Genomic DNA, 144,179 nt, shown 5'->3' with positions numbered 1-144,179 from the left:
ACTTTTCATCTCCTGGTGCTCGTGTTCTCCATTCAGGCCCCCTTACGAACAATCTCCCCACTTGGAGACTCAGCGCCTTTCCATGCCTCTTTCGTACCGTCTGCAATTTGTCCGCAGGATGAACTGCAAGAGGGGGAACCAATGAGAGACTCGCTGGAGGGGTTTGGTCGGGCACATGTCACTCTCATTTCCCATCGCGAAGAAGAATTCACCAAAGGCTCAGCCTGCCACCCCGGATCGACAATAGGGCGTGAAGCCATCCAGCCGTGTTGCGTCCCACTCACAAAAAAGCGACTTGGGAAATGGAGCTCAGGGGCACTGCACTTCCCAAACCTGCAGAGTTCTAAACGATAACTATCGCCCCAAAATATATTGAGGTCAGGCTACGAAGAGGCGTTCAACGCAAGGCAGAACTGCAGGAAACGGATGTCAACGGGTACTTGGGAATGGCCCCGATACCACATGAAAAGCGCCAGAACGTCGACAATGATGCGGTTGGCCAAAAAGGGCGTATGCGTTTTTTCCTGAATATATTCAGGAAAAAACGCATACGCCCTTTTTGGCCAACCAAGCAACCTGGGAGAGCAAATCAGCACTACAAAGAAATCTCTTCCCCCCCCCCCCGGGGCAAAAGGGCCAGGCGAAAAAAGTCTAAAAACCAGAAAGGCAGGGCAGGCCACGGAGTCAACAGAGCCTTGTTAAGCTGATGGGCGGGATGTCAATGGCCAACAGCCAATCTTCACAAGTGTATCCTCTTTCCCAAAACATGTAAAACACAGAACCACAGAGCATAGGGCACTTCCACACATGGGCGTTGACCTTGGGAAAATGAAAAAATCAACCAGACACAGGGACCCCAAAGTTGAGGGCTGCTGTCTTGACAAGAACCTCGACCCCGGTACACGTTTCATATCCCAGGAAAGAGCCAAGTGGACAAAGACAAGTGGACAAGTGGACAAAGACAAGTGGACAAGTGGACAAGTGGTGCTACGTAGGTCCAATGGAGTGTCACTCAGCCATGAAATCCACGTCATGAGGCTGGTAGCAGCATCCTGAGTGGATTTAGGTACGATCCTCCTCAGTGAAATAAGTCCCACAAAGACAGAAACTTATGATATCACTTATCGAGGGAATGTAAAAATCGCTCCCCATGAACTGAATCCCCAAACAGAACAGAGTCACGCTTTTAGAAAACACACTTAGGCCTGCTTCAGGGGAAAGGTGAGGTGGGGTGACGCATAAAACTCGAGTTTGAAATGAGCACAGATACCCTTCCGAAAACCGAATATGGAATGGACACGACCTACTCCTTGCTCAATCAACTGGACTCACCAGACCCTGTTCATCGCACAAGTATCTATCCGACTAGTAAGCATCTTAAAAGCTAAGTCTTGATATCTCTGTGTAAGTGCATCAAGTGTGTGTAAAGCGGCCTAAAAACAGCAGGGAAAATCAGCTCAGACCCATTCTGAGGATACATTTCCAACACAAAGAAGAAACAAGCAGGGCAAAACAGAGAGAAATTCTTCCAAAATGCGTTCAGGGACTGGCATGCAACCAGCATTGACCACATCTACAGCCCCAGCGGCAGAAGACATAAGGCTGGACACTCTTGGGGCTGAGACGATTGGTGAGGTTGGGAAAGCAAATGCAGACCCTTGAAAGGAATCCTGCGTGCTCCCCATTCCATGGGTCCCAACTCTCCAGGTTCAACGCAATCTTCCGACAGCGAAAGCACTCATTGGAAACCCAGCGGACGCTACACCGTGGGATCGGGAAAGCTTTCTGAAACTCACCTCACTTTTCATCTCCTGGTGCTCGTGTTCTCCATTCAGGCCCCCTTACGAACAATCTCCCCACTTGGAGACTCAGCGCCTTTCCATGCCTCTTTCGTACCGTCTGCAATTTGTCCGCAGGATGAACTGCAAGAGGGGGAACCAATGAGAGACTCGCTGGAGGGGTTTGGTCGGGCACATGTCACTCTCATTTCCCATCGTGAAGAAGAATTCACCAAAGGCTCAGCCTGCCACCCCGGATCGACAATAGGGCGTGAAGCCATCCAGCCGTGTTGCGTCCCACTCACAAAAAAGCGACTTGGGAAATGGAGCTCAGGGGCACTGCACTTCCCAAACCTGCAGAGTTCTAAACGATAACTATCGCCCCCAAATATATTGAGGTCAGGCTACGAAGAGGCGTTGAACGCAAGGCAGAACTGCAGGAAACGGATGTCAACGGGTACATCGGAATGGCCCCGATAGCACATGAAAAGCGCCAGAACGTGGACAATGATGCGGTTGGCCAAAAAGGGCGTATGCGTTTTTTCCTGAATATATTCAGGAAAAAACGCATACGCCCTTTTTGGCCAACCAAGCAACCTGGGAGAGCAAATCAGCACTACAAAGAAATCTCTTCCCCCCCCCCCCGGGGCAAAAGGGCCAGGCGAAAAAAGTCTAAAAACCAGAAAGGCAGGGCAGGCCACGGAGTCAACGGAGCCTTGTTAAGCTGATGGGCGGGATGTCAATGGCCAACAGCCAATCTTCACAAGTGTATCCTCTTTCCCAAAACATGTAAAACACAGAACCACAGAGCATAGGGCACTTCCACACATGGGCGTTGACCTTGGGAAAATGAAAAAATCAACCAGACACAGGGACCCCAAAGTTGAGGGCTGCTGTCTTGACAAGAACCTCGACCCCGGTACACGTTTCATATCCCAGGAAAGAGCCAAGTGGACAAAGACAAGTGGACAAGTGGACAAAGACAAGTGGACAAGTGGACAAGTGGTGCTACGTAGGTCCAATGAGTGTCACTCAGCCATGAAATCCACGTCATGAGGCTGGTAACAGCATCCTGAGTGGATTTAGGTACGATCATCCTCAGTGAAGTAAGTCCCACAAAGACAGAAACTTATGATATCACTTATCGAGGGAATGTAAAAATCGCTCCCCATGAACTGAATCCCCAAACAGGACAGAGTCACGCTTTTAGAAAACACACTTAGGCCTGCTTCAGGGGAAATGTGAGGTGGGGTGACGCATAAAACTCGAGTTTGAAATGAGCACAGATACCCTTCCGAAAACCGAATATGGAATGGACACGACCTACTCCTTGCTCAATCAACTGGACTCACCAGACCCTGTTCATCGCACAAGTATCTATCCGACTAGTAAGCATCTTAAAAGCTAAGTCTTGATATCTCTGTGTAAGTGCATCAAGTGTGTGTAAAGCGGCCTAAAAACAGCAGGGAAAATCAGCTCACACCCATTCTGAGGATACATTTCCAACACAAAGAAGAAACAAGCAAGGCAAAACAGAGAGAAATTCTTCCAAAATGCGTTCAGGGACTGGCATGCAACCAGCATTGACCACATCTACAGCCCCAGTGGCAGAAGACATAAGGCTGGACACTCTTGGGGCTGAGACGATTGGTGAGGTTGGGAAAGCAAATGCAGACCCTTGAAAGGAATCCTGCGTGCTCCCCATTCCATGGGTCCCAACTCTCCAGGTTCAACGCAATCTTCCGACAGCGAAAGCACTCATTGGAAACCCAGCGGACGCTACACCGTGGGATCGGGAAAGCTTTCTGAAACTCACCTCACTTTTCATCTCCTGGTGCTCGTGTTCTCCATTCAGGCCCCCTTACTAACAATCTGCCCACTTGGAGACTCAGCGCCTTTCCATGCCTCTTTCGTACCGTCTGCAATTTGTCCGCAGGATGAACTGCAAGAGGGGGAACCAATGAGAGACTCGCTGGAGGGGTTTGGTCGGGCATATGTCACTCTCATTTCCCATCGCGAAGAAGAATTCACCAAAGGCTCAGCCTGCCACCCCGGATCGACAATAGGGCGTGAAGCCATCCAGCCGTGTTGCGTCCCACTCACAAAAAAGCGACTTGGGAAATGGAGCTCAGGGGCACTGCACTTCCCAAACCTGCAGAGTTCTAAACGATAACTATCGCCACAAAATGTATTGAGGTCAGGCTACGAAGAGGCGTTGAACGCAAGGCAGAACTGCAGGAAACGGATGTCAACGGGTACATCGGAATGGCCCCGATAGCACATGAAAAGCGCCAGAACGTGGACAATGATGCGGTTGGCCAAAAAGGGCGTATGCGTTTTTTCCTGAATATATTCAGGAAAAAACGCATACGCCCTTTTTGGCCAACCAAGCAACCTGGGAGAGCAAATCAGCACTACAAAGAAATCTCGCCCCCCCCCCCTCGGGGCAAAAGGGCCAGGCGAAAAAAGTCTAAAAACCAGAAAGGCAGGGGAGGCCACGGAGTCAAGGGAGCCTTGTTAAGCTGATGGGCGGGATGTCAATGGCCAACAGCCAATCTTCACAAGTGTATCCTCTTTCCCAAAACATGTAAAACACAGAACCACAGAGCATAGGGCACTTCCACACATGGGCGTTGACCTTGGGAAAATGAAAAAATCAACCAGACACAGGGACCCCAAAGTTGAGGGCTGCTGTCTTGACAAGAACCTCGACTCCGGTACACGTTTCATATCCCAGGAAAGAGCCAAGTGGACAAAGACAAGTGGACAAGTGGACAAAGACAAGTGGACAAGTGGACAAGTGGTGCTACGTAGGTCCAATGGAGTGTCACTCAGCCATGAAATCCACGTCATGAGGCTGGTAGCAGCATCCTGAGTGGATTTAGGTACGATCATCCTCAGTGAAGTAAGTCCCACAAAGACAGAAACTTATGATATCACTTATCGAGGGAATGTAAAAATCGCTCCCCATGAACTGAATCCCCAAACAGAACAGAGTCACGCTTTTAGAAAACACACTTATGCCTGCTTCAGGGGAAAGGTGAGGTGGGGTGACGCATAAAACTCGAGTTTGAAATGAGCACAGATACCCTTCCGAAAACCGAATATGGAATGGACACGACCTACTCCTTGCTCAATCAACTGGACTCACCAGACCCTGTTCATCGCACAAGTATCTATCCGACTAGTAAGCATCTTAAAAGTTAAGTCTTGATATCTCTGTGTAAGTGCATCAAGTGGGTGTAAAGCGGCCTAAAAACAGCAGGGAAAATCAGCTCAGACCCATTCTGAGGATACATTTCCAACACAAAGAAGAAACAAGCAGGGCAAAACAGAGAGAAATTCTTCCAAAATGCGTTCAGGGACTGGCATGCAACCAGCATTGACCACATCTACAGCCCCAGCGGCAGAAGACATAAGGCTGGACACTCTTGGGGCTGAGACGATTGCTGAGGTTGGGAAAGCAAATGCAGACCCTTGAAAGGAATCCTGCGTGCTCCCCATTCCATGGGTCCCAACTCTCCAGGTTCAACGCAATCTTCCGACAGCGAAAGCACTCATTGGAAACCCAGCGGACGCTACACCGTGGGATCGGGAAAGCTTTCTGAAACTCACCTCACTTTTCATCTCCTGGTGCTCGTGTTCTCCATTCAGGCCCCCTTACGAACAATCTCCCCACTTGGAGACTCAGCGCCTTTCCATGCCTCTTTCGTACCGTCTGCAATTTGTCCGCAGGATGAACTGCAAGAGGGGGAACCAATGAGAGACTCGCTGGAGGGGTTTGGTCGGGCACATGTCACTCTCATTTCCCATCGCGAAGAAGAATTCACCAAAGGCTCAGCCTGCCACCCCGGATCGACAATAGGGCGTGAAGCCATCCAGCCGTGTTGCGTCCCACTCACAAAAAAGCGACTTGGGAAATGGAGCTCAGGGGCACTGCACTTCCCAAACCTGCAGAGTTCTAAACGATAACTATCGCCCCCAAATATATTGAGGTCAGGCTACGAAGAGGCGTTGAACGCAAGGCAGAACTGCAGGAAACGGATGTCAACGGGTACATCGGAATGGCCCCGATAGCACATGAAAAGCGCCAGAACGTGGACAATGATGCGGTTGGCCAAAAAGGGCGTATGCGTTTTTTCCTGAATATATTCAGGAAAAAACGCATAAGCCCTTTTTGGCCAACCAAGCAACCTGGGAGAGCAAATCAGCACTACAAAAAATCTCTCCCCCCCCCCTGGGGCAAAAGGGCCAGGCGAAAAAAGTCTAAAAACCAGAAAGGCAGGGTAGGCCACGGAGTCAACGGAGCCTTGTTAAGCTGATGGGCGGGATGTCAATGGCCAACAGCCAATCTTCACAAGTGTATCCTCTTTCCCAAAACATGTAAAACACAGAACCACAGAGCATAGGGCACTTCCACACATGGGCGTTGACCTTGGGAAAATGAAAAAATCAACCAGACACAGGGACCCCAAAGTTGAGGGCTGCTGTCTTGACAAGAACCTCGACTCCGGTACACGTTTCATATCCCAGGAAAGAGCCAAGTGGACAAGTGGACAAAGACAAGTGGACAAGTGGTGCTACGTAGGTCCAATGGAGTGTCACTCAGCCATGAAATCCACGTCATGAGGCTGGTAGCAGCATCCTGAGTGGATTTAGGTACGATCCTCCTCAGTGAAATAAGTCCCACAAAGACAGGAACTTATGATATCACTTATCGAGGGAATGTAAAAATCGCTCCCCATGAACTGAATCCCCAAACAGAACAGAGTCACGCTTTTAGAAAACACACTTAGGCCTGCTTCAGGGGAAAGGTGAGGTGGGGTGACGCATAAAACTCGAGTTTGAAATGAGCACAGATACCCTTCCGAAAACCGAATATGGAATGGACACGACCTACTCCTTGCTCAATCAACTGGACTCACCAGACCCTGTTCATCGCACAAGTATCTATCCGACTAGTAAGCATCTTAAAAGTTAAGTCTTGATATCTCTGTGTAAGTGCATCAAGTGGGTGTAAAGCGGCCTAAAAACAGCAGGGAAAATCAGCTCAGACCCATTCTGAGGATACATTTCCAACACAAAGAAGAAACAAGCAGGGCAAAACAGAGAGAAATTCTTCCAAAATGCGTTCAGGGACTGGCATGCAACCAGCATTGACCACATCTACAGCCCCAGCGGCAGAAGACATAAGGCTGGACACTCTTGGGGCTGAGACGATTGCTGAGGTTGGGAAAGCAAATGCAGACCCTTGAAAGGAATCCTGCGTGCTCCCCATTCCATGGGTCCCAACTCTCCAGGTTCAACGCAATCTTCCGACAGCGAAAGCACTCATTGGAAACCCAGCGGACGCTACACCGTGGGATCGGGAAAGCTTTCTGAAACTCACCTCACTTTTCATCTCCTGGTGCTCGTGTTCTCCATTCAGGCCCCCTTACGAACAATCTCCCCACTTGGAGACTCAGCGCCTTTCCATGCCTCTTTCGTACCGTCTGCAATTTGTCCGCAGGATGAACTGCAAGAGGGGGAACCAATGAGAGACTCGCTGGAGGTGTTTGGTCGGGCACATGTCACTCTCATTTCCCATCGCGAAGAAGAATTCACCAAAGGCTCAGCCTGCCACCCCGTATCGACAATAGGGCGTGAAGCCATCCAGCCGTGTTGCGTCCCACTCACAAAAAAGCGACTTGGGAAATGGAGCTCAGGGGCACTGCACTTCCCAAACCTGCAGAGTTCTAAACGATAACTATCGCCCCCAAATATATTGAGGTCAGGCTACGAAGAGGCGTTGAACGCAAGGCAGAACTGCAGGAAACGGATGTCAACGGGTACATCGGAATGGCCCCGATAGCACATGAAAAGCGCCAGAACGTGGACAATGATGCGGTTGGCCAAAACGGGCGTATGCGTTTTTTCCTGAATATATTCAGGAAAAAACGCATACGCCCTTTTTGGCCAACCAAGCAACCTGGGAGAGCAAATCAGCACTACAAAGAAATCTCTCCCCCCCCACCGGGGCAAAAGGGCCAGGCGAAAAAAGTCTAAAAACCAGAAAGGCAGGGCAGGCCACGGAGTCAACGGAGCCTTGTTAAGCTGATGGGCGGGATGTCAATGGCCAACAGCCAATCTTCACAAGTGTATCCTCTTTCCCAAAACATGTAAAACACAGAACCACAGAGCATAGGGCACTTCCACACATGGGCGTTGACCTTGGGAAAATGAAAACATCAACCAGACACAGAGACCCCAAAGTTGAGGGCTGCTGTCTTGACAAGAACCTCGACTCCGGTACATGTTTCATATCCCAGGAAAGAGCCAAGTGGACAAAGACAAGTGGACAAGTGGACAAAGACAAGTGGACAAGTGGACAAGTGGTGCTACGTAGGTCCAATGGAGTGTCACTCAGCCATGAAATCCACGTCATGAGGCTGGTAGCAGCATCCTGAGTGGATTTAGGTACGATCATCCTCAGTGAAATAAGTCCCACAAAGACAGAAACTTATGATATCACTTATCGAGGGAATGTAAAAATCGCTCCCCATGAACTGAATCCCCAAACAGAACAGAGTCACGCTTTTAGAAAACACACTTAGGCCTGCTTCAGGGGAAAGGTGAGGTGGGGTGACGCATAAAACTCGAGTTTGAAATGAGCACAGATACCCTTCCGAAAACCGAATATGGAATGGACACGACCTACTCCTTGCTCAATCAACTGGACTCACCAGACCCTGTTCATCGCACAAGTATCTATCCGACTAGTAAGCATCTTAAAAGCTAAGTCTTGATATCTCTGTGTAAGTGCATCAAGTGTGTGTAAAGCGGCCTAAAAACAGCAGGGAAAATCAGCTCAGACCCATTCTGAGGATACATTTCCAACACAAAGAAGAAACAAGCAGGGCAAAACAGAGAGAAATTCTTCCAAAATGCGTTCAGGGACTGGCATGCAACCAGCATTGACCACATCTACAGCCCCAGCGGCAGAAGACATAAGGCTGGACACTCTTGGGGCTGAGACGATTGGTGAGGTTGGGAAAGCAAATGCAGACCCTTGAAAGGAATCCTGCGTGCTCCCCATTCCATGGGTCCCAACTCTCCAGGTTCAACGCAATCTTCCGACAGCGAAAGCACTCATTGGAAACCCAGCGGACGCTACACCGTGGGATCGGGAAAGCTTTCTGAAACTCACCTCACTTTTCATCTCCTGGTGCTCGTGTTCTCCATTCAGGCCCCCTTACTAACAATCTCCCCACTTGGAGACTCAGCGCCTTTCCATGCCTCTTTCGTACCGTCTGCAATTTGTCCGCAGGATGAACTGCAAGAGGGGGAACCAATGAGAGACTCGCTGGAGGTGTTTGGTCGGGCACATGTCACTCTCATTTCCCATCGCGAAGAAGAATTCACCAAAGGCTCAGCCTGCCACCCCGGATCGACAATAGGGCGTGAAGCCATCCAGCCGTGTTGCGTCCCACTCACAAAAAAGCGACTTGGGAAATGGAGCTCAGGGGCACTGCACTTCCCAAACCTGCAGAGTTCTAAACGATAACTATCGCCCCCAAATATATTGAGGTCAGGCTACGAAGAGGCGTTGAACGCAAGGCAGAACTGCAGGAAACGGATGTCAACGGGTACATCGGAATGGCCCCGATAGCACATGAAACGCGCCAGAACGACGACAATGATGCGGTTGGCCAAAAAGGGCGTATGCGTTTTTTCCTGAATATATTCAGGAAAAAACGCATACGCCCTTTTTGGCCAACCAAGCAACCTGGGAGAGCAAATCAGCACTACAAAGAAATCTCTCCCCCACCCCGGGGCAAAAGGGCCAGGCGAAAAAAGTCTAAAAACCAGAAAGGCAGGGCAGGCCACGGAGTCAACGGAGCCTTGTTAAGCTGATGGGCGGGATGTCAATGGCCAACAGCCAATCTTCACAAGTGTATCCTCTTTCCCAAAACATGTAAAACACAGAACCACAGAGCATAGGGCACTTCCACACATGGGCGTTGACCTTGGGAAAATGAAAAAATCAACCAGACACAGGGACCCCAAAGTTGAGGGCTGCTGTCTTGACAAGAACCTCGACTCCGGTACACGTTTCATATCCCAGGAAAGAGCCAAGTGGACAAAGACAAGTGGACAAGTGGACAAAGACAAGTGGACAAGTGGACAAGTGGTGCTACGTAGGTCCAATGGAGTGTCACTCAGCCATGAAATCCACGTCATGAGGCTGGTAACAGCATCCTGAGTGGATTTAGGTACGATCATCCTCAGTGAAGTAAGTCCCACAAAGACAGAAACTTATGATATCACTTATCGAGGGAATGTAAAAATCGCTCCCCATGAACTGAATCCCCAAACAGAACAGAGTCACCCTTTTAGAAAACACACTTAGGCCTGCTTCAGGGGAAAGGTGAGGTGGGGTGACGCATAAAACTCGAGTTTGAAATGAGCACAGATACCCTTCCGAAAACCGAATATGGAATGGACACGACCTACTCCTTGCTCAATCAACTGGACTCACCAGACCCTGTTCATCGCACAAGTATCTATCCGACTAGTAAGCATCTTAAAAGTTAAGTCTTGATATCTCTGTGTAAGTGCATCAAGTGGGTGTAAAGCAGCCTAAAAACAGCAGGGAAAATCAGCTCAGACCCATTCTGAGGATACATTTCCAACACAAAGAAGAAACAAGCAGGGCAAAACAGAGAGAAATTCTTCCAAAATGCGTTCAGGGACTGGCATGCAACCAGCATTGACCACATCTACAGCCCCAGCGGCAGAAGACATAAGGCTGGACACTCTTGGGGCTGAGACGATTGGTGAGGTTGGGAAAGCAAATGCAGACCCTTGAAAGGAATCCTGCGTGCTCCCCATTCCATGGGTCCCAACTCTCCAGGTTCAACGCAATCTTCCGACAGCGAAAGCACTCATTGGAAACCCAGCGGATGCTACACCGTGGGATCGGGAAAGCTTTCTGAAACTCACCTCACTTTTCATCTCCTGGTGCTCGTGTTCTCCATTCAGGCCCCCTTACGAACAATCTCCCCACTTGGAGACTCAGCGCCTTTCCATGCCTCTTTCGTACCGTCTGCAATTTGTCCGCAGGATGAACTGCAAGAGGGGGAACCAATGAGAGACTCGCTGGAGGTGTTTGGTCGGGCACATGTCACTCTCATTTCCCATCGCGAAGAAGAATTCACCAAAGGCTCAGCCTGCCACCCCGTATCGACAATAGGGCGTGAAGCCATCCAGCCGTGTTGCGTCCCACTCACAAAAAAGCGACTTGGGAAATGGAGCTCAGGGGCACTGCACTTCCCAAACCTGCAGAGTTCTAAACGATAACTATCGCCCCCAAATATATTGAGGTCAGGCTACGAAGAGGCGTTGAACGCAAGGCAGAACTGCAGGAAACGGATGTCAACGGGTACATCGGAATGGCCCCGATAGCACATGAAAAGCGCCAGAACGTGGACAATGATGCGGTTGGCCAAAACGGGCGTATGCGTTTTTTCCTGAATATATTCAGGAAAAAACGCATACGCCCTTTTTGGCCAACCAAGCAACCTGGGAGAGCAAATCAGCACTACAAAGAAATCTCTCCCCCCCCACCGGGGCAAAAGGGCCAGGCGAAAAAAGTCTAAAAACCAGAAAGGCAGGGCAGGCCACGGAGTCAACGGAGCCTTGTTAAGCTGATGGGCGGGATGTCAATGGCCAACAGCCAATCTTCACAAGTGTATCCTCTTTCCCAAAACATGTAAAACACAGAACCACAGAGCATAGGGCACTTCCACACATGGGCGTTGACCTTGGGAAAATGAAAACATCAACCAGACACAGGGACCCCAAAGTTGAGGGCTGCTGTCTTGACAAGAACCTCGACTCCGGTACATGTTTCATATCCCAGGAAAGAGCCAAGTGGACAAAGACAAGTGGACAAGTGGACAAAGACAAGTGGACAAGTGGACAAGTGGTGCTACGTAGGTCCAATGGAGTGTCACTCAGCCATGAAATCCACGTCATGAGGCTGGTAGCAGCATCCTGAGTGGATTTAGGTACGATCATCCTCAGTGAAATAAGTCCCACAAAGACAGAAACTTATGATATCACTTATCGAGGGAATGTAAAAATCGCTCCCCATGAACTGAATCCCCAAACAGAACAGAGTCACGCTTTTAGAAAACACACTTAGGCCTGCTTCAGGGGAAAGGTGAGGTGGGGTGACGCATAAAACTCGAGTTTGAAATGAGCACAGATACCCTTCCGAAAACCGAATATGGAATGGACACGACCTACTCCTTGCTCAATCAACTGGACTCACCAGACCCTGTTCATCGCACAAGTATCTATCCGACTAGTAAGCATCTTAAAAGCTAAGTCTTGATATCTCTGTGTAAGTGCATCAAGTGTGTGTAAAGCGGCCTAAAAACAGCAGGGAAAATCAGCTCAGACCCATTCTGAGGATACATTTCCAACACAAAGAAGAAACAAGCAGGGCAAAACAGAGAGAAATTCTTCCAAAATGCGTTCAGGGACTGGCATGCAACCAGCATTGACCACATCTACAGCCCCAGCGGCAGAAGACATAAGGCTGGACACTCTTGGGGCTGAGACGATTGGTGAGGTTGGGAAAGCAAATGCAGACCCTTGAAAGGAATCCTGCGTGCTCCCCATTCCATGGGTCCCAACTCTCCAGGTTCAACGCAATCTTCCGACAGCGAAAGCACTCATTGGAAACCCAGCGGACGCTACACCGTGGGATCGGGAAAGCTTTCTGAAACTCACCTCACTTTTCATCTCCTGGTGCTCGTGTTCTCCATTCAGGCCCCCTTACTAACAATCTCCCCACTTGGAGACTCAGCGCCTTTCCATGCCTCTTTCGTACCGTCTGCAATTTGTCCGCAGGATGAACTGCAAGAGGGGGAACCAATGAGAGACTCGCTGGAGGTGTTTGGTCGGGCACATGTCACTCTCATTTCCCATCGCGAAGAAGAATTCACCAAAGGCTCAGCCTGCCACCCCGGATCGACAATAGGGCGTGAAGCCATCCAGCCGTGTTGCGTCCCACTCACAAAAAAGCGACTTGGGAAATGGAGCTCAGGGGCACTGCACTTCCCAAACCTGCAGAGTTCTAAACGATAACTATCGCCCCCAAATATATTGAGGTCAGGCTACGAAGAGGCGTTGAACGCAAGGCAGAACTGCAGGAAACGGATGTCAACGGGTACATCGGAATGGCCCCGATAGCACATGAAACGCGCCAGAACGACGACAATGATGCGGTTGGCCAAAAAGGGCGTATGCGTTTTTTCCTGAATATATTCAGGAAAAAACGCATACGCCCTTTTTGGCCAACCAAGCAACCTGGGAGAGCAAATCAGCACTACAAAGAAATCTCTCCCCCCCCACCGGGGCAAAAGGGCCAGGCGAAAAAAGTCTAAAAACCAGAAAGGCAGGGGAGGCCACGGAGTCAACGGAGCCTTGTTAAGCTGATGGCCGGGATGTCAATGGCCAACAGCCAATCTTCACAAGTGTATCCTCTTTCCCAAAACATGTAAAACACAGAACCACAGAGCATAGGGCACTTCCACACATGGGCGTTGACCTTGGGAAAATGAAAAAATCAACCAGACACAGGGACCCCAAAGTTGAGGGCTGCTGTCTTGACAAGAACCTCGACTCCGGTACACGTTTCATATCCCAGGAAAGAGCCAAGTGGACAAAGACAAGTGGACAAGTGGACAAAGACAAGTGGACAAGTGGACAAGTGGTGCTACGTAGGTCCAATGGAGTGTCACTCAGCCATGAAATCCACGTCATGAGGCTGGTAGCAGCATCCTGAGTGGATTTAGGTACCATCATCCTCACTGAAGTAAGTCCCACAAAGACAGAAACTTATGATATCACTTATCGAGGGAATGTAAAAATCGCTCCCCATGAACTGAATCCCCAAACAGAACAGAGACACGCTTTTAGAAAACACACTTATGCCTGCTTCAGGGGAAAGGTGAGGTGGGGTGACGCATAAAACTCGAGTTTGAAATGAGCACAGATACCCTTCCGAAAACCGAATATGGAATGGACACGACCTACTCCTTGCTCAATCAACTGGACTCACCAGACCCTGTTCATCGCACAAGTATCTATCCGACTAGTAAGCATCTTAAAAGCTAAGTCTTGATATCTCTGTGTAAGTGCATCAAGTGGGTGTAAAGCGGCCTAAAAACAGCAGGGAAAATCAGCTCAGACCCATTCTGAGGATACATTTCCAACACAAAGAAGAAACAAGCAGGGCAAAACAGAGAGAAATTCTTCCAAAATGCGTTCAGGGACTGGCATGCAACCAGCATTGACCACATCTACAGCCCCAGCGGCAGAAGACATAAGGCTGGACACTCTTGGGGCTGAGACGATTGCTGAGGTTGGGAAAGCAAATGCAGACCCTTGAAAGGAATCCTGCGTGCTCCCCATTCCATGGGTCCCAACTCTCCAGGTTCAACGCAATCTTCCGACAGCGAAAGCACTCATTGGAAACCCAGCGGATGCTACACCGTGGGATCGGGAAAGCTTTCTGAAACTCACCTCACTTTTCATCTCCTGGTGCTCGTGTTCTCCATTCAGGCCCCCTTACGAACAATCTCCCCACTTGGAGACTCAGCGCCTTTCCATGCCTCTTTCGTACCGTCTGCAATTTGTCCGCAGGATGAACTGCAAGAGGGGGAACCAATGAGAGACTCGCTGGAGGTGTTTGGTCGGGCACATGTCACTCTCATTTCCCATCGCGAAGAAGAATTCACCAAAGGCTCAGCCTGCCACCCCGGATCGACAATAGGGCGTGAAGCCATCCAGCCGTGTTGCGTCCCACTCACAAAAAAGCGACTTGGGAAATGGAGCTCAGGGGCACTGCACTTCCCAAACCTGCAGAGTTCTAAACGATAACTATCGCCCCCAAATATATTGAGGTCAGGCTACGAAGAGGCGTTGAACGCAAGGCAGAACTGCAGGAAACAGATGTCAACGGGTACATCGGAATGGCCCCGATAGCACATGAAAAGCGCCAGAACGTGGACAATGATGCGGTTGGCCAAAACGGGCGTATGCGTTTTTTCCTGAATATATTCAGGAAAAAACGCATACGCCCTTTTTGGCCAACCAAGCAACCTGGGAGAGCAAATCAGCACTACAAAGAAATCTCTCCCCCCCCACCGGGGCAAAAGGGCCAGGCGAAAAAAGTCTAAAAACCAGAAAGGCAGGGGAGGCCACGGAGTCAACGGAGCCTTGTTAAGCTGATGGCCGGGATGTCAATGGCCAACAGCCAATCTTCACAAGTGTATCCTCTTTCCCAAAACATGTAAAACACAGAACCACAGAGCATAGGGCACTTCCACACATGGGCGTTGACCTTGGGAAAATGAAAAAATCAACCAGACACAGGGACCCCAAAGTTGAGGGCTGCTGTCTTGACAAGAACCTCGACTCCGGTACACGTTTCATATCCCAGGAAAGAGCCAAGTGGACAAAGACAAGTGGACAAGTGGACAAAGACAAGTGGACAAGTGGACAAGTGGTGCTACGTAGGTCCAATGGAGTGTCACTCAGCCATGAAATCCACGTCATGAGGCTGGTAGCAGCATCCTGAGTGGATTTAGGTACCATCATCCTCAGTGAAGTAAGTCCCACAAAGACAGAAACTTATGATATCACTTATCGAGGGAATGTAAAAATCGCTCCCCATGAACTGAATCCCCAAACAGAACAGAGACACGCTTTTAGAAAACACACTTATGCCTGCTTCAGGGGAAAGGTGAGGTGGGGTGACGCATAAAACTCGAGTTTGAAATGAGCACAGATACCCTTCCGAAAACCGAATATGGAATGGACACGACCTACTCCTTGCTCAATCAACTGGACTCACCAGACCCTGTTCATCGCACAAGTATCTATCCGACTAGTAAGCATCTTAAAAGCTAAGTCTTGATATCTCTGTGTAAGTGCATCAAGTGGGTGTAAAGCGGCCTAAAAACAGCAGGGAAAATCAGCTCAGACCCATTCTGAGGATACATTTCCAACACAAAGAAGAAACAAGCAGGGCAAAACAGAGAGAAATTCTTCCAAAATGCGTTCAGGGACTGGCATGCAACCAGCATTGACCACATCTACAGCCCCAGCGGCAGAAGACATAAGGCTGGACACTCTTGGGGCTGAGACGATTGCTGAGGTTGGGAAAGCAAATGCAGACCCTTGAAAGGAATCCTGCGTGCTCCCCATTCCATGGGTCCCAACTCTCCAGGTTCAACGCAATCTTCCGACAGCGAAAGCACTCATTGGAAACCCAGCGGACGCTACACCGTGGGATCGGGAAAGCTTTCTGAAACTCACCTCACTTTTCATCTCCTGGTGCTCGTGTTCTCCATTCAGGCCCCCTTACGAACAATCTCCCCACTTGGAGACTCAGCGCCTTTCCATGCCTCTTTCGTACCCTCTGCAATTTGTCCGCAGGATGAACTGCAAGAGGGGGAACCAATGAGAGACTCGCTGGAGGGGTTTGGTCGGGCACATGTCACTCTCATTTCCCATCGCGAGAAGAATTCACCAAAGGCTCAGCCTGCCACCCCGGATCGACAATAGGGCGTGAAGCCATCCAGCCGTGTTGCGTCCCACTCACAAAAAAGCGACTTGGGAAATGGAGCTCAGGGGCACTGCACTTCCCAAACCTGCAGAGTTCTAAACGATAACTATCGCACCAAAATATATTGAGGTCAGGCTACGAAGAGGCGTTGAACGCAAGCCAGAACTGCAGGAAACGGATGTCAACGGGTACTTGGGAATGGCCCCGATACCACATGAAAAGCGCCAGAACGTCGACAATGATGCGGTTGGCCAAAAAGGGCGTATGCGTTTTTTCCTGAATATATTCAGGAAAAAACGCATACGCCCTTTTTGGCCAACCAAGCAACCTGGGAGAGCAAATCAGCACTACAAAGAAATCTCTCGCCCCCCCCCCACGGGGCAAAAGGGCCAGGCGAAAAAAGTCTAAAAACCAGAAAGGCAGGGCAGGCCACCGAGTCAAGGGAGCCTTGTTAAGCTGATGGGCGGGATGCCAATGGCCAACAGCCAATCTTCACAAGTGTATCCTCTTTCCCAAAACATGTAAAACACAGAACCACAGAGCATAGGGCACTTCCACACATGGGCGTTGACCTTGGGAAAATGAAAACATCAACCAGACACAGGGACCCCAAAGTTGAGGGCTGCTGTCTTGACAAGAACCTCGACTCCGGTACACGTTTCATATCCCAGGAAAGAGCCAAGTGGACAAAGACAAGTGGACAAGTGGACAAAGACAAGTGGACAAGTGGACAAGTGGTGCTACGTAGGTCCAATGGAGTGTCACTCAGCCATGAAATCCACGTCATGAGGCTGGTAGCAGCATCCTGAGTGGATTTAGGTACGATCATCCTCAGTGAAATAAGTCCCACAAAGACAGAAACTTATGATATCACTTATCGAGGGAATGTAAAAATCGCTCCCCATGAACTGAATCCCCAAACAGAACAGAGTCACCCTTTTAGAAAACACACTTAGGCCTGCTTCAGGGGAAAGGTGAGGTGGGGTGACGCATAAAACTCGAGTTTGAAATGAGCACAGATACCCTTCCGAAAACCGAATATGGAATGGACACGACCTACTCCTTGCTCAATCAACTGGACTCACCAGACCCTGTTCATCGCACAAGTATCTATCCGACTAGTAAGCATCTTAAAAGCTAAGTCTTGATATCTCTGTGTTTGGTCGGGCACATGTCACTCTCATTTCCCATCGCGAAGAAGAATTCACCAAAGGCTCAGCCTGCCACCCCGGATCGACAATAGGGCGTGAAGCCATCCAGCCGTGTTGCGTCCCACTCACAAAAAAGCGACTTGGGAAATGGAGCTCAGGGGCACTGCACTTCCCAAACCTGCAGAGTTCTAAACGATAACTATCGCCACAAAATGTATTGAGGTCAGGCTACGAAGAGGCGTTGAACGCAAGGCAGAACTGCAGGAAACGGATGTCAACGGGTACATCGGAATGGCCCCGATAGCACATGAAAAGCGCCAGAACGTGGACAATGATGCGGTTGGCCAAAAAGGGCGTATGCGTTTTTTCCTGAATATATTCAGGAAAAAACGCATACGCCCTTTTTGGCCAACCAAGCAACCTGGGAGAGCAAATCAGCACTACAAAGAAATCTCTTCCCCCCCACCCCCGGGGCAAAAGGGCCAGGCGAAAAAAGTCTAAAAACCAGAAAGGCAGGGCAGGCCACGGAGTCAAGGGAGCCTTGTTAAGCTGATGGGCGGGATGTCAATGGCCAACAGCCAATCTTCACAAGTGTATCCTCTTTCCCAAAACATGTAAAACACAGAACCACAGAGCATAGGGCACTTCCACACATGGGCGTTGACCTTGGGAAAATGAAAAAATCAACCAGACACAGGGACCCCAAAGTTGAGGGCTGCTGTCTTGACAAGAACCTCGACTCCGGTACACGTTTCATATCCCAGGAAAGAGCAAAGTGGACAAAGACAAGTGGACAAGTGGACAAGTGGTGCTACGTAGGTCCAATGGAGTGTCACTCAGCCATGAAATCCACGTCATGAGGCTGGTAGCAGCATCCTGAGTGGATTTAGGTACGATCATCCTCAGTGAAATAAGTCCCACAAAGACAGAAACTTATGATATCACTTATCGAGGGAATGTAAAAATCGCTCCCCATGAACTGAATCCCCAAACAAAACAGAGTCACGCTTTTAGAAAACACACTTAGGCCTGCTTCAGGGGAAAGGTGAGGTGGGGTGACGCATAAAACTCGAGTTTGAAATGAGCACAGATACCCTTCCGAAAACCGAATATGGAATGGACACGACCTACTCCTTGCTCAATCAACTGGACTCACCAGACCCTGTTCATCGCACAAGTATCTATCCGACTAGTAAGCATCTTAAAAGCTAAGTCTTGATATCTCTGTGTAAGTGCATCAAGTGGGTGTAAAGCGGCCTAAAAACAGCAGGGAAAATCAGCTCAGACCCATTCTGAGGATACATTTCCAACACAAAGAAGAAACAAGCAGGGCAAAACAGAGAGAAATTCTTCCAAAATGCGTTCAGGGACTGGCATGCAACCAGCATTGACCACATCTACAGCCCCAGCGGCAGAAGACATAAGGCTGGACACTCTTGGGGCTGAGACGATTGGTGAGGTTGGGAAAGCAAATGCAGACCCTTGAAAGGAATCCTGCGTGCTCCCCATTCCATGGGTCCCAACTCTCCAGGTTCAACGCAATCTTCCGACAGCGAAAGCACTCATTGGAAACCCAGCGGACGCTACACCGTGGGATCGGGAAAGCTTTCTGAAACTCACCTCACTTTTCATCTCCTGGTGCTCGTGTTCTCCATTCAGGCCCCCTTACGAACAATCTCCCCACTTGGAGACTCAGCGCCTTTCCATGCCTCTTTCGTACCGTCTGCAATTTGTCCGCAGGATGAACTGCAAGAGGGGGAACCAATGAGAGACTCGCTGGAGGGGTTTGGTCGGGCACATGTCACTCTCATTTCCCATCGCGAGAAGAATTCACCAAAGGCTCAGCCTGCCACCCCGGATCGACAATAGGGCGTGAAGCCATCCAGCCGTGTTGCGTCCCACTCACAAAAAAGCGACTTGGGAAATGGAGCTCAGGGGCACTGCACTTCCCAAACCTGCAGAGTTCTAAACGATAACTATCGCACCAAAATATATTGAGGTCAGGCTACGATGAGGCGTTGAACGCAAGCCAGAACTGCAGGAAACGGATGTCAACGGGTACTTGGGAATGGCCCCGATACCACATGAAAAGCGCCAGAACGTCGACAATGATGCGGTTGGCCAAAAAGGGCGTATGCGTTTTTTCCTGAATATATTCAGGAAAAAACGCATACGCCCTTTTTGGCCAACCAAGCAACCTGGGAGAGCAAATCAGCACTACAAAGAAATCTCTCGCCCCCCCCCCCACGGGGCAAAAGGGCCAGGCGAAAAAAGTCTAAAAACCAGAAAGGCAGGGCAGGCCACCGAGTCAAGGGAGCCTTGTTAAGCTGATGGGCGGGATGCCAATGGCCAACAGCCAATCTTCACAAGTGTATCCTCTTTCCCAAAACATGTAAAACACAGAACCACAGAGCATAGGGCACTTCCACACATGGGCGTTGACCTTGGGAAAATGAAAACATCAACCAGACACAGGGACCCCAAAGTTGAGGGCTGCTGTCTTGACAAGAACCTCGACTCCGGTACACGTTTCATATCCCAGGAAAGAGCCAAGTGGACAAAGACAAGTGGACAAGTGGACAAAGACAAGTGGACAAGTGGACAAGTGGTGCTACGTAGGTCCAATGGAGTGTCACTCAGCCATGAAATCCACGTCATGAGGCTGGTAGCAGCATCCTGAGTGGATTTAGGTACGATCATCCTCAGTGAAATAAGTCCCACAAAGACAGAAACTTATGATATCACTTATCGAGGGAATGTAAAAATCGCTCCCCATGAACTGAATCCCCAAACAGAACAGAGTCACCCTTTTAGAAAACACACTTAGGCCTGCTTCAGGGGAAAGGTGAGGTGGGGTGACGCATAAAACTCGAGTTTGAAATGAGCACAGATACCCTTCCGAAAACCGAATATGGAATGGACACGACCTACTCCTTGCTCAATCAACTGGACTCACCAGACCCTGTTCATCGCACAAGTATCTATCCGACTAGTAAGCATCTTAAAAGCTAAGTCTTGATATCTCTGTGTTTGGTCGGGCACATGTCACTCTCATTTCCCATCGCGAAGAAGAATTCACCAAAGGCTCAGCCTGCCACCCCGGATCGACAATAGGGCGTGAAGCCATCCAGCCGTGTTGCGTCCCACTCACAAAAAAGCGACTTGGGAAATGGAGCTCAGGGGCACTGCACTTCCCAAACCTGCAGAGTTCTAAACGATAACTATCGCCACAAAATGTATTGAGGTCAGGCTACGAAGAGGCGTTGAACGCAAGGCAGAACTGCAGGAAACGGATGTCAACGGGTACATCGGAATGGCCCCGATAGCACATGAAAAGCGCCAGAACGTGGACAATGATGCGGTTGGCCAAAAAGGGCGTATGCGTTTTTTCCTGAATATATTCAGGAAAAAACGCATACGCCCTTTTTGGCCAACCAAGCAACCTGGGAGAGCAAATCAGCACTACAAAGAAATCTCTTCCCCCCCACCCCCGGGGCAAAAGGGCCAGGCGAAAAAAGTCTAAAAACCAGAAAGGCAGGGCAGGCCACGGAGTCAAGGGAGCCTTGTTAAGCTGATGGGCGGGATGTCAATGGCCAACAGCCAATCTTCACAAGTGTATCCTCTTTCCCAAAACATGTAAAACACAGAACCACAGAGCATAGGGCACTTCCACACATGGGCGTTGACCTTGGGAAAATGAAAAAATCAACCAGACACAGGGACCCCAAAGTTGAGGGCTGCTGTCTTGACAAGAACCTCGACTCCGGTACACGTTTCATATCCCAGGAAAGAGCAAAGTGGACAAAGACAAGTGGACAAGTGGACAAGTGGTGCTACGTAGGTCCAATGGAGTGTCACTCAGCCATGAAATCCACGTCATGAGGCTGGTAGCAGCATCCTGAGTGGATTTAGGTACGATCATCCTCAGTGAAATAAGTCCCACAAAGACAGAAACTTATGATATCACTTATCGAGGGAATGTAAAAATCGCTCCCCATGAACTGAATCCCCAAACAGAACAGAGTCACGCTTTTAGAAAACACACTTAGGCCTGCTTCAGGGGAAAGGTGAGGTGGGGTGACGCATAAAACTCGAGTTTGAAATGAGCACAGATACCCTTCCGAAAACCGAATATGGAATGGACACGACCTACTCCTTGCTCAATCAACTGGACTCACCAGACCCTGTTCATCGCACAAGTATCTATCCGACTAGTAAGCATCTTAAAAGCTAAGTCTTGATATCTCTGTGTAAGTGCATCAAGTGTGTGTAAAGCGGCCTAAAAACAGCAGGGAAAATCAGCTCACACCCATTCTGAGGATACATTTCCAACACAAAGAAGAAACAAGCAGGGCAAAACAGAGAGAAATTCTTCCAAAATGCGTTCAGGGACTGGCATGCAACCAGGATTGACCACATCTACAGCCCCAGCGGCAGAAGACATAAGGCTGGACACTCTTGGGGCTGAGACGATTGCTGAGGTTGGGAAAGCAAATGCAGACCCTTGAAAGGAATCCTGCGTGCTCCCCATTCCATGGGTCCCAACTCTCCAGGTTCAACGCAATCTTCCGACAGCGAAAGCACTCATTGGAAACCCAGCGGACGCTACACCGTGGGATCGGGAAAGCTTTCTGAAACTCACCTCACTTTTCATCTCCTGGTGCTCGTGTTCTCCATTCAGGCCCCCTTACGAACAATCTCCCCACTTGGAGACTCAGCGCCTTTCCATGCCTCTTTCGTACCGTCTGCAATTTGTCCGCAGGATGAACTGCAAGAGGGGGAACCAATGAGAGACTCGCTGGAGGGGTTTGGTCGGGCACATGTCACTCTCATTTCCCATCGCGAAGAAGAATTCACCAAAGGCTCAGCCTGCCACCCCGGATCGACAATAGGGCGTGAAGCCATCCAGCCGTGTTGCGTCCCACTCACAAAAAAGCGACTTGGGAAATGGAGCTCAGGGGCACTGCACTTCCCAAACCTGCAGAGTTCTAAACGATAACTATCGCCACAAAATATATTGAGGTCAGGCTACGAAGAGGCGTTGAACGCAAGGCAGAACTGCAGGAAACGGATGTCAACGGGTACAAGGGAATGGCCCCGATAGCACATGAAAAGCGCCAGAACGACGACAATGATGCGGTTGGCCAAAAAGGGCGTATGCGTTTTTTCCTGAATATATTCAGGAAAAAACGCATACGCCCTTTTTGGCCAACCAAGCAACCTGGGAGAGCAAATCAGCACTACAAAGAAATCTCTCCCCCCACCCCCGGGGCAAAAGGGCCAGGCGAAAAAAGTCTAAAAACCAGAAAGGCAGGGCAGGCCACGGAGTCAACGGAGCCTTGTTAAGCTGATGGCCGGGATGTCAATGGCCAACAGCCAATCTTCACAAGTGTATCCTCTTTCCCAAAACATGTAAAACACAGAACCACAGAGCATAGGGCACTTCCACACATGGGCGTTGACCTTGGGAAAATGAAAAAATCAACCAGACACAGGGACCCCAAAGTTGAGGGCTGCTGTCTTGACAAGAACCTCGACTCCGGTACACGTTTCATATCCCAGGAAAGAGCCAAGTGGACAAAGACAAGTGGACAAGTGGACAAAGACAAGTGGACAAGTGGTGCTACGTAGGTCCAATGGAGTGTCACTCAGCCATGAAATCCACGTCATGAGGCTGGTAGCAGCATCCTGAGTGGATTTAGGTACGATCATCCTCAGTGAAATAAGTCCCACAAAGACAGAAACTTATGATATCACTTATCGAGGGAATGTAAAAATCGCTCCCCATGAACTGAATCCCCAAACAGAACAGAGTCACGCTTTTAGAAAACACACTTAGGCATGCTTCAGGGGAAAGGTGAGGTGGGGTGACGCATAAAACTCGAGTTTGAAATGAGCACAGATACCCTTCCGAAAACCGAATATGGAATGGACACGACCTACTCCTTGCTCAATCAACTGGACTCACCAGACCCTGTTCATCGCACAAGTATCTATCCGACTAGTAAGCATCTTAAAAGCTAAGTCTTGATATCTCTGTGTAAGTGCATCAAGTGTGTGTAAAGCGGCCTAAAAACAGCAGGGAAAATCAGCTCAGACCCATTCTGAGGATACATTTCCAACACAAAGAAGAAACAAGCAGGGCAAAACAGAGAGAAATTCTTCCAAAATGCGTTCAGGGACTGGCATGCAACCAGCATTGACCACATCTACAGCCCCAGCGGCAGAAGACATAAGGCTGGACACTCTTGGGGCTGAGACGATTGGTGAGGTTGGGAAAGCAAATGCAGACCCTTGAAAGGAATCCTGCGTGCTCCCCATTCCATGGGTCCCAACTCTCCAGGTTCAACGCAATCTTCCGACAGCGAAAGCACTCATTGGAAACCCAGCGGACGCTACACCGTGGGATCGGGAAAGCTTTCTGAAACTCACCTCACTTTTCATCTCCTGGTGCTCGTGTTCTCCATTCAGGCCCCCTTACTAACAATCTCCCCACTTGGAGACTCAGCGCCTTTCCATGCCTCTTTCGTACCGTCTGCAATTTGTCCGCAGGATGAACTGCAAGAGGGGGAACCAATGAGAGACTCGCTGGAGGTGTTTGGTCGGGCACATGTCACTCTCATTTCCCATCGCGAAGAAGAATTCACCAAAGGCTCAGCCTGCCACCCCGGATCGACAATAGGGCGTGAAGCCATCCAGCCGTGTTGCGTCCCACTCACAAAAAAGCGACTTGGGAAATGGAGCTCAGGGGCACTGCACTTCCCAAACCTGCAGAGTTCTAAACGATAACTATCGCCCCCAAATATATTGAGGTCAGGCTACGAAGAGGCGTTGAACGCAAGGCAGAACTGCAGGAAACGGATGTCAACGGGTACATCGGAATGGCCCCGATAGCACATGAAACGCGCCAGAACGACGACAATGATGCGGTTGGCCAAAAAGGGCGTATGCGTTTTTTCCTGAATATATTCAGGAAAAAACGCATACGCCCTTTTTGGCCAACCAAGCAACCTGGGAGAGCAAATCAGCACTACAAAGAAATCTCTCCCCCACCCCGGGGCAAAAGGGCCAGGCGAAAAAAGTCTAAAAACCAGAAAGGCAGGGCAGGCCACGGAGTCAACGGAGCCTTGTTAAGCTGATGGGCGGGATGTCAATGGCCAACAGCCAATCTTCACAAGTGTATCCTCTTTCCCAAAACATGTAAAACACAGAACCACAGAGCATAGGGCACTTCCACACATGGGCGTTGACCTTGGGAAAATGAAAAAATCAACCAGACACAGGGACCCCAAAGTTGAGGGCTGCTGTCTTGACAAGAACCTCGACTCCGGTACACGTTTCATATCCCAGGAAAGAGCCAAGTGGACAAAGACAAGTGGACAAGTGGACAAAGACAAGTGGACAAGTGGACAAGTGGTGCTACGTAGGTCCAATGGAGTGTCACTCAGCCATGAAATCCACGTCATGAGGCTGGTAACAGCATCCTGAGTGGATTTAGGTACGATCATCCTCAGTGAAGTAAGTCCCACAAAGACAGAAACTTATGATATCACTTATCGAGGGAATGTAAAAATCGCTCCCCATGAACTGAATCCCCAAACAGAACAGAGTCACGCTTTTAGAAAACACACTTAGGCCTGCTTCAGGGGAAAGGTGAGGTGGGGTGACGCATAAAACTCGAGTTTGAAATGAGCACAGATACCCTTCCGAAAACCGAATATGGAATGGACACGACCTACTCCTTGCTCAATCAACTGGACTCACCAGACCCTGTTCATCGCACAAGTATCTATCCGACTAGTAAGCATCTTAAAAGCTAAGTCTTGATATCTCTGTGTAAGTGCATCAAGTGTGTGTAAAGCGGCCTAAAAACAGCAGGGAAAATCAGCTCAGACCCATTCTGAGGATACATTTCCAACACAAAGAAGAAACAAGCAGGGCAAAACAGAGAGAAATTCTTCCAAAATGCGTTCAGGGACTGGCATGCAACCAACATTGACCACATCTACAGCCCCAGCGGCAGAAGACATAAGGCTGGACACTCTTGGGGCTGAGACGATTGCTGAGGTTGGGAAAGCAAATGCAGACCCTTGAAAGGAATCCTGCGTGCTCCCCATTCCATGGGTCCCAACTCTCCAGGTTCAACGCAATCTTCCGACAGCGAAAGCACTCATTGGAAACCCAGCGGACGCTACACCGTGGGATCGGGAAAGCTTTCTGAAACTCACCTCACTTTTCATCTCCTGGTGCTCGTGTTCTCCATTCAGGCCCCCTTACGAACAATCTCCCCACTTGGAGACTCAGCGCCTTTCCATGCCTCTTTCGTACCGTCTGCAATTTGTCCGCAGGATGAACTGCAAGAGGGGGAACCAATGAGAGACTCGCTGGAGGTGTTTGGTCGGGCACATGTCACTCTCATTTCCCATCGCGAAGAAGAATTCACCAAAGGCTCAGCCTGCCACCCCGGATCGACAATAGGGCGTGAAGCCATCCAGCCGTGTTGCGTCCCACTCACAAAAAAGCGACTTGGGAAATGGAGCTCAGGGGCACTGCACTTCCCAAACCTGCAGAGTTCTAAACGATAACTATCGCCCCCAAATATATTGAGGTCAGGCTACGAAGAGGCGTTGAACGCAAGGCAGAACTGCAGGAAACGGATGTCAACGGGTACATCGGAATGGCCCCGATAGCACATGAAAAGCGCCAGAACGTGGACAATGATGCGGTTGGCCAAAACGGGCGTATGCGTTTTTTCCTGAATATATTCAGGAAAAAACGCATACGCCCTTTTTGGCCAACCAAGCAACCTGGGAGAGCAAATCAGCACTACAAAGAAATCTCTCCCCCCCCACCGGGGCAAAAGGGCCAGGCGAAAAAAGTCTAAAAACCAGAAAGGCAGGGCAGGCCACGGAGTCAACGGAGCCTTGTTAAGCTGATGGGCGGGATGTCAATGGCCAACAGCCAATCTTCACAAGTGTATCCTCTTTCCCAAAACATGTAAAACACAGAACCACAGAGCATAGGGCACTTCCACACATGGGCGTTGACCTTGGGAAAATGAAAAAATCAACCAGACACAGGGACCCCAAAGTTGAGGGCTGCTGTCTTGACAAGAACCTCGACTCCGGTACACGTTTCATATCCCAGGAAAGAGCCAAGTGGACAAAGACAAGTGGACAAGTGGACAAAGACAAGTGGACAAGTGGTGCTACGTAGGTCCAATGGAGTGTCACTCAGCCATGAAATCCACGTCATGAGGCTGGTAGCAGCATCCTGAGTGGATTTAGGTACGATCATCCTCAGTGAAGTAAGTCCCACAAAGACAGAAACTTATGATATCACTTATCGAGGGAATGTAAAAATCGCTCCCCATGAACTGAATCCCCAAACAGAACAGAGACACGCTTTTAGAAAACACACTTATGCCTGCTTCAGGGGAAAGGTGAGGTGGGGTGACGCATAAAACTCGAGTTTGAAATGAGCACAGATACCCTTCCGAAAACCGAATATGGAATGGACACGACCTACTCCTTGCTCAATCAACTGGACTCACCAGACCCTGTTCATCGCACAAGTATCTATCCGACTAGTAAGCATCTTAAAAGCTAAGTCTTGATATCTCTGTGTAAGTGCATCAAGTGGGTGTAAAGCAGCCTAAAAACAGCAGGGAAAATCAGCTCAGACCCATTCTGAGGATACATTTCCAACACAAAGAAGAAACAAGCAGGGCAAAACAGAGAGAAATTCTTCCAAAATGCGTTCAGGGACTGGCATGCAACCAGCATTGACCACATCTACAGCCCCAGCGGCAGAAGACATAAGGCTGGACACTCTTGGGGCTGAGACGATTGGTGAGGTTGGGAAAGCAAATGCAGACCCTTGAAAGGAATCCTGCGTGCTCCCCATTCCATGGGTCCCAACTCTCCAGGTTCAACGCAATCTTCCGACAGCGAAAGCACTCATTGGAAACCCAGCGGACGCTACACCGTGGGATCGGGAAAGCTTTCTGAAACTCACCTCACTTTTCATCTCCTGGTGCTCGTGTTCTCCATTCAGGCCCCCTTACGAACAATCTCCCCACTTGGAGACTCAGCGCCTTTCCATGCCTCTTTCGTACCGTCTGCAATTTGTCCGCAGGATGAACTGCAAGAGGGGGAACCAATGAGAGACTCGCTGGAGGGGTTTGGTCGGGCACATGTCACTCTCATTTCCCATCGCGAAGAAGAATTCACCAAAGGCTCAGCCTGCCACCCCGGATCGACAATAGGGCGTGAAGCCATCCAGCCGTGTTGCGTCCCACTCACAAAAAAGCGACTTGGGAAATGGAGCTCAGGGGCACTGCACTTCCCAAACCTGCAGAGTTCTAAACGATAACTATCGCCCCCAAATATATTGAGGTCAGGCTACGAAGAGGCGTTGAACGCAAGGCAGAACTGCAGGAAACGGATGTCAACGGGTACATCGGAATGGCCCCGATAGCACATGAAAAGCGCCAGAACGTGGACAATGATGCGGTTGGCCAAAACGGGCGTATGCGTTTTTTCCTGAATATATTCAGGAAAAAACGCATACGCCCTTTTTGGCCAACCAAGCAACCTGGGAGAGCAAATCAGCACTACAAAGAAATCTCTCCCCCCCCACCGGGGCAAAAGGGCCAGGCGAAAAAAGTCTAAAAACCAGAAAGGCAGGGCAGGCCACGGAGTCAACGGAGCCTTGTTAAGCTGATGGCCGGGATGTCAATGGCCAACAGCCAATCTTCACAAGTGTATCCTCTTTCCCAAAACATGTAAAACACAGAACCACAGAGCATAGGGCACTTCCACACATGGGCGTTGACCTTGGGAAAATGAAAAAATCAACCAGACACAGGGACCCCAAAGTTGAGGGCTGCTGTCTTGACAAGAACCTCGACTCCGGTACACGTTTCATATCCCAGGAAAGAGCCAAGTGGACAAAGACAAGTGGACAAGTGGACAAAGACAAGTGGACAAGTGGTGCTACGTAGGTCCAATGGAGTGTCACTCAGCCATGAAATCCACGTCATGAGGCTGGTAGCAGCATCCTGAGTGGATTTAGGTACGATCATCCTCAGTGAAATAAGTCCCACAAAGACAGAAACTTATGATATCACTTATCGAGGGAATGTAAAAATCGCTCCCCATGAACTGAATCCCCAAACAGAACAGAGACACGCTTTTAGAAAACACACTTATGCCTGCTTCAGGGGAAAGGTGAGGTGGGGTGACGCATAAAACTCGAGTTTGAAATGAGCACAGATACCCTTCCGAAAACCGAATATGGAATGGACACGACCTACTCCTTGCTCAATCAACTGGACTCACCAGACCCTGTTCATCGCACAAGTATCTATCCGACTAGTAAGCATCTTAAAAGCTAAGTCTTGATATCTCTGTGTAAGTGCATCAAGTGGGTGTAAAGCAGCCTAAAAACAGCAGGGAAAATCAGCTCAGACCCATTCTGAGGATACATTTCCAACACAAAGAAGAAACAAGCAGGGCAAAACAGAGAGAAATTCTTCCAAAATGCGTTCAGGGACTGGCATGCAACCAGCATTGACCACATCTACAGCCCCAGCGGCAGAAGACATAAGGCTGGACACTCTTGGGGCTGAGACGATTGGTGAGGTTGGGAAAGCAAATGCAGACCCTTGAAAGGAATCCTGCGTGCTCCCCATTCCATGGGTCCCAACTCTCCAGGTTCAACGCAATCTTCCGACAGCGAAAGCACTCATTGGAAACCCAGCGGACGCTACACCGTGGGATCGGGAAAGCTTTCTGAAACTCACCTCACTTTTCATCTCCTGGTGCTCGTGTTCTCCATTCAGGCCCCCTTACGAACAATCTCCCCACTTGGAGACTCAGCGCCTTTCCATGCCTCTTTCGTACCGTCTGCAATTTGTCCGCAGGATGAACTGCAAGAGGGGGAACCAATGAGAGACTCGCTGGAGGGGTTTGGTCGGGCACATGTCACTCTCATTTTCCATCGCGAGAAGAATTCACCAAAGGCTCAGCCTGCCACCCCGGATCGACAATAGGGCGTGAAGCCATCCAGCCGTGTTGCGTCCCACTCACAAAAAAGCGACTTGGGAAATGGAGCTCAGGGGCACTGCACTTCCCAAACCTGCAGAGTTCTAAACGATAACTATCGCCCCCAAATATATTGAGGTCAGGCTACGAAGAGGCGTTGAACGCAAGCCAGAACTGCAGGAAACGTATGTCAACGGGTACTTGGGAATGGCCCCGATAGCACATGAAAAGCGCCAGAACGTCGACAATGATGCGGTTGGCCAAAAAGGGCGTATGCGTTTTTTCCTGAATATATTCAGGAAAAAACGCATACGCCCTTTTTGGCCAACCAAGCAACCTGGGAGAGCAAATCAGCACTACAAAGAAATCTCTCGCCCCCCCCCCCCACGGGGCAAAAGGGCCAGGCGAAAAAAGTCTAAAAACCAGAAAGGCAGGGCAGGCCACCGAGTCAAGGGAGCCTTGTTAAGCTGATGGGCGGGATGCCAATGGCCAACAGCCAATCTTCACAAGTGTATCCTCTTTCCCAAAACATGTAAAACACAGAACCACAGAGCATAGGGCACTTCCACACATGGGCGTTGACCTTGGGAAAATGAAAACATCAACCAGACACAGGGACCCCAAAGTTGAGGGCTGCTGTCTTGACAAGAACCTCGACTCCGGTACACGTTTCATATCCCAGGAAAGAGCCAAGTGGACAAAGACAAGTGGACAAAGACAAGTGGACAAGTGGACAAGTGGTGCTACGTAGGTCCAATGGAGTGTCACTCAGCCATGAAATCCACGTCATGAGGCTGGTAGCAGCATCCTGAGTGGATTTAGGTACGATCATCCTCAGTGAAATAAGTCCCACAAAGACAGAAACTTATGATATCACTTATCGAGGGAATGTAAAAATCGCTCCCCATGAACTGAATCCCCAAACAGAACAGAGTCACCCTTTTAGAAAACACACTTAGGCCTGCTTCAGGGGAAAGGTGAGGTGGGGTGACGCATAAAACTCGAGTTTGAAATGAGCACAGATACCCTTCCGAAAACCGAATATGGAATGGACACGACCTACTCCTTGCTCAATCAACTGGACTCACCAGACCCTGTTCATCGCACAAGTATCTATCCGACTAGTAAGCATCTTAAAAGCTAAGTCTTGATATCTCTGTGTTTGGTCGGGCACATGTCACTCTCATTTCCCATCGCGAAGAAGAATTCACCAAAGGCTCAGCCTGCCACCCCGGATCGACAATAGGGCGTGATGCCATCCAGCCGTGTTGCGTCCCACTCACAAAAAAGCGACTTGGGAAATGGAGCTCAGGGGCACTGCACTTCCCAAACCTGCAGAGTTCTAAACGATAACTATCGCCACAAAATGTATTGAGGTCAGGCTACGAAGAGGCGTTGAACGCAAGGCAGAACTGCAGGAAACGGATGTCAACGGGTACATCGGAATGGCCCCGATAGCACATGAAAAGCGCCAGAACGTGGACAATGATGCGGTTGGCCAAAAAGGGCGTATGCGTTTTTTCCTGAATATATTCAGGAAAAAACGCATACGCCCTTTTTGGCCAACCAAGCAACCTGGGAGAGCAAATCAGCACTACAAAGAAATCTCTTCCCCCACCCCCGGGGCAAAAGGGCCAGGCGAAAAAAGTCTAAAAACCAGAAAGGCAGGGCAGGCCACGGAGTCAAGGGAGCCTTGTTAAGCTGATGGGCGGGATGTCAATGGCCAACAGCCAATCTTCACAAGTGTATCCTCTTTCCCAAAACATGTAAAACACAGAAGCACAGAGCATAGGGCACTTCCACACATGGGCGTTGACCTTGGGAAAATGAAAAAATCAACCAGACACAGGGACCCCAAAGTTGAGGGCTGCTGTCTTGACAAGAACCTCGACTCCGGTACACGTTTCATATCCCAGGAAAGAGCAAAGTGGACAAAGACAAGTGGACAAGTGGACAAGTGGTGCTACGTAGGTCCAATGGAGTGTCACTCAGCCATGAAATCCACGTCATGAGGCTGGTAGCAGCATCCTGAGTGGATTTAGGTACGATCATCCTCAGTGAAATAAGTCCCACAAAGACAGAAACTTATGATATCACTTATCGAGGGAATGTAAAAATCGCTCCCCATGAACTGAATCCCCAAACAGAACAGAGTCACGCTTTTAGAAAACACACTTAGGCCTGCTTCAGGGGAAAGGTGAGGTGGGGTGACGCATAAAACTCGAGTTTGAAATGAGCACAGATACCCTTCCGAAAACCGAATATGGAATGGACACGACCTACTCCTTGCTCAATCAACTGGACTCACCAGACCCTGTTCATCGCACAAGTATCTATCCGACTAGTAAGCATCTTAAAAGCTAAGTCTTGATATCTCTGTGTAAGTGCATCAAGTGTGTGTAAAGCGGCCTAAAAACAGCAGGGAAAATCAGCTCAGACCCATTCTGAGGATACATTTCCAACACAAAGAAGAAACAAGCAGGGCAAAACAGAGAGAAATTCTTCCAAAATGCGTTCAGGGACTGGCATGCAACCAACATTGACCACATCTACAGCCCCAGCGGCAGAAGACATAAGGCTGGACACTCTTGGGGCTGAGACGATTGCTGAGGTTGGGAAAGCAAATGCAGACCCTTGAAAGGAATCCTGCGTGCTCCCCATTCCATGGGTCCCAACTCTCCAGGTTCAACGCAATCTTCCGACAGCGAAAGCACTCATTGGAAACCCAGCGGACGCTACACCGTGGGATCGGGAAAGCTTTCTGAAACTCACCTCACTTTTCATCTCCTGGTGCTCGTGTTCTCCATTCAGGCCCCCTTACGAACAATCTCCCCACTTGGAGACTCAGCGCCTTTCCATGCCTCTTTCGTACCGTCTGCAATTTGTCCGCAGGATGAACTGCAAGAGGGGGAACCAATGAGAGACTCGCTGGAGCGGTTTGGTCGGGCACATGTCACTCTCATTTCCCATCGCGAAGAAGAATTCACCAAAGGCTCAGCCTGCCACCCCGGATCGACAATAGGGCGTGAAGCCATCCAGCCGTGTTGCGTCCCACTCACAAAAAAGCGACTTGGGAAATGGAGCTCAGGGGCACTGCACTTCCCAAACCTGCAGAGTTCTAAACGATAACTATCGCCCCCAAATATATTGAGGTCAGGCTACGAAGAGGCGTTGAACGCAAGGCAGAACTGCAGGAAACGGATGTCAACGGGTACATTGGAATGGCCCCGATAGCACATGAAAAGCGCCAGAACGTGGACAATGATGCGGTTGGCCAAAACGGGCGTATGCGTTTTTTCCTGAATATATTCAGGAAAAAACGCATACGCCCTTTTTGGCCAACCAAGCAACCTGGGAGAGCAAATCAGCACTACAAAGAAATCTCTCGCCCCCCCCCCCGGGGCAAAAGGGCCAGGCGAAAAAAGTCTAAAAACCAGAAAGGCAGGGCAGGCCACGGAGTCAACGGAGCCTTGTTAAGCTGATGGGCGGGATGTCAATGGCCAACAGCCAATCTTCACAAGTGTATCCTCTTTCCCAAAACATGTAAAACACAGAACCACAGAGCATAGGGCACTTCCACACATGGGCGTTGACCTTGGGAAAATGAAAAAATCAACCAGACACAGGGACCCCAAAGTTGAGGGCTGCTGTCTTGACAAGAACCTCGACTCCGGTACACGTTTCATATCCCAGGAAAGAGCCAAGTGGACAAAGACAAGTGGACAAGTGGACAAAGACAAGTGGACAAGTGGACAAGTGGTGCTACGTAGGTCCAATGGAGTGTCACTCAGCCATGAAATCCACGTCATGAGGCTGGTAGCAGCATCCTGAGTGGATTTAGGTACGATCATCCTCAGTGAAGTAAGTCCCACAAAGACAGAAACTTATGATATCACTTATCGAGGGAATGTAAAAATCGCTCCCGATGAACTGAATCCCCAAACAGAACAGAGTCACGCTTTTAGAAAACACACTTAGGCCTGCTTCAGGGGAAAGGTGAGGTGGGGTGACGCATAAAACTCGAGTTTGAAATGAGCACAGATACCCTTCCGAAAACCGAATATGGAATGGACACGACCTACTCCTTGCTCAATCAACTGGACTCACCAGACCCTGTTCATCGCACAAGTATCTATCCGACTAGTAAGCATCTTAAAAGCTAAGTCTTGATATCTCTGTGTAAGTGCATCAAGTGTGTGTAAAGCGGCCTAAAAACAGCAGGGAAAATCAGCTCAGACCCATTCTGAGGATACATTTCCAACACAAAGAAGAAACAAGCAGGGCAAAACAGAGAGAAATTCTTCCAAAATGCGTTCAGGGACTGGCATGCAACCAGCATTGACCACATCTACAGCCCCAGCGGCAGAAGACATAAGGCTGGACACTCTTGGGGCTGAGACGATTGGTGAGGTTGGGAAAGCAAATGCAGACCCTTGAAAGGAATCCTGCGTGCTCCCCATTCCATGGGTCCCAACTCTCCAGGTTCAACGCAATCTTCCGACAGCGAAAGCACTCATTGGAAACCCAGCAGACGCTACACCGTGGGATCGGGAAAGCTTTCTGAAACTCACCTCACTTTTCATCTCCTGGTGCTCGTGTTCTCCATTCAGGCCCCCTTACTAACAATCTCCCCACTTGGAGACTCAGCGCCTTTCCATGCCTCTTTCGTACCGTCTGCAATTTGTCCGCAGGATGAACTGCAAGAGGGGGAACCAATGAGAGACTCGCTGGAGGGGTTTGGTCGGGCACATGTCACTCTCATTTCCCATCGCGAAGAAGAATTCACCAAAGGCTCAGCCTGCCACCCCGGATCGACAATAGGGCGTGAAGCCATCCAGCCGTGTTGCGTCCCACTCACAAAAAAGCGACTTGGGAAATGGAGCTCAGGGGCACTGCACTTCCCAAACCTGCAGAGTTCTAAACGATAACTATCGCCCCCAAATATATTGAGGTCAGGCTACGAAGAGGCGTTGAACGCAAGGCAGAACTGCAGGAAACGGATGTCAACGGGTACATCGGAATGGCCCCGATAGCACATGAAAAGCGCCAGAACGTGGACAATGATGCGGTTGGCCAAAAAGGGCGTATGCGTTTTTTCCTGAATATATTCAGGAAAAAACGCATACGCCCTTTTTGGCCAACCAAGCAACCTGGGAGAGCAAATCAGCACTACAAAGAAATCTCTCCCACCCCCCCCCCCCCGGGGCAAAAGGGCCAGGAGAAAAAAGTCTAAAAACCAGAAAGGCAGGGGAGGCCACGGAGTCAACGGAGCCTTGTTAAGCTGATGGGCGGGATGTCAATGGCCAACAGCCAATCTTCACAAGTGTATCCTCTTTCCCAAAACATGTAAAACACAGAACCACAGAGCATAGGGCACTTCCACACATGGGCGTTGACCTTGGGAAAATGAAAAAATCAACCAGACACAGGGACCCCAAAGTTGAGGGCTGCTGTCTTGACAAGAACCTCGACTCCGGTACACGTTTCATATCCCAGGAAAGAGCCAAGTGGACAAAGACAAGTGGACAATTGGACAAAGACAAGTGGACAAGTGGTGCTACGTAGGTCCAATGGAGTGTCACTCAGCCATGAAATCCACGTCATGAGGCTGGTAGCAGCATCCTGAGTGGATTTAGGTACGATCATCCTCAGTGAAATAAGTCCCACAAAGACAGAAACTTATGATATCACTTATCGAGGGAATGTAAAAATCGCTCCCCATGAACTGAATCCCCAAACAGAACAGAGTCACGCTTTTAGAAAACACACTTAGGCCTGCTTCAGGGGAAAGGTGAGGTGGGGTGACGCATAAAACTCGAGTTTGAAATGAGCACAGATACCCTTCCGAAAACCGAATATGGAATGGACACGACCTACTCCTTGCTCAATCAACTGGACTCACCAGACCCTGTTCATCGCACAAGTATCTATCCGACTAGTAAGCATCTTAAAAGCTAAGTCTTGATATGTCTGTGTAAGTGCATCAAGTGTGTGTAAAGCGGCCTAAAAACAGCAGGGAAAATCAGCTCACACCCATTCTGAGGATACATTTCCAACACAAAGAAGAAACAAGCAGGGCAAAACAGAGAGAAATTCTTCCAAAATGCGTTCAGGGACTGGCATGCAACCAGCATTGACCACATCTACAGCCCCAGCGGCAGAAGACATAAGGCTGGACACTCTTGGGGCTGAGACGATTGGTGAGGTTGGGAAAGCAAATGCAGACCCTTGAAAGGAATCCTGCGTGCTCCCCATTCCATGGGTCCCAACTCTCCAGGTTCAACGCAATCTTCCGACAGCGAAAGCACTCATTGGAAACCCAGCGGACGCTACACCGTGGGATCGGGAAAGCTTTCTGAAACTCACCTCACTTTTCATCTCCTGGTGCTCGTGTTCTCCATTCAGGCCCCCTTACGAACAATCTCCCCACTTGGAGACTCAGCGCCTTTCCATGCCTCTTTCGTACCGTCTGCAATTTGTCCGCAGGATGAACTGCAAGAGGGGGAACCAATGAGAGACTCGCTGGAGGTGTTTGGTCGGGCACATGTCACTCTCATTTCCCATCGCGAAGAAGAATTCACCAAAGGCTCAGCCTGCCACCCCGGATCGACAATAGGGCGTGAAGCCATCCAGCCGTGTTGCGTCCCACTCACAAAAAAAGCGACTTGGGAAATGGAGCTCAGGGGCACTGCACTTCCCAAACCTGCAGAGTTCTAAACGATAACTATCGCCCCAAAATATATTGAGGTCAGGCTACGAAGAGGCGTTGAACGCAAGGCAGAACTGCAGGAAACGGATGTCAACGGGTACAAGGGAATGGCCCCAATAGCACATGAAACGCGCCAGAACGACGACAATGATGCGGTTGGCCAAAAAGGGCGTATGCGTTTTTTCCTGAATATATTCAGGAAAAAACGCATACGCCCTTTTTGGCCAACCAAGCAACCTGGGAGAGCAAATCAGCACTACAAAGAAATCTCTCCCCCCCCCCCGGGGCAAAAGGGCCAGGCGAAAAAAGTCTAAAAACCAGAAAGGCAGGGCAGGCCACGGAGTCAACGGAGCCTTGTTAAGCTGATGGGCGGGATGTCAATGGCCAACAGCCAATCTTCACAAGTGTATCCTCTTTCCCAAAACATGTAAAACACAGAAGCACAGAGCATAGGGCACTTCCACACATGGGCGTTGACCTTGGGAAAATGAAAAAATCAACCAGACACAGGGACCCCAAAGTTGAGGGCTGCTGTCTTGACAAGAACCTCGACTCCGGTACACGTTTCATATCCCAGGAAAGAGCCAAGTGGACAAAGACAAGTGGACAAGTGGACAAAGACAAGTGGACAAGTGGACAAGTGGTGCTACGTAGGTCCAATGGAGTGTCACTCAGCCATGAAATCCACGTCATGAGGCTGGTAACAGCATCCTGAGTGGATTTAGGTACGATCATCCTCAGTGAAGTAAGTCCCACAAAGACAGAAACTTATGATATCACTTATCGAGGGAATGTAAAAATCGCTCCCCATGAACTGAATCCCCAAACAGAACAGAGACACCCTTTTAGAAAACACACTTAGGCCTGCTTCAGGGGAAAGGTGAGGTGGGGTGACGCATAAAACTCGAGTTTGAAATGAGCACAGATACCCTTCCGAAAACCGAATATGGAATGCACACGACCTACTCCTTGCTCAATCAACTGGACTCACCAGACCCTGTTCATCGCACAAGTATCTATCCGACTAGTAAGCATCTTAAAAGTTAAGTCTTGATATCTCTGTGTAAGTGCATCAAGTGGGTGTAAAGCGGCCTAAAAACAGCAGGGAAAATCAGCTCAGACCCATTCTGAGGATACATTTCCAACACAAAGAAGAAACAAGCAGGGAAAAACAGAGAGAAATTCTTCCAAAATGCGTTCAGGGACTGGCATGCAACCAGCATTGACCACATCTACAGCCCCAGCGGCAGAAGACATAAGGCTGGACACTCTTGGGGCTGAGACGATTGGTGAGGTTGGGAAAGCAAATGCAGACCCTTGAAAGGAATCCTGCGTGCTCCCCATTCCATGGGTCCCAACTCTCCAGGTTCAACGCAATCTTCCGACAGCGAAAGCACTCATTGGGAACCCAGCGGACGCTACACCGTGGGATCGGGAAAGCTTTCTGAAACTCACCTCACTTTTCATCTCCTGGTGCTCGTGTTCTCCATTCAGGCCCCCTTACGAACAATCTCCCCACTTGGAGACTCAGCGCCTTTCCATGCCTCTTTCGTACCGTCTGCAATTTGTCCGCAGGATGAACTGCAAGAGGGGGAACCAATGAGAGACTCGCTGGAGGGGTTTGGTCGGGCACATGTCACTCTCATTTCCCATCGCGAGAAGAATTCACCAAAGGCTCAGCCTGCCACCCCGGATCGACAATAGGGCGTGAAGCCATCCAGCCGTGTTGCGTCCCACTCACAAAAAAGCGACTTGGGAAATGGAGCTCAGGGGCACTGCACTTCCCAAACCTGCAGAGTTCTAAACGATAACTATCGCCCCAAAATATATTGAGGTCAGGCTACGAAGAGGCGTTGAACGCAAGCCAGAACTGCAGGAAACGGATGTCAACGGGTACATGGGAATGGCCCCGATACCACATGAAAAGCGCCAGAACGTCGACAATGATGCGGTTGGCCAGAAAGGGCGTATGCGTTTTTTCCTGAATATATTCAGGAAAAAACGCATACGCCTTTTTTGGCCAACCAAGCAACCTGGGAGAGCAAATCAGCACTAGAAAGAAATCTCTCGCCCCCCCCCCCACGGGGCAAAAGGGCCAGGCGAAAAAAGTCTAAAAACCAGAAAGGCAGGGCAGGCCACGGAGTCAACGGAGCCTTGTTAAGCTGATGGGCGGGATGCCAATGGCCAACAGCCAATCTTCACAAGTGTATCCTCTTTCCCAAAACATGTAAAACACAGAACCACAGAGCATAGGGCACTTCCACACATGGGCTTTGACCTTGGGAAAATGAAAAAATCAACCAGACACAGGGACCCCAAAGTTGAGGGCTGCTGTCTTGACAAGAACCTCGACTCCGGTACACGTTTCATATCCCAGGAAAGAGCCAAGTGGACAAAGACAAGTGGACAAGTGGACAAAGACAAGTGGACAAGTGGACAAGTGGTGCTACGTAGGTCCAATGGAGTGTCACTCAGCCATGAAATCCACGTCATGAGGCTGGTAGCAGCATCCTGAGTGGATTTAGGTACGATCATCCTCAGTGAAGTAAGTCCCACAAAGACAGAAACTTATGATATCACTTATCGAGGGAATGTAAAAATCGCTCCCCATGAACTGAATCCCCAAACAGAACAGAGTCACCCTTTTAGAAAACACACTTAGGCCTGCTTCAGGGGAAAGGTGAGGTGGGGTGACGCATAAAACTCGAGTTTGAAATGAGCACAGATACCCTTCCGAAAACCGAATATGGAATGGACACGACCTACTCCTTGCTCAATCAACTGGACTCACCAGACCCTGTTCATCGCACAAGTATCTATCCGACTAGTAAGCATCTTAAAAGCTAAGTCTTGATATCTCTGTGTAAGTGCATCAAGTGTGTGTAAAGCGGCCTAAAAACAGCAGGGAAAATCAGCTCAGACCCATTCTGAGGATACATTTCCAACACAAAGAAGAAACAAGCAGGGCAAAACAGAGAGAAATTCTTCCAAAATGCGTTCAGGGACTGGGATGCAACCAGCATTGACCACATCTACAGCCCCAGCGGCAGAAGACATAAGGCTGGACACTCTTGGGGCTGAGACGATTGCTGAGGTTGGGAAAGCAAATGCAGACCCTTGAAAGGAATCCTGCGTGCTCCCCATTCCATGGGTCCCAACTCTCCAGGTTCAACGCAATCTTCCGACAGCGAAAGCACTCATTGGAAACCCAGCGGACGCTACACCGTGGGATCGGGAAAGCTTTCTGAAACTCACCTCACTTTTCATCTCCTGGTGCTCGTGTTCTCCATTCAGGCCCCCTTACGAACAATCTCCCCACTTGGAGACTCAGCGCCTTTCCATGCCTCTTTCGTACCGTCTGCAATTTGTCCGCAGGATGAACTGCAAGAGGGGGAACCAATGAGAGACTCGCTGGAGGTGTTTGGTCGGGCACATGTCACTCTCATTTCCCATCGCGAAGAAGAATTCACCAAAGGCTCAGCCTGCCACCCCGGATCGACAATAGGGCGTGAAGCCATCCAGCCGTGTTGCGTCCCACTCACAAAAAAGCGACTTGGGAAATGGAGCTCAGGGGCACTGCACTTCCCAAACCTGCAGAGTTCTAAACGATAACTATCGCCCCCAAATATATTGAGGTCAGGCTACGAAGAGGCGTTGAACGCAAGGCAGAACTGCAGGAAACGGATGTCAACGGGTACATCGGAATGGCCCCGATAGCACATGAAAAGCGCCAGAACGTGGACAATGATGCGGTTGGCCAAAAAGGGCGTATGCGTTTTTTCCTGAATATATTCAGGAAAAAACGCATACGCCCTTTTTGGCCAACCAAGCAACCTGGGAGAGCAAATCAGCACTACAAAGAAATCTCTCGCCCCCCCCCCCCCGGGGCAAAAGGGCCAGGCGAAAAAAGTCTAAAAACCAGAAAGGCAGGGCAGGCCACGGAGTCAACGGAGCCTTGTTAAGCTGATGGGCGGGATGTCAATGGCCAACAGCCAATCTTCACAAGTGTATCCTCTTTCCCAAAACATGTAAAACACAGAACCACAGAGCATAGGGCACTTCCACACATGGGCGTTGACCTTGGGAAAATGAAAAAATCAACCAGACACAGGGACCCCAAAGTTGAGGGCTGCTGTCTTGACAAGAACCTCGACTCCGGTACACGTTTCATATCCCAGGAAAGAGCCAAGTGGACAAAGACAAGTGGACAAGTGGACAAAGACAAGTGGACAAGTGGACAAGTGGTGCTACGTAGGTCCAATGGAGTGTCACTCAGCCATGAAATCCACGTCATGAGGCTGGTAGCAGCATCCTGAGTGGATTTAGGTACGATCCTCCTCAGTGAAATAAGTCCCACAAAGACAGAAACTTATGATATCACTTATCGAGGGAATGTAAAAATCGCTCCCCATGAACTGAATCCCCAAACAGAACAGAGTCACGCTTTTAGAAAACACACTTAGGCCTGCTTCAGGGGAAAGGTGAGGTGGGGTGACGCATAAAACTCGAGTTTGAAATGAGCACAGATACCCTTCCGAAAACCGAATATGGAATGGACACGACCTACTCCTTGCTCAATCAACTGGACTCACCAGACCCTGTTCATCGCACAAGTATCTATCCGACTAGTAAGCATCTTAAAAGCTAAGTCTTGATATCTCTGTGTAAGAGCATCAAGTGGGTGTAAAGCGGCCTAAAAACAGCAGGGAAAATCAGCTCACACCCATTCTGAGGATACATTTCCAACACAAAGAAGAAACAAGCAGGGCAAAACAGAGAGAAATTCTTCCAAAATGCGTTCAGGGACTGGCATGCAACCAGCATTGACCACATCTACAGCCCCAGCGGCAGAAGACATAAGGCTGGACACTGTTGGGGCTGAGACGATTGCTGAGGTTGGGAAAGCAAATGCAGACCCTTGAAAGGAATCCTGCGTGCTCCCCATTCCATGGGTCCCAACTCTCCAGGTTCAACGCAATCTTCCGACAGCGAAAGCACTCATTGGAAACCCAGCGGACGCTACACCGTGGGATCGGGAAAGCTTTCTGAAACTCACCTCACTTTTCATCTCCTGGTGCTCGTGTTCTCCATTCAGGCCCCCTTACTAACAATCTCCCCACTTGGAGACTCAGCGCCTTTCCATGCCTCTTTCGTACCGTCTGCAATTTGTCCGCAGGATGAACTGCAAGAGGGGGAACCAATAAGAGACTCGCTGGAGCGGTTTGCTCGGGCACATGTCACTCTCATTTCCCATCGCGAAGAAGAATTCACCAAAGGCTCAGCCTGCCACCCCGGATCGACAATAGGGCGTGAAGCCATCCAGCCGTGTTGCGTCCCACTCACAAAAAAGCGACTTGGGAAATGGAGCTCAGGGGCACTGCACTTCCCAAATCTGCAGAGTTCTAAACGATAACTATCGCCACAAAATGTATTGAGGTCAGGCTACGAAGAGGCGTTGAACGCAAGGCAGAACTGCAGGAAACGGATGTCAACGGGTACATCGGAATGGCCCCGATAGCACATGAAAAGCGCCAGAACGTGGACAATGATGCGGTTGGCCAAAAAGGGCGTATGCGTTTTTTCCTGAATATATTCAGGAAAAAACGCATACGCCCTTTTTGGCCAACCAAGCAACCTGGGAGAGCAAATCAGCACTACAAAGAAATCTCTCCCCCCCCCCCCCGGGGCAAAAGGGCCAGGCGAAAAAAGTCTAAAAACCAGAAAGGCAGGGCAGGCCACGGAGTCAAGGGAGCCTTGTTAAGCTGATGGGCGAGATGTCAATGGCCAACAGCCAATCTTCACAAGTGTATCCTCTTTCCCAAAACATGTAAAACACAGAACCACAGAGCATAGGGCACTTCCACACATGGGCGTTGACCTTGGGAAAATGAAAAAATCAACCAGACACAGGGACCCCAAAGTTGAGGGCTGCTGTCTTGACAAGAACCTCGACTCCGGTACACGTTTCATATCCCAGGAAAGAGCCAAGTGGACAAAGACAAGTGGACAAGTGGACAAAGACAAGTGGACAAGTGGACAAGTGGTGCTACGTAGGTCCAATGGAGTGTCACTCAGCCATGAAATCCCCGTCATGAGGCTGGTAGCAGCATCCTGAGTGGATTTAGGTACGATCATCCTCAGTGAAGTAAGTCCCACAAAGACAGAAACTTATGATATCACTTATCGAGGGAATGTAAAAATCGCTCCCCATGAACTGAATCCCCAAACAGAACAGAGTCACCCTTTTAGAAAACACACTTAGGCCTGCTTCAGGGGAAAGGTGAGGTGGGGTGACGCATAAAACTCGAGTTTGAAATGAGCACAGATACCCTTCCGAAAACCGAATATGGAATGGACACGACCTACTCCTTGCTCAATCAACTGGACTCACCAGATCCTGTTCATCGCACAAGTATCTATCCGACTAGTAAGCATCTTAAAAGTTAAGTCTTGATATCTCTGTGTAAGTGCATCAAGTGGGTGTAAAGCGGCCTAAAAACAGCAGGGAAAATCAGCTCAGACCCATTCTGAGGATACATTTCCAACACAAAGAAGAAACAAGCAGGGCAAAACAGAGAGAAATTCTTCCAAAATGCGTTCAGGGACTGGCATGCAACCAGCATTGACCACATCTACAGCCCCAGCGGCAGAAGACATAAGGCTGGACACTCTTGGGGCTGAGACGATTGGTGAGGTTGGGAAAGCAAATGCAGACCCTTGAAAGGAATCCTGCGTGCTCCCCATTCCATGGGTCCCAACTCTCCAGGTTCAACGCAATCTTCCGACAGCGAAAGCACTCATTGGAAACCCAGCGGACGCTACACCGTGGGATCGGGAAAGCTTTCTGAAACTCACCTCACTTTTCATCTCCTGGTGCTCGTGTTCTCCATTCAGGCCCCCTTACGAACAATCTCCCCACTTGGAGACTCAGCGCCTTTCCATGCCTCTTTCGTACCGTCTGCAATTTGTCCGCAGGATGAACTGCAAGAGGGGGAACCAATGAGAGACTCGCTGGAGGGGTTTGGTCGGGCACATGTCACTCTCATTTCCCATCGCGAAGAAGAATTCACCAAAGGCTCAGCCTGCCACCCCGGATCGACAATAGGGCGTGAAGCCATCCAGCCGTGTTGCGTCCCACTCACAAAAAAGCGACTTGGGAAATGGAGCTCAGGGGCACTGCACTTCCCAAACCTGCAGAGTTCTAAACGATAACTATCGCCCCCAAATATATTGAGGTCAGGCTACGAAGAGGCGTTGAACGCAAGGCAGAACTGCAGGAAACGGATGTCAACGGGTACATTGGAATGGCCCCGATAGCACATGAAAAGCGCCAGAACGTGGACAATGATGCGGTTGGCCAAAACGGGCGTATGCGTTTTTTCCTGAATATATTCAGGAAAAAACGCATACGCCCTTTTTGGCCAACCAAGCAACCTGGGAGAGCAAATCAGCACTACAAAGAAATCTCTCGCCCCACCCCCCCGGGGCAAAAGGGCCAGGCGAAAAAAGTCTAAAAACCAGAAAGGCAGGGCAGGCCACGGAGTCAACGGAGCCTTGTTAAGCTGATGGGCGGGATGTCAATGGCCAACAGCCAATCTTCACAAGTGTATCCTCTTTCCCAAAACATGTAAAACACAGAACCACAGAGCATAGGGCACTTCCACACATGGGCGTTGACCTTGGGAAAATGAAAAAATCAACCAGACACAGGGACCCCAAAGTTGAGGGCTGCTGTCTTGACAAGAACCTCGACTCCGGTACACGTTTCATATCCCAGGAAAGAGCCAAGTGGACAAAGACAAGTGGACAAGTGGACAAAGACAAGTGGACAAGTGGACAAGTGGTGCTACGTAGGTCCAATGGAGTGTCACTCAGCCATGAAATCCACGTCATGAGGCTGGTAGCAGCATCCTGAGTGGATTTAGGTACGATCATCCTCAGTGAAGTAAGTCCCACAAAGACAGAAACTTATGATATCACTTATCGAGGGAATGTAAAAATCGCTCCCCATGAACTGAATCCCCAAACAGAACAGAGTCACCCTTTTAGAAAACACACTTAGGCCTGCTTCAGGGGAAAGGTGAGGTGGGGTGACGCATAAAACTCGAGTTTGAAATGAGCACAGATACCCTTCCGAAAACCGAATATGGAATGGACACGACCTACTCCTTGCTCAATCAACTGGACTCACCAGACCCTGTTCATCGCACAAGTATCTATCCGACTAGTAAGCATCTTAAAAGCTAAGTCTTGATATCTCTGTGTAAGTGCATCAAGTGTGTGTAAAGCGGCCTAAAAACAGCAGGGAAAATCAGCTCAGACCCATTCTGAGGATACATTTCCAACACAAAGAAGAAACAAGCAGGGCAAAACAGAGAGAAATTCTTCCAAAATGCGTTCAGGGACTGGCATGCAACCAGCATTGACCACATCTACAGCCCCAGCGGCAGAAGACATAAGGCTGGACACTCTTGGGGCTGAGACGATTGGTGAGGTTGGGAAAGCAAATGCAGACCCTTGAAAGGAATCCTGCGTGCTCCCCATTCCATGGGTCCCAACTCTCCAGGTTCAACGCAATCTTCCGACAGCGAAAGCACTCATTGGAAACCCAGCAGACGCTACACCGTGGGATCGGGAAAGCTTTCTGAAACTCACCTCACTTTTCATCTCCTGGTGCTCGTGTTCTCCATTCAGGCCCCCTTACGAACAATCTCCCCACTTGGAGACTCAGCGCCTTTCCATGCCTCTTTCGTACCGTCTGCAATTTGTCCGCAGGATGAACTGCAAGAGGGGGAACCAATGAGAGACTCGCTGGAGGGGTTTGGTCGGGCACATGTCACTCTCATTTCCCATCGCGAAGAAGAATTCACCAAAGGCTCAGCCTGCCACCCCGGATCGACAATAGGGCGTGAAGCCATCCAGCCGTGTTGCGTCCCACTCACAAAAAAGCGACTTGGGAAATGGAGCTCAGGGGCACTGCACTTCCCAAACCTGCAGAGTTCTAAACGATAACTATCGCCCCCAAATATATTGAGGTCAGGCTACGAAGAGGCGTTGAACGCAAGGCAGAACTGCAGGAAACGGATGTCAACGGGTACATCGGAATGGCCCCGATAGCACATGAAAAGCGCCAGAACGTGGACAATGATGCGGTTGGCCAAAAAGGGCGTATGCGTTTTTTCCTGAATATATTCAGGAAAAAACGCATACGCCCTTTTTGGCCAACCAAGCAACCTGGGAGAGCAAATCAGCACTACAAAGAAATCTCTCCCACCCCCCCCCCCGGGGCAAAAGGGCCAGGAGAAAAAAGTCTAAAAACCAGAAAGGCAGGGGAGGCCACGGAGTCAACGGAGCCTTGTTAAGCTGATGGGCGGGATGTCAATGGCCAACAGCCAATCTTCACAAGTGTATCCTCTTTCCCAAAACATGTAAAACACAGAACCACAGAGCATAGGGCACTTCCACACATGGGCGTTGACCTTGGGAAAATGAAAAAATCAACCAGACACAGGGACCCCAAAGTTGAGGGCTGCTGTCTTGACAAGAACCTCGACTCCGGTACACGTTTCATATCCCAGGAAAGAGCCAAGTGGACAAAGACAAGTGGACAATTGGACAAAGACAAGTGGACAAGTGGTGCTACGTAGGTCCAATGGAGTGTCACTCAGCCATGAAATCCACGTCATGAGGCTGGTAGCAGCATCCTGAGTGGATTTAGGTACGATCCTCCTCAGTGAAATAAGTCCCACAAAGACAGAAACTTATGATATCACTTATCGAGGGAATGTAAAAATCGCTCCCCATGAACTGAATCCCCAAACAAAACAGAGTCACGCTTTTAGAAAACACACTTAGGCCTGCTTCAGGGGAAAGGTGAGGTGGGGTGACGCATAAAACTCGAGTTTGAAATGAGCACAGATACCCTTCCGAAAACCGAATATGGAATGGACACGACCTACTCCTTGCTCAATCAACTGGACTCACCAGACCCTGTTCATCGCACAAGTATCTATCCGACTAGTAAGCATCTTAAAAGCTAAGTCTTGATATCTCTGTGTAAGTGCATCAAGTGTGTGTAAAGCGGCCTAAAAACAGCAGGGAAAATCAGCTCAGACCCATTCCGAGGATACATTTCCAACACAAAGAAGAAACAAGCAGGGCAAAACAGAGAGAAATTCTTCCAAAATGCGTTCAGGGACTGGCATGCAACCAGCATTGACCACATCTACAGCCCCAGCGGCAGAAGACATAAGGCTGGACACTCTTGGGGCTGAGACGATTGGTGAGGTTGGGAAAGCAAATGCAGACCCTTGAAAGGAATCCTGCGTGCTCCCCATTCCATGGGTCCCAACTCTCCAGGTTCAACGCAATCTTCCGACAGCGAAAGCACTCATTGGAAACCCAGCGGACGCTACACCGTGGGATCGGGAAAGCTTTCTGAAACTCACCTCACTTTTCATCTCCTGGTGCTCGTGTTCTCCATTCAGGCCCCCTTACGAACAATCTCCCCACTTGGAGACTCAGCGCCTTTCCATGCCTCTTTCGTACCGTCTGCAATTTGTCCGCAGGATGAACTGCAAGAGGGGGAACCAATGAGAGACTCGCTGGAGGTGTTTGGTCGGGCAAATGTCACTCTCATTTCCCATCGCGAAGAAGAATTCACCAAAGGCTCAGCCTGCCACCCCGGATCGACAATAGGGCGTGAAGCCATCCAGCCGTGTTGCGTCCCACTCACAAAAAAGCGACTTGGGAAATGGAGCTCAGGGGCACTGCACTTCCCAAACCTGCAGAGTTCTAAACGATAACTATCGCCCCCAAATATATTGAGGTCAGGCTACGAAGAGGCGTTGAACGCAAGGCAGAACTGCAGGAAACGGATGTCAACGGGTACATTGGAATGGCCCCGATAGCACATGAAAAGCGCCAGAACGTGGACAATGATGCGGTTGGCCAAAACGGGCGTATGCGTTTTTTCCTGAATATATTCAGGAAAAAACGCATACGCCCTTTTTGGCCAACCAAGCAACCTGGGAGAGCAAATCAGCACTACAAAGAAATCTCTCGCCCCCCCCCCCCCGGGGCAAAAGGGCCAGGCGAAAAAAGTCTAAAAACCAGAAAGGCAGGGCAGGCCACGGAGTCAACGGAGCCTTGTTAAGCTGATGGGCGGGATGTCAATGGCCAACAGCCAATCTTCACAAGTGTATCCTCTTTCCCAAAACATGTAAAACACAGAACCACAGAGCATAGGGCACTTCCACACATGGGCGTTGACCTTGGGAAAATGAAAAAATCAACCAGACACAGGGACCCCAAAGTTGAGGGCTGCTGTCTTGACAAGAACCTCGACTCCGGTACACGTTTCATATCCCAGGAAAGAGCCAAGTGGACAAAGACAAGTGGACAAGTGGACAAAGACAAGTGGACAAGTGGACAAGTGGTGCTACGTAGGTCCAATGGAGTGTCACTCAGCCATGAAATCCACGTCATGAGGCTGGTAGCAGCATCCTGAGTGGATTTAGGTACGATCATCCTCAGTGAAGTAAGTCCCACAAAGACAGAAACTTATGATATCACTTATCGAGGGAATGTAAAAATCGCTCCCCATGAACTGAATCCCCAAACAGAACAGAGTCACCCTTTTAGAAAACACACTTAGGCCTGCTTCAGGGGAAAGGTGAGGTGGGGTGACGCATAAAACTCGAGTTTGAAATGAGCACAGATACCCTTCCGAAAACCGAATATGGAATGGACACGACCTACTCCTTGCTCAATCAACTGGACTCACCAGACCCTGTTCATCGCACAAGTATCTATCCGACTAGTAAGCATCTTAAAAGCTAAGTCTTGATATCTCTGTGTAAGTGCATCAAGTGTGTGTAAAGCGGCCTAAAAACAGCAGGGAAAATCAGCTCACACCCATTCTGAGGATACATTTCCAACACAAAGAAGAAACAAGCAGGGCAAAACAGAGAGAAATTCTTCCAAAATGCGTTCAGGGACTGGCATGCAACCAGCATTGACCACATCTACAGCCCCAGCGGCAGAAGACATAAGGCTGGACACTCTTGGGGCTGAGACGATTGGTGAGGTTGGGAAAGCAAATGCAGACCCTTGAAAGGAATCCTGCGTGCTCCCCATTCCATGGGTCCCAACTCTCCAGGTTCAACGCAATCTTCCGACAGCGAAAGCACTCATTGGAAACCCAGCAGACGCTACACCGTGGGATCGGGAAAGCTTTCTGAAACTCACCTCACTTTTCATCTCCTGGTGCTCGTGTTCTCCATTCAGGCCCCCTTACGAACAATCTCCCCACTTGGAGACTCAGCGCCTTTCCATGCCTCTTTCGTACCGTCTGCAATTTGTCCGCAGGATGAACTGCAAGAGGGGGAACCAATGAGAGACTCGCTGGAGGGGTTTGGTCGGGCACATGTCACTCTCATTTCCCATCGCGAAGAAGAATTCACCAAAGGCTCAGCCTGCCACCCCGGATCGACAATAGGGCGTGAAGCCATCCAGCCGTGTTGCGTCCCACTCACAAAAAAGCGACTTGGGAAATGGAGCTCAGGGGCACTGCACTTCCCAAACCTGCAGAGTTCTAAACGATAACTATCGCCCCCAAATATATTGAGGTCAGGCTACGAAGAGGCGTTGAACGCAAGGCAGAACTGCAGGAAACGGATGTCAACGGGTACATCGGAATGGCCCCGATAGCACATGAAAAGCGCCAGAACGTGGACAATGATGCGGTTGGCCAAAAAGGGCGTATGCGTTTTTTCCTGAATATATTCAGGAAAAAACGCATACGCCCTTTTTGGCCAACCAAGCAACCTGGGAGAGCAAATCAGCACTACAAAGAAATCTCTCCCACCCCCCCCCCCGGGGCAAAAGGGCCAGGAGAAAAAAGTCTAAAAACCAGAAAGGCAGGGGAGGCCACGGAGTCAACGGAGCCTTGTTAAGCTGATGGGCGGGATGTCAATGGCCAACAGCCAATCTTCACAAGTGTATCCTCTTTCCCAAAACATGTAAAACACAGAACCACAGAGCATAGGGCACTTCCACACATGGGCGTTGACCTTGGGAAAATGAAAAAATCAACCAGACACAGGGACCCCAAAGTTGAGGGCTGCTGTCTTGACAAGAACCTCGACTCCGGTACACGTTTCATATCCCAGGAAAGAGCCAAGTGGACAAAGACAAGTGGACAATTGGACAAAGACAAGTGGACAAGTGGTGCTACGTAGGTCCAATGGAGTGTCACTCAGCCATGAAATCCACGTCATGAGGCTGGTAGCAGCATCCTGAGTGGATTTAGGTACGATCCTCCTCAGTGAAATAAGTCCCACAAAGACAGAAACTTATGATATCACTTACCGAGGGAATGTAAAAATCGCTCCCCATGAACTGAATCCCCAAACAGAACAGAGTCACGCTTTTAGAAAACACACTTAGGCCTGCTTCAGGGGAAAGGTGAGGTGGGGTGACGCATAAAACTCGAGTTTGAAATGAGCACAGATACGCTTCCGAAAACCGAATATGGAATGGACACGACCTACTCCTTGCTCAATCAACTGGACTCACCAGACCCTGTTCATCGCACAAGTATCTATCCGACTAGTAAGCATCTTAAAAGCTAAGTCTTGATATCTCTGTGTAAGTGCATCAAGTGTGTGTAAAGCGGCCTAAAAACAGCAGGGAAAATCAGCTCAGACCCATTCTGAGGATACATTTCCAACACAAAGAAGAAACAAGCAGGGCAAAACAGAGAGAAATTCTTCCAAAATGCGTTCAGGGACTGGCATGCAACCAGCATTGACCACATCTACAGCCCCAGCGGCAGAAGACATAAGGCTGGACACTCTTGGGGCTGAGACGATTGGTGAGGTTGGGAAAGCAAATGCAGACCCTTGAAAGGAATCCTGCGTGCTCCCCATTCCATGGGTCCCAACTCTCCAGGTTCAACGCAATCTTCCGACAGCGAAAGCACTCATTGGAAACCCAGCGGACGCTACACCGTGGGATCGGGAAAGCTTTCTGAAACTCACCTCACTTTTCATCTCCTGGTGCTCGTGTTCTCCATTCAGGCCCCCTTACGAACAATCTCCCCACTTGGAGACTCAGCGCCTTTCCATGCCTCTTTCGTACCGTCTGCAATTTGTCCGCAGGATGAACTGCAAGAGGGGGAACCAATGAGAGACTCGCTGGAGGGGTTTGGTCGGGCACATGTCACTCTCATTTCCCATCGCGAAGAAGAATTCACCAAAGGCTCAGCCTGCCACCCCGGATCGACAATAGGGCGTGAAGCCATCCAGCCGTGTTGCGTCCCACTCACAAAAAAGCGACTTGGGAAATGGAGCTCAGGGGCACTGCACTTCCCAAACCTGCAGAGTTCTAAACGATAACTATCGCCCCCAAATATATTGAGGTCAGGCTACGAAGAGGCGTTGAACGCAAGGCAGAACTGCAGGAAACGGATGTCAACGGGTACAAGGGAATGGCCCCAATAGCACATGAAACGCGCCAGAACGACGACAATGATGCGGTTGGCCAAAAAGGGCGTATGCGTTTTTTCCTGAATATATTCAGGAAAAAACGCATACGCCCTTTTTGGCCAACCAAGCAACCTGGGAGAGCAAATCAGCACTACAAAGAAATCTCTTCCCCCCCCCCCCCGGGGCAAAAGGGCCAGGCGAAAAAAGTCTAAAAACCAGAAAGGCAGGGCAGGCCACGGAGTCAACGGAGCCTTGTTAAGCTGATGGGCGGGATGTCAATGGCCAACAGCCAATCTTCACAAGTGTATCCTCTTTCCCAAAACATGTAAAACACAGAACCACAGAGCATAGGGCACTTCCACACATGGGCGTTGACCTTGGGAAAATGAAAAAATCAACCAGACACAGGGACCCCAAAGTTGAGGGCTGCTGTCTTGACAAGAACCTCGACCCCGGTACACGTTTCATATCCCAGGAAAGAGCCAAGTGGACAAAGACAAGTGGACAAGTGGACAAAGACAAGTGGACAAGTGGACAAGTGGTGCTACGTAGGTCCAATGAGTGTCACTCAGCCATGAAATCCACGTCATGAGGCTGGTAACAGCATCCTGAGTGGATTTAGGTACGATCATCCTCAGTGAAGTAAGTCCCACAAAGACAGAAACTTATGATATCACTTATCGAGGGAATGTAAAAATCGCTCCCCATGAACTGAATCCCCAAACAGGACAGAGTCACGCTTTTAGAAAACACACTTAGGCCTGCTTCAGGGGAAATGTGAGGTGGGGTGACGCATAAAACTCGAGTTTGAAATGAGCACAGATACCCTTCCGAAAACCGAATATGGAATGGACACGACCTACTCCTTGCTCAATCAACTGGACTCACCAGACCCTGTTCATCGCACAAGTATCTATCCGACTAGTAAGCATCTTAAAAGTTAAGTCTTGATATCTCTGTGTAAGTGCATCAAGTGGGTGTAAAGCGGCCTAAAAACAGCAGGGAAAATCAGCTCAGACCCATTCTGAGGATACATTTCCAACACAAAGAAGAAACAAGCAGGGCAAAACAGAGAGAAATTCTTCCAAAATGCGTTCAGGGACTGGCATGCAACCAGCATTGACCACATCTACAGCCCCAGCGGCAGAAGACATAAGGCTGGACACTCTTGGGGCTGAGACGATTGGTGAGGTTGGGAAAGCAAATGCAGACCCTTGAAAGGAATCCTGCGTGCTCCCCATTCCATGGGTCCCAACTCTCCAGGTTCAACGCAATCTTCCGACAGCGAAAGCACTCATTGGAAACCCAGCGGACGCTACACCGTGGGATCGGGAAAGCTTTCTGAAACTCACCTCACTTTTCATCTCCTGGTGCTCGTGTTCTCCATTCAGGCCCCCTTACGAACAATCTCCCCACTTGGAGACTCAGCGCCTTTCCATGCCTCTTTCGTACCGTCTGCAATTTGTCCGCAGGATGAACTGCAAGAGGGGGAACCAATGAGAGACTCTCTGGAGGTGTTTGGTCGGGCACATGTCACTCTCATTTCCCATCGCGAGAAGAATTCACCAAAGGCTCAGCCTGCCACCCCGGATCGACAATAGGGCGTGAAGCCATCCAGCCGTGTTGTGTCCCACTCACAAAAAAGCGACTTGGGAAATGGAGCTCAGGGGCACTGCACTTCCCAAACCTGCAGAGTTCTAAACGATAACTATCGCACCAAAATATATTGAGGTCAGGCTACGAAGAGGCGTTGAACGCAAGCCAGAACTGCAGGAAACGGATGTCAACGGGTACATGGGAATGGCCCCGATACCACATGAAAAGCGCCAGAACGTCGACAATGATGCGGTTGGCCAAAAAGGGCGTATGCGTTTTTTCCTGAATATATTCAGGAAAAAACGCATACGCCCTTTTTGGCCAACCAAGCAACCTGGGAGAGCAAATCAGCACTACAAAGAAATCTCTCCCCCCCCCCCCCCGGGGCAAAAGGGCCAGGCGAAAAAAGTCTAAAAACCAGAAAGGCAGGGCAGGCCACGGAGTCAAGGGAGCCTTGTTAAGCTGATGGGCGGGATGTCAATGGCCAACAGCCAATCTTCACAAGTGTATCCTCTTTCCCAAAACATGTAAAACACAGAACCAGAGAGCATAGGGCACTTCCACACATGGGCGTTGACCTTGGGAAAATGAAAAAATCAACCAGACACAGGGACCCCAAAGTTGAGGGCTGCTGTCTTGACAAGAACCTCGACTCCGGTACACGTTTCATATCCCAGGAAAGAGCCAAGTGGACAAAGACAAGTGGACAAGTGGACAAAGACAAGTGGACAAGTGGACAAGTGGTGCTACGTAGGTCCAATGGAGTGTCACTCAGCCATAAAATCCACGTCATGAGGCTGGTAGCAGCATCCTGAGTGGATTTAGGTACGATCATCCTCAGTGAAGTAAGTCCCACAAAGACAGAAACTTATGATATCACTTATCGAGGGAATGTAAAAATCGCTCCCCATGAACTGAATCCCCAAACAGAACAGAGTCACCCTTTTAGAAAACACACTTAGGCCTGCTTCAGGGGAAAGGTGAGGTGGGGTGACACATAAAACTCGAGTTTGAAATGAGCACAGATACCCTTCCGAAAACCGAATATGGAATGGACATGACCTACTCCTTGCTCAATCAACTGGACTCACCAGACCCTGTTCATCGCACAAGTATCTATCCGACTAGTAAGCATCTTAAAAGCTAAGTCTTGATATGTCTGTGTAAGTGCATCAAGTGTGTGTAAAGCGGCCTAAAAACAGCAGGGAAAATCAGCTCAGACCCATTCTGAGGATACATTTCCAACACAAAGAAGAAACAAGCAGGGCAAAACAGAGAGAAATTCTTCCAAAATGCGTTCAGGGACTGGCATGCAACCAGCATTGACCACATCTACAGCCCCAGCGGCAGAAGACATAAGGCTGGACACTCTTGGGGCTGAGACGATTGGTGAGGTTGGGAAAGCAAATGCAGACCCTTGAAAGGAATCCTGCGTGCTCCCCATTCCATGGGTCCCAACTCTCCAGGTTCAACGCAATCTTCCGACAGCGAAAGCACTCATTGGAAACCCAGCGGACGCTACACCGTGGGATCGGGAAAGCTTTCTGAAACTCACCTCACTTTTCATCTCCTGGTGCTCGTGTTCTCCATTCAGGCCCCCTTACGAACAATCTCCCCACTTGGAGACTCAGCGCCTTTCCATGCCTCTTTCGTACCGTCTGCAATTTGTCCGCAGGATGAACTGCAAGAGGGGGAACCAATGAGAGACTCGCTGGAGGGGTTTGGTCGGGCACATGTCACTCTCATTTCCCATCGCGAAGAAGAATTCACCAAAGGCTCAGCCTGCCACCCCGGATCGACAATAGGGCGTGAAGCCATCCAGCCGTGTTGCGTCCCACTCACAAAAAAGCGACTTGGGAAATGGAGCTCAGGGGCACTGCACTTCCCAAACCTGCAGAGTTCTAAACGATAACTATCGCCCCAAAATATATTGAGGTCAGGCTACGAAGAGGCGTTCAACGCAAGGCAGAACTGCAGGAAACGGATGTCAACGGGTACTTGGGAATGGCCCCGATACCACATGAAAAGCGCCAGAACGTCGACAATGATGCGGTTGGCCAAAAAGGGCGTATGCGTTTTTTCCTGAATATATTCAGGAAAAAACGCATACGCCCTTTTTGGCCAACCAAGCAACCTGGGAGAGCAAATCAGCACTACAAAGAAATCTCTTCCCCCCCCCCCCGGGGCAAAAGGGCCAGGCGAAAAAAGTCTAAAAACCAGAAAGGCAGGGCAGGCCACGGAGTCAACGGAGCCTTGTTAAGCTGATGGGCGGGATGTCAATGGCCAACAGCCAATCTTCACAAGTGTATCCTCTTTCCCAAAACATGTAAAACACAGAACCACAGAGCATAGGGCACTTCCACACATGGGCGTTGACCTTGGGAAAATGAAAAAATCAACCAGACACAGGGACCCCAAAGTTGAGGGCTGCTGTCTTGACAAGAACCTCGACCCCGGTACACGTTTCATATCCCAGGAAAGAGCCAAGTGGACAAAGACAAGTGGACAAGTGGACAAAGACAAGTGGACAAGTGGACAAGTGGTGCTACGTAGGTCCAATGGAGTGTCACTCAGCCATGAAATCCACGTCATGAGGCTGGTAGCAGCATCCTGAGTGGATTTAGGTACGATCCTCCTCAGTGAAATAAGTCCCACAAAGACAGAAACTTATGATATCACTTATCGAGGGAATGTAAAAATCGCTCCCCATGAACTGAATCCCCAAACAGAACAGAGTCACGCTTTTAGAAAACACACTTAGGCCTGCTTCAGGGGAAAGGTGAGGTGGGGTGACGCATAAAACTCGAGTTTGAAATGAGCACAGATACCCTTCCGAAAACCGAATATGGAATGGACACGACCTACTCCTTGCTCAATCAACTGGACTCACCAGACCCTGTTCATCGCACAAGTATCTATCCGACTAGTAAGCATCTTAAAAGCTAAGTCTTGATATCTCTGTGTAAGTGCATCAAGTGTGTGTAAAGCGGCCTAAAAACAGCAGGGAAAATCAGCTCAGACCCATTCTGAGGATACATTTCCAACACAAAGAAGAAACAAGCAGGGCAAAACAGAGAGAAATTCTTCCAAAATGCGTTCAGGGACTGGCATGCAACCAGCATTGACCACATCTACAGCCCCAGCGGCAGAAGACATAAGGCTGGACACTCTTGGGGCTGAGACGATTGGTGAGGTTGGGAAAGCAAATGCAGACCCTTGAAAGGAATCCTGCGTGCTCCCCATTCCATGGGTCCCAACTCTCCAGGTTCAACGCAATCTTCCGACAGCGAAAGCACTCATTGGAAACCCAGCGGACGCTACACCGTGGGATCGGGAAAGCTTTCTGAAACTCACCTCACTTTTCATCTCCTGGTGCTCGTGTTCTCCATTCAGGCCCCCTTACGAACAATCTCCCCACTTGGAGACTCAGCGCCTTTCCATGCCTCTTTCGTACCGTCTGCAATTTGTCCGCAGGATGAACTGCAAGAGGGGGAACCAATGAGAGACTCGCTGGAGGGGTTTGGTCGGGCACATGTCACTCTCATTTCCCATCGCGAAGAAGAATTCACCAAAGGCTCAGCCTGCCACCCCGGATCGACAATAGGGCGTGAAGCCATCCAGCCGTGTTGCGTCCCACTCACAAAAAAGCGACTTGGGAAATGGAGCTCAGGGGCACTGCACTTCCCAAACCTGCAGAGTTCTAAACGATAACTATCGCCCCCAAATATATTGAGGTCAGGCTACGAAGAGGCGTTGAACGCAAGGCAGAACTGCAGGAAACGGATGTCAACGGGTACAAGGGAATGGCCCCAATAGCACATGAAACGCGCCAGAACGACGACAATGATGCGGTTGGCCAAAAAGGGCGTATGCGTTTTTTCCTGAATATATTCAGGAAAAAACGCATACGCCCTTTTTGGCCAACCAAGCAACCTGGGAGAGCAAATCAGCACTACAAAGAAATCTCTTCCCCCCCCCCCGGGGCAAAAGGGCCAGGCGAAAAAAGTCTAAAAACCAGAAAGGCAGGGCAGGCCACGGAGTCAACGGAGCCTTGTTAAGCTGATGGGCGGGATGTCAATGGCCAACAGCCAATCTTCACAAGTGTATCCTCTTTCCCAAAACATGTAAAACACAGAACCACAGAGCATAGGGCACTTCCACACATGGGCGTTGACCTTGGGAAAATGAAAAAATCAACCAGACACAGGGACCCCAAAGTTGAGGGCTGCTGTCTTGACAAGAACCTCGACCCCGGTACACGTTTCATATCCCAGGAAAGAGCCAAGTGGACAAAGACAAGTGGACAAGTGGACAAAGACAAGTGGACAAGTGGACAAGTGGTGCTACGTAGGTCCAATGAGTGTCACTCAGCCATGAAATCCACGTCATGAGGCTGGTAACAGCATCCTGAGTGGATTTAGGTACGATCATCCTCAGTGAAGTAAGTCCCACAAAGACAGAAACTTATGATATCACTTATCGAGGGAATGTAAAAATCGCTCCCCATGAACTGAATCCCCAAACAGGACAGAGTCACGCTTTTAGAAAACACACTTAGGCCTGCTTCAGGGGAAATGTGAGGTGGGGTGACGCATAAAACTCGAGTTTGAAATGAGCACAGATACCCTTCCGAAAACCGAATATGGAATGGACACGACCTACTCCTTGCTCAATCAACTGGACTCACCAGACCCTGTTCATCGCACAAGTATCTATCCGACTAGTAAGCATCTTAAAAGTTAAGTCTTGATATCTCTGTGTAAGTGCATCAAGTGGGTGTAAAGCGGCCTAAAAACAGCAGGGAAAATCAGCTCAGACCCATTCTGAGGATACATTTCCAACACAAAGAAGAAACAAGCAGGGCAAAACAGAGAGAAATTCTTCCAAAATGCGTTCAGGGACTGGCATGCAACCAGCATTGACCACATCTACAGCCCCAGCGGCAGAAGACATAAGGCTGGACACTCTTGGGGCTGAGACGATTGGTGAGGTTGGGAAAGCAAATGCAGACCCTTGAAAGGAATCCTGCGTGCTCCCCATTCCATGGGTCCCAACTCTCCAGGTTCAACGCAATCTTCCGACAGCGAAAGCACTCATTGGAAACCCAGCGGACGCTACACCGTGGGATCGGGAAAGCTTTCTGAAACTCACCTCACTTTTCATCTCCTGGTGCTCGTGTTCTCCATTCAGGCCCCCTTACGAACAATCTCCCCACTTGGAGACTCAGCGCCTTTCCATGCCTCTTTCGTACCCTCTGCAATTTGTCCGCAGGATGAACTGCAAGAGGGGGAACCAATGAGAGACTCGCTGGAGGGGTTTGGTCGGGCATATGTCACTCTCATTTCCCATCGCGAAGAAGAATTCACCAAAGGCTCAGCCTGCCACCCCGGATCGACAATAGGGCGTGAAGCCATCCAGCCGTGTTGCGTCCCACTCACAAAAAAGCGACTTGGGAAATGGAGCTCAGGGGCACTGCACTTCCCAAACCTGCAGAGTTCTAAACGATAACTATCGCACCAAAATATATTGAGGTCAGGCTACGAAGAGGCGTTGAACGCAAGCCAGAACTGCAGGAAACGGATGTCAACGGGTACATGGGAATGGCCCCGATACCACATGAAAAGCGCCAGAACGTCGACAATGATGCGGTTGGCCAAAAAGGGCGTATGCGTTTTTTCCTGAATATATTCAGGAAAAAACGCATACGCCCTTTTTGGCCAACCAAGCAACCTGGGAGAGCAAATCAGCACTACAAAGAAATCTCTCCCCCCCCCCCGGGGCAAAAGGGCCAGGCGAAAAAAGTCTAAAAACCAGAAAGGCAGGGCAGGCCACGGAGTCAAGGGAGCCTTGTTAAGCTGATGGGCGGGATGTCAATGGCCAACAGCCAATCTTCACAAGTGTATCCTCTTTCCCAAAACATGTAAAACACAGAACCAGAGAGCATAGGGCACTTCCACACATGGGCGTTGACCTTGGGAAAATGAAAAAATCAACCAGACACAGGGACCCCAAAGTTGAGGGCTGCTGTCTTGACAAGAACCTCGACTCCGGTACACGTTTCATATCCCAGGAAAGAGCCAAGTGGACAAAGACAAGTGGACAAGTGGACAAAGACAAGTGGACAAGTGGACAAGTGGTGCTACGTAGGTCCAATGGAGTGTCACTCAGCCATGAAATCCACGTCATGAGGCTGGTAGCAGCATCCTGAGTGGATTTAGGTACGATCATCCTCAGTGAAGTAAGTCCCACAAAGACAGAAACTTATGATATCACTTATCGAGGGAATGTAAAAATCGCTCCCCATGAACTGAATCCCCAAACAGAACAGAGTCACGCTTTTAGAAAACACACTTAGGCCTGCTTCAGGGGAAAGGTGAGGTGGGGTGACGCATAAAACTCGAGTTTGAAATGAGCACAGATACCCTTCCGAAAACCGAATATGGAATGGACACGACCTACTCCTTGCTCAATCAACTGGACTCACCAGACCCTGTTCATCGCACAAGTATCTATCCGACTAGTAAGCATCTTAAAAGCTAAGTCTTGATATCTCTGTGTAAGTGCATCAAGTGTGTGTAAAGCGGCCTAAAAACAGCAGGGAAAATCAGCTCACACCCATTCTGAGGATACATTTCCAACACAAAGAAGAAACAAGCAAGGCAAAACAGAGAGAAATTCTTCCAAAATGCGTTCAGGGACTGGCATGCAACCAGCATTGACCACATCTACAGCCCCAGTGGCAGAAGACATAAGGCTGGACACTCTTGGGGCTGAGACGATTGGTGAGGTTGGGAAAGCAAATGCAGACCCTTGAAAGGAATCCTGCGTGCTCCCCATTCCATGGGTCCCAACTCTCCAGGTTCAACGCAATCTTCCGACAGCGAAAGCACTCATTGGAAACCCAGCGGACGCTACACCGTGGGATCGGGAAAGCTTTCTGAAACTCACCTCACTTTTCATCTCCTGGTGCTCGTGTTCTCCATTCAGGCCCCCTTACTAACAATCTGCCCACTTGGAGACTCAGCGCCTTTCCATGCCTCTTTCGTACCGTCTGCAATTTGTCCGCAGGATGAACTGCAAGAGGGGGAACCAATGAGAGACTCGCTGGAGGGGTTTGGTCGGGCATATGTCACTCTCATTTCCCATCGCGAAGAAGAATTCACCAAAGGCTCAGCCTGCCACCCCGGATCGACAATAGGGCGTGAAGCCATCCAGCCGTGTTGCGTCCCACTCACAAAAAAGCGACTTGGGAAATGGAGCTCAGGGGCACTGCACTTCCCAAACCTGCAGAGTTCTAAACGATAACTATCGCCACAAAATGTATTGAGGTCAGGCTACGAAGAGGCGTTGAACGCAAGGCAGAACTGCAGGAAACGGATGTCAACGGGTACATCGGAATGGCCCCGATAGCACATGAAAAGCGCCAGAACGTGGACAATGATGCGGTTGGCCAAAAAGGGCGTATGCGTTTTTTCCTGAATATATTCAGGAAAAAACGCATACGCCCTTTTGGGCCAACCAAGCAACCTGGGAGAGCAAATCAGCACTACAAAGAAATCTCTCCCCCCCCCCCTCGGGGCAAAAGGGCCAGGCGAAAAAAGTCTAAAAACCAGAAAGGCAGGGGAGGCCACGGAGTCAAGGGAGCCTTGTTAAGCTGATGGGCGGGATGTCAATGGCCAACAGCCAATCTTCACAAGTGTATCCTCTTTCCCAAAACATGTAAAACACAGAACCACAGAGCATAGGGCACTTCCACACATGGGCGTTGACCTTGGGAAAATGAAAAAATCAACCAGACACAGGGACCCCAAAGTTGAGGGCTGCTGTCTTGACAAGAACCTCGACTCCGGTACACGTTTCATATCCCAGGAAAGAGCCAAGTGGACAAAGACAAGTGGACAAGTGGACAAAGACAAGTGGACAAGTGGACAAGTGGTGCTACGTAGGTCCAATGGAGTGTCACTCAGCCATGAAATCCACGTCATGAGGCTGGTAGCAGCATCCTGAGTGGATTTAGGTACGATCATCCTCAGTGAAGTAAGTCCCACAAAGACAGAAACTTATGATATCACTTATCGAGGGAATGTAAAAATCGCTCCCCATGAACTGAATCCCCAAACAGAACAGAGTCACGCTTTTAGAAAACACACTTATGCCTGCTTCAGGGGAAAGGTGAGGTGGGGTGACGCATAAAACTCGAGTTTGAAATGAGCACAGATACCCTTCCGAAAACCGAATATGGAATGGACACGACCTACTCCTTGCTCAATCAACTGGACTCACCAGACCCTGTTCATCGCACAAGTATCTATCCGACTAGTAAGCATCTTAAAAGTTAAGTCTTGATATCTCTGTGTAAGTGCATCAAGTGGGTGTAAAGCGGCCTAAAAACAGCAGGGAAAATCAGCTCAGACCCATTCTGAGGATACATTTCCAACACAAAGAAGAAACAAGCAGGGCAAAACAGAGAGAAATTCTTCCAAAATGCGTTCAGGGACTGGCATGCAACCAGCATTGACCACATCTACAGCCCCAGCGGCAGAAGACATAAGGCTGGACACTCTTGGGGCTGAGACGATTGGTGAGGTTGGGAAAGCAAATGCAGACCCTTGAAAGGAATCCTGCGTGCTCCCCATTCCATGGGTCCCAACTCTCCAGGTTCAACGCAATCTTCCGACAGCGAAAGCACTCATTGGAAACCCAGCGGACGCTACACCGTGGGATCGGGAAAGCTTTCTGAAACTCACCTCACTTTTCATCTCCTGGTGCTCGTGTTCTCCATTCAGGCCCCCTTACGAACAATCTCCCCACTTGGAGACTCAGCGCCTTTCCATGCCTCTTTCGTACCGTCTGCAATTTGTCCGCAGGATGAACTGCAAGAGGGGGAACCAATGAGAGACTCGCTGGAGGTGTTTGGTCGGGCACATGTCACTCTCATTTCCCATCGCGAAGAAGAATTCACCAAAGGCTCAGCCTGCCACCCCGGATCGACAATAGGGCGTGAAGCCATCCAGCCGTGTTGCGTCCCACTCACAAAAAAGCGACTTGGGAAATGGAGCTCAGGGGCACTGCACTTCCCAAACCTGCAGAGTTCTAAACGATAACTATCGCCCCCAAATATATTGAGGTCAGGCTACGAAGAGGCGTTGAACGCAAGGCAGAACTGCAGGAAACGGATGTCAACGGGTACATCGGAATGGCCCCGATAGCACATGAAAAGCGCCAGAACGTGGACAATGATGCGGTTGGCCAAAAAGGGCGTATGCGTTTTTTCCTGAATATATTCAGGAAAAAACGCATAAGCCCTTTTTGGCCAACCAAGCAACCTGGGAGAGCAAATCAGCACTACAAAAAATCTCTCCCCCCCCCCTGGGGCAAAAGGGCCAGGCGAAAAAAGTCTAAAAACCAGAAAGGCAGGGTAGGCCACGGAGTCAACGGAGCCTTGTTAAGCTGATGGGCGGGATGTCAATGGCCAACAGCCAATCTTCACAAGTGTATCCTCTTTCCCAAAACATGTAAAACACAGAACCACAGAGCATAGGGCACTTCCACACATGGGCGTTGACCTTGGGAAAATGAAAAAATCAACCAGACACAGGGACCCCAAAGTTGAGGGCTGCTGTCTTGACAAGAACCTCGACTCCGGTACACGTTTCATATCCCAGGAAAGAGCCAAGTGGACAAAGACAAGTGGACAAGTGGACAAAGACAAGTGGACAAGTGGACAAGTGGTGCTACGTAGGTCCAATGGAGTGTCACTCAGCCATGAAATCCACGTCATGAGGCTGGTAGCAGCATCCTGAGTGGATTTAGGTACGATCATCCTCAGTGAAGTAAGTCCCACAAAGACAGAAACTTATGATATCACTTATCGAGGGAATGTAAAAATCGCTCCCCATGAACTGAATCCCCAAACAGAACAGAGTCACCCTTTTAGAAAACACACTTAGGCCTGCTTCAGGGGAAAGGTGAGGTGGGGTGACGCATAAAACTCGAGTTTGAAATGAGCACAGATACCCTTCCGAAAACCGAATATGGAATGGACACGACCTACTCCTTGCTCAATCAACTGGACTCACCAGACCCTGTTCATCGCACAAGTATCTATCCGACTAGTAAGCATCTTAAAAGCTAAGTCTTGATATCTCTGTGTAAGTGCATCAAGTGTGTGTAAAGCGGCCTAAAAACAGCAGGGAAAATCAGCTCAGACCCATTCTGAGGATACATTTCCAACACAAAGAAGAAACAAGCAGGGCAAAACAGAGAGAAATTCTTCCAAAATGCGTTCAGGGACTGGCATGCAACCAGCATTGACCACATCTACAGCCCCAGCGGCAGAAGACATAAGGCTGGACACTCTTGGGGCTGAGACGATTGGTGAGGTTGGGAAAGCAAATGCAGACCCTTGAAAGGAATCCTGCGTGCTCCCCATTCCATGGGTCCCAACTCTCCAGGTTCAACGCAATCTTCCGACAGCGAAAGCACTCATTGGAAACCCAGCAGACGCTACACCGTGGGATCGGGAAAGCTTTCTGAAACTCACCTCACTTTTCATCTCCTGGTGCTCGTGTTCTCCATTCAGGCCCCCTTACGAACAATCTCCCCACTTGGAGACTCAGCGCCTTTCCATGCCTCTTTCGTACCGTCTGCAATTTGTCCGCAGGATGAACTGCAAGAGGGGGAACCAATGAGAGACTCGCTGGAGGGGTTTGGTCGGGCACATGTCACTCTCATTTCCCATCGCGAAGAAGAATTCACCAAAGGCTCAGCCTGCCACCCCGGATCGACAATAGGGCGTGAAGCCATCCAGCCGTGTTGCGTCCCACTCACAAAAAAGCGACTTGGGAAATGGAGCTCAGGGGCACTGCACTTCCCAAACCTGCAGAGTTCTAAACGATAACTATCGCCCCCAAATATATTGAGGTCAGGCTACGAAGAGGCGTTGAACGCAAGGCAGAACTGCAGGAAACGGATGTCAACGGGTACATCGGAATGGCCCCGATAGCACATGAAAAGCGCCAGAACGTGGACAATGATGCGGTTGGCCAAAAAGGGCGTATGCGTTTTTTCCTGAATATATTCAGGAAAAAACGCATACGCCCTTTTTGGCCAACCAAGCAACCTGGGAGAGCAAATCAGCACTACAAAGAAATCTCTCCCACCCCCCCCCCGGGGCAAAAGGGCCAGGAGAAAAAAGTCTAAAAACCAGAAAGGCAGGGGAGGCCACGGAGTCAACGGAGCCTTGTTAAGCTGATGGGCGGGATGTCAATGGCCAACAGCCAATCTTCACAAGTGTATCCTCTTTCCCAAAACATGTAAAACACAGAACCACAGAGCATAGGGCACTTCCACACATGGGCGTTGACCTTGGGAAAATGAAAAAATCAACCAGACACAGGGACCCCAAAGTTGAGGGCTGCTGTCTTGACAAGAACCTCGACTCCGGTACACGTTTCATATCCCAGGAAAGAGCCAAGTGGACAAAGACAAGTGGACAATTGGACAAAGACAAGTGGACAAGTGGTGCTACGTAGGTCCAATGGAGTGTCACTCAGCCATGAAATCCACGTCATGAGGCTGGTAGCAGCATCCTGAGTGGATTTAGGTACGATCCTCCTCAGTGAAATAAGTCCCACAAAGACAGAAACTTATGATATCACTTACCGAGGGAATGTAAAAATCGCTCCCCATGAACTGAATCCCCAAACAGAACAGAGTCACGCTTTTAGAAAACACACTTAGGCCTGCTTCAGGGGAAAGGTGAGGTGGGGTGACGCATAAAACTCGAGTTTGAAATGAGCACAGATACGCTTCCGAAAACCGAATATGGAATGGACACGACCTACTCCTTGCTCAATCAACTGGACTCACCAGACCCTGTTCATCGCACAAGTATCTATCCGACTAGTAAGCATCTTAAAAGCTAAGTCTTGATATCTCTGTGTAAGTGCATCAAGTGTGTGTAAAGCGGCCTAAAAACAGCAGGGAAAATCAGCTCAGACCCATTCTGAGGATACATTTCCAACACAAAGAAGAAACAAGCAGGGCAAAACAGAGAGAAATTCTTCCAAAATGCGTTCAGGGACTGGCATGCAACCAGCATTGACCACATCTACAGCCCCAGCGGCAGAAGACATAAGGCTGGACACTCTTGGGGCTGAGACGATTGGTGAGGTTGGGAAAGCAAATGCAGACCCTTGAAAGGAATCCTGCGTGCTCCCCATTCCATGGGTCCCAACTCTCCAGGTTCAACGCAATCTTCCGACAGCGAAAGCACTCATTGGAAACCCAGCGGACGCTACACCGTGGGATCGGGAAAGCTTTCTGAAACTCACCTCACTTTTCATCTCCTGGTGCTCGTGTTCTCCATTCAGGCCCCCTTACGAACAATCTCCCCACTTGGAGACTCAGCGCCTTTCCATGCCTCTTTCGTACCGTCTGCAATTTGTCCGCAGGATGAACTGCAAGAGGGGGAACCAATGAGAGACTCGCTGGAGGGGTTTGGTCGGGCACATGTCACTCTCATTTCCCATCGCGAAGAAGAATTCACCAAAGGCTCAGCCTGCCACCCCGGATCGACAATAGGGCGTGAAGCCATCCAGCCGTGTTGCGTCCCACTCACAAAAAAGCGACTTGGGAAATGGAGCTCAGGGGCACTGCACTTCCCAAACCTGCAGAGTTCTAAACGATAACTATCGCCCCCAAATATATTGAGGTCAGGCTACGAAGAGGCGTTGAACGCAAGGCAGAACTGCAGGAAACGGATGTCAACGGGTACAAGGGAATGGCCCCAATAGCACATGAAACGCGCCAGAACGACGACAATGATGCGGTTGGCCAAAAAGGGCGTATGCGTTTTTTCCTGAATATATTCAGGAAAAAACGCATACGCCCTTTTTGGCCAACCAAGCAACCTGGGAGAGCAAATCAGCACTACAAAGAAATCTCTTCCCCCCCCCCCCGGGGCAAAAGGGCCAGGCGAAAAAAGTCTAAAAACCAGAAAGGCAGGGCAGGCCACGGAGTCAACGGAGCCTTGTTAAGCTGATGGGCGGGATGTCAATGGCCAACAGCCAATCTTCACAAGTGTATCCTCTTTCCCAAAACATGTAAAACACAGAACCACAGAGCATAGGGCACTTCCACACATGGGCGTTGACCTTGGGAAAATGAAAAAATCAACCAGACACAGGGACCCCAAAGTTGAGGGCTGCTGTCTTGACAAGAACCTCGACCCCGGTACACGTTTCATATCCCAGGAAAGAGCCAAGTGGACAAAGACAAGTGGACAAGTGGACAAAGACAAGTGGACAAGTGGACAAGTGGTGCTACGTAGGTCCAATGGAGTGTCACTCAGCCATGAAATCCACGTCATGAGGCTGGTAGCAGCATCCTGAGTGGATTTAGGTACGATCCTCCTCAGTGAAATAAGTCCCACAAAGACAGAAACTTATGATATCACTTATCGAGGGAATGTAAAAATCGCTCCCCATGAACTGAATCCCCAAACAGAACAGAGTCACGCTTTTAGAAAACACACTTAGGCCTGCTTCAGGGGAAAGGTGAGGTGGGGTGACGCATAAAACTCGAGTTTGAAATGAGCACAGATACCCTTCCGAAAACCGAATATGGAATGGACACGACCTACTCCTTGCTCAATCAACTGGACTCACCAGACCCTGTTCATCGCACAAGTATCTATCCGACTAGTAAGCATCTTAAAAGCTAAGTCTTGATATCTCTGTGTAAGTGCATCAAGTGTGTGTAAAGCGGCCTAAAAACAGCAGGGAAAATCAGCTCAGACCCATTCTGAGGATACATTTCCAACACAAAGAAGAAACAAGCAGGGCAAAACAGAGAGAAATTCTTCCAAAATGCGTTCAGGGACTGGCATGCAACCAGCATTGACCACATCTACAGCCCCAGCGGCAGAAGACATAAGGCTGGACACTCTTGGGGCTGAGACGATTGGTGAGGTTGGGAAAGCAAATGCAGACCCTTGAAAGGAATCCTGCGTGCTCCCCATTCCATGGGTCCCAACTCTCCAGGTTCAACGCAATCTTCCGACAGCGAAAGCACTCATTGGAAACCCAGCGGACGCTACACCGTGGGATCGGGAAAGCTTTCTGAAACTCACCTCACTTTTCATCTCCTGGTGCTCGTGTTCTCCATTCAGGCCCCCTTACTAACAATCTCCCCACTTGGAGACTCAGCGCCTTTCCATGCCTCTTTCGTACCGTCTGCAATTTGTCCGCAGGATGAACTGCAAGAGGGGGAACCAATGAGAGACTCGCTGGAGGGGTTTGGTCGGGCACATGTCACTCTCATTTCCCATCGCGAAGAAGAATTCACCAAAGGCTCAGCCTGCCACCCCGGATCGACAATAGGGCGTGAAGCCATCCAGCCGTGTTGCGTCCCACTCACAAAAAAGCGACTTGGGAAATGGAGCTCAGGGGCACTGCACTTCCCAAACCTGCAGAGTTCTAAACGATAACTATCGCCCCCAAATATATTGAGGTCAGGCTACGAAGAGGCGTTGAACGCAAGGCAGAACTGCAGGAAACGGATGTCAACGGGTACAAGGGAATGGCCCCAATAGCACATGAAACGCGCCAGAACGACGACAATGATGCGGTTGGCCAAAAAGGGCGTATGCGTTTTTTCCTGAATATATTCAGGAAAAAACGCATACGCCCTTTTTGGCCAACCAAGCAACCTGGGAGAGCAAATCAGCACTACAAAGAAATCTCTTCCCCCCCCCCCCCGGGGCAAAAGGGCCAGGCGAAAAAAGTCTAAAAACCAGAAAGGCAGGGCAGGCCACGGAGTCAACGGAGCCTTGTTAAGCTGATGGGCGGGATGTCAATGGCCAACAGCCAATCTTCACAAGTGTATCCTCTTTCCCAAAACATGTAAAACACAGAACCACAGAGCATAGGGCACTTCCACACATGGGCGTTGACCTTGGGAAAATGAAAAAATCAACCAGACACAGGGACCCCAAAGTTGAGGGCTGCTGTCTTGACAAGAACCTCGACCCCGGTACACGTTTCATATCCCAGGAAAGAGCCAAGTGGACAAAGACAAGTGGACAAGTGGACAAAGACAAGTGGACAAGTGGACAAGTGGTGCTACGTAGGTCCAATGAGTGTCACTCAGCCATGAAATCCACGTCATGAGGCTGGTAACAGCATCCTGAGTGGATTTAGGTACGATCATCCTCAGTGAAGTAAGTCCCACAAAGACAGAAACTTATGATATCACTTATCGAGGGAATGTAAAAATCGCTCCCCATGAACTGAATCCCCAAACAGGACAGAGTCACGCTTTTAGAAAACACACTTAGGCCTGCTTCAGGGGAAATGTGAGGTGGGGTGACGCATAAAACTCGAGTTTGAAATGAGCACAGATACCCTTCCGAAAACCGAATATGGAATGGACACGACCTACTCCTTGCTCAATCAACTGGACTCACCAGACCCTGTTCATCGCACAAGTATCTATCCGACTAGTAAGCATCTTAAAAGTTAAGTCTTGATATCTCTGTGTAAGTGCATCAAGTGGGTGTAAAGCGGCCTAAAAACAGCAGGGAAAATCAGCTCAGACCCATTCTGAGGATACATTTCCAACACAAAGAAGAAACAAGCAGGGCAAAACAGAGAGAAATTCTTCCAAAATGCGTTCAGGGACTGGCATGCAACCAGCATTGACCACATCTACAGCCCCAGCGGCAGAAGACATAAGGCTGGACACTCTTGGGGCTGAGACGATTGGTGAGGTTGGGAAAGCAAATGCAGACCCTTGAAAGGAATCCTGCGTGCTCCCCATTCCATGGGTCCCAACTCTCCAGGTTCAACGCAATCTTCCGACAGCGAAAGCACTCATTGGAAACCCAGCGGACGCTACACCGTGGGATCGGGAAAGCTTTCTGAAACTCACCTCACTTTTCATCTCCTGGTGCTCGTGTTCTCCATTCAGGCCCCCTTACGAACAATCTCCCCACTTGGAGACTCAGCGCCTTTCCATGCCTCTTTCGTACCGTCTGCAATTTGTCCGCAGGATGAACTGCAAGAGGGGGAACCAATGAGAGACTCTCTGGAGGTGTTTGGTCGGGCACATGTCACTCTCATTTCCCATCGCGAGAAGAATTCACCAAAGGCTCAGCCTGCCACCCCGGATCGACAATAGGGCGTGAAGCCATCCAGCCGTGTTGCGTCCCACTCACAAAAAAGCGACTTGGGAAATGGAGCTCAGGGGCACTGCACTTCCCAAACCTGCAGAGTTCTAAACGATAACTATCGCACCAAAATATATTGAGGTCAGGCTACGAAGAGGCGTTGAACGCAAGCCAGAACTGCAGGAAACGGATGTCAACGGGTACATGGGAATGGCCCCGATACCACATGAAAAGCGCCAGAACGTCGACAATGATGCGGTTGGCCAAAAAGGGCGTATGCGTTTTTTCCTGAATATATTCAGGAAAAAACGCATACGCCCTTTTTGGCCAACCAAGCAACCTGGGAGAGCAAATCAGCACTACAAAGAAATCTCTCCCCCCCCCCCCCCCCCGGGGCAAAAGGGCCAGGCGAAAAAAGTCTAAAAACCAGAAAGGCAGGGCAGGCCACGGAGTCAAGGGAGCCTTGTTAAGCTGATGGGCGGGATGTCAATGGCCAACAGCCAATCTTCACAAGTGTATCCTCTTTCCCAAAACATGTAAAACACAGAACCAGAGAGCATAGGGCACTTCCACACATGGGCGTTGACCTTGGGAAAATGAAAAAATCAACCAGACACAGGGACCCCAAAGTTGAGGGCTGCTGTCTTGACAAGAACCTCGACCCCGGTACACGTTTCATATCCCAGGAAAGAGCCAAGTGGACAAAGACAAGTGGACAAGTGGACAAAGACAAGTGGACAAGTGGACAAGTGGTGCTACGTAGGTCCAATGGAGTGTCACTCAGCCATGAAATCCACGTCATGAGGCTGGTAGCAGCATCCTGAGTGGATTTAGGTACGATCCTCCTCAGTGAAATAAGTCCCACAAAGACAGAAACTTATGATATCACTTATCGAGGGAATGTAAAAATCGCTCCCCATGAACTGAATCCCCAAACAGAACAGAGTCACGCTTTTAGAAAACACACTTAGGCCTGCTTCAGGGGAAAGGTGAGGTGGGGTGACGCATAAAACTCGAGTTTGAAATGAGCACAGATACCCTTCCGAAAACCGAATATGGAATGGACACGACCTACTCCTTGCTCAATCAACTGGACTCACCAGACCCTGTTCATCGCACAAGTATCTATCCGACTAGTAAGCATCTTAAAAGCTAAGTCTTGATATCTCTGTGTAAGTGCATCAAGTGTGTGTAAAGCGGCCTAAAAACAGCAGGGAAAATCAGCTCAGACCCATTCTGAGGATACATTTCCAACACAAAGAAGAAACAAGCAGGGCAAAACAGAGAGAAATTCTTCCAAAATGCGTTCAGGGACTGGCATGCAACCAGCATTGACCACATCTACAGCCCCAGCGGCAGAAGACATAAGGCTGGACACTCTTGGGGCTGAGACGATTGGTGAGGTTGGGAAAGCAAATGCAGACCCTTGAAAGGAATCCTGCGTGCTCCCCATTCCATGGGTCCCAACTCTCCAGGTTCAACGCAATCTTCCGACAGCGAAAGCACTCATTGGAAACCCAGCGGACGCTACACCGTGGGATCGGGAAAGCTTTCTGAAACTCACCTCACTTTTCATCTCCTGGTGCTCGTGTTCTCCATTCAGGCCCCCTTACGAACAATCTCCCCACTTGGAGACTCAGCGCCTTTCCATGCCTCTTTCGTACCGTCTGCAATTTGTCCGCAGGATGAACTGCAAGAGGGGGAACCAATGAGAGACTCGCTGGAGGGGTTTGGTCGGGCACATGTCACTCTCATTTCCCATCGCGAAGAAGAATTCACCAAAGGCTCAGCCTGCCACCCCGGATCGACAATAGGGCGTGAAGCCATCCAGCCGTGTTGCGTCCCACTCACAAAAAAGCGACTTGGGAAATGGAGCTCAGGGGCACTGCACTTCCCAAACCTGCAGAGTTCTAAACGATAACTATCGCCCCCAAATATATTGAGGTCAGGCTACGAAGAGGCGTTGAACGCAAGGCAGAACTGCAGGAAACGGATGTCAACGGGTACAAGGGAATGGCCCCAATAGCACATGAAACGCGCCAGAACGACGACAATGATGCGGTTGGCCAAAAAGGGCGTATGCGTTTTTTCCTGAATATATTCAGGAAAAAACGCATACGCCCTTTTTGGCCAACCAAGCAACCTGGGAGAGCAAATCAGCACTACAAAGAAATCTCTTCCCCCCCCCCCCGGGGCAAAAGGGCCAGGCGAAAAAAGTCTAAAAACCAGAAAGGCAGGGCAGGCCACGGAGTCAACGGAGCCTTGTTAAGCTGATGGGCGGGATGTCAATGGCCAACAGCCAATCTTCACAAGTGTATCCTCTTTCCCAAAACATGTAAAACACAGAACCACAGAGCATAGGGCACTTCCACACATGGGCGTTGACCTTGGGAAAATGAAAAAATCAACCAGACAGAGGGACCCCAAAGTTGAGGGCTGCTGTCTTGACAAGAACCTCGACCCCGGTACACGTTTCATATCCCAGGAAAGAGCCAAGTGGACAAAGACAAGTGGACAAGTGGACAAAGACAAGTGGACAAGTGGACAAGTGGTGCTACGTAGGTCCAATGAGTGTCACTCAGCCATGAAATCCACGTCATGAGGCTGGTAACAGCATCCTGAGTGGATTTAGGTACGATCATCCTCAGTGAAGTAAGTCCCACAAAGACAGAAACTTATGATATCACTTATCGAGGGAATGTAAAAATCGCTCCCCATGAACTGAATCCCCAAACAGAACAGAGTCACGCTTTTAGAAAACACACTTAGGCCTGCTTCAGGGGAAAGGTGAGGTGGGGTGACGCATAAAACTCGAGTTTGAAATGAGCACAGATACCCTTCCGAAAACCGAATATGGAATGGACACGACCTACTCCTTGCTCAATCAACTGGACTCACCAGACCCTGTTCATCGCACAAGTATCTATCCGACTAGTAAGCATCTTAAAAGCTAAGTCTTGATATCTCTGTGTAAGTGCATCAAGTGTGTGTAAAGCGGCCTAAAAACAGCAGGGAAAATCAGCTCACACCCATTCTGAGGATACATTTCCAACACAAAGAAGAAACAAGCAAGGCAAAACAGAGAGAAATTCTTCCAAAATGCGTTCAGGGACTGGCATGCAACCAGCATTGACCACATCTACAGCCCCAGTGGCAGAAGACATAAGGCTGGACACTCTTGGGGCTGAGACGATTGGTGAGGTTGGGAAAGCAAATGCAGACCCTTGAAAGGAATCCTGCGTGCTCCCCATTCCATGGGTCCCAACTCTCCAGGTTCAACGCAATCTTCCGACAGCGAAAGCACTCATTGGAAACCCAGCGGACGCTACACCGTGGGATCGGGAAAGCTTTCTGAAACTCACCTCACTTTTCATCTCCTGGTGCTCGTGTTCTCCATTCAGGCCCCCTTACTAACAATCTGCCCACTTGGAGACTCAGCGCCTTTCCATGCCTCTTTCGTACCGTCTGCAATTTGTCCGCAGGATGAACTGCAAGAGGGGGAACCAATGAGAGACTCGCTGGAGGGGTTTGGTCGGGCATATGTCACTCTCATTTCCCATCGCGAAGAAGAATTCACCAAAGGCTCAGCCTGCCACCCCGGATCGACAATAGGGCGTGAAGCCATCCAGCCGTGTTGCGTCCCACTCACAAAAAAGCGACTTGGGAAATGGAGCTCAGGGGCACTGCACTTCCCAAACCTGCAGAGTTCTAAACGATAACTATCGCCACAAAATGTATTGAGGTCAGGCTACGAAGAGGCGTTGAACGCAAGGCAGAACTGCAGGAAACGGATGTCAACGGGTACATCGGAATGGCCCCGATAGCACATGAAAAGCGCCAGAACGTGGACAATGATGCGGTTGGCCAAAAAGGGCGTATGCGTTTTTTCCTGAATATATTCAGGAAAAAACGCATACGCCCTTTTGGGCCAACCAAGCAACCTGGGAGAGCAAATCAGCACTACAAAGAAATCTCTCCCCCCCCCCCTCGGGGCAAAAGGGCCAGGCGAAAAAAGTCTAAAAACCAGAAAGGCAGGGGAGGCCACGGAGTCAAGGGAGCCTTGTTAAGCTGATGGGCGGGATGTCAATGGCCAACAGCCAATCTTCACAAGTGTATCCTCTTTCCCAAAACATGTAAAACACAGAACCACAGAGCATAGGGCACTTCCACACATGGGCGTTGACCTTGGGAAAATGAAAAAATCAACCAGACACAGGGACCCCAAAGTTGAGGGCTGCTGTCTTGACAAGAACCTCGACTCCGGTACACGTTTCATATCCCAGGAAAGAGCCAAGTGGACAAAGACAAGTGGACAAGTGGACAAAGACAAGTGGACAAGTGGACAAGTGGTGCTACGTAGGTCCAATGGAGTGTCACTCAGCCATGAAATCCACGTCATGAGGCTGGTAGCAGCATCCTGAGTGGATTTAGGTACGATCATCCTCAGTGAAGTAAGTCCCACAAAGACAGAAACTTATGATATCACTTATCGAGGGAATGTAAAAATCGCTCCCCATGAACTGAATCCCCAAACAGAACAGAGTCACGCTTTTAGAAAACACACTTATGCCTGCTTCAGGGGAAAGGTGAGGTGGGGTGACGCATAAAACTCGAGTTTGAAATGAGCACAGATACCCTTCCGAAAACCGAATATGGAATGGACACGACCTACTCCTTGCTCAATCAACTGGACTCACCAGACCCTGTTCATCGCACAAGTATCTATCCGACTAGTAAGCATCTTAAAAGTTAAGTCTTGATATCTCTGTGTAAGTGCATCAAGTGGGTGTAAAGCGGCCTAAAAACAGCAGGGAAAATCAGCTCAGACCCATTCTGAGGATACATTTCCAACACAAAGAAGAAACAAGCAGGGCAAAACAGAGAGAAATTCTTCCAAAATGCGTTCAGGGACTGGCATGCAACCAGCATTGACCACATCTACAGCCCCAGCGGCAGAAGACATAAGGCTGGACACTCTTGGGGCTGAGACGATTGCTGAGGTTGGGAAAGCAAATGCAGACCCTTGAAAGGAATCCTGCGTGCTCCCCATTCCATGGGTCCCAACTCTCCAGGTTCAACGCAATCTTCCGACAGCGAAAGCACTCATTGGAAACCCAGCGGACGCTACACCGTGGGATCGGGAAAGCTTTCTGAAACTCACCTCACTTTTCATCTCCTGGTGCTCGTGTTCTCCATTCAGGCCCCCTTACGAACAATCTCCCCACTTGGAGACTCAGCGCCTTTCCATGCCTCTTTCGTACCGTCTGCAATTTGTCCGCAGGATGAACTGCAAGAGGGGGAACCAATGAGAGACTCGCTGGAGGTGTTTGGTCGGGCACATGTCACTCTCATTTCCCATCGCGAAGAAGAATTCACCAAAGGCTCAGCCTGCCACCCCGGATCGACAATAGGGCGTGAAGCCATCCAGCCGTGTTGCGTCCCACTCACAAAAAAGCGACTTGGGAAATGGAGCTCAGGGGCACTGCACTTCCCAAACCTGCAGAGTTCTAAACGATAACTATCGCCCCCAAATATATTGAGGTCAGGCTACGAAGAGGCGTTGAACGCAAGGCAGAACTGCAGGAAACGGATGTCAACGGGTACATCGGAATGGCCCCGATAGCACATGAAAAGCGCCAGAACGTGGACAATGATGCGGTTGGCCAAAAAGGGCGTATGCGTTTTTTCCTGAATATATTCAGGAAAAAACGCATAAGCCCTTTTTGGCCAACCAAGCAACCTGGGAGAGCAAATCAGCACTACAAAAAATCTCTCCCCCCCCCCTGGGGCAAAAGGGCCAGGCGAAAAAAGTCTAAAATCCAGAAAGGCAGGGTAGGCCACGGAGTCAACGGAGCCTTGTTAAGCTGATGGGCGGGATGTCAATGGCCAACAGCCAATCTTCACAAGTGTATCCTCTTTCCCAAAACATGTAAAACACAGAACCACAGAGCATAGGGCACTTCCACACATGGGCGTTGACCTTGGGAAAATGAAAAAATCAACCAGACACAGGGACCCCAAAGTTGAGGGCTGCTGTCTTGACAAGAACCTCGACTCCGGTACACGTTTCATATCCCAGGAAAGAGCCAAGTGGACAAGTGGACAAAGACAAGTGGACAAGTGGTGCTACGTAGGTCCAATGGAGTGTCACTCAGCCATGAAATCCACGTCATGAGGCTGGTAGCAGCATCCTGAGTGGATTTAGGTACGATCCTCCTCAGTGAAATAAGTCCCACAAAGACAGGAACTTATGATATCACTTATCGAGGGAATGTAAAAATCGCTCCCCATGAACTGAATCCCCAAACAGAACAGAGTCACGCTTTTAGAAAACACACTTAGGCCTGCTTCAGGGGAAAGGTGAGGTGGGGTGACGCATAAAACTCGAGTTTGAAATGAGCACAGATACCCTTCCGAAAACCGAATATGGAATGGACACGACCTACTCCTTGCTCAATCAACTGGACTCACCAGACCCTGTTCATCGCACAAGTATCTATCCGACTAGTAAGCATCTTAAAAGTTAAGTCTTGATATCTCTGTGTAAGTGCATCAAGTGGGTGTAAAGCGGCCTAAAAACAGCAGGGAAAATCAGCTCAGACCCATTCTGAGGATACATTTCCAACACAAAGAAGAAACAAGCAGGGCAAAACAGAGAGAAATTCTTCCAAAATGCGTTCAGGGACTGGCATGCAACCAGCATTGACCACATCTACAGCCCCAGCGGCAGAAGACATAAGGCTGGACACTCTTGGGGCTGAGACGATTGGTGAGGTTGGGAAAGCAAATGCAGACCCTTGAAAGGAATCCTGCGTGCTCCCCATTCCATGGGTCCCAACTCTCCAGGTTCAACGCAATCTTCCGACAGCGAAAGCACTCATTGGAAACCCAGCGGACGCTACACCGTGGGATCGGGAAAGCTTTCTGAAACTCACCTCACTTTTCATCTCCTGGTGCTCGTGTTCTCCATTCAGGCCCCCTTACTAACAATCTCCCCACTTGGAGACTCAGCGCCTTTCCATGCCTCTTTCGTACCGTCTGCAATTTGTCCGCAGGATGAACTGCAAGAGGGGGAACCAATGAGAGACTCGCTGGAGGTGTTTGGTCGGGCACATGTCACTCTCATTTCCCATCGCGAAGAAGAATTCACCAAAGGCTCAGCCTGCCACCCCGGATCGACAATAGGGCGTGAAGCCATCCAGCCGTGTTGCGTCCCACTCACAAAAAAGCGACTTGGGAAATGGAGCTCAGGGGCACTGCACTTCCCAAACCTGCAGAGTTCTAAACGATAACTATCGCCCCCAAATATATTGAGGTCAGGCTACGAAGAGGCGTTGAACGCAAGGCAGAACTGCAGGAAACGGATGTCAACGGGTACATCGGAATGGCCCCGATAGCACATGAAAAGCGCCAGAACGTGGACAATGATGCGGTTGGCCAAAACGGGCGTATGCGTTTTTTCCTGAATATATTCAGGAAAAAACGCATACGCCCTTTTTGGCCAACCAAGCAACCTGGGAGAGCAAATCAGCACTACAAAGAAATCTCTCCCCCCCCACCGGGGCAAAAGGGCCAGGCGAAAAAAGTCTAAAAACCAGAAAGGCAGGGCAGGCCACGGAGTCAACGGAGCCTTGTTAAGCTGATGGGCGGGATGTCAATGGCCAACAGCCAATCTTCACAAGTGTATCCTCTTTCCCAAAACATGTAAAACACAGAACCACAGAGCATAGGGCACTTCCACACATGGGCGTTGACCTTGGGAAAATGAAAACATCAACCAGACACAGGGACCCCAAAGTTGAGGGCTGCTGTCTTGACAAGAACCTCGACTCCGGTACATGTTTCATATCCCAGGAAAGAGCCAAGTGGACAAAGACAAGTGGACAAGTGGACAAAGACAAGTGGACAAGTGGACAAGTGGTGCTACGTAGGTCCAATGGAGTGTCACTCAGCCATGAAATCCACGTCATGAGGCTGGTAGCAGCATCCTGAGTGGATTTAGGTACGATCATCCTCAGTGAAATAAGTCCCACAAAGACAGAAACTTATGATATCACTTATCGAGGGAATGTAAAAATCGCTCCCCATGAACTGAATCCCCAAACAGAACAGAGTCACGCTTTTAGAAAACACACTTAGGCCTGCTTCAGGGGAAAGGTGAGGTGGGGTGACGCATAAAACTCGAGTTTGAAATGAGCACAGATACCCTTCCGAAAACCGAATATGGAATGGACACGACCTACTCCTTGCTCAATCAACTGGACTCACCAGACCCTGTTCATCGCACAAGTATCTATCCGACTAGTAAGCATCTTAAAAGCTAAGTCTTGATATCTCTGTGTAAGTGCATCAAGTGTGTGTAAAGCGGCCTAAAAACAGCAGGGAAAATCAGCTCAGACCCATTCTGAGGATACATTTCCAACACAAAGAAGAAACAAGCAGGGCAAAACAGAGAGAAATTCTTCCAAAATGCGTTCAGGGACTGGCATGCAACCAGCATTGACCACATCTACAGCCCCAGCGGCAGAAGACATAAGGCTGGACACTCTTGGGGCTGAGACGATTGGTGAGGTTGGGAAAGCAAATGCAGACCCTTGAAAGGAATCCTGCGTGCTCCCCATTCCATGGGTCCCAACTCTCCAGGTTCAACGCAATCTTCCGACAGCGAAAGCACTCATTGGAAACCCAGCGGACGCTACACCGTGGGATCGGGAAAGCTTTCTGAAACTCACCTCACTTTTCATCTCCTGGTGCTCGTGTTCTCCATTCAGGCCCCCTTACTAACAATCTCCCCACTTGGAGACTCAGCGCCTTTCCATGCCTCTTTCGTACCGTCTGCAATTTGTCCGCAGGATGAACTGCAAGAGGGGGAACCAATGAGAGACTCGCTGGAGGTGTTTGGTCGGGCACATGTCACTCTCATTTCCCATCGCGAAGAAGAATTCACCAAAGGCTCAGCCTGCCACCCCGGATCGACAATAGGGCGTGAAGCCATCCAGCCGTGTTGCGTCCCACTCACAAAAAAGCGACTTGGGAAATGGAGCTCAGGGGCACTGCACTTCCCAAACCTGCAGAGTTCTAAACGATAACTATCGCCCCCAAATATATTGAGGTCAGGCTACGAAGAGGCGTTGAACGCAAGGCAGAACTGCAGGAAACGGATGTCAACGGGTACATCGGAATGGCCCCGATAGCACATGAAACGCGCCAGAACGACGACAATGATGCGGTTGGCCAAAAAGGGCGTATGCGTTTTTTCCTGAATATATTCAGGAAAAAACGCATACGCCCTTTTTGGCCAACCAAGCAACCTGGGAGAGCAAATCAGCACTACAAAGAAATCTCTCCCCCACCCCGGGGCAAAAGGGCCAGGCGAAAAAAGTCTAAAAACCAGAAAGGCAGGGCAGGCCACGGAGTCAACGGAGCCTTGTTAAGCTGATGGGCGGGATGTCAATGGCCAACAGCCAATCTTCACAAGTGTATCCTCTTTCCCAAAACATGTAAAACACAGAACCACAGAGCATAGGGCACTTCCACACATGGGCGTTGACCTTGGGAAAATGAAAAAATCAACCAGACACAGGGACCCCAAAGTTGAGGGCTGCTGTCTTGACAAGAACCTCGACTCCGGTACACGTTTCATATCCCAGGAAAGAGCCAAGTGGACAAAGACAAGTGGACAAGTGGACAAAGACAAGTGGACAAGTGGACAAGTGGTGCTACGTAGGTCCAATGGAGTGTCACTCAGCCATGAAATCCACGTCATGAGGCTGGTAACAGCATCCTGAGTGGATTTAGGTACGATCATCCTCAGTGAAGTAAGTCCCACAAAGACAGAAACTTATGATATCACTTATCGAGGGAATGTAAAAATCGCTCCCCATGAACTGAATCCCCAAACAGAACAGAGTCACCCTTTTAGAAAACACACTTAGGCCTGCTTCAGGGGAAAGGTGAGGTGGGGTGACGCATAAAACTCGAGTTTGAAATGAGCACAGATACCCTTCCGAAAACCGAATATGGAATGGACACGACCTACTCCTTGCTCAATCAACTGGACTCACCAGACCCTGTTCATCGCACAAGTATCTATCCGACTAGTAAGCATCTTAAAAGTTAAGTCTTGATATCTCTGTGTAAGTGCATCAAGTGGGTGTAAAGCAGCCTAAAAACAGCAGGGAAAATCAGCTCAGACCCATTCTGAGGATACATTTCCAACACAAAGAAGAAACAAGCAGGGCAAAACAGAGAGAAATTCTTCCAAAATGCGTTCAGGGACTGGCATGCAACCAGCATTGACCACATCTACAGCCCCAGCGGCAGAAGACATAAGGCTGGACACTCTTGGGGCTGAGACGATTGGTGAGGTTGGGAAAGCAAATGCAGACCCTTGAAAGGAATCCTGCGTGCTCCCCATTCCATGGGTCCCAACTCTCCAGGTTCAACGCAATCTTCCGACAGCGAAAGCACTCATTGGAAACCCAGCGGATGCTACACCGTGGGATCGGGAAAGCTTTCTGAAACTCACCTCACTTTTCATCTCCTGGTGCTCGTGTTCTCCATTCAGGCCCCCTTACGAACAATCTCCCCACTTGGAGACTCAGCGCCTTTCCATGCCTCTTTCGTACCGTCTGCAATTTGTCCGCAGGATGAACTGCAAGAGGGGGAACCAATGAGAGACTCGCTGGAGGTGTTTGGTCGGGCACATGTCACTCTCATTTCCCATCGCGAAGAAGAATTCACCAAAGGCTCAGCCTGCCACCCCGGATCGACAATAGGGCGTGAAGCCATCCAGCCGTGTTGCGTCCCACTCACAAAAAAGCGACTTGGGAAATGGAGCTCAGGGGCACTGCACTTCCCAAACCTGCAGAGTTCTAAACGATAACTATCGCCCCCAAATATATTGAGGTCAGGCTACGAAGAGGCGTTGAACGCAAGGCAGAACTGCAGGAAACAGATGTCAACGGGTACATCGGAATGGCCCCGATAGCACATGAAAAGCGCCAGAACGTGGACAATGATGCGGTTGGCCAAAACGGGCGTATGCGTTTTTTCCTGAATATATTCAGGAAAAAACGCATACGCCCTTTTTGGCCAACCAAGCAACCTGGGAGAGCAAATCAGCACTACAAAGAAATCTCTCCCCCCCCACCGGGGCAAAAGGGCCAGGCGAAAAAAGTCTAAAAACCAGAAAGGCAGGGGAGGCCACGGAGTCAACGGAGCCTTGTTAAGCTGATGGCCGGGATGTCAATGGCCAACAGCCAATCTTCACAAGTGTATCCTCTTTCCCAAAACATGTAAAACACAGAACCACAGAGCATAGGGCACTTCCACACATGGGCGTTGACCTTGGGAAAATGAAAAAATCAACCAGACACAGGGACCCCAAAGTTGAGGGCTGCTGTCTTGACAAGAACCTCGACTCCGGTACACGTTTCATATCCCAGGAAAGAGCCAAGTGGACAAAGACAAGTGGACAAGTGGACAAAGACAAGTGGACAAGTGGACAAGTGGTGCTACGTAGGTCCAATGGAGTGTCACTCAGCCATGAAATCCACGTCATGAGGCTGGTAGCAGCATCCTGAGTGGATTTAGGTACCATCATCCTCAGTGAAGTAAGTCCCACAAAGACAGAAACTTATGATATCACTTATCGAGGGAATGTAAAAATCGCTCCCCATGAACTGAATCCCCAAACAGAACAGAGACACGCTTTTAGAAAACACACTTATGCCTGCTTCAGGGGAAAGGTGAGGTGGGGTGACGCATAAAACTCGAGTTTGAAATGAGCACAGATACCCTTCCGAAAACCGAATATGGAATGGACACGACCTACTCCTTGCTCAATCAACTGGACTCACCAGACCCTGTTCATCGCACAAGTATCTATCCGACTAGTAAGCATCTTAAAAGCTAAGTCTTGATATCTCTGTGTAAGTGCATCAAGTGGGTGTAAAGCGGCCTAAAAACAGCAGGGAAAATCAGCTCAGACCCATTCTGAGGATACATTTCCAACACAAAGAAGAAACAAGCAGGGCAAAACAGAGAGAAATTCTTCCAAAATGCGTTCAGGGACTGGCATGCAACCAGCATTGACCACATCTACAGCCCCAGCGGCAGAAGACATAAGGCTGGACACTCTTGGGGCTGAGACGATTGCTGAGGTTGGGAAAGCAAATGCAGACCCTTGAAAGGAATCCTGCGTGCTCCCCATTCCATGGGTCCCAACTCTCCAGGTTCAACGCAATCTTCCGACAGCGAAAGCACTCATTGGAAACCCAGCGGACGCTACACCGTGGGATCGGGAAAGCTTTCTGAAACTCACCTCACTTTTCATCTCCTGGTGCTCGTGTTCTCCATTCAGGCCCCCTTACGAACAATCTCCCCACTTGGAGACTCAGCGCCTTTCCATGCCTCTTTCGTACCGTCTGCAATTTGTCCGCAGGATGAACTGCAAGAGGGGGAACCAATGAGAGACTCGCTGGAGGGGTTTGGTCGGGCACATGTCACTCTCATTTCCCATCGCGAGAAGAATTCACCAAAGGCTCAGCCTGCCACCCCGGATCGACAATAGGGCGTGAAGCCATCCAGCCGTGTTGCGTCCCACTCACAAAAAAGCGACTTGGGAAATGGAGCTCAGGGGCACTGCACTTCCCAAACCTGCAGAGTTCTAAACGATAACTATCGCACCAAAATATATTGAGGTCAGGCTACGAAGAGGCGTTGAACGCAAGCCAGAACTGCAGGAAACGGATGTCAACGGGTACTTGGGAATGGCCCCGATACCACATGAAAAGCGCCAGAACGTCGACAATGATGCGGTTGGCCAAAAAGGGCGTATGCGTTTTTTCCTGAATATATTCAGGAAAAAACGCATACGCCCTTTTTGGCCAACCAAGCAACCTGGGAGAGCAAATCAGCACTACAAAGAAATCTCTCGCCCCCCCCCCCCACGGGGCAAAAGGGCCAGGCGAAAAAAGTCTAAAAACCAGAAAGGCAGGGCAGGCCACCGAGTCAAGGGAGCCTTGTTAAGCTGATGGGCGGGATGCCAATGGCCAACAGCCAATCTTCACAAGTGTATCCTCTTTCCCAAAACATGTAAAACACAGAACCACAGAGCATAGGGCACTTCCACACATGGGCGTTGACCTTGGGAAAATGAAAACATCAACCAGACACAGGGACCCCAAAGTTGAGGGCTGCTGTCTTGACAAGAACCTCGACTCCGGTACACGTTTCATATCCCAGGAAAGAGCCAAGTGGACAAAGACAAGTGGACAAGTGGACAAAGACAAGTGGACAAGTGGACAAGTGGTGCTACGTAGGTCCAATGGAGTGTCACTCAGCCATGAAATCCACGTCATGAGGCTGGTAGCAGCATCCTGAGTGGATTTAGGTACGATCATCCTCAGTGAAATAAGTCCCACAAAGACAGAAACTTATGATATCACTTATCGAGGGAATGTAAAAATCGCTCCCCATGAACTGAATCCCCAAACAGAACAGAGTCACCCTTTTAGAAAACACACTTAGGCCTGCTTCAGGGGAAAGGTGAGGTGGGGTGACGCATAAAACTCGAGTTTGAAATGAGCACAGATACCCTTCCGAAAACCGAATATGGAATGGACACGACCTACTCCTTGCTCAATCAACTGGACTCACCAGACCCTGTTCATCGCACAAGTATCTATCCGACTAGTAAGCATCTTAAAAGCTAAGTCTTGATATCTCTGTGTTTGGTCGGGCACATGTCACTCTCATTTCCCATCGCGAAGAAGAATTCACCAAAGGCTCAGCCTGCCACCCCGGATCGACAATAGGGCGTGAAGCCATCCAGCCGTGTTGCGTCCCACTCACAAAAAAGCGACTTGGGAAATGGAGCTCAGGGGCACTGCACTTCCCAAACCTGCAGAGTTCTAAACGATAACTATCGCCACAAAATGTATTGAGGTCAGGCTACGAAGAGGCGTTGAACGCAAGGCAGAACTGCAGGAAACGGATGTCAACGGGTACATCGGAATGGCCCCGATAGCACATGAAAAGCGCCAGAACGTGGACAATGATGCGGTTGGCCAAAAAGGGCGTATGCGTTTTTTCCTGAATATATTCAGGAAAAAACGCATACGCCCTTTTTGGCCAACCAAGCAACCTGGGAGAGCAAATCAGCACTACAAAGAAATCTCTTCCCCCCCACCCCCGGGGCAAAAGGGCCAGGCGAAAAAAGTCTAAAAACCAGAAAGGCAGGGCAGGCCACGGAGTCAAGGGAGCCTTGTTAAGCTGATGGGCGGGATGTCAATGGCCAACAGCCAATCTTCACAAGTGTATCCTCTTTCCCAAAACATGTAAAACACAGAACCAGAGAGCATAGGGCACTTCCACACATGGGCGTTGACCTTGGGAAAATGAAAAAATCAACCAGACACAGGGACCCCAAAGTTGAGGGCTGCTGTCTTGACAAGAACCTCGACTCCGGTACACGTTTCATATCCCAGGAAAGAGCAAAGTGGACAAAGACAAGTGGACAAGTGGACAAGTGGTGCTACGTAGGTCCAATGGAGTGTCACTCAGCCATGAAATCCACGTCATGAGGCTGGTAGCAGCATCCTGAGTGGATTTAGGTACGATCATCCTCAGTGAAATAAGTCCCACAAAGACAGAAACTTATGATATCACTTATCGAGGGAATGTAAAAATCGCTCCCCATGAACTGAATCCCCAAACAGAACAGAGTCACGCTTTTAGAAAACACACTTAGGCCTGCTTCAGGGGAAAGGTGAGGTGGGGTGACGCATAAAACTCGAGTTTGAAATGAGCACAGATACCCTTCCGAAAACCGAATATGGAATGGACACGACCTACTCCTTGCTCAATCAACTGGACTCACCAGACCCTGTTCATCGCACAAGTATCTATCCGACTAGTAAGCATCTTAAAAGCTAAGTCTTGATATCTCTGTGTAAGTGCATCAAGTGGGTGTAAAGCGGCCTAAAAACAGCAGGGAAAATCAGCTCAGACCCATTCTGAGGATACATTTCCAACACAAAGAAGAAACAAGCAGGGCAAAACAGAGAGAAATTCTTCCAAAATGCGTTCAGGGACTGGCATGCAACCAGCATTGACCACATCTACAGCCCCAGCGGCAGAAGACATAAGGCTGGACACTCTTGGGGCTGAGACGATTGGTGAGGTTGGGAAAGCAAATGCAGACCCTTGAAAGGAATCCTGCGTGCTCCCCATTCCATGGGTCCCAACTCTCCAGGTTCAACGCAATCTTCCGACAGCGAAAGCACTCATTGGAAACCCAGCGGACGCTACACCGTGGGATCGGGAAAGCTTTCTGAAACTCACCTCACTTTTCATCTCCTGGTGCTCGTGTTCTCCATTCAGGCCCCCTTACGAACAATCTCCCCACTTGGAGACTCAGCGCCTTTCCATGCCTCTTTCGTACCGTCTGCAATTTGTCCGCAGGATGAACTGCAAGAGGGGGAACCAATGAGAGACTCGCTGGAGGGGTTTGGTCGGGCACATGTCACTCTCATTTCCCATCGCGAGAAGAATTCACCAAAGGCTCAGCCTGCCACCCCGGATCGACAATAGGGCGTGAAGCCATCCAGCCGTGTTGCGTCCCACTCACAAAAAAGCGACTTGGGAAATGGAGCTCAGGGGCACTGCACTTCCCAAACCTGCAGAGTTCTAAACGATAACTATCGCACCAAAATATATTGAGGTCAGGCTACGAAGAGGCGTTGAACGCAAGCCAGAACTGCAGGAAACGGATGTCAACGGGTACTTGGGAATGGCCCCGATACCACATGAAAAGCGCCAGAACGTCGACAATGATGCGGTTGGCCAAAAAGGGCGTATGCGTTTTTTCCTGAATATATTCAGGAAAAAACGCATACGCCCTTTTTGGCCAACCAAGCAACCTGGGAGAGCAAATCAGCACTACAAAGAAATCTCTCGCCCCCCCCCCCCACGGGGCAAAAGGGCCAGGCGAAAAAAGTCTAAAAACCAGAAAGGCAGGGCAGGCCACCGAGTCAAGGGAGCCTTGTTAAGCTGATGGGCGGGATGCCAATGGCCAACAGCCAATCTTCACAAGTGTATCCTCTTTCCCAAAACATGTAAAACACAGAACCACAGAGCATAGGGCACTTCCACACATGGGCGTTGACCTTGGGAAAATGAAAACATCAACCAGACACAGGGACCCCAAAGTTGAGGGCTGCTGTCTTGACAAGAACCTCGACTCCGGTACACGTTTCATATCCCAGGAAAGAGCCAAGTGGACAAAGACAAGTGGACAAGTGGACAAAGACAAGTGGACAAGTGGACAAGTGGTGCTACGTAGGTCCAATGGAGTGTCACTCAGCCATGAAATCCACGTCATGAGGCTGGTAGCAGCATCCTGAGTGGATTTAGGTACGATCATCCTCAGTGAAATAAGTCCCACAAAGACAGAAACTTATGATATCACTTATCGAGGGAATGTAAAAATCGCTCCCCATGAACTGAATCCCCAAACAGAACAGAGTCACCCTTTTAGAAAACACACTTAGGCCTGCTTCAGGGGAAAGGTGAGGTGGGGTGACGCATAAAACTCGAGTTTGAAATGAGCACAGATACCCTTCCGAAAACCGAATATGGAATGGACACGACCTACTCCTTGCTCAATCAACTGGACTCACCAGACCCTGTTCATCGCACAAGTATCTATCCGACTAGTAAGCATCTTAAAAGCTAAGTCTTGATATCTCTGTGTTTGGTCGGGCACATGTCACTCTCATTTCCCATCGCGAAGAAGAATTCACCAAAGGCTCAGCCTGCCACCCCGGATCGACAATAGGGCGTGAAGCCATCCAGCCGTGTTGCGTCCCACTCACAAAAAAGCGACTTGGGAAATGGAGCTCAGGGGCACTGCACTTCCCAAACCTGCAGAGTTCTAAACGATAACTATCGCCACAAAATGTATTGAGGTCAGGCTACGAAGAGGCGTTGAACGCAAGGCAGAACTGCAGGAAACGGATGTCAACGGGTACATCGGAATGGCCCCGATAGCACATGAAAAGCGCCAGAACGTGGACAATGATGCGGTTGGCCAAAAAGGGCGTATGCGTTTTTTCCTGAATATATTCAGGAAAAAACGCATACGCCCTTTTTGGCCAACCAAGCAACCTGGGAGAGCAAATCAGCACTACAAAGAAATCTCTTCCCCCCCACCCCCGGGGCAAAAGGGCCAGGCGAAAAAAGTCTAAAAACCAGAAAGGCAGGGCAGGCCACGGAGTCAACGGAGCCTTGTTAAGCTGATGGGCGGGATGTCAATGGCCAACAGCCAATCTTCACAAGTGTATCCTCTTTCCCAAAACATGTAAAACACAGAACCACAGAGCATAGGGCACTTCCACACATGGGCGTTGACCTTGGGAAAATGAAAAAATCAACCAGACACAGGGACCCCAAAGTTGAGGGCTGCTGTCTTGACAAGAACCTCGACTCCGGTACACGTTTCATATCCCAGGAAAGAGCAAAGTGGACAAAGACAAGTGGACAAGTGGACAAGTGGTGCTACGTAGGTCCAATGGAGTGTCACTCAGCCATGAAATCCACGTCATGAGGCTGGTAGCAGCATCCTGAGTGGATTTAGGTACGATCATCCTCAGTGAAATAAGTCCCACAAAGACAGAAACTTATGATATCACTTATCGAGGGAATGTAAAAATCGCTCCCCATGAACTGAATCCCCAAACAGAACAGAGTCACGCTTTTAGAAAACACACTTAGGCCTGCTTCAGGGGAAAGGTGAGGTGGGGTGACGCATAAAACTCGAGTTTGAAATGAGCACAGATACCCTTCCGAAAACCGAATATGGAATGGACACGACCTACTCCTTGCTCAATCAACTGGACTCACCAGACCCTGTTCATCGCACAAGTATCTATCCGACTAGTAAGCATCTTAAAAGCTAAGTCTTGATATCTCTGTGTAAGTGCATCAAGTGTGTGTAAAGCGGCCTAAAAACAGCAGGGAAAATCAGCTCAGACCCATTCTGAGGATACATTTCCAACACAAAGAAGAAACAAGCAGGGCAAAACAGAGAGAAATTCTTCCAAAATGCGTTCAGGGACTGGCATGCAACCAGGATTGACCACATCTACAGCCCCAGCGGCAGAAGACATAAGGCTGGACACTCTTGGGGCTGAGACGATTGCTGAGGTTGGGAAAGCAAATGCAGACCCTTGAAAGGAATCCTGCGTGCTCCCCATTCCATGGGTCCCAACTCTCCAGGTTCAACGCAATCTTCCGACAGCGAAAGCACTCATTGGAAACCCAGCGGACGCTACACCGTGGGATCGGGAAAGCTTTCTGAAACTCACCTCACTTTTCATCTCCTGGTGCTCGTGTTCTCCATTCAGGCCCCCTTACGAACAATCTCCCCACTTGGAGACTCAGCGCCTTTCCATGCCTCTTTCGTACCGTCTGCAATTTGTCCGCAGGATGAACTGCAAGAGGGGGAACCAATGAGAGACTCGCTGGAGGGGTTTGGTCGGGCACATGTCACTCTCATTTCCCATCGCGAAGAAGAATTCACCAAAGGCTCAGCCTGCCACCCCGGATCGACAATAGGGCGTGAAGCCATCCAGCCGTGTTGCGTCCCACTCACAAAAAAGCGACTTGGGAAATGGAGCTCAGGGGCACTGCACTTCCCAAACCTGCAGAGTTCTAAACGATAACTATCGCCCCCAAATATATTGAGGTCAGGCTACGAAGAGGCGTTGAACGCAAGGCAGAACTGCAGGAAACGGATGTCAACGGGTACAAGGGAATGGCCCCGATAGCACATGAAAAGCGCCAGAACGACGACAATGATGCGGTTGGCCAAAAAGGGCGTATGCGTTTTTTCCTGAATATATTCAGGAAAAAACGCATACGCCCTTTTTGGCCAACCAAGCAACCTGGGAGAGCAAATCAGCACTACAAAGAAATCTCTCCCCCCACCCCCGGGGCAAAAGGGCCAGGCGAAAAAAGTCTAAAAACCAGAAAGGCAGGGCAGGCCACGGAGTCAACGGAGCCTTGTTAAGCTGATGGCCGGGATGTCAATGGCCAACAGCCAATCTTCACAAGTGTATCCTCTTTCCCAAAACATGTAAAACACAGAACCACAGAGCATAGGGCACTTCCACACATGGGCGTTGACCTTGGGAAAATGAAAAAATCAACCAGACACAGGGACCCCAAAGTTGAGGGCTGCTGTCTTGACAAGAACCTCGACTCCGGTACACGTTTCATATCCCAGGAAAGAGCCAAGTGGACAAAGACAAGTGGACAAGTGGACAAAGACAAGTGGACAAGTGGTGCTACGTAGGTCCAATGGAGTGTCACTCAGCCATGAAATCCACGTCATGAGGCTGGTAGCAGCATCCTGAGTGGATTTAGGTACGATCATCCTCAGTGAAGTAAGTCCCACAAAGACAGAAACTTATGATATCACTTATCGAGGGAATGTAAAAATCGCTCCCCATGAACTGAATCCCCAAACAGAACAGAGTCACGCTTTTAGAAAACACACTTAGGCCTGCTTCAGGGGAAAGGTGAGGTGGGGTGACGCATAAAACTCGAGTTTGAAATGAGCACAGATACCCTTCCGAAAACCGAATATGGAATGGACACGACCTACTCCTTGCTCAATCAACTGGACTCACCAGACCCTGTTCATCGCACAAGTATCTATCCGACTAGTAAGCATCTTAAAAGCTAAGTCTTGATATCTCTGTGTAAGTGCATCAAGTGTGTGTAAAGCGGCCTAAAAACAGCAGGGAAAATCAGCTCAGACCCATTCTGAGGATACATTTCCAACACAAAGAAGAAACAAGCAGGGCAAAACAGAGAGAAATTCTTCCAAAATGCGTTCAGGGACTGGCATGCAACCAGCATTGACCACATCTACAGCCCCAGCGGCAGAAGACATAAGGCTGGACACTCTTGGGGCTGAGACGATTGCTGAGGTTGGGAAAGCAAATGCAGACCCTTGAAAGGAATCCTGCGTGCTCCCCATTCCATGGGTCCCAACTCTCCAGGTTCAACGCAATCTTCCGACAGCGAAAGCACTCATTGGAAACCCAGCGGACGCTACACCGTGGGATCGGGAAAGCTTTCTGAAACTCACCTCACTTTTCATCTCCTGGTGCTCGTGTTCTCCATTCAGGCCCCCTTACTAACAATCTCCCCACTTGGAGACTCAGCGCCTTTCCATGCCTCTTTCGTACCGTCTGCAATTTGTCCGCAGGATGAACTGCAAGAGGGGGAACCAATGAGAGACTCGCTGGAGGTGTTTGGTCGGGCACATGTCACTCTCATTTCCCATCGCGAAGAAGAATTCACCAAAGGCTCAGCCTGCCACCCCGGATCGACAATAGGGCGTGAAGCCATCCAGCCGTGTTGCGTCCCACTCACAAAAAAGCGACTTGGGAAATGGAGCTCAGGGGCACTGCACTTCCCAAACCTGCAGAGTTCTAAACGATAACTATCGCCCCCAAATATATTGAGGTCAGGCTACGAAGAGGCGTTGAACGCAAGGCAGAACTGCAGGAAACGGATGTCAACGGGTACATCGGAATGGCCCCGATAGCACATGAAACGCGCCAGAACGACGACAATGATGCGGTTGGCCAAAAAGGGCGTATGCGTTTTTTCCTGAATATATTCAGGAAAAAACGCATACGCCCTTTTTGGCCAACCAAGCAACCTGGGAGAGCAAATCAGCACTACAAAGAAATCTCTCCCCCACCCCGGGGCAAAAGGGCCAGGCGAAAAAAGTCTAAAAACCAGAAAGGCAGGGCAGGCCACGGAGTCAACGGAGCCTTGTTAAGCTGATGGGCGGGATGTCAATGGCCAACAGCCAATCTTCACAAGTGTATCCTCTTTCCCAAAACATGTAAAACACAGAACCACAGAGCATAGGGCACTTCCACACATGGGCGTTGACCTTGGGAAAATGAAAAAATCAACCAGACACAGGGACCCCAAAGTTGAGGGCTGCTGTCTTGACAAGAACCTCGACTCCGGTACACGTTTCATATCCCAGGAAAGAGCCAAGTGGACAAAGACAAGTGGACAAGTGGACAAAGACAAGTGGACAAGTGGACAAGTGGTGCTACGTAGGTCCAATGGAGTGTCACTCAGCCATGAAATCCACGTCATGAGGCTGGTAACAGCATCCTGAGTGGATTTAGGTACGATCATCCTCAGTGAAGTAAGTCCCACAAAGACAGAAACTTATGATATCACTTATCGAGGGAATGTAAAAATCGCTCCCCATGAACTGAATCCCCAAACAGAACAGAGTCACGCTTTTAGAAAACACACTTAGGCCTGCTTCAGGGGAAAGGTGAGGTGGGGTGACGCATAAAACTCGAGTTTGAAATGAGCACAGATACCCTTCCGAAAACCGAATATGGAATGGACACGACCTACTCCTTGCTCAATCAACTGGACTCACCAGACCCTGTTCATCGCACAAGTATCTATCCGACTAGTAAGCATCTTAAAAGCTAAGTCTTGATATCTCTGTGTAAGTGCATCAAGTGTGTGTAAAGCGGCCTAAAAACAGCAGGGAAAATCAGCTCAGACCCATTCTGAGGATACATTTCCAACACAAAGAAGAAACAAGCAGGGCAAAACAGAGAGAAATTCTTCCAAAATGCGTTCAGGGACTGGCATGCAACCAACATTGACCACATCTACAGCCCCAGCGGCAGAAGACATAAGGCTGGACACTCTTGGGGCTGAGACGATTGCTGAGGTTGGGAAAGCAAATGCAGACCCTTGAAAGGAATCCTGCGTGCTCCCCATTCCATGGGTCCCAACTCTCCAGGTTCAACGCAATCTTCCGACAGCGAAAGCACTCATTGGAAACCCAGCGGACGCTACACCGTGGGATCGGGAAAGCTTTCTGAAACTCACCTCACTTTTCATCTCCTGGTGCTCGTGTTCTCCATTCAGGCCCCCTTACGAACAATCTCCCCACTTGGAGACTCAGCGCCTTTCCATGCCTCTTTCGTACCGTCTGCAATTTGTCCGCAGGATGAACTGCAAGAGGGGGAACCAATGAGAGACTCGCTGGAGGTGTTTGGTCGGGCACATGTCACTCTCATTTCCCATCGCGAAGAAGAATTCACCAAAGGCTCAGCCTGCCACCCCGGATCGACAATAGGGCGTGAAGCCATCCAGCCGTGTTGCGTCCCACTCACAAAAAAGCGACTTGGGAAATGGAGCTCAGGGGCACTGCACTTCCCAAACCTGCAGAGTTCTAAACGATAACTATCGCCCCCAAATATATTGAGGTCAGGCTACGAAGAGGCGTTGAACGCAAGGCAGAACTGCAGGAAACGGATGTCAACGGGTACATCGGAATGGCCCCGATAGCACATGAAAAGCGCCAGAACGTGGACAATGATGCGGTTGGCCAAAACGGGCGTATGCGTTTTTTCCTGAATATATTCAGGAAAAAACGCATACGCCCTTTTTGGCCAACCAAGCAACCTGGGAGAGCAAATCAGCACTACAAAGAAATCTCTCCCCCCCCACCGGGGCAAAAGGGCCAGGCGAAAAAAGTCTAAAAACCAGAAAGGCAGGGCAGGCCACGGAGTCAACGGAGCCTTGTTAAGCTGATGGCCGGGATGTCAATGGCCAACAGCCAATCTTCACAAGTGTATCCTCTTTCCCAAAACATGTAAAACACAGAACCACAGAGCATAGGGCACTTCCACACATGGGCGTTGACCTTGGGAAAATGAAAAAATCAACCAGACACAGGGACCCCAAAGTTGAGGGCTGCTGTCTTGACAAGAACCTCGACTCCGGTACACGTTTCATATCCCAGGAAAGAGCCAAGTGGACAAAGACAAGTGGACAAGTGGACAAAGACAAGTGGACAAGTGGTGCTACGTAGGTCCAATGGAGTGTCACTCAGCCATGAAATCCACGTCATGAGGCTGGTAGCAGCATCCTGAGTGGATTTAGGTACGATCATCCTCAGTGAAATAAGTCCCACAAAGACAGAAACTTATGATATCACTTATCGAGGGAATGTAAAAATCGCTCCCCATGAACTGAATCCCCAAACAGAACAGAGTCACCCTTTTAGAAAACACACTTAGGCCTGCTTCAGGGGAAAGGTGAGGTGGGGTGACGCATAAAACTCGAGTTTGAAATGAGCACAGATACCCTTCCGAAAACCGAATATGGAATGGACACGACCTACTCCTTGCTCAATCAACTGGACTCACCAGACCCTGTTCATCGCACAAGTATCTATCCGACTAGTAAGCATCTTAAAAGCTAAGTCTTGATATCTCTGTGTTTGGTCGGGCACATGTCACTCTCATTTCCCATCGCGAAGAAGAATTCACCAAAGGCTCAGCCTGCCACCCCGGATCGACAATAGGGCGTGATGCCATCCAGCCGTGTTGCGTCCCACTCACAAAAAAGCGACTTGGGAAATGGAGCTCAGGGGCACTGCACTTCCCAAACCTGCAGAGTTCTAAACGATAACTATCGCCACAAAATGTATTGAGGTCAGGCTACGAAGAGGCGTTGAACGCAAGGCAGAACTGCAGGAAACGGATGTCAACGGGTACATAGGAATGGCCCCGATAGCACATGAAAAGCGCCAGAACGTGGACAATGATGCGGTTGGCCAAAAAGGGCGTATGCGTTTTTTCCTGAATATATTCAGGAAAAAACGCATACGCCCTTTTTGGCCAACCAAGCAACCTGGGAGAGCAAATCAGCACTACAAAGAAATCTCTTCCCCCACCCCCGGGGCAAAAGGGCCAGGCGAAAAAAGTCTAAAAACCAGAAAGGCAGGGCAGGCCACGGAGTCAAGGGAGCCTTGTTAAGCTGATGGGCGGGATGTCAATGGCCAACAGCCAATCTTCACAAGTGTATCCTCTTTCCCAAAACATGTAAAACACAGAAGCACAGAGCATAGGGCACTTCCACACATGGGCGTTGACCTTGGGAAAATGAAAAAATCAACCAGACACAGGGACCCCAAAGTTGAGGGCTGCTGTCTTGACAAGAACCTCGACTCCGGTACACGTTTCATATCCCAGGAAAGAGCAAAGTGGACAAAGACAAGTGGACAAGTGGACAAGTGGTGCTACGTAGGTCCAATGGAGTGTCACTCAGCCATGAAATCCACGTCATGAGGCTGGTAGCAGCATCCTGAGTGGATTTAGGTACGATCATCCTCAGTGAAATAAGTCCCACAAAGACAGAAACTTATGATATCACTTATCGAGGGAATGTAAAAATCGCTCCCCATGAACTGAATCCCCAAACAGAACAGAGTCACGCTTTTAGAAAACACACTTAGGCCTGCTTCAGGGGAAAGGTGAGGTGGGGTGACGCATAAAACTCGAGTTTGAAATGAGCACAGATACCCTTCCGAAAACCGAATATGGAATGGACACGACCTACTCCTTGCTCAATCAACTGGACTCACCAGACCCTGTTCATCGCACAAGTATCTATCCGACTAGTAAGCATCTTAAAAGCTAAGTCTTGATATCTCTGTGTAAGTGCATCAAGTGTGTGTAAAGCGGCCTAAAAACAGCAGGGAAAATCAGCTCAGACCCATTCTGAGGATACATTTCCAACACAAAGAAGAAACAAGCAGGGCAAAACAGAGAGAAATTCTTCCAAAATGCGTTCAGGGACTGGCATGCAACCAACATTGACCACATCTACAGCCCCAGCGGCAGAAGACATAAGGCTGGACACTCTTGGGGCTGAGACGATTGCTGAGGTTGGGAAAGCAAATGCAGACCCTTGAAAGGAATCCTGCGTGCTCCCCATTCCATGGGTCCCAACTCTCCAGGTTCAACGCAATCTTCCGACAGCGAAAGCACTCATTGGAAACCCAGCGGACGCTACACCGTGGGATCGGGAAAGCTTTCTGAAACTCACCTCACTTTTCATCTCCTGGTGCTCGTGTTCTCCATTCAGGCCCCCTTACGAACAATCTCCCCACTTGGAGACTCAGCGCCTTTCCATGCCTCTTTCGTACCGTCTGCAATTTGTCCGCAGGATGAACTGCAAGAGGGGGAACCAATGAGAGACTCGCTGGAGCGGTTTGGTCGGGCACATGTCACTCTCATTTCCCATCGCGAAGAAGAATTCACCAAAGGCTCAGCCTGCCACCCCGGATCGACAATAGGGCGTGAAGCCATCCAGCCGTGTTGCGTCCCACTCACAAAAAAGCGACTTGGGAAATGGAGCTCAGGGGCACTGCACTTCCCAAACCTGCAGAGTTCTAAACGATAACTATCGCCCCCAAATATATTGAGGTCAGGCTACGAAGAGGCGTTGAACGCAAGGCAGAACTGCAGGAAACGGATGTCAACGGGTACAAGGGAATGGCCCCGATAGCACATGAAAAGCGCCAGAACGTCGACAATGATGCAGTTGGCCAAAAAGGGCGTATGCGTTTTTTCCTGAATATATTCAGGAAAAAACTCATACGCCCTTTTTGGCCAACCAAGCAACCTGGGAGAGCAAATCAGCACTACAAAGAAATCTCTCCCCCCCCCCCGGGGCAAAAGGGCCAGGCGAAAAAAGTCTAAAAACCAGAAAGGCAGGGCAGGCCACGGAGTCAACGGAGCCTTGTTAAGCTGATGGGCGGGATGTCAATGGCCAACAGCCAATCTTCACAAGTGTATCCTCTTTCCCAAAACATGTAAAACACAGAAGCACAGAGCATAGGGCACTTCCACACATGGGCGTTGACCTTGGGAAAATGAAAAAATCAACCAGACACAGGGACCCCAAAGTTGAGGGCTGCTGTCTTGACAAGAACCTCGACTCCGGTACACGTTTCATATCCCAGGAAAGAGCCAAGTGGACAAAGACAAGTGGACAAGTGGACAAGTGGTGCTACGTAGGTCCAATGGAGTGTCACTCAGCCATGAAATCCACGTCATGAGGCTGGTAGCAGCATCCTGAGTGGATTTAGGTACGATCATCCTCAGTGAAGTAAGTCCCACAAAGACAGAAACTTATGATATCACTTATCGAGGGAATGTAAAAATCGCTCCCCATGAACTGAATCCCCAAACAGAACAGAGTCACGCTTTTAGAAAACACACTTAGGCCTGCTTCAGGGGAAAGGTGAGGTGGGGTGACGCATAAAACTCGAGTTTGAAATGAGCACAGATACCCTTCCGAAAACCGAATATGGAATGGACACGACCTACTCCTTGCTCAATCAACTGGACTCACCAGACCCTGTTCATCGCACAAGTATCTATCCGACTAGTAAGCATCTTAAAAGCTAAGTCTTGATATCTCTGTGTAAGTGCATCAAGTGTGTGTAAAGCGGCCTAAAAACAGCAGGGAAAATCAGCTCAGACCCATTCTGAGGATACATTTCCAACACAAAGAAGAAACAAGCAGGGCAAAACAGAGAGAAATTCTTCCAAAATGCGTTCAGGGACTGGCATGCAACCAACATTGACCACATCTACAGCCCCAGCGGCAGAAGACTTAAGGCTGGACACTCTTGGGGCTGAGACGATTGGTGAGGTTGGGAAAGCAAATGCAGACCCTTGAAAGGAATCCTGCGTGCTCCCCATTCCATGGGTCCCAACTCTCCAGGTTCAACGCAATCTTCCGACAGCGAAAGCACTCATTGGAAACCCAGCGGACGCTACACCGTGGGATCGGGAAAGCTTTCTGAAACTCACCTCACTTTTCATCTCCTGGTGCTCGTGTTCTCCATTCAGGCCCCCTTACGAACAATCTCCCCACTTGGAGACTCAGCGCCTTTCCATGCCTCTTTCGTACCGTCTGCAATTTGTCCGCAGGATGAACTGCAAGAGGGGGAACCAATGAGAGACTCGCTGGAGCGGTTTGGTCGGGCACATGTCACTCTCATTTCCCATCGCGAAGAAGAATTCACCAAAGGCTCAGCCTGCCACCCCGGATCGACAATAGGGCGTGAAGCCATCCAGCCGTGTTGCGTCCCACTCACAAAAAAGCGACTTGGGAAATGGAGCTCAGGGGCACTGCACTTCCCAAACCTGCAGAGTTCTAAACGATAACTATCGCCCCCAAATATATTGAGGTCAGGCTACGAAGAGGCGTTGAACGCAAGGCAGAACTGCAGGAAACGGATGTCAACGGGTACATCGGAATGGCCCCGATAGCACATGAAAAGCGCCAGAACGTGGACAATGATGCGGTTGGCCAAAAAGGGCGTATGCGTTTTTTCCTGAATATATTCAGGAAAAAACGCATACGCCCTTTTTGGCCAACCAAGCAACCTGGGAGAGCAAATCAGCACTACAAAGAAATCTCTCGCCCCCCCCCCCCCCACGGGGCAAAAGGGCCAGGCGAAAAAAGTCTAAAAACCAGAAAGGCAAGGCAGGCCACGGAGTCAAGGGAGCCTTGTTAAGCTGATGGGCGGGATGTCAATGGCCAACAGCCAATCTTCACAAGTGTATCCTCTTTCCCAAAACATGTAAAACACAGAAGCACAGAGCATAGGGCACTTCCACACATGGGCGTTGACCTTGGGAAAATGAAAAAATCAACCAGACACAGGGACCCCAAAGTTGAGGGCTGCTGTCTTGACAAGAACCTCGACTCCGGTACACGTTTCATATCCCAGGAAAGAGCCAAGTGGACAAAGACAAGTGGACAAGTGGACAAGTGGTGCTACGTAGGTCCAATGGAGTGTCACTCAGCCATGAAATCCACGTCATGAGGCTGGTAGCAGCATCCTGAGTGGATTTAGGTACGATCATCCTCAGTGAAGTAAGTCCCACAAAGACAGAAACTTATGATATCACTTATCGAGGGAATGTAAAAATCGCTCCCCATGAACTGAATCCCCAAACAGAACAGAGTCACGCTTTTAGAAAACACACTTAGGCCTGCTTCAGGGGAAAGGTGAGGTGGGGTGACGCATAAAACTCGAGTTTGAAATGAGCACAGATACCCTTCCGAAAACCGAATATGGAATGGACACGACCTACTCCTTGCTCAATCAACTGGACTCACCAGACCCTGTTCATCGCACAAGTATCTATCCGACTAGTAAGCATCTTAAAAGCTAAGTCTTGATATCTCTGTGTAAGTGCATCAAGTGTGTGTAAAGCGGCCTAAAAACAGCAGGGAAAATCAGCTCAGACCCATTCTGAGGATACATTTCCAACACAAAGAAGAAACAAGCAGGGCAAAACAGAGAGAAATTCTTCCAAAATGCGTTCAGGGACTGGCATGCAACCAGCATTGACCACATCTACAGCCCCAGCGGCAGAAGACATAAGGCTGGACACTCTTGGGGCTGAGACGATTGCTGAGGTTGGGAAAGCAAATGCAGACCCTTGAAAGGAATCCTGCGTGCTCCCCATTCCATGGGTCCCAACTCTCCAGGTTCAACGCAATCTTCCGACAGCGAAAGCACTCATTGGAAACCCAGCGGACGCTACACCGTGGGATCGGGAAAGCTTTCTGAAACTCACCTCACTTTTCATCTCCTGGTGCTCGTGTTCTCCATTCAGGCCCCCTTACGAACAATCTCCCCACTTGGAGACTCAGCGCCTTTCCATGCCTCTTTCGTACCGTCTGCAATTTGTCCGCAGGATGAACTGCAAGAGGGGGAACCAATGAGAGACTCGCTGGAGGGGTTTGGTCGGGCACATGTCACTCTCATTTCCCATCGCGAAGAAGAATTCACCAAAGGCTCAGCCTGCCACCCCGGATCGACAATAGGGCGTGAAGCCATCCAGCCGTGTTGCGTCCCACTCACAAAAAAGCGACTTGGGAAATGGAGCTCAGGGGCACTGCACTTCCCAAACCTGCAGAGTTCTAAACGATAACTATCGCCCCCAAATATATTGAGGTCAGGCTACGAAGAGGCGTTGAACGCAAGCCAGAACTGCAGGAAACGGATGTCAACGGGTACAAGGGAATGGCCCCGATAGCACATGAAAAGCGCCAGAACGTGGACAATGATGCGGTTGGCCAAAAAGGGCGTATGCGTTTTTTCCTGAATATATTCAGGAAAAAACGCATACGCCCTTTTTGGCCAACCAAGCAACCTGGGAGAGCAAATCAGCACTACAAAGAAATCTCTCGCCCCCCCCCCCCCGCCGGGGCAAAAGGGCCAGGCGAAAAAAGTCTAAAAACCAGAAAGGCAAGGCAGGCCACGGAGTCAAGGGAGCCTTGTTAAGCTGATGGGCGGGATGTCAATGGCCAACAGCCAATCTTCACAAGTGTATCCTCTTTCCCAAAACATGTAAAACACAGAACCACAGAGCATAGGGCACTTCCACACATGGGCGTTGACCTTGGGAAAATGAAAAAATCAACCAGACACAGGGACCCCAAAGTTGAGGGCTGCTGTCTTGACAAGAACCTCGACTCCGGTACACGTTTCATATCCCAGGAAAGAGCCAAGTGGACAAAGACAAGTGGACAAGTGGACAAAGACAAGTGGACAAGTGGACAAGTGGTGCTACGTAGGTCCAATGGAGTGTCACTCAGCCATGAAATCCACGTCATGAGGCTGGTAGCAGCATCCTGAGTGGATTTAGGTACGATCATCCTCAGTGAAGTAAGTCCCACAAAGACAGAAACTTATGATATCACTTATCGAGGGAATGTAAAAATCGCTCCCCATGAACTGAATCCCCAAACAGAACAGAGTCACCCTTTTAGAAAACACACTTAGGCCTGCTTCAGGGGAAAGGTGAGGTGGGGTGACGCATAAAACTCGAGTTTGAAATGAGCACAGATACCCTTCCGAAAACCGAATATGGAATGGACACGACCTACTCCTTGCTCAATCAACTGGACTCACCAGACCCTGTTCATCGCACAAGTATCTATCCGACTAGTAAGCATCTTAAAAGCTAAGTCTTGATATCTCTGTGTAAGTGCATCAAGTGTGTGTAAAGCGGCCTAAAAACAGCAGGGAAAATCAGCTCAGACCCATTCTGAGGATACATTTCCAACACAAAGAAGAAACAAGCAGGGCAAAACAGAGAGAAATTCTTCCAAAATGCGTTCAGGGACTGGCATGCAACCAGCATTGACCACATCTACAGCCCCAGCGGCAGAAGACATAAGGCTGGACACTCTTGGGGCTGAGACGATTGGTGAGGTTGGGAAAGCAAATGCAGACCCTTGAAAGGAATCCTGCGTGCTCCCCATTCCATGGGTCCCAACTCTCCAGGTTCAACGCAATCTTCCGACAGCGAAAGCACTCATTGGAAACCCAGCGGACGCTACACCGTGGGATCGGGAAAGCTTTCTGAAACTCACCTCACTTTTCATCTCCTGGTGCTCGTGTTCTCCATTCAGGCCCCCTTACTAACAATCTCCCCACTTGGAGACTCAGCGCCTTTCCATGCCTCTTTCGTACCGTCTGCAATTTGTCCGCAGGATGAACTGCAAGAGGGGGAACCAATGAGAGACTCGCTGGAGCGGTTTGGTCGGGCACATGTCACTCTCATTTCCCATCGCGAAGAAGAATTCACCAAAGGCTCAGCCTGCCACCCCGGATCGACAATAGGGCGTGAAGCCATCCAGCCGTGTTGCGTCCCACTCACAAAAAAGCGACTTGGGAAATGGAGCTCAGGGGCACTGCACTTCCCAAACCTGCAGAGTTCTAAACGATAACTATCGCCCCAAAATATATTAAGGTCAGGCTACGAAGAGGCGTTGAACGCAAGGCAGAACTGCAGGAAACGGATGTCAACGGGTACATGGGAATGGCCCCGATAGCACATGAAAAGCGCCAGAACGTCGACAATGATGCGGTTGGCCAAAAAGGGCGTATGCGTTTTTTCCTGAATATATTCAGGAAAAAACGCATACGCCCTTTTTGGCCAACCAAGCAACCTGGGAGAGCAAATCAGCACTACAAAGAAATCTCTCGCCCCACCCCCCCGGGGCAAAAGGGCCAGGCGAAAAAAGTCTAAAATCCAGAAAGGCAGGGCAGGCCACGGAGTCAACGGAGCCTTGTTAAGCTGATGGGCGGGATGTCAATGGCCAACAGCCAATCTTCACAAGTGTATCCTCTTTCCCAAAACATGTAAAACACAGAAGCACAGAGCATAGGGCACTTCCACACATGGGCGTTGACCTTGGGAAAATGAAAAAATCAACCAGACACAGGGACCCCAAAGTTGAGGGCTGCTGTCTTGACAAGAACCTCGACTCCGGTACACGTTTCATATCCCAGGAAAGAGCCAAGTGGACAAAGACAAGTGGACAAGTGGACAAAGACAAGTGGACAAGTGGACAAGTGGTGCTACGTAGGTCCAATGGAGTGTCACTCAGCCATGAAATCCACGTCATGAGGCTGGTAGCAGCATCCTGAGTGGATTTAGGTACGATCATCCTCAGTGAAATAAGTCCCACAAAAAAAGAAACTTATGATATCACTTATCGAGGGAATGTAAAAATCGCTCCCCATGAACTGAATCCCCAAACAGAACAGAGTCACGCTTTTAGAAAACACACTTAGGCCTGCTTCAGGGGAAAGGTGAGGTGGGGTGACGCATAAAACTCGAGTTTGAAATGAGCACAGATACCCTTCCGAAAACCGAATATGGAATGGACACGACCTACTCCTTGCTCAATCAACTGGACTCACCAGACCCTGTTCATCGCACAAGTATCTATCCGACTAGTAAGCATCTTAAAAGCTAAGTCTTGATATCTCTGTGTAAGTGCATCAAGTGTGTGTAAAGCGGCCTAAAAACAGCAGGGAAAATCAGCTCAGACCCATTCTGAGGATACATTTCCAACACAAAGAAGAAACAAGCAGGGCAAAACAGAGAGAAATGCTTCCAAAATGCGTTCAGGGACTGGCATGCAACCAGGATTGACCACATCTACAGCCCCAGCGGCAGAAGACATAAGGCTGGACACTCTTGGGGCTGAGATGATTGGTGAGGTTGGGAAAGCAAATGCAGACCCTTGAAAGGAATCCTGCGTGCTCCCCATTCCATGGGTCCCAACTCTCCAGTTTCAACGCAACCTTCCGACAGCGAATGCACTCATTGGAAACCCAGCGGACGCTACACCGTGGGATCGGGAAAGCTTTCTGAAACTCACCTCACTTTTCATCTCCTGGTGCTCGTGTTCTCCATTCAGGCCCCCTTACTAACAATCTCCCCACTTGGAGACTCAGCGCCTTTCCATGCCTCTTTCGTACCGTCTGCAATTTGTCCGCAGGATGAACTGCAAGAGGGGGAACCAATGAGAGACTCGCTGGAGGGGTTTGGTCGGGCACATGTCACTCTCATTTCCCATCACGAACAAGAATTCACCAAAGGCTCAGCCTGCTACCCCGGATCGACAATAGGGCGTGAAGCCATCCAGCCGTGTTTCGTCCCACTCACAGAAAAGCGAGTTGGGAAATGGAGCTCAGGGGCACTGCACTTCACAGACCTCCAGTGTTCTAAATGATAACTTGGTCCAAAAATATATTGATGTCAGACTATGAGGAGGATTTGAATTCAATGCAGAATTGCTGGAAACATCCCTTTAAAAATCGCTACAGATCAACTGAATTACAATATAGAAGAGAGTTAAATATTTGAAAACACACTGATGCCTGCTTAAGGGCATTGGTGATGTGGGGTGATGCATAAAACAAGAGTTTGAAATTAGCCCAGATACCGATCCATATACCAAGTATGTAATCCTCAAGACCTACTCATTGCTCAATGATCTGTACTCAACCCACCCTATTCACCACAGAAGAATATATCTTAGTTGTACAAATATTAAAATGTATTTATTGATATCCCTGTGTAAGTGAATCACGTGAGTGTAAAGCGACATAACCACAGCAATGAAAATCAGCTAAACCCCATTATAAACATAAACGTATTCAGGCAAAACCCATACGCCCTTTTTGGCGAACCAAACAACCACGAAATGCAAATCAGCACTACAAAGTATTCTGACTTCGCATTAGTCAATAGTGCCATCTTGGAAAAGTGTAAACCAGAAATCCAGCTCAGGCCATGGAGCAAAGGAAGCCTCTTTACCCTGATTGGGGGGATGTAAATAGTCAACGGCCACTCTGGAAAAGTGCATGCTGTTTCCTTAACCTTCTAAAAAAATAGAGCTACACACCATACGGCACTTCCAATCTTGGGCGTATATCGTGGTAAAACCAAAAGTCGACAGGACACAGGCATCCCTACGTTTAATGCTGCTCTGCTTAAAATGCCTCCACTTGGGTACAACATACATGTCCTTGAAGGAAGAAATGGATAAAGAATTTGTGGTACTTATGTACAATTTAATATTCCTGAGCAATTAAATCAATGAAATAAGGCCAGTTGCAGCAACTCGTGGAGACTCACGTACGATCATTCTAAGTGACGTAAGTCATACATTAGTAGAGACTTATCATAAGGTATCAATTATACGTGGTATCTAAAAATAGCTACACATGAACTCACTTACAAAACAGAAACCGAGTCACACATAAAGAAAACACATTTATGACTTCTAAAAGAGAAAGGTGCGGTGGGGGTGATGCATAAACCAGGAGGTTGGAATTAGCATAGATACGGTTCCATAAACAAAATACGTAATCAACAGGACCTGCTGAATAGCTCAAGTAGCTGGACTCAGCACACTGCTGTCACCGGAAAAGCGTATATAAGACTGTAAGAATCTGTAAAAGAATTGATTGGTGTCTCTCTTTAAGTGAATCAAGTGGATAGATGTAGTGCAGGAAGAATCATAGTATTGAAAATCAGCTCTACCCCATTATAAAATTAAATAAAAAGAACAAAAAAAGACAGTGAGAGAGAGAGAAATTCTTACAAAATGTGTTCAAGGGCTGTGATGCAACCTGGACTGACCACATCTAGACACACAGCTGGATGGGACCTAAGGCTCTACACTCGTGGGTCTGAGAGGCTTGCTGAGGATGGGACAGCAAATTCAGTACTTTTACAGTAACACTGCCTGGCCCCCATTCCATGGGTCCCATATCTCCAGGTGCAGAGGACCCTTCCTCCAGGTAAAACATGAATGGGACATCCAGAGGATGGTACACCGTCTGTTCGGGAAGAGTGAGGAAGCGGTATCGCTTTGCACCAGTCAGAATGGCCAACCTCACAAAGTGTAAAACTTGAAATGCAGGACAGGGCGTGGATAAAAGGGAACCCTGACAAGCTGATGGTGGGAATGTAAATTGCTAACAGCCACTCTGGAGAAGTGGGTGGTGATTCCTTAAAAATCTAACAAGCAGAGCTTCAGAGCATATGGCACTTCCACTCCTGGGCCTGTATCTTGGAAAAAACGTAAAGTGACAGTACCCAGGCACTCCAAAATTTATGCAGCCCTGTTTACAAGAGCCCCTACTTGGAAGCTACGTAAACGTCCTTGGAAGGAAGACTGGATAAAGAAATTATGGTAGATATGTACAGTGGAATATTACTCAGCCATGAAATGAATGAAATAAGGCCATTTGCAGCCACTCGGAAGGACCTAGATGCATTCATACTATGTGGCATAAATCAGACAATGATAAATATCATATGATATTACTTATCTGTGGAATCTACATATTGATACAAAGGTACTATCTTACAACACAGAAACAGAGTCCCAGGCTTAGAACACAAACTTATGGTTACCAAACTGGAAAGGTGTGTTGGAGGCACAAATCATGAGGTTGGAGTTAGTATATACATATTTACAGAGAGAAAACTTGTCATCAAACTGGATCTGCTGTAGAGCACTTGGAACTCTTCTCAACACCCTTTAGTAACCTCAATGGGAAAATAATTCCAAAGAGAATGTATAGTCATCTCTGTATAAATGAATCATGTTGGTGTATATCAAAAATGAACACAACATGGTAAATCAACTATACCCCATTATAAATTTAAAATTAAATTATAGAAAAGAAAAATGATCACTAAATCCATTTAGTCATGGTGGACGTGCTAGTGTCACATCCTTGGACACAGACACAATTTGATCCCAAGGCTGGACTGTTGTGGGCCTGAGGACCTCGGGAGGATACGCCAGCTAATTCACCCCCCTTGAACATGTAGTACTTGGTCCCCTCTGCATGGGATCACAATCTCCAGATCGAAGTGTGCCCTCATACTACTAAACCAACCCTCTGACACCCAAAGGATGGTGGGCTCTCTGGGCTGCATGACATTTGGAAAATCACCTGGTCTCAACATACCCTAGTGTTTGGGTTCCGACCTTCTGACTCCTTCGTTAGGGTCATCAGACTCTACACGACAGCCCCCTCAACAGGTGACTCTGCAGGGGTTTATGCTTGTTCGGGGGCTGAAGGGGAAGGGGGAAGGAGGAATGGGATGGAAGCCCTTACATGTTTGGTCAGGCACATCCCGCTCTAAGTTAAAACCCAGGAACAGGACTTTCCCTACAGCTAAGGTTGTGTCAGTAACCAGAGAGGGACAGGAGAAATCCTGCCGCCTTGTCTTTCCCATAACAACAATTCTAAACCTGGATCTTATAGGCACTTCATATTCACAATGCCTGGGAAGCTGTAAGTGACAACAGCCCTCAAAAAATGTCTTGGTGGGCTTCCCTGGTGGAACAGTGGTTGAGAGTCCTCCTACCGATGCAGGGGACATGGGTTCGTGCCCCTGTTCAGGAGGATCCCACACGCCATGGACCAGCTGGGCCCGTGAGCCATGGCCGCTGAATCTGTGCATCCGGAGCCCGTGCATCCTGAGCCTGTGCTCTGCAGTAGCAGAGGCCACGGCAGTGAGAGACCCGTGTACCACACACACAAAAAATGTCTTGGGGTAGGTAATCGAAATAGACTTCAAAACAAGGCAACCTTTCAATAACCCTTTTTCAAGGGGTACATTTTACTCACACTGTTCAAAAAAAAGCACACATGAAGATGCTCACCATTGCTTTATGTCAGACAAATGCAAATCAGATGTACAAAGAAGTATCACCTAGAACCACTCAGAGTAGCCATCCTCACAATGTCTAGAAACAAGAAATGCTTCAGAAGGTGTGGAAAAAAGAGAAACCTACTACATATTATTCGTATATTTTAATCTGCTTTGGGTCCCCGTTGCTGCATGCGGCTTTTCTATAGTTGCAGCAAGCGGGGGCTACTCATCGTTGTGGTACGCAGCCTTCTCTTTGCAGTGGCTTCTCTTGTTGTGGAGCACAGGCTCTAGGCACACAGGCTTCAGTAGTTGTGGCACGTGAGCTCAGTAGTTGTGGCTCATGGGCTCTAGAGCGCAGACTCAGTAGTTGTGGCACACAGGCTTAGGTGCTCTGCAGCGTGTGGGATCTTCCTGGGTCAGGGCTCAAACCTGTGTCCCCTGCACTGGTAGGCAGATTCTTAACTACTGTGCCACAAATACTTCACTATTGGTGGCAATGCCAATTGGCAACAGCCACTATGGAGCACAGAATGGAGGTTACCAGAGTAAGGGGAGGCGGGAGGGATAAATTGGGATTGACATATACACACCACTATATATTTTAAAAATAACAAATATGGGCCTACTGTATAGCACTTGAGGAACTCTACACAATACTCTGTAATGACCTGTGTGGGAAAGGAATCCAAAAAGAATTGGATATATGTATAACTGCTTCACTCTGCTGTGTAGCAGAAAGTAACACAACATTGTAAATCAACTATACTCCAAAGAAATTGAAATGAAATGAAAGAAAATAAAATAAAATAGAGCTACCAGATGATCCAGCAAGTTTACTCCTGTGTGCATATCTGGAGGAAAGCATAAATCGAAAAGACACATCTTCCCCAATGTTCACTGCAACACTCTTTACAATAGTGAAGACATGGAAGCAACCAAAATCAACATACGAATATAGGTAAAGAATATGTGATACATATATATAATGGAATATGACTCAGCCATAAAGTAGAAGAAAATAGGGGCTTCCCTGGTGGTGCAGTGGTTGAGAGTCTGCCCGCTAATGCAGGGGACACGGGTTCATGCCCCGGTCTGGGAAGATCCCACATGCCATGGGGCGACTAGGCCCGTGAGCCATGGCCGCTGAACCTGCGCGTCCGGAGCCTGTGTATCCTGAGCCTGTGCTCCGCAATGGGAGAGGCCACAACAGTGAGAGGCCTGTGTACCGCAAAAGAAAAAAAAAATAGAAGAAAATAATGTCAATTGCAGTAACATGGATGGACCTAGAGATGATTGTACTAAGTGAAGTAAGTCAGACAGAGTAAGACAAATATTGTATGATATCACTTCTAGGTGGAAACTAAAAATTGATACAAATGAACTAACTTACAAAACAGAGGCAGACTCACAGACTTGGAAAACAAACTTATGGTTACCAAAGGGGAAAGGTGGGGGGAGGGGTAAATCAAGAACTTGGGGTAAACATACGAATACTACTCTATATAATATAGGTAAGCAACAAGGACCTACTGTATAGCACAGGCAACTCTACTCAATATTCTGGGAATATCTTTATCAGAAAAGACTCTGAAAAAGAATGAATATATGCATATGTGTAACTGAATCACTTTCTGTGCAGCTGAAATGAACACAACATTGTAAATCAACTATACTCCAATAAAATTTAAATTACAAAATAAAGAAAATCACCTCATTTCAAAAGAAAAAAAAGAATTCCCATATATTTTTATGGCTTGATAGCTTACTTTCTTAGTGCTCAATATTATCCCATTCCCAGTATATATTAATACTATATCATTTCATTCACCTATTGGAGGACACCTTAGTTTCATTCACATTTTGGCAATATTGAATTAGGTGCTATAAATATCCATATGCAGGTTTTCATCTGGAAGTATGTTTTAAACTACTTTCAGTTAATATCCATGAGAACACTTGCTGGATTGTACAGTAATGGAATGTTCACTATTATAGCAAGTGTCAATCAGACTACCAAAGTAGCTGCATTATTTTTCATTTCCACCAATAACAAATGTCATTTCCTAATGTTCCGCATCCGCTACAGAATTTGTCCTTGTCATTGTACACATTTTAGCCATTCTAAGTGTTACATAGTGGTATGTAATTGTATTTTTAATTTGCTTTTTTATGGCAGCATGTAATCTGGATTATTCTTCTGTATACTTATATGCATGGTGTCTATTTTCTTTGGTGAGGTGCCCATAAATTATAATGGTCCACATTTTATTTAGGCTGCTTTCATTTTTTTCTAACCAATCTGTACTGTTTTATTTCTTTTTATGCCTTATTGCATTAGTAAGGACTTGGAGTAAAATATGGAAAAGGAGTCATGAAAGGGGACATCTTTGTTTTTACCTGAACTTAGTGACAAAGCTTCATGTTTTTAACCATTAATCATGAGGTAAGATCAAAGTTTCCTGTAGATCTTTATTATCAACTTGAGAAACTTCCAGTCTATTTCTTTAACTAAGAGTTTTTATGAAGAATGGGTTTTAGGTTTTTTCAAAGGTCTTCTGAATCTAGTGATAGGTTAATGATTGTCTTTAGGGTGTTGATATGATGAATATAATTATTTGATTTCAGAATGTTGAACAAGCCTTGCATAACTGGGATTATTCCTTCTCATTCATGATATAAAATTCTCTCAAAATATTGTTGGATTTGATTTGTTAATATTTTGTTGACGATTTTTGCATTGATGGTCCTGAGAGATATTGGTCAATTTTCTTTACTATTCATATGTTTCTCTAAGTTTGGATGTTATGGATTTAGTGTGAGACATTAATTTGGGGAGATTCACAGTCATTTTAAAAAATTCTTTCTGTTCTTTGTTACCTTTATTTTCCTCCTGCTATATCCATTATGTATAGGTCACAGCATTTTCACTGTTCCACAATTATTGATTACTCTGTTCTGCTGATTTCTTTCCTGCCCATTTTTTCTTTTAAAGGTTTAAAGGTTTCTCTTGATATGTCTTCAAGCTCACAGATATTTCTCCTCAGCCAGCCCCTTCACTGTTAAAACAAAATACGAGAGACTTGGTATTTTATAAACAACAGAATATTTTTGTTTTCTCATAATTGCTGAGGCTGAAAAGTTCAAGAACTAGTTACCAGGGGCTTCCCTGGTGGCACAGTGGTTAAGAATCTCCATACCAATAAAGGGGACACAGGTTTGAGCCCTGTCTGGGAAGATCCCACATGCCATGGAACAACTGAGCCCGTGCACTACAACTACTGAGCCTGCACTCTAGAGCCTGCAAGCAATAACTATTGAGCCTGCATGACACAATTACGAAGCCCATGCACCTAGAGTCCATACTCCACAATAAGAGAAACCACTGCAAGGAGAAACCCGAGCGCCGCAACGATGAGTAACCCCTGCGTGACACAACTAGAGAAACCTTGTGCAGCAACGAAGACCCAATGCAACAAAAAATAAATAAAATTAAATCTTTTGACTTCTGAGATGACTCACTCACATGGTTGTAAGTAAGAGGCCTCAGTTCCTTGACACATGGATCTCTCCTTAGGGCTGCTTGAGTGTCCTCATGACATGGAAGCTGGATTACCCCAGGATGAGTGATCTAGCAGAAACCAAAGCAGAAGCTGCAATGTCTTTGATAAACTCGGAAACTGCACTTTGTCATTTCTGCAATTTCTTATTAGTTAAACAGTGAGCTTTTTTCAAGTGTGAGGAGACACACTGGTAGATGAAGACTGGGAGATAATTAGGGGATAATTAGGGCCATCTTGGAGGCTGGCTACCAAAGTGGCTGACTAGACGAAGACTGAATTTTGTTTTCTTCACGTCTGGGGAGAAAATGGTCAGTGAATCCCATTGGTGGTCTTTGAGATGTACCAAAGCTACCTCTTGCTCTCACCCCCAGCTGTGTGGCTGACAGGATCTTGCTGCTCCGGCCATGTGTCAGGCCTGTGCCTCTGAGGTGAGAGAGCCAAGTTCAGGACATTTATCTACCAGAGACCTCCAGCACCTTATAATATCCAACGATGAAAACTCTCCCAGAGATATCCGTCTCCATGCTGAGACCTGGCTCCAGTCAGAGACCAGCAAGATATGGTGCCGGACATCCCATGCCAAACAACTAGCAAGACAGGAATGCAGGCCCACCCATTAGCAAAGGGGCTGACTAAAATCATAATAAGGCCACAGACACCCCAAAACACACCACCGGATGCAGAATTGCCCACCAGAAGGACAAGATCCAGACACACCCACCAGAACACAGGCACCAGTCCCCTCCACCAGAAAGCCTGCACAACCCACTGAACCAACCTTAGTCACTGGAGGCAGACACCAAAACAATGGGAATTACGAATCTGCAGCCTGCAAAAAGGTGACCCCAAACACAGTCCCCAAAGCCAAATGAGAAGACAGAGAAACACACAGCAGATGAAGGAGCAAGGTAAAAACTCACCGGACCAAACAAATGTAGAGAAAACAGGCAGTCTACCTGAAAAAGAATTCAGAGTAATGATAGTAAAGATGATCCCAAATCTTGGAACTGGAATGGAGAATATACAAGAAACATTTCACAAGGACCTAGAAGAACTAAAGAGCAAACAAACAATGATGAACAACACAATAAATGGAATTTAAAATTCTCAAGAAGGAAACAATAGCAGAATAACTGAGGCAGAAGAATGGATAAATGACCTGGAAGATAAAATAGTGGAAATAACTACTGCAGAGCAGAATAAAGAAAAAAGAATGAAAAGAATTGAGGACAATCTGAGACACTTCTGGGACCACATTAAACACACCAACATTCGAATATCAGGGTCCCAGAAGTAGAAGAGAAAAAGAAAGAGACTGAGAAAATATTTGAAGAGATTTTCGTTGAAAAGTTCCCTAATATGGGAAAGGGAATCATTAGTCAAGTCCGGGAAGTGCAGAGAGTCCCATACAAGATAAACTCAAGGAGAAACATGCCAAAACATATATTAATCAAACTATCAAAAATTAAATAACAAAGAAAAAATATTAAAAGCAGCAAGGGAAAAACAACAAATAACATACAAGGGAATCCCCGTAAGGTTAACAGATGATCTTTCAGCAGAAACTCTGCAAGCCAGAAGGGACTGGCAGGACATATTTAAAGTGATGAAAGGGGAAAAGCTACAACCAAGATTACTCGAACCAGCAAAGATCTCATTCAGATTTGACAGAGAAATTAAAATCTTTACAGACAAGCAAAAACTAAGAGAATTTAGCACCACCAAACCAGCTTTACAAGAAATGCTAAAGGAAATTCTCTAGGCAGGAAACACAAGAGAAGGAAAAGACCTACAATAACAAACCCAAGACAATTAAGAAAATGGTCATAAGAACATACATATCAATAATTACCTTAAATGTAAATGGATTAAATGCTCCAACCAAAAGACATAGACTGGCTGAATGGATCCAAAAACATAACTGGTATATATGTGGTCTACAAGAGACCCACTTGAGACCTGGGGACACATGCAGACTGAAAGTTAGGGGATGGAATAAGATAATCCATGCAAATGGAAATCAAAAGAAAGCTAGAGTAGCAATTCTCATATCCGACAAAAAAGACTTTAAAATAAAGACTATTACAGGAAACAAAGAAGGACACTACATATCATCAAGGGATCAATCCAAGAAAAAGATATAACAATTCTATATACTTATGCACCCAACATAGGAGCAACTTAATACATAAGGCAAATGCTAACAGCCATAAAAGGGGAAATCGACAGTAACACAATCATAGTAGGGGACTTTAGCACCCCTCTTTCACCAATGAACAGATCATCCAAAATGAAAATAAATAAAGAAACACAAGCTTTAAAATGATACATTAAACAAGATGGACTTAATTGATACTCACAGGACATCCCATCCAAAAACAACAGAATACACTTTTTCTCAAGGGCTCGTGGAACATTCTCCAGGATAGATCATATCTTGGGTCACAAATCAAGCCTTGGTAAATTTAAGAAAATTGAAATCATTATCAAGTATCTTTTCCAACCACAATGCTATCAGACTAGATATCAATTACAGGAAAAAAAAATCTGTAAAAAATACAAACACATGGACGCTAAACAATACTCTACTTAATAACCAAGACATCACTGATGAAATCAAAGAGGAAATTTAAAAATACCTAGAAACAAATGACAATGAAAACATGAAGACCCAAAACCTATGGGATGCAGCAAAAGGAGTTCTAAGAGGGAAGTTTATAGCAATAAAATCCTACCTCAAGAAACAAGAAACATCTCAAATAAACAAGCTAACCTTACACCTAAAGCAATTAGAGAAAGAAAGAAAAAAAAAACAAAGTCAGCAGAGGAAAGAAATCATAAAGATCATATCAGAAATAAATGGAAAATAAATGAAGGAAACAACAGCAAAGATCAAACAAACTAAAAGCTGGTTCCCTGAGAAGATAGACAAAATTGATAAACCATTAGCCAGACTCATCAAGAAAAGAAGGGACAGGACTCAAATCAATAGAATTACAAATGAAAAAGGAGAAGTAACAACTGACACTGCAGAAATACAAAGGATCATGAGAGATTACTGCAAGCAACTATATGCCAATAAAATGGACAACCTGGAAGAAATGGACAAATTCTTAGAAAAGCACAGCCTTCCAAGACTGAACCAGGAAGAAATAGAAACTATAAACAAACCAATCCCAAGCACTGAAATTGAGACTGTGATTATAAATATTCCAACAAACAAAAGCCCAGGACCAGATGGCTTCACATGCAAATTCCATCAAACATTTAGAGAAGAGTTAACACCTATCCTTCTCAAACTCTTCCAAAATAGAGCAGAGGGAGGATCTCTCCCAAACTTATTCTATGAGACCACCATCTCCCTGATACCAAAACCAGACAAAGATGTCACAAAGAAAGAAAACTACAGGTCAATATCACTGATTAACATAGATGGAAAAATCCACACCAAAATACTAGCAAACAGAAATCAACAGAGCATTAAAAGGATCATACACCAAGATCAAGTGGGGTTTATCCAAGGGATGCAAGGATTCTTCAATATATGCAAATCAATGTGATACACCATACTAAAAAACTGAAGGATAAAAACCATATGATCATCTCAATAGATGCAGAAAATTCTTCTGACAATATTAAATAACCATTTATGATTTTTTAAAAACCCAAGAAAGTAGGCATAGAGGGAACTTTCCTTAACATAATAAAAGCCATATATGACAAATCCACAGCCAACATCACTCTCAATGGTGAAAAAGTGAAACCATTTCCACCAATATTAGAAGCAAGACAAGGTTGCCCACTCTCACCACTATGATTCAACACACTTCTGGAATTTTTAGCTACAGCAACCAGAGAAGAAAAGGAAATAAAAGGAATCCAAATCAGAAAATAAGAAGTTAAGCTCTCACTGTTTGCAGATGACATGATACTATACATAGAGAATCCTAAAGATGCTACCAGAAACCTACTAGACTTAATCAATCAATCTGGTAAGGTTGCAGCATACAAAATTAATGTACACATATCTCTTTCATTCCTATACACTAAAATGAAAAATCTGAAAGAGAAATTAAGGAAACACTCCCATTTACCACTGCAACAAAAAGAATAAAATACCTAGGAATAAACCTACCTAAGGAGACAAAAGACGTTTACTCAACAAACTATAAGACACTGAGGAAAGAAATCAAAGATGACACAAACAGATAGAGAGATATACCATGTTCTTGGATTGGAAGAATCAACATAGTGAAAATGACTATACTACCCAAAGCAACCTACAGATTCAATGCAATCCATATCAAAGTACCAATGGCATTTTTCAGACAACTGGAACAAAAAAAATTCACAATTTGTATGGAAACACAAAAGACTCTGAACAGCCAAAGCAATCTTGAGAAGAAGAACAGAGCTAGAAAAATCAGGCTCCCTGACGTCAGACAATACTACAAAGCTACAGTAGTCAAGACAGTATGGTAGTGGCACAAAAACAGAAATATAGATCAATGGAACAGGAGAGAAAACCCAGAGATAAACCTATGCACATATGGTCACTTTAGTTTTGATAAAGGAGACAAGAATATACAATGGAGAAATCATGGCCTCTTCAGTAAGTGGTGCTGGGAAAACTGGACATCTACAGGTAAAAGAATGAAATTAGAAGACTCCCTAACACCATACACAAAAATAAATTCAAAATGGATTAAAGACCTAAATGTAAGCCCAGACACTATAAAACTCTTAGAGGAAAACATAGGTAGAACACTCTATGACATCAATCACAGCAAGATCCTTTTTGACCCACCTCCTAGAGAAATGGAAATAAAAACAAAAATAAACAAATGAGACCTAATGAGACTTAAAAGCTTTTGTACAACAAAGGAAAACGTAAACAAGATGAAAAAACAACCCTCAGAATGAGAGAAAATATTTTCCAATGAAGCAACTGACAGAGGATTAATCTCCAAACTTTACAAGCAGCCCGTGCAGATCCATATCAAAAAAACAAACAACCCAATCCATAAATGGGCAGAAGACCTAAATAGACATTTCTCCAAAGAAGTTATATAGATTGCCAACAAACACATGAAAGAATGCTCAACATCACTGATCATCAGAGAAATGCAAATCAAAATTACAATGAGGTATCACCACACACAGGTAAGAATGGTCATCATCAAAAAATCTAGAAACAATAAATGCTGCAGAGGTGTGGAGAAAATAGAACCCTCTTGCCCCGTTGGTGGGAGTGTAAATTGATACACCCACTCTCAAGAATAGTATGGAGGTTCTTTAAAAACCTAAAAATAGAACTACCATATGATACAGCAATCCCAGTACTGGGCATACACCTAGAGAATACCATCATTCAAAAAGAGTCATGTTCCATAATGTTCATTGGAGCTCTATTTGCAATAGCCAGCACATGGAAGCAATCTAAGTGTCCATCAACTGATGAATGGATCAAGAAGATGTTGCACATCTTCAATATAAAATGGAATATTACTCAGCCATAAAAAGAAATGTAATTGAGTTATTTGTACTGAGGTGGATGGACCTAGAGTCTGTCATACAGAGTGCAGTAAGTCAGAAAGAGAAAAACAAATACTGTATGCTAACACATATATATGGAATCTAAAAAAAAAAGAAAGAAAATGGTTGGGAAGAACCTAGGGGCAGGACAGGAATAAAGACGCAGACATAGAGAATGGACTTGAGGACATGGGGAGGGGGAAGGGTAAGCCTTGACGAAGTGAGAGAGTGACATGGACTTATATATACTACCAAATGTAAAACAGATAACTAGTAGGAAACAGCTGCATAGCACAGGGAGATCAGCTCAGTACTTTGTGACCACTTAGACGGTGGGATACGGAGGGTGGGAGGGAGACGCAAGAGGGAGGAGATAAGGGGATATATGTATATGTAGAGCTTGTTCACTTTGTTATAAAACAGAAACTAACACACCACTGTAAAGCAATTATAGTCCAATAAAGATGATAAAAATAAATAAATAATTTATGCCCCCCCCCCAAATTAAATATTTTTAAATAAATAAATAAATAAGAGCACTCAATAACATGGTAACTCTAAACCTAAGTGTTTTCAGTACTATAGTAACTGTAAACAGATTAATATCTCCCATTAAAGTATAATTTTTATATTATGTGCAACTACATTTTTTTCACAATATACAGGTAAAATAAAAGAATTACATTAGAAAGGAGAAAATATTCCATGTATTTTAAAACAATAAAAAAATAAGCATATATCATGCCTATAATAAGAATATAATAAGCATATAATAAGCATATATAATATATAAGCATATAATATCATGCTTATAATAAGCATATAATAAGCATCTTAGATAGTCTTTTTGTGTGTGTGGTAGGCGGGCCTCTTACTGTTGTGGCCTCTCGCGTTGCGGAGCACAGGCTCCGGACGCGCAGGCTCAGCGGCCATGGCTCACGGGCCCAGCCGCTCCATGGAATGTGGGATCCTCCCAGACCAGGGCATGAACCCGTGTCCCAGGCATCGGCAGGCGGACTCGCAACCACTGCGTTACCAGGGAAGCCCAATAAAGTAGTCTTTAAGTTCAGAACAATTTGTCATTATTGTAATTAGCATTATTATCCCAATTTCTTAAAAATATTTCAATACTTTTTCTATTTGAAAAACTGTTTTAATATTGTTTTCTTCACTCTTTTGTGGTCTAATACATGGTAAGTATTTAGTTGCTAAAATTACGTTAAAATATATGTTGGTTTTTTACAGCCAAACAAAACTGAATCAAGAAGAAATAGATAACTTGAACATACTGATCACTAAAAGCAAAATAGAATCTGTAATTTTAAAAAACTCCTTACCAACAAAAGTCCAGGATCAGATGATTTCACAGACAAATTCTACCAAATATACAAAAAAGAACTTACACTAATTCTTCTCAAACTCTTCAAAACGATTGAAGAGTAAGGGATACTTCCAAAGACATTCTATGAAGCCATCATCACCTTGATATCAAAAACAGGTGGGGTGACTTCTCTGGTGGCACAGTGGTTAAGAATCCATCTGCCAATGCAGGGGACATTGGTTTGAGCCCTGGTCTGGGAAGATCCCACATGCCATGGGACAACTAAGCCTGTGTGCCACAACGACTGTGCCTGCACTCTACATCCCATGAGCCACAATTACTGAGATTGATAGCCACAACTGCTGAAGCCTGCACACCTAGAGCCCATGCTCTGCAAAAAAAGAAGCCACCGAAATGAACAGCCTGCACACCACAATGAAGAGTAGCCCCCGCTCACCACAACTAGAGAGAGCCCGTGCACAGCAACGAACACCCAATGCATCCAAAAATAAAGAAAGAAATTTACTAAAACAAACAAACAAAAAACAGATGAGGACTTTTCTGGTGGTCCAGCAGTTAAGATTTCACCTTCCAGTGCAGGGGGTGTGAGTACAATCCCTGGTGGTGGAGCTGAGATCCCACATGCCTCACAAACAAGAAACCAAAACAAAACAGTAGCAATATTGGAACAAATTCAATAAAGACTTTCAAAAAAAAAGCACAGAGAAAGACACTATCAAAAAAGAAAATTGCAGGCCAATATCTTCGATAAATTTAGATGCAAAAATTCTCATCTGAATATTAGAAAACTGAATCTGACAACACATAAGAGGATCATATACCATGACCAAATTTGATTCACCCCAGTGTCACAAAGTTGTTTCAACATAGGCAAATCAATCAACATGATACACCCCATCAACAAAGGAAAAGAACAAAACAAATGATCATCTCAATAGATGCTGAAAAAGCATTTGAAAAACTTCAGTATCCATTCATCATAAAAACACTTACCAAAGTGGGTATAGAGGAAACATATCTCAACATAATAGAAGCTATTTATGACAAGCCCACAGGCAATATATTACTCAATGTTCCTAAGGTGAAAGCCTTCCCGCTAAAATCCGGAACAAGACAAGGATTCCCACTCTCACCTCTTCTCTTCAACATAGTACTGGAAGTCCTAGCCACAACAATCAGACAAGAAAAAGAAAAAACTCTAACCAAATTGGAAGGGAAGAGGTAAATTTGTCATTATTTGCAGGTGACATGATAATATATATAAAGGAAATCCTAAAAATTCCACCCAAAACCTACTAGAATTGATAAACAAATTTAGCAAAGTAGCAGGATACAAGATTAACGTACATAAATTGGTTGCATTTCTTGTTTTTCTTTTTTGTTAATTTATTTTGGCTGCATTGGGTCTTCATTGCTGTGCACAGGTTTTTGCTAGTTGTGGCCACGGGGGACTAGTCTTCATTGTGGTGCACAGGCTTCTCATTGCAGTGGCTTCTCTTGTTGCAGAGCATGGGCTCTAGGCATGCGGGCATAAGTAGTTGTGACACACGGGCTCAGTATTTGTGGCTCACGGGCTCTAGTGTGCAGGCTAAGTAGCTGTGGCACACAGGTTTAGTTTCTCCACAGCATGTGAGATCTTCCTGCACCAGGGCTCAAACCCATGTCCCCTGTATTTGCAGGCAGATTCTCAACCATGGAGACACCAGGGAAGTCCCTGGTTGCATTTCTTTACACTAACAATGAAATATCAGAAAGGAAATGTGAACAAACAATCCCTTTTTTAAATGGCATCAAAAAAAATAAAAGACTTACGAATAAAACTCTCATCAAGGAGGTGAAAGATTTATATGCTGAAAACTACAAAACATTAGTAAAGGAAACTGAAGATGATTCAAAGAAATGGAAAGACATCCCATGCTCTTGGATGGGAACAATTAATACTGTTAAAATGGCTATACTACCCAAAGCAATCTACAGATTTAATGTGATCCCTATCAAAATACCCATGACATTTCCCCCAGAACTAGAATAATCCTAAAATATATCTGGAACCATAAAAAGTCAGAACTGTCAACACAATCCTGAGGAAAAAGAACAAAGCAGGAGGCATAACCCTCCTAAATTTCAGACAATACTACAAAGTGAAAGTAATCAAAGCCGCATGGTATTGCCACAGAAATAGATACATGGATCAATGGAATGGAATAGAGATCCCAGAAATAAACCCACACACCTATGGTCAATTAACCTTCGACAAAGGAGGCAAGAATATACAGTGGAGAAAAGATAGTCTCTTCAGCAAGTGGTGTTTTGAAAGTTGGACAGCCATATGCAAATCAGTGAAGTCAGAACATACCCTCACAGCATACACAAAAATCAACTCCAAACGGCTTATATGCTTAAATATAAGATAAGACACCTTCAAACTCCTAGAAGAGAACATAAGCAAAACATTCTCTGACGTAAATCATACCACAGTTTTCCTAGTTAGTTCTCCCGAGGCAGCAGAAATACAGTAAGTCACCTACATACAAACTTTCAAGTTGAAAACTTTCAAAGATGCAAACGTCCATTCGCATGTCAAATCATGTAAGTTAGTTTGTGTATCTGGCATACATTGTCACGTGCATGCATCCTCTATAAGTGGTTGTGCTTTTGTGTGCTTTACAGTACTGTATAGAGTACAGTAGTACAGTACCTTTATTTCAAGGCCAAGATGTCTGGAGGCAAGTGTAAAAGCAGTGGTGATGTAGCTGGTACTGTTAAGAAGCGACAAGCGATAATGATGGAAAGAAAAGTGAAAGTAATTGAGAGAGTGGATCGAGGCAAAAAGATGTTAGACATCGCTCATTCTTATAACATGAATCATTCAATCACTGGCACAAATCTAAAGACCAAGGACAAGATCTTGGAACATGTGAAGTCTGCTGTGCTGACGATGTTGACAAAATATCGAAGAAGCATGGAAAAGTGGTGGAGGAGATGGAGAAACTTCTCAGTGTGCAGATGCAAGACCAACATCAGTGCTGAGTCCTGCTCAGCTTAATGCTGATTCAAGAGAAAGCTAAAGGCCTTTATGAAGACTTGAAGAAGAAACACGGAAAAGAATCAGAGGGCACATCTTTTAATGTCAGCCATGGCTGGTTTCATCGGTTCAAGGCTAGAGCCAAATTTCACAATGTAAAAGTAAGTGGAGAGGCAGCAAGTGTATATAGGGTAGATGTCCAGGAACTTCCGGAAACACTTTAAGAAGTGATTGATGATGGTGTGTATTTACCCGACCAGGTTTTTAATGTGGATGAGACACAGCTGTACTGGAAGATGCCAGACCAAAATTACATCAGTAAGGAGGAAAAGTTGATGCCGGGCTGTAAAACAGCAAAGGATAGGCTAACTGTTGTTTCGTGGCAATGCTTCTGGTGAATTGAAGCTGAAGCCTCTCTTAGTTTATCATTCAGAGAACCCAAGAACCCTTAAAAACATAGCCAAGGGCTCTCTTCCTGTTGTGTGGAAGCATAACCCTAAATCCTGGATTGCACAGGCCACGTTCCAGGACTGCTTTTACCACCACTTTATCCCAGATGTAGAGAAATATCGCTTGGAGAAGGACATTCCAGCAAAACATTCTTTTGCTGCTCGACAATGCTCTGGGCCATCCCCCATCCATGAATGACTTTCATCTCAACGTCAAAGTAGTGCATCTGCCACCGAATACTACATTGCTCATTCAACCTATGGACCAGGGAGTTAAAGTGACTTTCAAGAAATATTACTTATGTCCCACTTTTGGTCAGGCAGTGAAGGTAAGTGACAAATCAGGAACAACCTAGGGACAACTTTGGAAGGACTATAACATCCACAAGACCATAAAAAACACTGACTTTGCACGGTGTGAGGGTATGGTGGGCACCGTGGATGGAGTTTGGAAGAAACTTTGCCCACAGTTTGTTCGTGATTTTTGTGGATTTGAGAAGGTAGATCAGAAGTCTGAAGAGGTCTTCAGCAACGTAGTGACCCACAGCGAGAAGCTGCAGCTAGATCTCCAAGAGGACGACTTCATTGAACTCCTTGCTGTGCAACATGAGGAGCTTGCTGATGGAATTGGAGGTCCAGAGAAAGGATGAAGAGGGACAGGAGGAAGAAGAGGTAACAGAAGAACTGAAGAGATTCACAACACAGAGAATGGCAACGGAATCTTCTTTATTTGAGGAAGCACTGTTCGTTTTTGAGGTATAGGACCCGAACCTAGAATGGTACCCAAAGGTGGCAACCATTCAGAATGCAATCCAGTGCTACGCTACCTTGTCACCTATGATGAGAAAAAAGGAACTACTACCCAGACATCAATGGATCATTTTTTCAAGAGGGTAGATAGAATGAAATCCAGCAAGGAACCAGAACCTCTGCCATCAATGTCAGGCGTGAGTGAAATGGCAGCTTGCCCTCTGTCTCCTACTGCTGATAATCCTCCACCTCTACCTTCTCCCACCTCCTCTGCCTCCTCCAGTCAGTAACTCTTCTTGCCTCTTCCCTCCATGCCAGCCCCAGTATCAAAGCTGTCGTACTGTACTACTGTACTTTTCTACTTACTGTACTCTCAGATTAAAAACATTTTCTTTATTTTTGTGTTTGTTTTTTATGTATTGTTTGCGTGGAAAGTATTATAAACATATTACGGTACAATACCATAGAGCCGACTGTGTAAGTTGGGTACCTAGGCTAACTTTGTGGGACTTACAAACAAATTGGACTTACAAACGCACTCTTGGAACAGAACTTGTTCATATGGAGGAGACTTACTGTAAAAGCAAAAAAGAAACAAGAACTAACCAAATTTATAAGCTGTTGCACAGCAAAGGAAACCATAATCAAAATGAAAATACACCCTATGGACAGGGAGAAAATATTAGCAAATGATGAGACTGACAAGGGCTTAATTTCCAAACTATACAAACAGCTCATACGACTCAACAACAAAATAACAAATAACTCAGTGGAAAAATGGGTAGAAGACCTAAATAAACATTTCTCCAAAGAAGACATAAGTATAGCCAACAGGCACATGAAAAGATGCTCATCATCACTAATGATTAGAGAAATGCAAATCCAAATTACAATGAGGTATCACTTCACACAGATCAGAATGGCCATCATTAAAAAAATCTACAATTAACAAATGCTGGAGGGGATATGGAGAAAAAGGAACCCTTCTACACTGTTGGTGGCCATGTAAGTAGGTGCACCCACTATGGAAAACGGTATGGAGGTTCCTCAAAAATGCTATAAAGAGAGTTGCCATATGATCTAGCAATCTCACTTGTGGACATATATCCAGACAAAACTATAATTCAAAAAGACACATGAAACCCTATGTTCATAGCAGCACTATTTATAATAGCCAAGACTTGGAAACAACCTAAATGCTCATTGAAAAATGAATGTATAAAGAAGGTGTGGCATACATATACAAGAGATATTACTCAGACATAAAAAGAATGAAATAATGGCATTTGCAGCAACATGGATGGACCTAGAGATAATGATACTAAGTGAAGTAAGTCAGAAACAGAAAGACAAGTAGCATATAATATCACTTATATGTGGAATCGAAAACAGGACACAAATGAATATGTCAGTGAAACAGAAACAAACACACAGATACAGAAAACAGAGTTGTGGTTGCCAAGGAGAGAGCGAAGGAAAGATTGGGAGTTTTGGAATAGCAGAAGCAAACTATTCTACATAGGATGGACAACCCACAAAGACCTACTGTATAGCAGAGGAAACTATATTCAATATCCTGTGTTAAACCATAATGGAAAAGAATATATATATTAATTATATGTATATATAATTAATTATAATTAATTAATTATACAGAACTTAATACAACAATGTATAAAGGCTGCAGAGGGGGTGGAGAAAAGGGAACCCTCCTGCACTGTTGGTGGGAATGTAAACTGATACAGTCACTATGGAGAACAGTATGGAGGTTCCTTAAAAGCTAAAAATAGAACTATCATATGACCCAGCAATCCCACTACTGGGCATATACCCGGAGAAAACCATAATTCAAAAAGATACATGGGGCTTCCTTGGTGGCGCAGTGGTTGAGAATCCACCTGCCAATGCAGGAGACACGGGTTCGTGCCCCGGTCCGGGAAGATCCCACATGCCGCACAGCGACTGGGCCCGTGAGCCATGGCCGCTGAGCCTGTGCGTCCGGAGCCTGCGCTCTGCAATGGGAGAGGCCACAACAGTGAGAGGCCCGCGTACCACAAAAAAAAAAAAAAGATACATGTACCACAATGTTCACTGTAGCACTGTTTACAATAGCCAGGATATAGAAGCAACCTAAATGTCCACTGATGGATGAATATATAAAGAAGATGTAGCCCATATATATAATGGAATATTACTCAGCCATAAAAAGGAACAAAATTGAGTTATTTGTAGTGAGGTCATTGGACTTAGAGTCTGTCATACAGAGTGAAGTAAGTTAGAAAGAGAAAAGCAAATACCATACATGAACACATATATATGGAATGTAGAAAAATGGTACTGACTAACCTAGTGATAGGACAGGACTAGAGACACAGATGTAGAGAACGGACTTAAGGACACAGGGTGGAAGGGGAGACAGGGACGTAGTGAGAGAGTAGCACTGACATATATACATTACCAAATGTAAAAGAGCTAGTGGTAAGCGGCCACATAGCCAGGGAGTTCAGCTCGGTGCTTTATGACCCCCAGAGGGGTGGGATAGGGAGGGTGGAGGGAGGCTCAAGAGGGGGGATAAGGGGAATATACGTATACCTATAGGTGATTCACTTTGTTGTAAAGCACAAAGTAATACAGTGTTAGAAAGCAATTATACTCCAATAAACATGTATTAAAAAACCCACAACATTGTAAATTGACTACACTAGAAAATATTTCTTAAGTGCAAAACATTTTTTGAATGTAAGTTTTCTTGTGTGTGTGTACCACAGGTTCAATATATATGAATTATGTCAAATTAATTACATTGTTTTTCAAAATAAAGAATTTTGGATATTCTACATCAGCTTCTCAATATAAACGCAGAAAAACTATATTCTTTTTTTCTAAAGTTCAGAAATAGCCATTTTCCTCATTCGGTATACTATAAACCACTAACTATTAAAAAGGGAATCGAGACCTCTTCCTTGCAAAGGATTATTTCTCCACTCACACAAGTTTAATAGAATGTTCCACAATGAACTGACTTCCCACCTTAGAGACATGAGATTTTTGCATCCTGAAATCCCTTTCTTGCAAAAATGTCCAATTAGCATCCTAGCATTACAGAAAATAAATGCTTTTTTCTGGATCTCAAATTCCATACAACTTTATCAAGACATCACGTATGTTTTTTTACACACACAGACTGTATTTTATTTTTACAACAGATAAATCAACTGACACCAAGCATTGTAAATGGATGACCACAACAAAAGCAACAATGACTGCAATTACCAAACACGAATCACACTCAGCCGATGTCAGAATATTGACATCCAGTCCAGTCATCGCTCCACTCTAACAGTTTCTTTACTTTGCAGTGAAAGACATCATGGATTTTTAAATTATCAGCACTCACCTGAGGTCTTTAAAAATCAACAAAAACATACTTTTGTGATCTCTTTCATTTATTCTGGTTCTAAGTGGTCATTTCTAAACGAAAGTATTTAAGTATGTTAACGTCATCTTATAACATCATATTTCAAATGACTGACTACTGTCTCTCCAAAGATGAAATATCAGGAACTCATAATTAGGGTCTCCAAAGATTTACTGCCTGAGTCTGTATTACCCTTCTGCTGAACTCCACACTGTTCATTATTCTCTGAGAATATTATTTTTCTTGTATGGCCAGCACACGCTCTTTCATTTCATGAAGTTTCTTCCTACAATTTTATGCTTAGTTTATTTCTGAGAATATGCATTATTTCAGGTTGATATTTATAGACACAAAGACTTCTCTATAATTCCCTGAGAGTTTCAAGAACTCCTTCTTCTTTTATTTTAATACCTAGATTCTGAAGCTCTCCACAAAGCATTACTAAAATTGCTTTTACATAAATATCTACATATTAATCACACATTAATGCATTTACAATTGTATTATGCTTTATTGCTAATTTTGGAGCATATACGTAGCTGTCTTATTTACCACCCTCTTGGAAATCATTTTAATATCTGCACTTAGGACTTGAAAGAGAATGGATAAATAAAAACATGAAGAATATGCAAATACAATTTATATTTTTCTCATAAAATTATCCAGAAAAAAGAAGAGTCCTGATACTCTGCAGGCATGATACTCAAGAATGTGTAGTCGGGCTTCCCTGGTGGCGCAGTGGTTGAGAATCTGCCTGTGGATGCAGGGGGCACGGGTTCGTGCCCCGGTCCGAGAAGATCCGACATGCCGCGGAGCGGCTGGGCCCGTGAGCCATGGCCGCTGGGCCGGTGCGTCCGGAGCCTGTGCTCCGCAACGGGAGAGGCCACAGCAGTGAGAGGCCCGCGTACCACCAAAAAAAAAAAAAAAGAATGTGTAGTCTTCCGGCAGGAAAACATGCAGTAATCCATGTGGCAGAGTTTACCTGTGACCAGCTGGGGTTAGTGACCTGTGCATTCCTTACATGCAACATATCAGGAGTGGAAAAAGGGAATTTGTCAGTTGTGGCAATCAGTATCATGAAGATTTATAGCAGGTCATGCTCATATATTCAGCACAGGTACAATCAAAAGTTTGCTCAATTCTGGGAGATCTAAGTCTGTATCTGTTACCTCGTCTTTAACTAGGAAATGTCAGAACTGACTTACCAAAAAAAAAGTATTTGTTTGTTTTAATTACAGTCACGGTGGGTAAGACATAGCTCAGAACAGCTAATGTGACTTACTGATTCTTTCATCAGGAAATACAGTTTCACCTTTCCTGTTTATTCTCCACATCCTGTAGTAAGTTAAGTTTCAATGAAAGATAAATCTACAGGGTGAAAAGAAAAGAAAACTGACATGTGTTGAAAAGATCATTCTGACAGGTTTGACCACGTATGTCCGTGTTTCTGGCGATGGACACAAGCCAGAGCTCCCGACTCTGACGTTTTCGCTGATGTCATTCCCCTTGATCCTCAATTTGGAAGTGGATAAAAATGTTTTCTATGTTTTCTTCTTTAAGAAATTAAATCAAGAATGCTTTCTAGACATGATCCTCTAAAGATTTTCAGTCAGTGGTCATCAAGAGAAGAAAAGCACAGAATCTCATCCCCACCGAAGAGTGACATTCAGTCAGGCAACAGAATTCTCCCCAGAATCAGAGCTTCATCTTTAACATGCGATCAAAGGTTTTCACAGGTGCTGCCTCACTCTGCAGTCAGCCCTACCATATGGGATTGGCTCTGAGAATCTCACATCAGATGACTGACAAACATGTCATAGGACCCTGATCTGCTACCACATCCTGCCTCGCTTAATGATCTCCTGCAGGGACATTGGAATATTCCAGGATATTTCCTGGAGCCCTCTACTCTATACAGGTAAACTTCCAAGTAGAAACAGAAGCTTTGATTTTCACTGGGACCCCTGCTCTGTCCAACCAACCTCTCTAGAAATATGATGTTCTAACCTCTCCTGATTAGAACATTTCAAGGTCTCTCCCTGTGCTAATTTAGTAAAGGTAAAGGAGAAACAAGAAAGAGCAAACTATGCAGGGAGCAATATATAAGATTCCTTTCCTTAATGTATTTATCTGATATACCCAAATATTGAGAAATATAGATTCATTTCAGAATGGTCAAGAAAAGAGGAGGAGGAACCTCTGTGCCAACAGTATATATAAAACGGAATCAATATTGCATAAGCTCCAGCCTAAGTTTAGCTACGAGGTACTAACTCTTCTCATAAAGAAGAAAGAGTTCTCCATCACTTGAAGCACACTGAGGCCTCAGACAGCTGGACACTGAGGGTGTAGTCTCCTCACGCGAATTCTGTACCTGCGTCACAGAGCAATGAAACAGTCCCAAAGAATTATTAAGGATGAGGTGGGGAATCGAAAGAAGAAAGATGAATCCATACTCTCTCCTAGCATCTGTTCTGCTGGATATTACCACCACCGTAGCCCAATATGACCTTCCCACTTTTCTCTGGGCCTCCCTACTTTCCACCTCCATCCTCTCAGTATATCTTACCTACACTTGGAAACGACTCTAGTTTTTCCACTGGTCTTTATCAACAAGTAATCCAAATAGCAACTGTGTATATAACTCCTTAGAGACCTCAGGTCTGACTCATTAATACATGACCTTCGAAGTCCAAAGTTTTCCTAATTCCCTTTATTTTTTTTCTAATTTCCATGTACTTACACTCTCAGGACTTCCACTGTTCTCGGGTTCGTGTTCCCTGCAAAATCTGTCAACCTAGACATAGACTTAAGTATCACCCTTTAATTATCTCCTAGGTTATCCAGTTTTTAAAAAAGCCTCAGCAAGCCTTATGGACTTTATTAATTTAAGATAACCCATGGGGGATAGCAGTACACCCACACATATCTATTTAATACACCCTCAGAGTAATGAAGACTCTCAGCTCTTCTCCTTCAACGTATGCAGTGTCTCGCCCATCTGATTACTGTCTGCTGTATCCCAGGTCCACTCCCTTCCCTCGTATTACATTCTTTCCCAATTTTGTATGTTGGTAAAATCAAATAACATAAAATATAACATGTTAATTATTATAAAGTGCAGCGTTCAGTAATATTAAATACATTCATATTATCGGGCGATCAACATCGCCATTTATCTTTCTAATTCTTTTCTACGTTTTAAAACTGTAACTCTATATCTTTTAAACCTAACTTTCCTTTTTGTTCCATAAACACATGAAAAGCATCATTACCCTCCCAGATCTATGGTTTTGACTACACTAAGTACCCCATATAATTGAAATAAGTAGTTGTATTGTTATGACTCACTAAAAGTCACAAAAATGGCATTTTTGGAAGCTAAATGTCCTCAAGATTCATCCATGTTGTAGCACATTACTAGATCGTTTCCTTCTTCACACTGAATAATATTGTATTCTATGAATACAATTATTCTATGAATAATATTGTATTCTTTGCTTATCCAGGAATCAGTGAATGAACACGTAGGTTGCTCTCATATTTTAGTTACTCTGATTATTACTGCTCTAAACACTAGAGTACAAATATTTAAGACCCTGATTTCAGTTCCTCTGGGTATACCTCAGAGTAAGATTCCTGGATCATGGAGTAATTCTATTTTTCAATATCTGAAAAACTGCCATACTCTTTTGCAAAGCAGCTGTATCATTCTACATTCCCTCTGACACATCACAATGCTTCCTACTCCCTCACTTCCTCACCAATACTTGTTTTCTGCTTGTGTATGTGTGTGTGTGTGCTTGTGTGTGTATGCATGCACACAAATATATAAACACGCATTTAGTGATATGGAGCATCTATTCAAGTGCTTAGTCGTTTGTACATCTTTTTGAAGAACCATCTATTCAAGTCTTTTATCCATTTTTGAATCAGGGTGTTTGCTTTTTGTTGAGTTGTAGAAGTTCTTGGTATATTCTGAAGAGAAATCTCTTGTCAGATAGATGGCTTTCAAATATTTTTCCCCATCTGTGGGTTGCCATTTTATTCTGTTTACATTTCTTTCATACACATTATTTTTTAATTATGTACTGCAAATTGTTTATTTTTTGTTAGCTGTACCTTTGTTGTTCCCTCATTTCATACTGAGGAAGACACTGCCAAATCCAATGTCATGAAGCTCTTGTCTTGTGTCTTCTTCTAAGACTTTTTAGTTTATTAGGTCTTATATTTAGTTTCTTGATACGTTTTCATTATTTTTTGCATATGATGTTAGGTAAGGGGTCCATCTTCCTTATTTTGCACGTTGACAACAAGACTTCTCAGCACCATTTGTTGAAAATACTATCCTTTTTACTTTGAAAAGTCTGGCAACTTGTCAAAAATCATTTGGCCATATATCAGGGTTTATTTCTAGGTGTTCTATTCTATTCTGTTGGTCTTGAATAGAGGAGAAAATAGTATAACCTATCCAGGTTGATGAAGAACATAAAGAAAGACCAGGACTGAGAATTAGGAGGGCAATATAAAACAGCAGGGAGTAAAAGACAGTGTGAGAGAAGATCTTGTATTTGCGAGTTCATGGAAATATGATCATGCTAAAACCAGTAAACACCTCACTTTGAACAATACGGTAAATGTGCTGGCAAGAAACATAACACTTACCCATCTCTGGGAAATATAGTATGGGTATAAAGATAAACTACACACAGATATATTAAAAAGGGAAGGGTTTTCATGGTGTGAGAATTTTGTGGGACCTGAAATACAATTTACTTCTGTTCTAGCATTGTCTCTAAAATTTAGCAAAGTGTATATACAAGCAATTCCAATTCTGGTAATGTGTTTGACAGGTTTATATATGAACTTCAGCAGACCAGTAAATGTACATTCATAGTAGGACCGTTCCCTAAACCAAAAAAACAAAACACAAAAACTGGAAAGACTAGAGTTCACGTTGTCAACACACATACAGATGCAGTGATGGTTTACGGTCCAAAAGCAGAAGGTGAGCATGGGTACAAGAGGTTAATCCCCAGGCTGGGCTGGGGTGCAGAGTTTGAGGGTAACACAGGTAGAAAAGGCTTTCGTCCTATCCTTGAGTTTTGAGGTATGGAAATTCACAGGTCACTACCTTCATTTCAAACTGCATGAATGCACTATTCAATTTTTTAAAACAGGCAAAGTAAACATGAGTGATAATAAATTTCAAACTGTCACGAATCAAACAAGATACTAAGAAAAATTAAATAATATGATTTAAGAATGAAGTGGAGGGCTTCCCTGATGGCGCAGTGGTTGAGAATCCGCCTGCCGATGCAGGAGACACGGGTTCGTGCCCCGGTCCGGGAAGATCCCACGTGCCGCGGAGCGGCTGGGCCCGTGAGCCATGGCCGCTAGGCCTGTGCGTCCGGAGCCTGTGCTCCGCAACGGGAGAGGCCACAGCAGTGAGAGGCCCGCATACCGCAAAAAAAAAAAAAAAAAAAAAAAGAATGAAGTGGAGAGATTGTCCAAGATGGTAGCGTTCAGAGACTCAGAGCTGGATGCCTCTCAGACGCACACCAAAGTCACAACTGTTTACAGAGCAGCAACTGAAGAAAAGGGCGGGACTCATCATGAAAGATGTTTTACAGCTAAAGACATAAGAGGCCCCTCGGCAAGGCAGGAAGGACGGGCAACATCTCAATAGCGTCACGACCCACACCACCTGGGGGGTGACCCACACATGGGAGAATAATTACAATTTCTGAGGGGCTCCCAGAGAGCAAGGGGTATGAACCCAATATCAGGCTCCCACGCCCAGGGATCCTGTGCTGGGAAGAAGAGTTCCTAGAAAGTTGGGCTTTGAACACCAGTAGTGCTTATTTTCCAGAGAGCCAGAGGGTTGTGGGAAATAGAGATTCCACTCTTAGAAGATGCTCACAAAATCCCACGTGATCCGAGAATCAGAACAGAAGCAGTCATTTGCAAGGATCCTGGGTTACACCTACCTCCTGATCTTAGAGAGTCTCCCAGAGACGCAAGAGGCATTTACAGCACAGCCTCAGGGACATGGACACTGGCAGCAGCCATCTGGGGGAGCTCCTTCTACCTCGCGGCCACTGGCACCAGCAAGCAAAATTTCAGAATCCTCCCTCTATCTATTTAGCCTCAGGACCTAGCCTTACCCATTTCCACCACACTATACACACAAGCACTAGGGGGCTGCAGGCCAAGCAACTAACTGAGCAGGTGCTTAGCCACATCCACCAGCGAACACGATGCCTTTAGACCCTCAGTGCACAGCTGCCCCTGGACATGGGCCCAGCCACCAAAAGCCCAAGGACCAGCCTCCAGACCTCAGTGGACAGGCGCCAGCCCCAGAGTCCCTGACCCCTCTGACCAGTGAGCCTCCTCTGGCCTTGGAATCAGCCTCACCGTCGGCAGGTGATTACTGCCCAGGGACTGGATGGAGCTTTGACCTACACAACCGCAAACCTGCTCCAGCAGTGGGATCGGCCTCGTACACCAACAGGTACACACCGGCCCCAGGAATACCACAGCCCAGCAGCCTGTGTGACCAGAACACTCCCTTGCAGGCCAGAAGCAACCACGGGCTCAGCTGGGTCCTGACCCTGCCCGTCAGAATGCCAACACAAGACTAGGGACAGCCCAGACCCTGCAGAGAGCTGTGTCAGGGACAGTGATCCAACACCAACTCTGCGACTCCTGGGGCCTGCAGCCAGAACTCGGGACCTGGGTCTTCCTCCCAGTCGCCAGCATAGCCCCAGGACCAGGGACTGGGCACTAGCCCTGGTATCACCTGCACTGCAATTCTACCCAGAAGTGAACCAGCACTAGATTTGGTGTCTCCCAGAGCTTTTCAGCGAGTTGCCTCATGATTTAGCCTCAGCAAGCAGCACAGACAGCCTCCACACAAGGCAGGGTCTGGCAAACAAGCACTCTGGGGGCAGCCAAGCCTACAAGACCATCCACAGTAGTCAGCCCACCACAACAGAAGAGCCCAAGCAGCCCACATAGGGGGTACACCTAGAACATATAGTTCTAGTGACCAGGGGACAGTGGGTTGCTGGGACACATAAGACCTCTCCTACAAAAAGCCACTTCTCCAAGGTCAGGAAACGAAATGAACTTACTACATACAGAGCAATAAAAACAGCAAGTTAAGAAAAATGAGGTGATACAGAAACACGATCCAAATGAAGGAACAAGATAAGAACTCAGAAGAAGATCTAAGTGAAGTGGAGAGAGCCAATCTCCTCAACAAAGAGTTCAAGGTAATGACTGTAAAGATGATCAAAAGACTCAGAAGAATGGACATCCAGAGCAAGAAGTTAGAATGTTTTTAAAAAGAGTTAGACCATTAAAGAACAACAAAACAGAGATTAGGAATACAGTAACTGAAATGAAAAATACACTAAAAGGAAACTACTGTAGACTAAATGATACAGAGGAATGCATCCGAAAACGGAAGGACAGAGCACGGGCGGTCACTGAGGATGAACGGGAAAACAATAGATTAAAATGCAATGAGGAAAGTTGAACAGACGTGTGACACAACATCAAGTGTACTAATATTTGCATCATACTGGTCCCAGAAGCAAAAAGGTAAGAGAAAGCAATGTAGAACATACCTGAAGACATAAGAGCTGAAAAGTTCCATAACCTGGGAAGGAAAACAGACATCCAAGTCCAGTAAACACAGTAAGGCCCAAACAGGATCAAGCCAAGGAGGACCACACCAAGACTCATTGTCATTAATCTGGCAACAAAATAAAGAGAAAAAGACACTAGTAAAAGGAGCAAAGGAAAAGCAACAAGTTACAAACATGGGAACTTGCATCAAGTTATCAGCTGACTTTTCAGGATAACCTCTGCATGCCAGAAGGGAGTGGCATGGTATATTTAAAGTCATGAAAGGGAAAAGCCTATAACCAAAAATACTCTACCCAGCAAGGCTCTCCTTCAGATTTGGTGGTGAGATCTCAAGTTTTACAGAGAAACAAAACTAAAAGAGCTCAGCATCGTCAAACCAGCGGGATGAGAAATCTGAAAGGGGCTTTTCTAAGTGAAAAAGAAAAGGCCACGACTGAAACATAAAAATTAGGAAAGGAAACTTACTAAAGGAAAAACCTCATTGGATAAGGCAAATATTCAACACAGGTAGTAAATCAACCATGAACACAGCTAATAGGAAGGATGAAAGAAAATACTAATAAAATCATCTATATTCACAATAAGAAGGTAAGGGACACACAAAACAAGTAGATGTAAAATATAAGGTCCAATTCAGTAACTGTGGTGGAGCAGAGTAACAATGCAGGGTTGTTAGTGTCCACGTGAAATTAAGAGCTCAGCAACTTCAATAATCACACACACACGCGCACACACACACACACACACACACATATTTTAAAAAACTGAAAGAAATCCAAACATAATATTAAAGATAGTCTTCACATCACAGATGAAGAGAATAAAAGGAGAAGAAAGGAACACTGAAAAAATTAAAGAGGGATTCTAAAAATACCCAAGACAGATGAAAATGAACACACAATGATCCAAAATCTATGGGACACAGCCAACGCAGTTCACAGGGAGAAGTTATAGTGATACAAGCTTATTGTTAGGAAACAAGAAAAACATCAAATAAACAACCTAACATTACACCTGAAGGAATTAGAAAAAGAAGAAGAAAACAAAACTCAAAGCTGTCAGAAAGAAACAAATTAAGAAAACAATACCATATGCAATCACACCAAAAAGAATAAGATACCTAGGAACAAACACACCTAAGCAGTAAAAGACATGTACTCAGAAATCTATCAGCCGTTGGTGAAAGAAGTTGAAGGCAACAGAAAAAGATGGGAGAATATAGCATGTGTGTGGATGGAAGAATTAATACTGTGAAAATAAACTTACTACCAAAGACAACCTACAGATTTAATGCAATCCCTATCAGAATACCAAAGCATTTTCACAGAACTTGAAAAAGTAATTTGAAAATTTGTATAGAAACACAAAGACCCCAAATAGCCAAACAATCTTGAGAAAGAACAGAGCTGGAGGCATCACGCACCTTGACTTCAGATTAGACTGCAAAGCGACAGTAATCAAAGAGAATCGTACCGGAGCAAAAACAGACACAAAGATCACCGGAATAGAATAGATATCCCAGAAATAAGCCCACACACTTCTATTTAATTGATTTATGATGAAGCAGGAAATATGGAGAAAACACTGTCTTTTCAATAAGGGGTACTGGGAAAACTGGTCAGCTACATGGAAAAGAATAAAATTAGATTATTTTAGCACACCATATATAAAATAAATGCAAAACTGAATAAAGACCTAAACGTAGGACCAGAAACCATAAAACCCCTAGAGGAAAATATAGAACATTCTTGAACATAAAAGATAGCAACAGTTTTAGGTTCAGTTTACTAAGGCAAATGAAACAAAAGCAAAAATAAACAAGTGGGACTTCACTAAACTTAAAAGATTTTGCATAGCAAAGGAAACCAAAGACAAAATGAAAAGACAAGCTGCTGAAGTAGTGACAATATTTGCACATGATAAGACGTTAACATCAAAAAGATGACCAAGCAAGAGTTCATATCTAAACTACAGAAATGGCACATACAACTCAATATCAAAAAAATACCCAAAATCTTTTTTAAAAAATGAGAAGACCTAAATAGACATTTTTCCAAGGAAAAAATACAGATAGACAGACAGAACTCACAAAGATGCTAAACATAGCTAATTGGCAGTAAAATGCAAATCAAAACTATGAGATATATCACCTCAGTCTTGTCAGAATGGCTGTCATCAAAAAGATCACAAATAACAAAGGTTAGTGAGGATGTGGAGAAAGGGAAACACATGTACACTCTTGATGTAGAGGTGAAGTAGTGCAGCTACTGTGGAAAGCAGAATGGAGGTTCCAAAAAAAACTAAAAAGAGAACTACCATAATATCCAACAATTTCACTCTTGGGTATATCAGAAGAAAACAAAAACACCATTTCAAAAAAATAACTGCACATCAATATTCGTAACAGTGTTGTTTGCCATAGCCAAGAGACAGAGTCAAACTAAGTGTTCATCACTAGGTTAGGGGATAAAACAGATTTTTTATGATGACTTTGGCAAAAAATGAAATTTTGCCAATTGCAAGAACATGGATGGATTTGGAGGCTATTATGCTTAGTAAAATAGGCCGCAGAGAAAACAAGCATGGTAGGTTATCACTTACACGTGGCATCTAAAAAATTGAATACAACAACAACAACAACAAGAAAAAACAGCCTCACAGGTTAAAGAACAGACTAGTGGTTACCAGCAGGGAGAGATAGGGTGGAGGAGCAAAAGAGTGGTAGGAGATTTGGAGGTATAATCACTAGGTATATAATCAATCATCTACAGTGATGTACTGTATAGCATGGGGAATATAGCCACTCTTTTATAATAAGTATAAATGGAGAAGAACCTAAACTTTTATGAATCACTATGTTGTACCTCTGAAACTAATATAATAATGTATATTAACTATAGATCAATAAAATATAAAGTAAGGAACAATAAAAGGGAGACACAGATTATTAGATAGAAATCAATTAAATAAACACAAGTTTTGAAAATCAAGGAATTAAAAAACAACATGTAAGACACAACATTGGCATTTGAAGTGTATAATCTATTTATTTAAAAGAAATCATGGGCTTCCCTGGTGGCGCAGTGGTTGAGTATCCGCCGGCTCATGCAGAGCACATGGGTTCGTATCCCGGTCCGGGAGGATCCCACGTGCTGCGGAGCGGCTGGGCCCGTGAGCCATGGCCGCTGAACCTGCGCGTCTGGAGCCTGTGCTCCGCAACGGGAGAGGCCACAACGGTGAGAGGCCCATGTACCGCAAAAAAATAATAATAATAAATAAAAATAAATAAAAAATAAAAGAAAGAAAAGAAATCATTTAAGTGGTGAAAAATGGTACCCATTCTCACAATTTTGTATATCTAGGGTAAATTATTATCTACAAAAATATTTTACAAATATTCACTCTAAAAGAAAGAGAAAATTTGGATTAACCCATTTTAGTATACAAATTTAATATCAAAGTCTCCATGTCAAATTGATTTCAAAAAGTTCTGTTAGCCACTTCTAGTTTCTTTGTGATGTAAAATCTTTTAAAGCATAAAATCAGCCTTTCTGCATTATTCCATTAGACATACATAGAAGTGAAAAGAAACAAGAAGACAGAACAATCAACCAGGAAGGTGAATTTACTGAGAAACAGCCATTCGTTCTCCCTTCTCCTTTTCTTTTCCTCCTTTTCCAGGTCTCTTTCGGTTCCAATCAAGAGAAGTCTTGAGAGTTCTGAGAATATTTCTTTGAGGGCTTCAAATCACCATACCTACAACTTCTGCCACAACTACACACACACGGGAACAAAAATAAACCTCTGCTATCTACTCATGTAGGAGGGATTCATGCAAAATAAACTCCTACAAGGAGACCAACGGGTGAGTTTTCTACCTGTTCTTTATAATGTCCTTCCATTAGAGTAAATCCCACACATGATGAGGCAGAAGCAGTTATGTGAGCTTTTCCTTGAAGTCAAAACTCTTACATTCATTTCAAGTACCTGGTGATCATAGGGTACAGCCAGGGAAAGTGCCATCCCCCTTGCGGGGGGGTGGCGGTGAATGGGCTCCCACAACCGTGCACCTCCTGATGTACACATTCTGGAGAAACAAAGGGCGGTCACACCGCAGTCAGTCTGTCAGGCTGTCGGGCCACTGGCAACCCGAGCAGCCTGGAAGTGCCCCATCAGTTGCTGAAAGCGAAACCCTGTCCCCCCTGTGAAGCCAGGCAATTTTGGCCAGAGGGTCAGAGGAGACTATTAATCAACTCCTCCTCTCTGCTCAGCTCCTTGGGGTTACAGCAACCCCATCTCCAAGCCCAAATCTGCCCCTGGAGTGCCGAACTGTAAGTGGCAGGCGGGCTGTGCCTGTGCTTCAGCGCCCTCTGGAGGTTGTCTGCTCTAATGGCAACTCTCAGCCCTTCCTCCTCCTTCCCTAGTCCTGGGGGCTGCCTTGGCCTCCTGCAGCTGCTGGCCTGATTTCATTCTTCTTTTTTCTCCAATTACAATGAAGTGTCCTACAGAGGTATGGAATCTCTTGAAGAAGGAAGACCTTTTAGCCAATACACCTTAACAGTGAGAAGTTGATTTCAAGAATGAACCTGAAATACTATATTTTTCTCCTGATGATTCCAAGGAGAGACAGCTCAAGTTTTCTAAATCATAAGAAAAACCAAGGTAAATATAATCTTCTGAGCCAGAGATGAAAAAACAGTTTTTAGCACCCTCTCCTCATGTCATATGACTGGGATTTAAATCAATCAACTGCCACTGGTTTTTAAATCACATGACCCAACTTTAAATCAATCAGCTGCTTCCCTGTAACTCAGGTGACTTGGCTTTGAATAGTAAGAAATGAAGAGGTATAAAAATGTTCTGAACAATAAATGGAAAAGCAACATTTTAGAAAGTGTTTTTTTCTTTTCGAATGGACCATTCATTGGATACGGAATAAAGGATTCTCTTGTGGATTTCTTGAACTGTAAGCATATACAATGTCTCCGTTGGCGTGATTGACTTAGTTTGGGGGGTTTTTGTTGTTGTTGTTGTTGTTGTTAACATCCTTATTGGAGTACAATTGCTTTACCATGTTGTGTTAGCTTCTGCTGTATAACAAAGTGAATCAGCTATTCGTATACATATATCACCATATCCCCGCCCTCTTGTGTCTCCCTCCCACCCTCCCTATCCCACCCCTCTAGGTGGTCACAAAGCACCGAGCTGATCCCCCTGTGCTATAGGCAGCTGCTTTCCACTAGCTATCCACTTCACCTTTGCTAGTGTATATATGTCCATGCCACTCTCTCACTTCATTCCAGCTTACCCTTCCCCCTCCCTGTGTCCTCAAGTCCGTTCTCTACGTCTTTATTCCTCTGCAGCGACTCCTGCTAAGAATGGATACTTCCTTTTATGCTCAGGAATATGCCCTAGTTTAAATATGATTTGAGTTTGATCCTGTGAACCATCAGAACTTCCCACGGGAGATAAATGAGGAGATTCTGGCCTTTATTAGTACGCACGGTGAACACGGGTGTCCTGGCTGTACTTGCCAACCCTCCTCATTTACACACCTATTTTTATCCACCTTTCTCCCTGTGAGTACCTTTGACCAACCCTGAGCTCAGACTCCTGACCTAGTACAGTGACTTTGTCAGTCTTTCTTTAAAAATGGACAGGTAACAAAATGAATGTAACCTAGAAGCAGCAGCTCAGTAAGGGAAATGAAATCACCAGAACTTATCTAATCACAGCCACAGCCATCCAGGGCTCAGGTCCCATAAGAATGGGACCTTCCTCAATTTGAAGGGCATCCAATCAAATAAGTAAAGGTGTTGCTCACCTCTGCCACTTGGAGGGATTGCTAGGCAGTCTACCCAGTGTATACTAACTGCAAAACACTGTCATGGTTTTGAAATACCTATTTTCCAGGAAAGATTTTTGGGGTGCATGGGGAAGGTTTCTTTTTGACATCAAGCAAAAAATAAATCACCAAGCTCTTTAAGCACAGGGGTTTTTAAGAGGGCAGTAGAAGGAAGGAATGGGCAGAAAAGACGATCTCCTCTGAAGTGAAGGTCGTTTTTCCAAAAGAGTAGGATTTAGTCTCAGTTTAAGGAGAACACTTTTAAGTAGCTGGGGCAGCTCCAAACTGCAGTTTAGGGAATGAGTGCTTCAAAAGAACAGGGCTGTAAACGTCCTGGCAAGGCAGCAAGAGGATGAAGAGTTGGTTTTGCATAGTTTTGAACACAGGAGTAAAGAAGCAGAGGCATCTCTGACTAAAGGGCCCTGAGATCCTATGGCATCAGTGGGTCAGTTGCAGGGGGTGTGGGGGCGATATTTCTCTCTCAACGTCTCCCAGAACAGCCACCCCTCTCTACCCCACCCCGCTACTCCTTTCACCCTTCCTGCCTCCACTGCTGTCCCCAGGGACAGCACTTCTTAAGCTGGAGCGCTCAGGCACCATCTCTGCAGTCTGGATTCTTCCTGGAGCCTGGCACGTTCTGGGACAGGAAGGCAGGTCTGCAAGGGCGCTGGGTTGCAGCCGGACCTGGAGGCCTGGAGGGGAACTGGAGTCATGAAGCCCACCCACATCCTTGAAGCCGGGGAAAGAACACATCTTCCTAACAGTACTTCTCAGGTCTCAGCGGGTTCCCCACCCGACGGTGATCCATACTCACTTGAGGCAGCAAGGACTGCCTCTAACTGGCCCCCTCCATTCCGCCTTAAGGGTCCTCGCACATGTGTGAGAGCACAGGCCCCGGATCTATGCACTCGGCTGAGGCCAGTGCTGCCGGGGTCCCTCCAGTCCCATCCCCCGGCCCCTCCCTCTGGGACTGTATCTAATAGAAGAGAGAGCACAGAGGAATTGGCTGAATCAAGGGACCCGGGAGCCTGGGTATGAGTTTGAAGACTGAGAATCTAAAGCGCAATTACATATTATTGGAAACTCTTGTGGAATGTGTAGGGGGAGGTTAGGAGATTGAGAGGCTGAGTCGACCTGGTGAGTCCAGCCCCAGGACACCACAAAGCCCCTCCCCCCTTTCCCTGCCATCAGACAAGGGGTGCCGCAACTCCAGCTGGGACTCTGCACTTCCCCCTCCCTGATTCTCCTCCAGAAGAGCAGGTGGCCCCCCTCTGAGGGCAGGGGAAGACAACGGACCAAGTCCCCCTGCACTAAGGCGCTACTGGAGCTCTTCCTGAACAGCAGTGCTGGCTTGGAGCGAACCCGTGCACTGCCAAAATTGGTCTCGTCCTGCAGCTGAGGGACGCAGACTTTAAGTCAGCTGCCCTGGCTTTAAAACAATCAACCCCCCCCTTTAAGTCAGGTGACCCGACTTTAAATCACTGTGTGCCCCTCGAGCCTGCAACTTGCAAAGTTGGGAACTTCACTTTGATCCCACACATGGTATGAGGGTGTACTTCATGTACCAGAAGGGTCTAGGTACTCTGGGGTACAGCAAGCAGTGCAGGACGCAGCAGCTCCCAGGCAAAGCTGGTGATGCACAGGGAGAGCAGGCACAGCCAGGCATGCAGAGGTTCCAGGACGGGAGCTGGGGCACAGCCAGCCGTGAGGCTGTGAAAGCAGAGGATCTGAGCCTTCTTGACAAAGGCAAACCCAGAGGATGGATGAGAAACAAAGACCAGATGAAACATGGATTTGAAAATCACATGCTGCTCTTGAAATTGGGGTGGGGGCACCCCAGATTTGAATCCTCTTACTCAACAGTTGCTAGTGTTTTGGCATTTGTCCAATTCGTTATAAAATTTACTGATAATATCTAACCCATAGAATACTGCATTTGTAGTGGTATTGCGTGCTAATGTCTCTATAGTGGAATAATCTTTTCTACGAGAAAAATGTACACTATCCGAATTAAATTAAAACTCCTCTTTATAAAGTACTGTATCGGACTTCCCTGGTGGCGCAGTGGTTAATAATCTGCATGCTAAGGCAGGGGACATGGGTTCGAGCCCTGGTCAGGGAAGACCTCACATGCCGCGGAGTAGCTAAGCCCATGTGCCACAACTACTGAGCCTTCAGGCCACAACTACTGAAGCCCGCACGCCTAGAGCCGATGCTCCACCACAAGCACAGCAAGAGAAGCCACTGCAATGAGAAGCCCACGCACTGCAACAAAAAGTAACACCTGCTTGCTGCAACTAGAGAAAGCCCATGCATAGCAAAGAAGACCCAACGCAGCCAAAAATAAATAAATAAATAAATAAATAAATAAATAAATATTTTTTTAAAGTACTATATCCTTCTGTACAACTTCTCTGGGAAGAACAGAGAGATGGCGTGGGAGAGTGAGAAAGACCAACATTTAGTGCACATGTCTCATGCAGGTGCTCTGCTGGCTCAGATAGTTTTATCCCCACTTTTACAAAGGAGGAAATAATCTCAGAGAGGTTTGGTAATTTTCCCAAAGCCAAACAGCTATTGAGTGGCAGAACCAGGATCTGAACCAAGTCTGTTACCTTAAAGCCTAAGTCCTCATCACAACAAAACTCAATTCATATTTACATTTATCGAATTACATTGCAACCTGGGGAGTTCTTGGCACAATCCTGAATAAGAGTGAGAAAGAAAGAAATAGCATTGTTCATACAGTCAATCAAAATTTTTGGAGCAGCTACTAGATGCGTGGCCCTTTTCGGGGTTCAGCAGTGATCAAGACAGGAAGAGTCCTGCTTACACAAACCATGTAGTGGGGAGGAGAGACGGGCGCAACTTGACTGAGGGATTTCAACTTGCTGGGCCTCTGTTTTCTCATCTGGAAAACGGGATGGGTGTTCCTCATTTCCTGGGATTGTCCAGCCCTCACATTCTCTGATTCCATAAGAATCATTTGTTTTCCTGTTTCTTTAAAATTCATTCAGGCAATGAGCTGTGATGAATGTTGTCAGCTGCTCCTCAAATCACTCTATTCCCACCCTCTTCCTGTGATCAGGTCTTTCTCCCAACATGACTCACAATCAATCAAGTCACAGAACCTAAGGGGCACCCAGCAGGAAAATTCCAGACCTTGTTTCTCAGGAGCTCTGGGGTCTACCTGCGAGGTAAACTTAACACACCTGGCACAAGGCGGCCATCCCGGGTTTCACATTAACATGATCTCAGGCACAAACCTCCTGGCTTTTCCATTGTGTCTTTAAGTTACTTGTTGAAACAACTGCACAAATATGACAAAGATATAAAATCAGGCATCTTCTGCCCCAGTGCCTGCTCATAAATGATTTTCTGCCACTTTAATGATAAAGATAGAACATTTCAACATTCTGCTGCCCTTATTATTTGTCATTTTTCTTGATATTTCTATTGAATACTCTTTCAATATTTTAACAATGGAACATTTATTTACCTTGTTCCAGACCCAGCCTGTAGTGGTAAAGGTTTTGTTGTTATATTTCTATTATGTTTCCTTTAAAAATCATTATGCTATTTAACTGGATTAAGTCAATTCTACAGGCATTTATCTTATGATATTGATGAAATTAATACATAGAGAGCAGTAGTACAAGTTGATTGTACTCCAGAGCCTCTCTCTATTAGCACAGTTAAGTAAGTATAACTATTATCTATATGTAAACCAAAGTACATGCCAAGTGAGACTCTCCGACGCTTCTTCACTGTCTGCCCCTCAAGCCTGTGAGAAATGGAATATTTCTTGCCACCTCAGTAAACAAAAGATGCCACAGTCATCCTCTCCAATGTGAGCGGGCAGGCCCTGAGGAACTCAGGATATGCAATTGCAGGATGCAGGCCCCAGAGAGCTGAGGTGCATATCAAAGGAAGGAATTCTGAGCCTGACTCCGGCATCTTCGCATACAAAGGAAAGCCCTGCATTGCTCACCTTGGGAGAGCAGGTTCTCCTTAGCTGACAATCACCTTTTCACGTCCCCCATCAACTGCGCCAGCCCCCCGCCCTGTCCCCTCCCCCACCCCCCGGTGCTTTAGCTCAGGGAGGAAGGGGCGCACAGGGCCTCGGCTGAACAAGAGGCCTGGGAGCCTCGGGAGGAACTTTCGGCCGCTTTCCCCGCCGTCGGGAGGAGGGTCGCTGACGCTGCGGCCGGACCCTGCGCCTCCCTCGCCCCGTGTCCCCTCAGGACGTTCAGCCGCCCTCTCCCCACGCCCCCCGGGCCCCGCGAGCCAGGCCGAGGGCAGGGCCGAGAGGAGGGGCCGAAGTTCCCCGGGACCAGACCCCGAGGCCGCTCGTTCTGCACAGCAGCGGCGGGTGGCAGCGAAACGCTTCCCCTCAGAAGCTGCTCTTGCGCGGCCGCCCGGGCACGGGACCCACTTACCCGGCCCGCCGTCCCCACGACTGTCGCGGCTTCGGCCGCCGGGGCCCCTCCGCAGCCGGCAGCGTCAGTGAGGCCGCCCTCCCCTCGGGCTCCAGGGCAGCTCCGTGACGGCGGAGGGAAGAGACCCCGAGCCGGGAGCTCCAGCTCTGAGGAAACGCGGGCTCCGTTCTGGGCGCTGCGGGTGGGGCCGCTCTGCCTGAGGCCTCCTGGGAGGGAGCGGGGCGCCGGGGGAGGAGCCGCCAGGAGCTCAGGGCCCCGTCGGGGGTCCTGGAGGGGCGGCCCGGCCTGAGGGCCCCGCCCACTGTGGCCGCAGCGCAGGCCTTTTCCCTGCAATCCTACACAAAAAGTCAGAAAGATACACACGGTCTACAGTGAATGTTCACAAATGGTGGTTGCTGCTGTGCTTACTATCCTATTAAACGTGGGAAATCCATAACACACTTGAAGTTAGAAGTTAACTATGAATGTTTACCTTTCCTTATTATGTCTCTGCTATTCACAATTGTCGTTAATGAATCAGAGACTGTGGCATCACTAGTTAAAAATGAGCTCGTTTAAAAAATAGAACTCAGGCCCACCGGCCCTACTGTATCAGAATCTGCAATTTTACACTCTCTCCAGTGTACTTGTGGACCCATGAATAGTTGAAAGGTACATTTCTACCTCGACATGTCTTTTCTGTCTGAGAAATACGCACATTTTATCCAGTTTGATATAAATAAAACACTCAAAAATGCATATGTCCGTGTTGAAACCACCATTTTATCATTTCTTTTCCAGATAACTATAGTCTCTATACTGGTTTTATGGATCACATGACATACTCTTTTTTGTAGTTAGAAATAGAGAAAGCTACTTTGTAAAAAAAATTATATATATATATGTATATATATATATATATATACATATATATATGTGGATAATAGAAGACACTCTTCTAAATTAAAACCAGTTCTCTTAATTTGCTCTTTTCTTCTTGGGTCACATTATGAACTCTTCCCGTGGCCACATGTCATGTGTACTTTTAATTTCAGGGACTGCTGACATCCCAGGATGTGCCCATAGATTTCTCTCAAGAGAACTGGGAATGCCTGGACCGAGATCAATGGGAATTGTACAGGGATGTGATGTGACAAAAGTATAGGATCATGCTCTCCTTGGGTGAGGATACCTTCCTTCCAGAATTCCTTATCCACCCACAGGGTTTAGAGTCCTTCATTTGTAGAATGTCTCCTGGAATGTTCTGCTTCCTACAATAGGGTTTCAGATTGCAACGTTTCAGGAAATATTGGGAGTTTGTGGGTATAATTTATGTTATTCTTTGCAAATTGCAGCCTCCTTTTTAATATACTTTGTAACTGCTTGGGATGTGTCTATATGAACAGTGTACTATAGGCTTCTGTTATAGTCCTTACAATATTTTATTCTCTTATCATCTGTAACAACCTTCCATGGATTCTTTGGGCTTAAGGTGTATTAAAAGGGAGACGGCGATTCTGGGACTTCCCTGGTGATGCAGCGTTAAGACTGAGCCTGCCAATTCAGGGGACACGGGTTCGATCCCTAGTCTGGGAAGATCCCACGTGCAACGGAGCAACTAACCCAGTGGGCCACAACTACTGAGCCTGCGTGCCACAACTACTGAAGCTGGTGCACCTTGAGCCTGTGTGCCATTTATTTTTAGAGAATAAAATCACCTCTGAGTGATTACAATTTAGACCAGCTAGTCAAAATTCTTTATCACCTGTTCTTCTCAAACACTGATCAATGGAACAAGTTTTACTAGGGATAAGAGTGTAATTGTATTCTAGAGTTCATATCGGCAATATGGTTTTTGACCTTGATGCTGGATCACGACATTTCAATGGTATAACTGCTATTAATTGTCTCTTTGTTCAATGATTAAAGTCTCACATGATCTGAGTTCAGACTGGAGCCATCCTGGTTGGTTTCTGTCTATTGCAGATTTCTTCCAGTATGAAAGGACAAGAGCAATACGGCTTACTTTACACAATGTCTTCAAACTAAATGATGACATAATCTACATTCAATTAATGTATACATACCCTACTGTAGAGCAGGGTTTGTTACGGTGGCAGAGCCCGGTAATTATGTAAAACTGAAACTTTTATCTGCACTGGTTCAAGTCCTCCTCCTAAGAATATGTTTATAATCAACACTCTTTCACAAGTTACCCAATTTAATTCACCATAGCATTCCTCATATTAACTAAATGGAAAATCCTAAGCTATATACAAATCCAGAAAGGGCCAAAAATCATCTGCCTACATGGATTATTACAACCCATTGCTGAGGCATTCAAATTACTTATTAAAGACCCACTATGTCCATCAACAGCATCAATTTATATATTATTGCCCCAATGCTAGCCTTAACCCTGGCTCTCACAACATGAATTCCTCTTCCCATATCTTAGCCACTAATTAATATAAATGTAGGCGTACTCTTTATATTAGCCATATCACACCTAGCCATTTATTCCGTCCTCAGTTCTGGATGAGCTTCACATTCAACATACTCACTCACTGGAGCTCTAGGGACAGTAGCACAGACAATCTCATATGAAGTAATGTAGCAGTTATTCTATCCTCAGTCTTACTGATAAATGGATCATTTACACTTTCAACAGTAATTATTACACAGGAACACCTATGACTATTTTCTTCTGACCCCTACTCAGAATTTTATTATCTCCGCAGTAGCAGAGATTCAATGAAGCCTCACTTGATTCAACAGAAGTAGAATCAAAACCTGTATATGACTTCAATGTAGAAGATGTAGCAGGCCCATTCACCTCTTCCTTGCTAGACAATATGTCAATTTCCTTATAATAAACATTTCCACAACAATCCATTTGTAGGAGCATTCGACAATCCCTAGGTGCCAGAATTATATACACGCCAAGTCATCATTAAAACACATCTAACAATCTCCTTTCTATGAATTTGAGCATCCTACCCACAATTTTGATATGATCAACGTCTACATCTTGTATAAAAAATTTTTTTCTACTAACATTAGCCCGATGTATATGAGAGTTTTCACTACCTGTCCTCATACCAGGCAACCCACCACAAACTTAAGAAATATGTCTGACAAAAGAGTTACTGTGATAGAGTAAATTATAGAGGTTTCAATGCTCTTATTCCTGGAATTGAATTCTTCCTAAGAATTTTATATTCTCCATGTTACCACATTACAGCACATGCTATATACTAAGGTTCACTAGGTAAGCTTCAGGCCCATACCCCCAACATGTTGTCGTAGATCCTTCCTGTACTAATAAACTCTCATTGTTTTTACTATCATTCTACTGACCATTATCACAGGAAATATAATTGTATAAGAAGCTCACACTGGTTAATGGTATCCCCATTCTAATAAAAAACACAAACCCCTAAGCTACAGAAGCATCTGACAAATATTTCCTAAAACAATCCACCACACCAATACTACTTATAATGGCTAGTATCATTAATCTAATATACTCTGGTCATGAAACACAATGAACAACAAAAATCTTTCATCCAGCAGCATCCACCCTCATGACAATCGCCCTTGTCACAAAAGTAGGACTTTCCCCATTTCACTTCTGAGTGCCTCAAGTCACACAAGGCGTCCCATGAACAGCAGGCCTGATGCTAT

The sequence above is a fragment of the Kogia breviceps genome, chromosome 3 (genome assembly GCF_026419965.1).
Source record: "Kogia breviceps isolate mKogBre1 chromosome 3, mKogBre1 haplotype 1, whole genome shotgun sequence".
Taxonomy (NCBI): domain Eukaryota; kingdom Metazoa; phylum Chordata; class Mammalia; order Artiodactyla; family Physeteridae; genus Kogia; species Kogia breviceps.
The sequence above is the reverse complement of the archived record's forward strand: the minus strand, read 5'-3'. Positions refer to the sequence as shown.